General features: G+C 41.0%; 1 protein-coding gene across 5 annotated transcripts; it reads left to right on the top strand.

Moving 5' to 3' along the window:
• Positions 1-39749: 39749 nt before the first annotated feature.
• On the top strand, positions 39750-140950 carry LOC104606031 (PH, RCC1 and FYVE domains-containing protein 1-like). Of its 5 annotated transcripts, none has more exons than XM_010271041.3 (9): positions 39750-40471; positions 42467-42556; positions 76503-76592; positions 87146-87226; positions 87368-87562; positions 87653-89773; positions 98387-98533; positions 107989-108086; positions 139835-139973. In XM_010271041.3, the coding sequence occupies exons 1-9, from the start codon at positions 40403-40405 to the stop codon at positions 139836-139838; spliced, it is 2895 nt and encodes a 964-aa protein (XP_010269343.1). In that variant the 5' UTR covers positions 39750-40402; the 3' UTR covers positions 139839-139973. The 5 variants fall into 5 exon arrangements, with proteins under 5 accessions (XP_010269343.1, XP_019054776.2, XP_088753839.1 ...); XM_019199231.2 differs by lacking the exon at positions 107989-108086 and adding an exon at positions 117864-117946 and having other exon boundaries at positions 139835-139962; XM_010271039.3 differs by lacking the exon at positions 107989-108086 and adding an exon at positions 140367-140950 and having other exon boundaries at positions 39753-40471; positions 42470-42556; positions 139835-140217.
• The last annotated feature ends 3229 nt before the right edge of the window (positions 140951-144179 follow it).

The following is a 144179-nucleotide window of genomic DNA, read 5'->3' as shown; positions in this document are numbered from 1 at the left end:
ATTCATCAAACCTCTATGGTACCAGAAAGATATGATATCAGAAAAAACTTATAACTAATCAACCGACATCATAATAATGATAACTAATAGATTAAGTTTTCGTCAAAATTCATGGGATTTTGATTGGTTAAAGCCTTTCCAGTATTATGTTTTTGAACATCATGGACTTTTCTTATACTAATAGGTAAAAATGTTTATTTTAGTTTTCTGAACATGTTTTATTGTTTTGGGGAGGTCTCATTAGAAATATATTCAGTGCAAAACCTTCTATACGATATTTTTAAACCTTGCATTTGCACTCTTCTCAAACCAAGTTTAATGATATACCTTAATTTAACATTTTTGCTTGGACTGCAATTTGGGTCAGATTGGATTGAGCACTTGTTAAATTTTGAATGGGCCTTCAATATAAGCTTAACAGATATTTTTTAGGCTCAGTTTGGAATGAGTGTAAATAAAAATTTGTATAATACAAACTTTGTATTTTGTATGTATTTATATTGTACATATTTGTATTTCCACTCTTTTCAAACTAAGCCTTGAGATTATATGACTCAATTGAAAATAATTCAGATCTACAAGCTTAACTGATTTTTTTAAGCCAAAAGGCAAAGATATTCCATTCATCAACAAAGGATAATTACATTTCATCATGTAGCATATATAGACCTTACAAAATGAGGAGCTATATATAGACCAGGTCATGGACATTTTGTGTTAGAGCATAATGAGTTAGTCCGGCCATGGGCTATGTTGTTACAGGATCGAGATGTATAGCGAGACCGAGAGGAACTGAAACCACAAAGGAGCTTCTTGCAGTCGTGTATAATATTGTGAAACCCAAGGTTTTAAAAATTGAACTGGATACGGAACTGTTTTGGGACCAATTCTCAAGTTGAACAGTCCGATCATTCGGTTCGAATAGACAGTCCATTCTGATTTAAAAAATAAATCAAAAATCAAAAATAATGACCAAAAACCGTTGATGGGTCGACAATTCGACTGCCTGGGTCAGCAAGTCGTTGACTAGATCAACAGTTTTTAACCTAAGGTAGTATTAGGGTGAAATGGAACTGATTGTGTGACCGGTTCCTAAGTCAATCAGTCCGGGCCGTCTGGCCCGGTTTTCAAAACCATAGTGAATCCTGTAAGGTGGCTCTATATAGTGGTAGTGAAACCTTCAATAACCATCTTAGCATCACTTTCAATGTAAATATAGGACATATCCATGGAGTTGGTGAGAATTGATTGCTCTGACTTCAGCTTCAATAGAGGAAAGGTAATCAACACAATTAAGGCGCCGGCTGAAGTTCCCATGATGATGCGTAAGGGTGTAAATGGTATTCAAAATCCTATTTCGAATTCGATATTCAATATAATCAAATTAAATTCAGATAATTCGAATATTTAATAGGTCAAATTTGGATATCCTATTCATACATAATAGTTAATTGGATTCGAATTCGGATATATGACTTTATTTGATTCGATAAATATCTGAATTCGGCCGATTATTTAATTCTTATATATAATAATAAAATTTTATATATAATAATTAAGCATATAAATAATTTAATATTTATATACTTTATGTCAATAAAATATTAATTTCATATATTTATTAATTATCTAAAATAATTGATTAATCAAATTCGAATCAAATATTCGAATATTTAATCAGATTCGAATTTGAATATTAATTTTCGATATCCGTCGGATATCGAATTTTCTAATCGGATTCGAATTCGGATATTGCCTGACCCAATTCAAATCTGATCCATTTACACCCCTAATGATGCCTAATCACCACAGTTTTATTCAAGGTTTAAAGTATCAATACATATTGTAACATATCATAAGATACCTATTGGTTTTTTAGGTTATTAATGCACTTAGCATAAGGATTTAGGGATATGATATGGAAAGAGTTTTGACCAATCAAAGCCCACCCATGAATTTTCATAAATGACACCTGATTCACTACCACGTTTATAATTCCAATTTATTGGTCAGTTGTTTTTCTGATATCATATCTTTTCCGTATCATAGTCGAACACATTTTAAATAGCAATTATAGATAAATATTAATGGTAGCCAAATGGACATCAACTGATGAGGGGGCATTTGTCAATTTGACGGGTGCTTTTATGGTTTAAACTTTAAAGTGCCGATGATGTTTTTAGTATTGATACTTTCAACCATGGTTTTATATATTAAGGGGGTGTTAGTCAATATGAATGATTTTGATTTTCAAAATCAAAGCAACTATACATTAACAATAATAATATGATTTTGCTGATGTGGCAATTGTAATGCAAATATGTATGATGCAATTGCATACAAAAATAATACAAAATATAAGATTCTACACTACATATTTGCATTTGTACTTCTTCCAAACTAAGCTTAAATTGATTAATGGATGCCCGGCCAGGTCGATCAGTCTGACCATCAAGTGTCGTCAGGTTCTCCACAATGAATTCAAATGTCAAGTATGATTCAAATATAACAATTTTTGGAAAACAATGATCAAGTATGCCCAGGTCCCCCAATCAGACACAGCCTGAGTGGTGGCTGAGTTGGTAAGTTGGTTCGTTCATTTCAGTATTGATGTGGATTCGATTCTCACAATCACACAAGATCAACTTTGTCAGAAGTCGAACCCCTAATCCTGGACTTTAGTGAAGTAATTAATAATTGTCTAATTTAAGTCATACAAGTTGTTGGGAATTAAAATAGACGATAATGGTGAAACAGAATTCATGCAAGTAGCCAACCCATAGGGTTAGTTGGGATAAGGCTTGAATAATGATGAAGTTGGTGGGAGTTGACAGATAGTCATATAGCCAACCCTTGGCTTCTTGACATGTAGAATTCATTCCATTGTATAAATTGAACTCGATCAGCTCCATCATATACAACTATAACATCATCTCTCTCTTAATATGGATCTCTTCATGGTACCCTGTTTGCTTGCTCTCTTGTACACTATTTTTCTCCTCTGGAGGTTGGCTACTCAATGGAGAGACTGGGACTTCTATATAATGCAGAATGAATGCTTGAAGATGGGAGTCAATGTTAGGTGCAGCACTGGTGAAGAGGAGTACAAGCGAATTAACAACAAAGGAATGTTTTAAGACTGAAAGAGCTCTTACAAGAGACCCTCCACCCCGAGGACTAGGAGCATGTTTATGGTGTATTGGGTGTACTGTAGGAGATGTGCAGGAAGTTGACTCTCTCGGTCTGAGATTTTACCATTCTACCGAGTAATGACTCTTTATTGGTTGTGAGTTGTGACTTATGACTGTAAAGTATATCTGATTTACTAGTTCCATCATTACAATCTCTTTCCTTCTAATAAATGCTTGCAAACATAGATGTTATTGCCATTCCTTCCCCTTTTTTACCTATTCTATTGCACTAAGGCAGTCGTGTGAATGTTGCTAATAGCATTTTGTACTATAAGCTGGAAACTCTTTAGGCCTGTTTGGGAGGGCTGAGCCTGCTGAGATTTAATTAAGTTGGTTCAGCTGCTTTGAAGTGCTTTCAATAAGTTATTTGAAGAGGCTAAAGCGGACAGCCCTTCAAATAACTAATTAACAGTCAACTTAGGCTCCCCTAATTTTTTTTTCAAACATAACTTGTAGGCTGTTCATGTGGAATTCACCGTAGAAAGCTAGAAGCCACTGAGCCCTCCTCCTCCCAACCCAATCCAAAATCATCATGTTGGACTGTTAGTGTTAGAGAATATCAACATATTCAAGGACATCACCTAATAGTTTAAGTTTTTAGGTGTTGAATGGTTCTTTGAGATGGTATCAGAACCATTTTGACCAAGTGGTCTAGTGTTCAATACTCGTTACCCCCATTATAATTAAATAAGTTTCAGCACAAGGTATGGATGGACATGTGTTTGTTCACGCTTCAAGCCCAATGGACTTTTGTGTGACGGGGCATGTTAGAGAATATCAACCTATTCAAGAACCTCACCTAACAGATTAAGCTTTTAGGTTGAATGGTTCTTTGAAAGTTAGGATTGGAAGTTAAACAACTAAAATGGATTAGGGTTGATGTGGGAAAAAAACCTATTACATAAATTTTGTAATGACAAGTGTTCCATGATGTAGAATTGCTTTACATAAATATAACAACTCAATTTATTTGATTTTCTGCGATGGGGAATTACTGAGAAGGTGGAGGCACTTGTGGTTTATGTTGTATTGATTATGAGTATAAATTTTTTGTTTACTGCAAGGGGGGAGTTGGGTACTTGGGTCAAGAATTTCAATCTATTTGGAGGACTCCTATGTTAGACATTGAAAACGTCTGATGCTCTTTTTGTCTTGAAGGCTTTAAACGAGAGACAGGAGTCGATTCCTTAGGTCTTGAGTAAATAGGTTGACATGGTTAATGGCGTTAAGAATTCTTTTTCTTTTAATTTTTTACAGTTTGTGTATAGACCCATTCTTCTACTAGGGCAGCTCATGCCATAGCTCAGAAGTAGGTGCATTGTCTTATCGATGGGTTGTCATTCCTGATTGGGTTGAACCTTTTGTATAATTTTATTGATTCAATTAATAATAAAAAAAAAAGTAATGGCTGAGTTTGTTTGCAGTGTAAATACGGATTGGTGTAATTAAAAGCTTCTTTATACAAAATTGAAAAAATTGATGTAAATATTTACGTCAATAATCGCACTTTTCACTTTACAACGGTTCACAATTTGACCAATCAATGTTAAATTCTATTGATGTAAATATTTACGTCAATAATCGCAGTTTTCACTTTACAACGGTTCACAATTTGAAACCAATCAATGTATTTGAAAACGATGCAAATGGAGTATAAATCCCAGTTCAGGGTAAATTTGCACTCTGGTTCACTTTTTCCTGTGTTTGGCAACATTACATTTATGCATTAACAAATAACAGACCAATGCATATTTACATTGATAATAAGATGTAAAAGTACATCAATAAAAAAGAAGTAAATTTGCATTCAAGTGAGCTTTTGATTAAAAAAAATATATGCTTTATTGGAATTTGTATTTACATCCATTACAGCTAAAAGTTTGTCTAATAAGAAGATAAATTTGTTAGCACAAAACTAACCTAATTTTACAATTTATATGAACCATTTTATACTCTACATATTTGCATTTACAATTATTTACATCATTTCCAAACGCACTCTTAAGAATTGTTCATATTTCTCTTGTTTTCTTTCATTAGCTAACAAAGAATGTGGCACGGTCTGGTCTTAAGGTGGTCCCATTGGCACAAGGGGCTCCCCCTAATCTGAAGTCGTTGTTTACCCAGCTGCTATTAGTAGAAAACCTTCCTCTATTTTGATTGAAGGGATGCTATTAGTTGGTCTGGTACGGTTTTGCAGTCTGGACCGTATGATGAACACCCCAGCACTATTTGTTTACGGTACAATTTCAGTTGCACTAATACAAATGCATGAGAGTGCAAATAAAAATAATGCAATTTTGTGATTCAATTTTGACTTAGTTTAACTTTATTTTGCTTCAAGCTTCACTACCATGTAAACAAACAAAATAAGGCAAAAAAAATGATACAAAAGTAAATCAGAATTCATCAGTCTCTTATACTTTTGCACCGGTGCATATAAAATTGTACTGGAAACAAACCAGGCTTAAGATCTTATTCATAACCTTGTTGTAAGCTCTGCCTTAACTTACTAATCAATTGGGCCAAGATACTGGGCCTATAAAAAAATGCTCATTTTGTTTTTGTTATATGGCTACAATTTTACCTTAAACCAAGGTTTAAAATTTCGACACATATTGGATTGTATCAATTGATATGCATCCTATCAAAGGCTTCCTGATACATTCAGGATGTTTCGGGGTCTGAGCTGGTTTAAGGGGTAGAAGGGCCTTAAACTGACACCTTTGCACCAATTGCAGAAGAAAAACTAAAAAAATAAATAAGAGCCACGATACAGGCTGATACGTCCCTACCGGCCTATATGAATCTTGCCTTCAACACTAACAAGATCTGCATATTCCTCCATTTCATTACTTATTAGGTGAAAATATGGCTGCGTTTGGGGAGCTTCTGCAGCTTAATTTCATCCAAGAAGCTAAAAGCGCCAAAAAATTGCATTTGGTAAACAAACGAGCTTATTGTGTCCAAAAAGGCCGTAGAAGCCTATTTTTATAAGCAATAATCTTGTAGCTTTTATATTTCTACCGTTTTCAGAATCAGGTTTTATTTAATTGGAGGGCATTCGTTTTTTGGATTTTAAGAGGGGGCAATTGGTCAATAGAATTTTGGTTCCCATTTACCAAGAATCTCATGTTTTTTTTTTCTAGGTGTCACTTGAAGCAATAAAAATCCCCCTTTTAATAATAGATTTTTATGACTAAAATGGTCGTTGCCATATTTACCTGGAAAATAAAAAAAAAACATGTGTAAATGCACTTACCCGGGTAAATCTAACGTGAGTCCGTTATAAATGGACCAGGTCCAATCCAATTTAAGGAATATTTTTGACCATTTTGGACTGGTCCAATTAATGCCTAGACCGTTCAATCTGTTCAAATTCATTTTGATTTAGATTGGTTTCAACCGAAACCCGGTCCATTGACACATATTCTCGTCTTATATCAATGAACCAGATATTAGCTTAATCCAATATAAGTTTATTACGAATGGACCAGGTCCAATCCAATCTAATAAATATTTCCGACTGGATTAATTGGTACAGTCCAATATGTCTTGTTGGGCCGTCTAATCCGTCCAAATTGATTTTGGACTGGATAGGGTCCAATCCAAAACTGGTCCATTGACACCCTTAATTGCATTTATCTAGATAGATAACTTACTGAAAAGCGGAAGAAAAAAAAACGATAGTTGAATAAATTCCTTATCAAACACACAAAAAGTACTTCTCTAACCAGTGCTTATTAGGGAAGTACTTATCAAACACACAAAAACTCCTCCCCGCGGCAGACTAAATAGCCCATGACTCGTACATGTCTGAATGTCAAACTTAGGCCCAATTATGTTGCAACTTGCAAGCAAGCTTGTAATGACATTATGGGCTTGATGTGATGGGCCTCCTTTCTTTACTTGAAGCTTTCACTTGAAGATTGGGCTCACAAATTAATATGGGGCTCAAGTAAGCCATGACAGACCCTATCTGTTCAAATGCTCAGCCCATGCAAGCATGCATTACACAGTCCATGATGAGCCTTCCTTTCACCTTTATGAAAAGTCCACTGGGCCACCAAGGCTCCCTAGTGGCAACAGCGCAACATGTTCAATAATTGACACTTAAAAGGAAGGTGGTCCTGATAGAAAAGCAAGCCCAAATTCTCCATCTATGTGAAGGCCACAGAAGACCCACTTGGGTGAATGAGTGGTGTGATCAGATGAGACTGCTTTCATTCATGTGTTATCTCTACTGTGTCTCCCAGTCATGGGTTCTGAAAACTGGAAATTGAGAGAAAAGTTTATAAGTTTTTTTCTTGTCTGGAATTTTCCCTGCAATGAATGATTGACACGTTCACCACTCTGGGCATTTGCTTTGGTCTTTCTCATAAACCCTAAGATAATGGTTGTTCTGATAATGGCTGAATTGGCTTAACTGAATTGCTTAAATTCAGTGTGTCAGATCTTTAAATGCTGAATGCCCCGTTGGGGTGACTACTTCACCACTAAATGTTTCAGTATTTAACTCCTTTAATCCATTAAAAGCCAACCCAATAAGCAATTCTGTTCACCTAAGCCCGCACTATCCAAATGAAGGACTAATGGGCTTCATTGAGCTACAAAAAGGGTTGTGCCAGAGCTAGGTTTTTGTGACCAAACTCGCCAAAGTGTTTATTGGGCCGGGGTTGGTGCAGGGCCCATAGTAGCTAGCTCACCCAAACTGATACTAAGTAGAACAAACATGTGTTTTCAAAACCTCGTTAACTCGGCCAATCAAACCGTTCGACCCGGAAACTGGCCAACTTTCTAGTCCCATTTACCACCTGGCCTGCTGTTAAGAAAAAGGTTGGATTGATCAGTGAACTGCTGACCTGGACGGTCTAATCATTGAACCATGCAAACCAATCAAAACTCTCCCATGAATTTTGATAAATAACACCTTATTCACTACCATGCTTATGATTCCAGTTTATTGGTCAGTTATTTTTTGGATATCATAACTCTTCCATATCATAGTCGAACCCTTATACATATTTTATTATATTGTTATGATGTCACTGTCGACACATTCAAACCAGATGGTTGAACCATTGTCCTAGAACCCGGAGGAAAAGCAGTTTCGTCAGCTTTTAAAACAACTCAAAACAGAAGGCTGTTGCAGGATAGAGTAGAGAAGATTTGTAGCATGTTAGTTCTAGACCATCAAGTGTCCTAACCAGTCCCAATCAATAGATCTCAGGAATCAGCACTAGGGCGCCAAAAATGAAGCAAGAAGAAATTGGGAAGTGAGTGGACCAAGCCCATAACTGGTATTTGTGAAATCTTGAATGGTATAGAGCTCAAAGGCCCAATATTGAAATGGGACAAGCCCATGTCTGAATGGAACAAGGAACCAACTGATCTAAGTAGATTTTATTGATTTACTTAGGGTCTGTTTGGTTTTCGGGAATAGAGGTTTGGAATTGAACATTCCCTCCCCCTTTCTTTGGGATTAAAATCCATTCCAGCCAATTCCAATTCCAATTCCAATTCTAATTCCCGTCTGAATCCAAAAAGCAAGAGGAATAGGCCATTCCGGTTCTGATTCTGAGGGATTTTGATTCTAATTCCAATTCCAATTGCCATTGTTATTCAATAATGCCAACTTGCTTTTGAGTTCAAATTTCAAAACCTACTTACGTTATTTTAGGGTGCACAAAATAGCTTTTCTCTCCCTTTTTTTATTCCCATAACACTAGAAATTATCAAATGCTGCGTAACCAACCTACTAATCACTAACTTGTTTCCAAGGTGCAGAAAATAGTTTTTTTTTTTTTCCTTTTGCTCCACTAACACCAGAAATTACCAAACACTGCCTAACCAACCTACTAATCACTAACTTGTTTCCATGATGCAGAAAAAAAATCTCCTTTTTATTCCATTAACACCATATATTACCAAATGCTGCCTAACCATTAACCAACCTACTAATAACCATCTCACCCACTTAAAGAAAAATATTGAGAATTGAGATACCCAAAGAACAAACCTACTAAACCGAAATGCTCATTGAACCACAGTTTTAACAAATAATGGAGCGATTAGCCCATTCAAACCATCATTTCACAGGGACACAGAAAGGTCAATGGGTCACTTAATCATCGGTTCAACCAGCGGGTCCGTTCCAAGTCTTACAATGCTGCTGAGACCAACTAAGCATTTTCTGGCATATGAGGAGCTTCTTACATGAGTGGTTGGCTTGAGCCTCATTTGCTGTCAACCCAAATATACCCCCCACGTGAGGAGCCCCTTAAATGATACGAAATAAAACCTAATAAAATAATATTACTTTTGAAACCCAACGGATTAGGTATCAAATGCTGGGGTTCCCCATCTAAGGGATGGAGCCCTCTTGGGCTCATGTAACCATGAATTCTTTTTTGGGGCCCACGTCTCTGACTAGTTTTCACGATTCTGATTTCTGCGGTTTAAACTTCAAGCTCTCTAAGGCCTAATCCCCACCATGGGCCAAGCGTGTGGGCCAAAGGAGCATTTACCATTAGTACTTGGTAGTTGGTAACTTGGGTCTTGGTAGCCTTTTCAATTAATTAATTTGAAGGGTATATTTTGTAATGAGGATGCCCTCTCAAGTCTCAACACGTAAGTACCCCGCATCTCCTATCCACAAATTTGTGTTCCCACATCTTTACCCACAAACACGGCCGTGTATTGGGAACATCTCCTATGAATAATAAGGAGACATTTTCAATATGCAACCGTTGCCGCCAGAGCCGAGGGCAATAATATAATTTCTAGTGTCCAAGACTAGCGGGTCTAACCTGCTGAGAGAAAGAAGATGTCTGAGGCCCTGGGAGTTATCCTAGGGACGAAAGATCTGATGATCAACTTAGCAAAGGGCTTTAACGGGATCGACTGTGAAGAACTTCTTAGCGGTTATGCGAAAACTGCTCCTCCGTTAACCCTTTGCATTAGTAAATGACCATCTCAGGCCAAGGGGACGTGACCGTGGCCTGTGTGGGCATAGGCTATCCGCATTTGTTGTCTGTGCCTCACACAAGTGTTGATGTCACCCGCCATATTTCTATATGCAGGATGGGCATTGTATGTCTGTGTGCAGGACAGGTGTTGGGGTCGACTGAATGAAATTGTGCATGAGATGGTACGAGGGGGTTTGGTTCAGCGTATCCTTGAGCCAGAGTCAATGGGCGAACCGACTGTGTCTCTTGGCGTCATTTCATCTCCCAAGGTCAGTGCCACGTGGAGCCTATCAGTTCGAGCTATCAGGTCAGCAGGTCCATGGCCATTGGATCAACTAGATCTGAGCCATACATTTTTCTTTAAATAGGAAGGCTGGTTGAGCGACCCTCCACCATTTGTCCAAAACCTTCTACCTGGGAGCTACTAAGGACACCTCGGCTGTCAAAAACCGATCCCTTAAGTCTTCTTCAACAAGCATCTCTAGGTAAAGAATTCTTGTCCTCGACATGTCGGCCTTGGATTCTAGTTGCGAGGCTTATAACCTTCCTGACTAGAGTGCTCCTAGCAGTACTCCTAGTAATGATGGGAGTGAGAGTAATGATTTCATGAGCTCCTCTTGAACGTCTAGCATCCAAGTGTTGAGGGAGAGGATCATGTCTCGCGGGGCCAGGCATGATTGGTAGAGTCTGGGCTCTACCAATGAGAGTACTAATTCCACGTGGCCAAGGGCCGATGCCCCAGAGAATGGTCTTGGGCATCTTGATGTGATGGATGTGGAAGAGGCCAAGGAACCCACCGTCGAGGAGCAGGTTGAGGCTGAGCGCCGAGGCGTGACGCTAGAGCATTATCCTCGCTCTGACTTAGACATCAGCAAGGGGCAAGTTAGCACGTTGACCAAGAGGTACTACATTCCAGGGGACTATAGGGTTAGAGTACCCTGCGTGGGTGATAGGCCATATCTTGTGGGTACACGAGCATTACCTTCACTTAGGGTTGTGGTTTCCCTTGCACCTCTTCATTCCCGAGATCCTAAACCATTATAACCTCACCTTTAGCCAGCTCGCTCCCAATGCTGTTAGGACAATAGTGGCCTTATTGGTGATGGCCCATCTCCGAGAGCTATCAATGACACTAAACATACTCCAGTGTCTATTCACATTGAGGAAGCACTCAGAAGGCTTGTTTTACTTCCAAGGCTGACAAGGAAGGGTGGTATACAACCCGTCGTTTGTCCACAACTTCAAGAAGAAATTCTTCTTTGTTAGTTGCTCCCAAGGCTGGTCCTTTCGGTGTGGTTGGGGGAACCCAGGTATGTTGACTGAGAGGATTAAGCCACGCAGCAGTGATGAGGAGAAGGCCGTGATGACTCGACTTTGGTTGGGCGAGATTATTCAATTGGACCCTTGGTGAAGAAGGAGACCTTAGTGATGGTCGGCCTTATTCCTGCCCCCTTTGGTATGGATGTTCCCGTTGTCTGCCAATTGTGAAATTTGCTTCTTTTATTCACAAAAATAGAGGGCAATAGGAAGACGAAGTTGTTGGAGGCAATGCCAAAGAGAGCCGTCGGGAAGGGAGCTATCAGGAGCACGCCTCGGTGTTAAGGGTGTCAACGGTATTTGAAAATCCGATTTCGAATTCGATATTCAACATAATTGAATCGAATTCGAATAATTCAAATATCTAATTGGTCGAATTCGGATATCCTCTTCATACTGAATGGCTAATCGGATTCGAATTCGAATATGACCTCATTTGCTTCAATAAATATCCAAATTCGACCAAATATTCAATTCTTATATATAATATATAAAATTTTTAAATTTTTGATATAATTTATATATAAAAATTAAATTATATATACTTTATATAAATAAAATATTTATTTTATATATTTATTAATTACCTAAAATAATTAATTAGTCAAATTCGAATCGAATCAAATATTCGAATATTTAATCGAATTCGAATTCAAATATTAATTTTCAATACCCGTCTGATATCAAATTTTTACGGATTTGAATTCGAATATTACTTGATCCTATTCGAATTCAATCCATTGACACCCCTACTCGACGTCTGCTGAAGGAGGGGTTGCAAGACAAAGGGTCGAAGCCTAGGTGGCCCGTAAGAAGACACAGGTGCAAAAGCACCCTGCAAAAATGGACCGAGACCCTTAGGCCAAGAGACTTCAGTTGCGCGAGTAGCGTTGGCCTGAGGGGACCTCGGGCGAGTCACATCAAGCATAGCCTTGATCGTTTGATCCCTAAGAGAACAAGCTGCTCACCACTCGTCGGACCTTCCGACCAATGTGGAGTGTCCGAGAGGGGGACTCCTTGTCAATTCCTGGCGGTAGCCGACAGCTAGCGGTCGGCATGGTAATGCTAGTCTTGGACACAGTATTCGATGGATTCGGTTTGGAACACACTTTTGGACAAGGTTGCTGAGGTATGCATACACTTCTTTGAGTCTGTTTTGTCGCCAAGGTCTTCTTGATAGTATGTGATTGACGATTTTCTTTTTTTCATGTGCAAATGGTATCTTGCTTGGACGGCCTTTGTGATAAGGTTTAGGTGCTGATACAATAGCTTCGGCGGGTGCAAGCGGAGATTAAGCGTCTAAAGCAACAAGTAGCCGAGGCGCAATCCGATCGGGAGGCAACCGAGAGTCAGGCACGCGACGAGCACGAATGTCGTAAGAAAGTCGAGGCCGAGGTGGCAAATAACTGGGAGCACGAGACAAATTCGACCACCTTTCCCTTCTAGGCTTACTTAGAGGGCTTGAATGACTACAAGACCCAAGTGGTGAAATTTTTTCTGAGTTTCCATCAGCTAGTTGGATCCATTCGCAACAGGAGCTCAACAGATAGTAGATATACTGGAGACGGATGAGAACCCAACTGCCGATGCCACTACCCAGGCCACCGCTCAAACTAGAGGGGGCCAGTAAACTATTTTTTGTTTTCTTTTGTTTGGGCCTGTGTGCCCCTAAAACTTGTATATTTTTTTTTCTTTTTTGTAAGGGGTCAACACTTCCCCCATAAGAGGCATTTTTTTGTAAAGACACTTGAGTAAATGCAACTTAAGTTTCTTGCTAATAGATGTTCTCCCTTTCTTCTTTCTCTTCCTCTTCTTCTTTGTTTTGTGCAAGGGGCCAATGCCTCCCCCGAAGATGTGTCTTTGTAAAGATACTTGCTATCCATTAATAAAGTAATTTTTATTTTGAAAGTTTTATTTACTCTGTCTTTTGTGAGGACGTTTCCTATTAGAGTCCTTTAGGTCGATGCCAACACCACGAGTTGTTCAATAGTATCTATTGAAGTCTTCCAACTCTTTGCCTTAGCAAAAAAGAAGGAAGTCGATTGTGTCTGAGGCCGACATCATGCTCAATGTGTCATTATGTAGGGGCTTTGTGGCTGAGTTCACAAGTGGTTGCCTTAGTGGGGAAGTGTCGTTTACTTAGTGTGTCATTCGTTGTGTTTTTTATTAAGTAGTTGACCGACGTTGGCTCTTTGGCCTCCAAAGACTCGCTTCTTTAAAGGTCTTTGAGGCTGAGGCCGAGGTCGTAGCCTAACTTATCAATAGTTGTCAAGGTCCTAGAAATTCTTGCCTTAGTCATAGAAGGTCAAAAGGAAGCTAGGTGTATGACTCGCAAAGTGTTGTATGCCATGGGGACGACGTTTGGTTCGAGTGTATAACCTTAAAGAAGGTTGTATGGCATGATTGGCTAGCCGTGGGAGGCCGCCATCTGGTTTGGGCATATAACCCTAAGAAAGGTTGTATGCTATGATCGGTCAGCTGAGCGGTACTAGCAGCTAGAGGGGACGAGAACATTTACACAAAGAAATACCCGAGGTGAAAGGAACTTGCACTTTTCACTTAGAATTTTCCACTAAGGTATTTACAACTCGATTAACAGTACATTCGGAGATTCTTAGAGTTCTAGGTGCTAGGCACCAGTCTTCCACCCATATACTCCAATCAAAAGGTGTAAGATCCTACTACTTGATTGATTTTGTAGGGCCCTTCTCAGTTTGGGTCAAGCTTTCCGACGCCAAGCTCGAGAACCATGACTTTTCTGAGGACAATGTCACCTTCCCAGAAGTGACACTCTCTAACTCGGGAGTTGTAGTATCTTGTAACTCTTTGTTGGTATGTCGTGACCCTAATTTTGGATTGTTCTTAGACACATTCCAATAGGTCCAAGTTATTCCTTAACTCTTCACTATTCTTGTCTTTCTAGTATGCCTCGGTTTGAAGTGTCAACTGGCCTATCTCTACTAGGATGACAACCTCTGTCCCATATGTCAAGTTGAAGGGGGTTTCACCTGTGGCAGTCTGAGGTGTTGTTCGGTATGCCTAAAGAATGTTGTACAATTATCCCACCTAAAGCCCTTTGGCTCAGTTTAATCTTACCTTCAATCCATCTAGGAGTGTCATATTGGTGACCTCAGCTAGCTCGTTAATTTGAGGGTAGCCGACTAAGGTGTATTGCTGCCTTATCCCTAAGCTTTCACACCATTCTCTAAACTTGGCATCGTCGAACTATTGGTCATTGTTGGTGACGAGCATGTATGGGATGCCAAACCGACAGATGATATCCTTCTAAAAGAAGCTCTGAATTGTCTTATCCATAATGGTTGCCAAGGCCTTGGCTTTAACCCATTTGGTGAAGTAGTTTGCTACCACGACAAGGTATCTCCTATTCCCCGTGGTTGGGGAGAAAGGTCCAAGGAGGTCCATACCCCATTTTGCAAAGGATGTTGGAGTGCCTTTGGCATTGATCACACTTCTATGCCAGGGCCCTTTTAGAAGGTCGGCCAAAAGTATCCCTACCTGAGTGTTGTCTATGCCAGGGCCCTACCCCCTAGATGATTGCCGCAGATGCCTTCATGGATTTCTCTTAGCACATACTTTCCCTCCTCTAGGGCAGGGTGAAGGATTTTCTGTATAACTTGCCCTTGAGTATGGTGTACCGTGTTGACTGTCATTGGACTCTCCTTGCCTCATTCTTGTCAAATGGTAGTTGCTCACATTGCAAGTAGGCGAGAATGGGATCCATCCAGCAAGGCTCAACTTGGACAGCGCACACTTGCCTCTCTTCAATGTTGGGATGTGTCAAGCCCTCAATGTGCATAGTGCGGCCAAGGGCCAACCCTAAATAGCTTGCAAATTTTGATAGGGCATCGGCTCTTATGTTCTCAACCCGTAGGACCTGATACAAAGCGAAGTGTCGGCAGTGGCCAATTAGCTCTTAGACTTTGTTCAAGTATCTGGCCATATTTGGCTCTCTAGCCTCATACTCTCCAATCACCTAGTTCACAACCAATTGTGAGTCACTAAAGACCTCAATGCGCTTGCCTCCGAGGTCTTTTACAAGCTGGAGGCCGGCTAGTAGGGCCTCATACTCGACTTCATTGTTGGAAGTAGGGAAACCAAACTATAGTGCATATTCTAGCTCGTTATTATCTAGGGTGAGAAGTATGATGTTGGCTCCTTTTGCCTTGGCATTAGAGATCCATTTACGAACAAGGTCCAGGTCGACAACTATTCTTCCTCATTCTCGGGGGCTTGGTTGCGGCCATGGCTGAACTCCGACAACTCCGACAACTATTCTTCCTCATCCTCATTCTTCCTCAGCCAAGAAGTCTGCCAATGCTTGCACCTTTATTGTAGGTCTCGAATGATAGTGTAAGTTGAACTCTGACAGCTTGATAGCCCATTTGGTTAGCCAACCCAAGGTCTCAGGCTTCGAAAGCACCGACTTCAGGGGCTGGTTAGTTAACACCGAGATGTTGTGGGCTTGAAAGTAAGGCCTCAGCTTCCTGGCCGAGATCACTAGCACAAAGGAGACATACTCTACTTCTGGGTATATCGTCACGACCTCATGGAGCACCTTGCTAATATAATATACTAGCCTCTGAACTTCCTTGTCTTCCCAAACCAACACTGAGCTGACAACCTCGTCCCTAGCTGAGAGGTACAAGAATAAAGTTTCTCTCGAGGGGGGCCTCGTGAGCAATGGTGGTGATGTGAGGTAGGACTTTAACTCATTGAAGGCTTTCTTGCAATCTTCTGTCCATTGGAAACCTTCAACTTCTTGATGACTTGGAAGAAAGTATGCACTGGTCGATCGACTTGGACATGAATTGGTTGAGAGCCGCGACTCGACCAGTGAGCCTTTGGGTTTCTTTGATTGACTGTGGGGGCTCCATGTCCAATATGGCTTGTATCTTCTCAGGGTTGGCTTCTATGCCTCGTTAGGTGACTACAAAACTCAAGAATTTTCTCGAGGTGACCCCAAAGGCGCATTTAGTGGGGTTCAACTTCATGTTGTATTTTCTTAGTACCCCAAATGTCTCGTCGAGGTCCGAGGTGTGCTAGTTAGCCCTAAGAGTCTTTACAACCATGCCTTCAACGTAGGCTTCAACATTTCTCCCCATTTGCTCTTTGAGGATCTTGTTCACCAACCTTTGGTAACTGGCCCCAGTGTTCATCAATCCAAAAGACATCACCTTGTAGCAGTAGGTGCCATGCTCAATGATGAACGATGCTTTTTATCGTTGGTCGGATGCATCTTTATCTGGTTGTAGCTGAAAAAAATGTCCATGAAACTTAGTAGCTTATACCTTGTGGTGGCATCGACGAGGTGATCAATTCTCGACAAAGGAAAGTTGTCTTTGGGCAATCCTTGTTGAGATCTCTCGTATGAAGTCAACGCCGAGAAGGTGGTGTTTGTCCAGCTCCTCTACAATGGATTTCTAGCGCTCTGGTGCAAAGTTCTACTTCTTTTGCCAAACCAACCTATAGCTCGAGTTCATGCTCAACTTGTGAGTAATGACCGAGGGGTCAATTCTTGGCATATCAGCGGCGGACCAAGCAAACACGTCGGTATTGGCTTTAAGGAAGCTTACTAGTTCAAAAAGTGTGTCCTAAGGGAGGCAAGACCCAACTTGTATTGTTTTCCTAGGCTCATCCTCTACTAGGGGGACCGAGATGAAGTCTTTGATCGGCTGGCCTCAGCATGATGGTTCATCCCTGAGGTTGAGCCCCTCCAATGATAAGGCTTCCTTGTTCTTTCCTTTTAGCACCACAATGTAGCACTGTTTGGAAGCTTGCTAGTTTCCTCTAACCTCCCCTATGCCATGCTCCGTGGGGAACTTTATGGTGAGGTGGTAAGACGAGACAACCTCTTTGAGTGCGTGAAGGGTTAGCCTCCCCTATGATAGCATTGTAAGGTGAGCCTATCTTCATGACCAAGAACTTAGTCCTTCGAGTGACGTGCTGAGGTTTAGTACCTATAGTGACCGGTAAGGTTATTTTTCCTTCAGGTATGACAACTGCCACGGAGAAGCCGACAAGTGGCACGTCAATGAGCTGTAATCGGTCTGGTGTCAGCTGCATTTTCTCAAACGTCTCATAGAACAGGGTGTCAGTTAAAGAGCTATTGTCTATGAGGATTAGGGGTATAAACAGGTCAAATTTGAATCGGATAAGGCAATATCTGAATTTGAATCCGATTAAAAAAATCGATATCCAACGGATATTGAAAATTAATATTCGAATTCAAATCTGATCAAATATTCAAATATTCGACTCACTTCAAATTCGACTAATTAATTATTTTAGGTAATTAATAAATATATAAAATAAATATTTTATTTATATAAAGTATATAAATTATTTATATAATTTAATTATTATATATATAAATTATATAAAACATTTAAAATTCTATATATTAACATAAGAATTAAATAATCGATTGGATTCAAATATTTATCGAATCAAATCAAGTCATATCCGAATTCGACCGGTTAGATATTCGAATTATCCAAATTTGATTCGATTATGTTGATTCTCGAATTCGAAATCGGATTTTTTAATATCACCTTGTAATTGGTGATGGTCATTGACACCACCAATGTGTCATCGTGGGGCACAAATACCCTTCGTAGGTTGTCGTTTGAGAAGGAAATGAGGTCTTCCAACCCCGGCCTCTTTGGTGCTTGGCTCTCGATGTTGTACTACTAGACATTGCTTTTCGAGACGAGGTAGATGCTCTCCCCAAGGCCAAGCCTCCAGCTATGATTTCAAAGACTTCGGCTAGGGGCGATGATTGCGGGGCTCGATCTAAGGCTGCTGCGAGGATGACACTAGGGCATTTCCTCGACAAAATCCTTTAAGTGCCCACGGTGGATGAGGGACTCGATCTCGTTCTTGAGCTCATAGCAGTCCTTGGTGTCACGGTCAGTGTCGTGGTGGTACTTGCAGTACTTCTTGGGGTTCCCCCTTCTCGAGTCCCTCTTCAACTTAGCTGGCCACTTCATGAGTTCCTCCTTCCCTACTTGCATCAGTATGTGCGTTTAGGAGGAGTTTAGTAGCATGTACTTATTGAAAGAATGGGTCAGTGGCTTCTCTCCTTTGTTGGTGGGACCGTTGTCATGGCCATCCTTGTCCTTCCTTTTCTCGTCACTAGGCCCTCGGTTGTCCTTGGCTTCCAGTTCTTGGAAGCGTTTGTTAGATTCTGCCTCCTCGACGGAGATGTATTTCTGGACCTTCTTCAAGAACTCGACTTTAGTCTTAAGCAGAGTCTTGGAAATTGACTAGCTAAGGGGTCAAGGCGGGAGGCGACTGATGGCTACATGTATGGAGACCAAGGGGTTTAGGTCCTTGACCTTGAGTTCTTCCTAGTTGAACCTCTTCATATATGCCTAAAGGCTCTCCCCATGCTTCTACTTGACAGACATCAGGGAGATGATGGTTTTCTAACACCGTTAGCTACTCATACAGTGACCTAGGAAGAGTTCCGCGAACTGTTCCCATGAGGCGATGGAGTGTGGAGGCAATGTGGAGAACCATCGGCGCATTGCTCCCTTGAATGTGGCTTGGAAGGCCTGGCACATGAGGGTGCCGGAGTATCCGTGTAGGAGCATGATGCATCGGAAGCTTTCCAGGTGGTCCTCGAGGTTTGTATTCCCACCGTAGGTCTCCAACACCAAGGCCTTGAAATTTTGTGGGAGGGGCTCGGAGATGATGGAATCAACACGCCTACACTCAACTCGATGAGGTTGGGCAATTGGTGGAAGTGTCACGTTGGCCCTCCTTCACTTGTCGAAGCTAATCTTGGAGGGTGCCAATATGCTTTTGAATATCTCTGAGGTGCGGGTCGACATATGGCATTGTCTCTTCAGCTTGGTCCGGGTTCTCTCTCATGCAAGATGGGTCGGCCCCATTCCCAGAGTGCTCGGGCGCTGGCACGTTTTGAGCCTTGCGGGCACGATTATCACTAAGGAGGTCGCGAAGGTCAAAAACTGGTGGGGGAGAGGCATGGTGCCGGCCTCACGCCCTTGGTGGGGGACTATAGTGGCCCGAGCGCCCGCCGTCGTCCCAATTGGTCACTGCACAATAGTGTTGACGGCTAAGGTTCTTGTGCTCGCGCGATGGTGTTGACATCCGATTGGAACGAGGTTTGCTAGCTCGTCAACTATTGTTGTCTGACTCCAAGGGATCGACTCTCTCTAGGCCGCATAGGCGGATTGCCCACTATGTTGTCCATGGCTTCCGACGGGGCGACCACCCTGTGGTTGGCTTCTTTCCAGACGCCCTATGTTGTCCAATCGCTCGGCCAGGTTGTCTAGTCTGTTCAGGACCAGCTCAAACTGGTCAATCGGGACTAAGTTCCGGATGTCAGGGACGGGGTCTTGCTTGTCAGCCATTTCAAGGACACTAGTTGATTAAATTATGTTTGTTTTTTCTTAAAGGGAAAGTTTTTAAGACGTTCCCATAGATGGCACCAATTGTTGCCGCTAGATATGGAGTCGAGGGCAATAACATAATTTCTAGCGTCTGAGGCTGACGAGTCCAACTTGTTGAGAAAAAGAAGATGTCAGAGGCCCCAGGAATTATCCTAGGGACGAAGGCTCTGACGATCAAGTTAGCAAAGGGCTTTGAGGGGTCGGACCAAACAAGAGAGGAGACTTAGAGCTTAAGTTCTAGTATGTGTTTACCTTAATGTAAGAGCCTCTTTTTATAATTGAAGTTGCCTGAGAGGAGTAGTAGTTGGGACTTGAGAGCAGGTGGCCATGGTTGGTGATGGGTGGGATGGGTGGTTAGGATGCACTTGGCCGATGCCACATGTTAAGTTCTACGTGATGGCTGGGATGCATCCAACCAATGCCACATGTCAAGATCTACACATCAACGAGACCCCTACATCAACAACTGTAATTACTCATGAGTAGAGATGTGGGTAACATATCTGAGCCCAAATATAATATTTACATCTCTGTTATCTACCCTAAATTTTGTACGTTCAGACGACACGTTCCAACCATCTACTACAACCACACATTTGGAACATCTTTCGATGAATGACAAAGGAGGTACTCGCAATGGATTCTTGGAAGAGTATTGGGAGTGTCTTGTTGGTAACATATCCATATCCGATATAGAAATGATTCAATGGATCCCGTTCAAGACAAATGTGGGTCCAAATCTTTGTGCGTTAAAATTAGACACGTAGCAACTAAGGAGGCAGTTCAAGATAGATTCAATACATCGTTGGCTTTGAAATTAATACTTCTGTTGTAGGACTCCATTTCATGGGGCCCAAAATGTTATTCGCATTTTTAATGCTACTTAAGGGTCTTTATCTCATGTTTGGAATCTTAGTACATTAAGGGATGTTGGCCAAGCAAGGTGGTTGTTTCTTTGGGAGCCTTATCAATTAATGGGTTTTCATTTATTTAAGAATCTTGAAACCGTAGTAGAAACATATTCTTCTTTTGTTGTTTGTTTTTCTTTTACAAGAGGTGCTTTTGTTTTCTTTTTTTATTTTGAAAAACAAAATCATTCGCATTCGTAAATACCTCCTAAGATGATAACTTGTTTCTGATTTTAGAATTTTTTTTTTTTTTTCAGTTTAAGGTGGTGTCCTATGAGTTTAGATCTGCGCCCCACAAGGTCCCACAACACATCCCTGCCGTGTATTGAAAGCATCTCTTGACATTTTGGATACTATCATTGGGAGATGTTCTTAATACACGGCAGGAATGTGGTGTGGAACATTGTGGGGTGCCCCATTGTAGGGCACATATGTGAACTCATATTCTGTAATTTGTATGATGGATTGACCATAATATATTGCATTTCAGAACACACACCATGACTGTTTAGGGCATTCAATTGGCCTGTGGTGTGGATCAATCTACGCTATCTCATGGATTAAACTATGCTACACCATTGTATCCTTTCAAGAATGATTCCATACTTCGCAGGGAATGTTTTACCCTAAAAATATATCTCACTTATTCTTTACCCTTGGCTCACCACTGCTAACTCTTCCCCTCTCACCGCTATTATTGATCTTGCACCACTCTCCAGTGCTCCTCCAACCACAGCTACATCGGACCATTGGTGACAAGTATTATTTCTCCGTTTGCTCTTATGTATTTGTCATATTGTCTTTTGATACCATGCATATATCTATTTCAAGACTTGCTGGCTTGCAGCTGTTACTCCGCCTTTGATGGGAAGCTCATGTCAGATTGTCATTGCTACAACCATCATCACCGACTCCGAGTAAGGATTTCAACAGTTGTTGCTATTTTATTATTTTTTCTATTCATTTTAATGTTATTAGAACAGGCGAACCCTATGTTTCAGATTCGTTCTAGAGGTTACAACCGCTTACTTCTTTTGCCATGTGAGGTTAGATCTACATTTGTTAACCAATCTACATGTTTAGGTATTGTGAAAACTATTCAGTTATGGAAAACTTGAGGTATCCCTTAGTAAGAAATATCTATTATTTATTATTTTACATAAAATAATATTAGTAATATTACTTTTATTCATTATTAAGTTCTGAATATGATTTTTATTAATATTATTAATCATTGTTAATATTAATTATTAATTATTAAGTTTTAAATATTATTTTATTAATTACTAATAATTATTTTTATTGATTATTAATATTCTTAGCAATTTATTAATATTTTTCTATTATGTATATTACTAAAAAATAAAATATTGTTTTTTCCCGATTAATGATATAGATCATCTCAAATGTTGTAGGTGAGATGAAGAGAATCAAAACACAGGGTGTAGATTAAATTGCATCATACTTTGTAGAATGCCTATGGGGGTGTGGTGTGGTTCAGTCCACACATTTTTTTTCCATAGAACAATTATCGTGTCGGGTGTGGTGTGGTGTGGATGAGAACACACCACCCAATTTCTTTTTTTTTTCTATCTTTTGAAGGGCTACACAACAAGGATAGTCCATCCCCCGACCCAGGTGCAGGTAAGATTTGGTCCCAAGTCTCTACTACAACCAACAGGAGACCTTACCAACCAGCTGAATGTCACATTGCAACCACCCAATTTATCATCTATACTACAGAATGCCCCTAAATCATAAAGTATTTGGCTTGGTTGTGATTTATACTCAATGGTTGTAATCACCACTTGCATGTTACGAACAGGGAAAGAACCTCAATAAAGTAAAATATATATATATATATATATTTTTTGGAGAACTTGCTATTTTTTTGCTCTTCCATGAAAGACAAAAGAGTCATCTCAATTAATAGCTTGGTTTTTTTGTCCATATTGAAGCCTTCATGGAAGGAGGACTGAGAAGGTTTTGAGATCAGGGATGTAGTGACAGGTCAGATCGTTATGGGCTTTGAACAACCTGAACTGACCAAATGAAACAAGGCACCAAACCATATTCATGTCCATCCAATATATAGTAATGCTATTGTTATGGTCCTGCGTGTAGGATCTCGTCATGGGTCGGTCCACGGGGAGAAAGCCCTCTTTTCCCTTGCGCCTTCCCTTGCGTGCAGACCCTATTGCGGAAACTAAATGGGTGATTTGTCCAAGAGACCACCCGAACTCTCCCTTGGGGTGATTTGTCCAAAAACCACCCAAACACTCACTCTTTTCTTGACTTGAAAACTGAATGCTTTATTTCAACTCGTAGCTCCTTAAATAGGAAATTACATAAGGAAATTCCTAATTAAACCCAAACTCCAACTTGAACTCAAACTCCTAATTACCTACTCCTAATGGTAACACAACTCTTACTTAAGATAAGATAAGATAAAGATAAGGATAAGGGATGAGGAATGGTGTAGCTGGCGGTGAGTTGGCAGGCAGAGCTGATGTGGTAAGATAAGTGTGGGCCCACCCTGATGAGCTGTCATGTGGGCCCCGCCCTACTGCTGTTGCCGGCGGTGCACGCGTCTCACAGTGCTGCTGCCGAGAGGTGCGTGCTGTTGTTGTGCGGTGCGTGCTGCTACCGTGTGGTGCGTGTTGCTGCCTAGTGTTGCTGTCGTGCGGTGCGCTGCTGGGCTGCTGTGCGTGCTGCTGCCTATGACTGCGTCGTAGTGCGCTGCCGGGCGGTGGGTCCATAACAGCTATACTCAGGCCAAATTAAGTTTTCTTTACAAATGTTTCATTTCTATTATTAGGAATGGCATTTGTAAATTCTAGATCTTATTAGCGTCCGTAAACCTTTCAATTCGTATTTATCTCCAAACTACTTGTAGTAGGTTGGCTTTTGAGAATCTAAACCCTTCTCTCACATGCAAAATTTTTCCTGATTTTACCCTCCCACATTAAGGTAGGGTGGATTGGATTTAGAATTTGCATCTAATGATCTAATTTTCTATTATTTTTTGTTATATATAAATAAACACAAGTAAAATAATATAAACAAACAATAAAATTTCTAATTATTTAATTAAGACATTAAAAAGCTTATAAAGTATCAATTATCTTTCACATAAAATTTAAATTATTCTTAAATTGAGTATCTAAATAAAGTTTATATGCTTTCAAACAATATATAAGTTGGGGAGGGTTGGATACTAATGCGGCACAATCCAGGCACTCCTAGCTGACTGCTGACTGGCTCCTTGTTGGCGATGGATGGCACCTGAGAAGATGGAAAGGAAGGATTCCCAGGGATTTTACTCAGTGGGAATACTTCGATGCTTAAGTTAGAACGCACGGGAAAGAGAAAAGAAGTGTGCGGTAGCTAACAGTATAGGTCGCGCTTTTTCACTATGCTCGACAGATTAGAAGTCTGAAGAAGAAATTTCTCTTATGCCCTGAGGGCTTTTATAAGGGCATTCTTGTCAGATCAGGCGTAACCGCCATTGGGCCCCTGCCACAGTCGTTACCTGCCAGTGCTGCGTAGGTGGCCGTTGCAACATACTCCTTGCCCGGGTGAGTGACACGTCTCTAAAGGGCAGGCGTGCCTCCGCCTGCTGAGAGATGTGGGTGCAGACTGTCGAAAGGATAGGGACTGCGTCGCCAGTGAAGGGATGTGGCGCAGTCTGATCGGTACAGCCTGTCAGATGGAAGCTTCCGGAGGAACGCTCGTGCTGCTCATTCACGAGCTACTTTGTAGCGAGCTCGAAATGCTTCAGGGCTACCCTTAGTAGAATTGGTCCCTGAGATGACTTATCTGCTTGGGGGCTCGGGTGAACTGGTTTCCCTAGCTCACGAGCTAAAGTTGCCTCGGAATATCCCTTTCGGGGCAGCTCGGGGAACCCGAAGCTCGCGTTGTGGCGAGCTCCTTCTTTTGCGAGCTACGATGTAGCGAGCTGCTTTATGGGCTCATTACTTGGTCGTACTAGGCTACGATGTTGAGTTGTTGCTCGTGTTAAGTCAGGTCCACGTGTCACCATTTCGTAGGTCGGGCCAAATCATCCTCCATCAATTGCCCCCCACTCCTCAAGCTGAGAGTGTTGCCTTAGCGCGAAGAATTCATGAAGTATGATGGACTGATTTGACCAAAATTCAAACTTGATTAACTACTCATATTAAATGCATTCGCGGGAATCAAGAGATCTTCTAAATTCGAATTCCGAAAATGTGTTGAAGTGGCTCTTAACTCCAGACATCGTGCATCCGTCATTACCTTAATCATGGAAGACGTGCAGCCAATCGCTTTCGGTTTTCAGAAGGCATGCGATCAATACGCCTACGAACCATTGGATCTGCTTTAATCTGGGCCGTTGATTCAGAGACGTGGAGGCTATAAATAGGAGGGCCCTCTGGGTCTCATTTTCCCTCACGCCATCTTGCTGTCTTCGGATTCTGAGTTCGCGCATCTATCAAGTCTACTCGAGTTCCACAACTCACTTCACCCCGTCCTTTCCGGTGAGTCTCATTTACTATCAGTCATGTCGGGGTATCCATACCATATTCGTCACTAGGGCGGTGACCAAGACGATGATGCTCCCTCGAGCTCGGGGGGAGCTTGGGAGAAGGTTCTAGGGGCCAGGGAGGCCTCCGGCGAAGGAGCCTCCACCTCCCGGGGAAGGGAGCCTGACACTTTTGGCCCTTCCTCCATGACAGAGGAGAGACTTAGGTCTCTAATTAGTTATTTCCACCTCCCCAGGGACCTCCTCTATAGCCTTCCCACTGGTAACTTTCCATGGGAGCAAGGTCCCAATGAGATAGTCATTTACCAGGAGCAGTTCGAAGCTGGCCTGCGTCTCCCCCTGCACCCCTTGATAGTGGAGGTGCTAAACCACTTTAATGTCACTATCGATCAACTCCATCCCAATGTCATTCGGAACATGGTTGGGACTATATCCTTGTGTTGGGAATATTGTCTTCCCTTGAATCTCGATATTTTTTCCGCTATCCTTTGTATAAAGAATGCCACCCCGGGGCTCCACCGGAGAGGCATCTCTATTACTTCTCTCCTCGCCGTGGCTACAAGCTCTTGCATGAGCTCCCGAAAAGGATTCCTGCTTGGAAGCGGGATTATTTTTTGGTTCGCAGCCCTGAAGGGTGAACCTTCCCTACTTCCTGGAGGGGCGCCATCCAGGACTCTGGGGTCGACCTGGACCCCGATACTCAAAAAATGATGCTGTCCTGGGCATCAGTAGGCTTCCTCTGTTTGGACTACTTGACCGAGGAGAAGCTCGTGCAGGCCAGCCTGAGCCTGGGTAGGTTGCCTTTTTAGGTCGCGTAGTACTTGTCATAATGTTGTGTTTATATACATATACTTCGTTCTTACCGAACTAACACTTTGTGGTTTCTTCTTGGCAGCCATCATGTCTGGTATCGACTCGCGCCGCCTCCTTTCAAGCAACCAGAGGTGCAGAGAGAAGAGGTCGCGCTCCGATTGGACTCCCCCCTCGGGGGAAACCGAGTTTGGATCGGCTGAGCCGGTCTTATCCTCTCTGCCGCCTGAGATTCCACCACCTGAAATCCCGCCACCTCCCCTCGAAGAAGGAGTTAGTGGGGCTGGCTTTGAAGTGGGCGAGCTCCCACGGCAGGGGGTGACTCCCCGTAATCCTCTCCAGCCACTCCCTTATCCGCGGTTCCCAGTGGGAAACTAAGAGGGGGTGAATGATTATGTCGTGGCTCGACGGAAGAGTCGGAGGGCGATCTGTAATGATGAGGTTGCCAAGTGGGGGGAAATGAAGCCTGAGGACCTCGCCGCGTTTGCCTCCTCTCACTGCATGGTGGTAAGTGATTCTTTCCTTTCTTCTCTCGTTTTTCTTCCTTTTGCTGTCCTCTGATCCTCCTTTTGTTGGCAGGTGAATACCGCCATCCATGCTATGGCCCTCCAGACGCGCATCCACCGCGACGACGCCATCGACCAGCGGGCTACCAATCAGAAGCTCCAGGGCGAGCTCGACCGGACTCGGGGCGAGCTCCATCACACTCGCAAGGGGAGTGAATCTCAGGAGCTGCTCGTCCGCGACCAGGAGGCATAGATTGCCCGGCTTTCTGAAGAGAGCGTGCGTTATAGGGAGGATTCATCGAGGGTGGTGGCGGAGAGGGAACTCCTCCGGCAGCAGGTGCGAGACTTGGAGTCTACTCTTCTGGATCGGACTCGGAATTTTGACCAGATGGGGGAACCTGAGCGAGAGAAGGCGGTTTGGGATTTCATGGACTCCCAGGAATATCACGACCTCCAAGTGGAATACGGCTCGAGTTCGTACCGCTCTGTATTTAAGCTCTGCCAGTGGTTGGTTCGGAAGAAAGTCTCCGAGCTCAACCTTGACGAAATCACTATGAAGGGCCTGTCTCCCGAGACGGCAGACCAGGCGGAGGAAGAGGAGCCTGACTCTCCGGAGGACGAAGACGAGGAGGCGGATCCTTGAGGCTTTGGCGGTGTTTTTTCTGGACTTCTGGTGGTTCCCGAGTACCATAAACCCAGTCTTGCAAAGATCTTTGGTTGGGCGGTTGTGCCCTTTGATTGTCAGACTTTCCCGAGCTGTTTAGCTCAGTTATTGCCTTGTCGTTTTTCTTTCTTTTTTTTATGGTAATGAAATTTCATCATTTTCTTCCAAGTATGATGTGCTCTCTTTATTATTGCTAAGGCGATCTCAACAACCGAGTTATTAGAGCTACATACCCGAAGTAGGACTTCTTGATAGTCATTATTTCGAACTGTCCCTTAATTATTTAAGGCATCTCTATGGTGCGCAACGAAGTGATTACCATGTGTGACAGAACCATACACTTGTCAGTTGTTCTTTAGTTCAATCAACATACTGAAACGAACTATGCGTGGCGGGGTTTAAACCCGAGCTGCTTACGTTTTTCATACTTTGCCTTCATCATCGGAATGGCTAAGTCTTTCTTGATGTTGAGGTGTTAGTTAGTTCGGTGTTTTAGCCCGTAAGTCGGGGGGTGACTTATAGTTCGCCCTTGGAGTTTGCCCATGCTGCGGAGACGACTGGGTCTTATTACGCCGAGGTCACGTTAGCTCTTCATTTTGGCCCTTAGGCTCTGGGAGTGACTCATAGTCCACTCTTGGAGTTCGCCCATGCCATGGAGGCGACTGGGTCTTATTACGCCGAGGTCGCATTGGCTCGGCATTTTTGGCCCTTAGGCTTTGGGAGTGACTCATAGTCTACTCAGTTGTTACAGGTAATACTGTCTTAAGTTAACAATATTCCATGCCTGAGGTACTTGTTTCCCTTCGAGGGTCTCAAGCTCGTATGTTCCTTCCCCGAGCAGTCGTTTTACTCGGTAAGGTCCTTCCTAGTTGGACGCGAGCTTGCCAGCGCCGGGCTCTGGTACCATAACTTTACGCCGGACCAGGTTACCGACATAGAGGTTCCTCTTCTTGACCCTGGCGTTATAGTACCGAGCTACTCTTTGTTGGTAAGTTGCGGTCCTGGTGTATGCGAGGTCCCTTACTTCATCTTCATTCATCTTATCATTGTATGCTTCCAGTCGTAGCGTAGGTACTTCGATTTCTGTCGAGATAACTGCTTCGGTGTCGTAGGTGAGGTTGAAGGGAGTCTCTCCTGTGGCGGTTTTCTCCATGGTTCAGTAAGCCCATAGAACACTGGGTAGCTCGTCTGCCCATAATCCTTTAGCTCGGTCCAGACGTGCCTTCAGTCCGCGGAGGATGGCTCTGTTTGTGACTTCTGCTTGACCGTTTGCTTGAGGGTGCACCCGCGACCGAAGTGAAATTCTGCCGTATCCCCATATCTTGGCACCAATTCTGGAATTTGATGTCCTCGAACTGCTTGCCATTGTCAGAAATTAGTACCCGAGGTAGCCCGAAGCGGGACACAATGTTCTTCCAAAAGAAGTTTTGGACGTTCCGGGCTGTGATCGTTACAAGAGGTTCAACTTCTACCCACTTTGTGAAGTAATCCACTGCTACTACTAAGAACTTCCCCTGGCCTGCCGTTGGCGGGAACGGTCCAAGTATGTCGATGTCCAACTGTGCGAAAGACCACGGGCTGGGGAGATACTTGAGGTCGGTAGCAGGCTGATGGTGAATATTGGCATGCTTCTGGCTTTTGTCACATTTTCTGACGAGCTCGATGGCATCCCCCAAGTGTCTGCCGCACAGGCCCTCATGAGTGTCGCGGGTACGAGCTCGGCTTCGGTAGGTCGCAAGCAACGCAGGTAGGAGAGCGTGTAGGATCTCCGGTACAGCCGTTCGTCTAATATGATGTATTTGGCCGCCTGGCGCTCTACCCTTCTAGCCGCATTGCGATCTGCAGGGAGGGTCCCCTGTAGCAAGAAGCTCGCGAGCGGGTCAATCCTGCTCGGCTCTATTGGAACGACGGGAGCGACCTCCTTTGCCCCCCCGAGAATGCTGGGCCGAGGCAGGTTTTCTATGTACACGGTTCTCATGATGATATCGCTGGTGCTGGCTAACCTGGACAGGGCGTCGGCCTCAGCGTTCTCCAACCTCGGGATTTTCCTGATGAAGTGTGACTGGAAGTTGAGCAGAGCTTCTCTTACTTTGCCTAAGTAAGCAACCATGGTTGGTTCGTGAGCTTCGTAATCTCCTGTGACTTTGTTGACTACGAGCTGGGAATCGCTGCAGATGACGATGTGCTTGGCTTTTACTTCTCTGGCTAAAGCTAGTCCAACTATCAACGCTTTGTATTCCGCTTCTTTGTTGGATGTTGCGAACTCGAAGCGTAGTGTCACAGGGGTAGTTCTACAGCAGAAGAAACCCGTGCGGCATCCAGGCCAAGGTAGGCCAGGAGAAGCCTTTTTGCGCTTAGAGGCAAGGAGTTGCCCGTTGGGATGGCACCACCAAAGTCAGTAGCACTAGATCATGAGCTCAGACCGGACCATGGGAGGCGCCGCTTACGTGCTAAAGGGGGACAATCATAATGCAAGGCAACCATGCATCGAAAGTGGTGACTTGGCACTGATGTGAAGGGTGTCTTGTATGCCGATGATGACAGGCACCTATATGCCATGATGATAGGCAACCACTTGGGCCGGAACACACCCATGCGCTAGAGGCAACGGGATAGCTCAATCAGCTTGGGCAAGAGGCTGGCGAGGTGAAGGGTCATGCTTGAGCCAGTCCCGTATGCCAAGCCTCCCTTGAGTATTGGTAGTGCAGTGCCGGTCCAACACTGTCCCCATGAGCAAGTGTGCGCCCATGAGGAACCCTGGTAGCCATGCTAGCCATTAACTAGGGCCACCTCGCAAGGGGATGAAGGTCTAGGAGTGCCAAGGTCAAGCACCCAAGGAGGTCGACCACCCCTCCTCAAAGAGTACGTTAAGCTTTTGGTGGTCTGCTTGAAGATGACATCTGTTCTCCCAAAAATCTTATAGGCAAAAATGATAGTGATGTCCCTAACATAAGCCTGCCAAGCGTAGGCAAGGCTAATCCTATGTTGAACCGTAACAGGCTCCCCCACTCAATTCATTGTCATCGTTGACAATGACTCCTTCCTTGAATGGGCGTTTGAGTCACGCGCCATACACTCTTCTGCCAATTCTAGGGCTCACCTGGCCAACCCGGGTCTTGCCTATGTTGGTGTCCATTTATGGGGACGGAACCATTTCACCATGCCGCCCTGCCTGGACTTCACCTCCCAGTGTTGAGGTTACTCAAACCGCGCAATGGCTATGCCGTTGAATTGTGAAAGAAGGGCCCTCGAAGAAATGTGTGTGGTGCTTCGCGGAGGTTCGCCCCATGTTTCATCTTACCTCAAGGCTCGACCGTCTTCTTGGTAGCTTTTCAGTGATGCTACCGAACACGCTGGTAGGTCTACTCCTCATGTTGGCGATGACCTGGGTACCCTTTCACCATGCTGCCCTACAGACTTCACCTCGCCGATTCAGGTTACTCAAACCTAGCCATGACTTATGATCTCTGGGCCCTGAAAACTACGCTTTGTCGGACGAAGCTTCCGAGCTGCAATGAGCAGTGCATAGGCCTGCTTTTCTATCTCTAGATATCTCGTCTCTGCTCCCTGCAATACTTTACTAACATAATAGATGGGTCGTTGGACCCGATCTACTTTATTTATTAGTACCGAACTGACCACTTCGTCGTTTGTCGAGAGGTACAGCTCTAAAACATTGCCCTCTTCGGGCCAGGTTAAGATTGGCACACTAGCAAGGTATTTCTTGAACTCGTCAAACGCGAGCTAGCAGTCTTGGGTCCATTCGAACCCTTTGCTCTTAATTGCCTTAAAGAAGGGTAGACAGCGGTTCGCTAACTTGGACATGAAGCAGCTACGCACCCATTCAACCTCTGAACCTCCTTCAACTTCTAGGGTGGTCTCATATCTAAGATGGCCTTAATCTTATCCGGGTTGGCCTCGATACCGCGCCGTTAACGATGTATCCTAGGAATTTGCCCCAGGTGACACCGAAGACACACCTATTTGGATTCAACTTCATGTTAAATCGTTTCAGAATTTGAAAGACAGAAAGTAAGTCTTGTATTAATTCGTGTGAGAATTGAGTTTTGACGACCATGTCATCTACATAACACTCTGTTTTTCTGCCAATTAATGGCCCAAATAATTTATTTACAAGCCTTTGAAAGGTTGCCTCAGCATTTTTCAATCCGAAGGGCATAACCTTGTAACAATATAGACCGAACTCTATGATGAAGGCAGTCTTTTCTTCGTCGACCGGGTCCATGCTGATCTGATTATAGCCCGAATAGGCGTCTAAGAAACTCAGCAACTCATGCCCCGAGGTCGCATCCACTAAGCGGTCTCCCCAGACCGATCGGTGTAGTCGATGCACATGCGCCACTTGCCGTTAGCCTTCTTTACCAGAACGGGGTTGGCTACCCAGCTCGGGTAATGGACTTCTCTTATGAAGTCGGCTGCGATGAGCTTCACGACCTCCTCGTCGACTGCTTTCCATCACTCCGGGGCTAGGTTGCGTTTCTTCTGTCTAACGGGCCAAACTACAGGATCAGTATTGAGCTTGTGAGTTAAAAGTGTTAGACAGTTTTGTATGCCCTTAGCTTCAATCAAAATGATGTAAATTATGAGTTTATTGTAAATGAATAAAAGTACATATTTGATTCATGGTCCCTTGGTATGTTTCTGTGTAATACCCTTAAATTGGACACTTAATGAGACTCGTGTTAGTTAAGAATGTTCACAACCGGTGGGTCGGTCTGGGGAGACCTATCTTGATAAGGCTGACACTGTTGTGCCACCAAGTCGGTTGGGGTGGCCTGTCTCAGCTGCCAGGGTGAGACCCTAGGCACATAGTGTAGGATTAATTGAATCTTTGAACCAGACCAGATTTCCTGTATTGCTTTGGACCTTGGAGATTAATGGGCAAAACTGGAAAGTTACACCCGACCCCTAAACTCGATTATGATACTACACTGGGTGTCGGATTGGGCTGTCTTTGATGTACCAATCAGTGAGATCCTTAGCGGGGGTCAAAACCTGGGTATGTTGGGATAATCTGAGAATTCATCTGAGTGGGTGATCATAGTGACAGGATCAGCCCTTTTGTAGGACAAAGGTAATGATCGGGGATGCATTCTCTCTGATGGAAACCTAGACTACCGGCAGCCGATTTCAATCGTTGAGATTTGTTTGCAAAATATATTTTATATGAGATATAAAAGTATATATATTATGGTTTCTAAAATGTTTGCAAAAGGTTTTAATTCCCAGGATCCATATAAGAAGAGAATGCAACACTGTTTCTTGCAGTCGAGGGAGAGGTCCTCTCTTGTCGGGCAGTGTTTGATCATTATGGGCTGAGAGGTTGAGTGTAAGACCATTGAGGGCAATACCTGATGGGCTAATCTTGCATCTGCCCATAGTCCTTGGGTGTTACAAGGTGGCTTAGCCCAGGGACCACTTAGGGTAAGTGTTGGGCCCATAGAGCCCATTTGATGGGTTTCAGGGGGTGCACTGTCCATAGCAGTGTATTCGGCTAGGCCTTGTAACAAAGGCTGGGCCGAACCCATGTGGCTGATGTGTAGATTAATGTTTGGGTCCCACGCCATACAAGGAAGCCCAACTGGGCAGCAGTTTGGAAGGCTAAGTGGACACACAACCTTAATGGGCCTAAAGCCCATTTCGAACTGGGCTGATTTGATCAATTTAAATGAGGGGCGGATCTGGGATTAAATCAGTTGATAGGATTGGGCCTAGACCCTATCCACTCAGAGAGTTCAAGATCTAAATAAGGTTTAGATCTAGGAGCCTCCAAATGGGATTAGGAGAAGGCTGATCTAATCTACAGATAAGATAGGGATTATCCCTTATCACTTAAAGGGACTTCTGATCCAAATATGATTTGGATCAGCCACTCCTAATGGGATTAGGAGCTGATCCCTTTGAGCCTATAAAAGCAGGAGGGGGCGGTAGCCTTTGGACACACAACACAAGAGAGCAAAAAGATCTCTAGTCTTCAGACCTGAAATCACAGAAGAAAGATTTCTGCAATCCCTACAAAATCCTTTCTTGCCGCCTCGTTCCTGCCGCCGTCAGACCTCCAGTTCGATCTCCAACTTTGTAGGAGAGATCAAGATTTGATCTTGATATCAGCCCTTTGTGAAAGGACTGATTTGGAAACAGTGCTCACGTGCCATTCAGCTATTCTTACGAAGGATCAGGTTCTTGGAGAACGGTGTTGATTCTGCTTCATCCTACACTATGCCATCTTCAGTGGGAACAGTCTTTGGATCTTTCCTTGGGCGTGAACACCTCCATTGAGAGATAATATTTCTCTGTGAAAACTACAATACAAATCTTTATTTCTTTCATTGGGATTCCCCCTTAGGCGGGGTGGCCACTTCACATACAGGGCATCCGTGATTGCCATCAGGATTTCGGCCCGCTTCACGTTCAGTGGAGTGTAATCAGTTTGGTCCGCTACAGGGGGTCGGAACGGCTGACCCGGCTTTGCCCCCTGAGCTACGTCCTTCTTCTTTCGGCTGTCTCCTTGGCTGGAAGGTTCTCCTTCTCTTTTTCTTTTCTCGGGCGCGCTCTCACCCTTCTGGTTGATCTCTTCTTCCGTGGCTATGAACCTGTCCGCCAGCTTGAGGAATTCAGTTATGGTCGCCGGCTGGTTGACAACCATGTGCCACTTGAATTCTTTGTGCGTCACGCCCTTCTTGGCTGCTGCGAGACGCACTGCGGGATCCAGGTGCGGTATTTGCATGCATGCATAATTTAATCGCTTGATATAGCCACGAATGGACTCTCCCTCTCTCTGGACTATGCTGAGAAGGCTTTCCTCAGTTCGCGGGCACCACTTGCTAGTGACGAAATGGGACGTGAAGGTTTGCGTGAACTATGACCAACTTCTTATGGATCCGGGTGCAAGGTTCCGATACCACGTGCGGGCCGCTCTTCTGAAAGTGGTGGAGAAGGCCACACACATGCAAGACTCACTGGCCCTGGCCAGGTGCATCTGTGACTGGAAAGCGTCTACATGATCATTCGGGTCGAACGACCCGTCATACTTGTCGAGAGGGGGGAGCTTGAAGTCCTTGGGCATTGGAACAGCCAGGAGCTTGGGAGACAGGGGGGATGGAACAGAAAGGGGGGGAGCTTTAACTTCATCCGAGCTTACCTCTTCCCTACCTCTGAGCTCGGGTAGATTGTGGGAAGTAGTTCGGCGAGCTCGGCGACGGTGTCTTTGCTTCTTGGCGGGCTCCGCATTGGTGCTGCTCACCTCCGTACTGTCAGGAATAGTTTGCCCTGAAAGCAGATCGGGCTGCTGGTGATGGCTGCGGACAGAGGGGTTCTGCTTAGAGTCTGCAGCTAGGATTTCGAATCGGTTCTCCAGAAGTGGGGCTTCGAACTTCGATTGCTGGGGTGATGTAGACCTGGCGAGCTAGGGTCCTCCTGACCTGACTGCCCGCGGCAAGATCGGAGTGGCTGGTCTTTCCTTTCTACCTCGAGAGGAGGCTTGGCTCTTAGGGGGGTTCTGGAAAGCCTCTCCTTGGCGAGAAGGGCGTTCGTCCTGGCGGCGAGACCTAGCTTGTCGTGAGGCCGGGTGCTGAGGAGGGAGCTGGGGTTGAAGCTGATTTTGCTGAGGGAATTGCTGTTGATAGTGATACTGAGAGACTTGGTGCAGCACTTGCTGCTGATAGAGCTGGAACTGCTAAAACTGTTGCATCTGGGCCTGTGTGGCCCGCATGGACTGCACCAGGTTGTCAAGTTGGCTCTGGCTTGTTGTCGGAGGGACAACAGTTGGTTTAGCAAAGGTTGTCTCAACAGAGGGGGGAAGGGGAACACTCACAGGCGCCACTGCTCGTGGCACGTTCAGGCTAGGGACTCTGTCCACTGAAAGGGGAATGGTGAACTGCCCAATGCAGACCACGGGGGCCTGGAGCTGTTCCCTGGCGATGTCCATCTCCATGCTACGTCCGGCATTGCTTGAAGAAGCCATGGGTGCTAAGTTTTCAGAAAAGAAGGAACTGTGAAAATTTAAAGGGAGGCTTTTAGAAGCGATTCCCACAGACGGTGCCAAATGATGCGGCACGATCCGGGCACTCCTAGCTGGCTGTTGACTGGCTCCTTGTTGGCGACAGACGGCACCTGAGAAGATGGAAAGGAAGGATTCTCGGGGATTTTACCCGGTGGGAATACTCCGATGCTTAAGTTAGAACGCAGGGGAAAGAGAAAAGAAGTGTGCGGTAGGTAAGAGTGTAGGTCGCGCTTTTTCACTATGCTTGACAGATTAGAAGTCTGAAGAAGAAGTTTCTCTTCTGCCCTGAGGGCTTTTATAAGGGCGTTCTTGTCAGATCGGGCGTAACCGCCACTGGGCCCCTGCCACAGCCGTTACCTGCCAGTGCTGCGCAGGTGGCCGTTGCAACGTACTCCTTGCCCGGGTGAGTGACACGTCTCCAAAGGGTAGGCGCGCCTCCGCCTGCCCGGGTGAGTGACAGTCTGACCGGTACGGCCTGACAGATGGAAGCTTCCTGAGGAACGCTCGTGCTGCTCATTCACAAGCTACTTTGTAGCGAGCTCGGAATGCTTTAGGGTTACCCTTAGTAGAATTGGTCCCTAGGATGACTTATCTGCTTGGGGGCTCGGGTGAGCTGGTTTCCCTTGCTCGCGAGCTAAAGTTGCCTCGAAATATCCCTTTCGGGGCAGCTTGGGGAACCTGGAGCTCGCGTTGTGGCGAGCTCCTTCTTTTGCGAGCTGCTTTATGGGCTCGTTACTTGGTCGTACTAGGCCACGATGTTGAGCTATTGCTCGTGCTGAGTTAGGTCCATGTGTCACCATTTCGTAGGTCAGGCCAAATCATCCTCCTTCAGATACCATACCCTACTTGTAACCGTATGGATAGGGGTGTCAATTGGACTGGATTTGGTCCAATCTGATCTAGTCCAATGTGAGTCCATTATAAAATGGACCAGGTCCAATCCAATCCAATGAATGTTTTGGACCAATTTGGATTGGTCCAATTCAATGTCTCTTCAAATTCATTTTGATTTAGATTGGTTTCAACCTAAATCCGGTCCATTAATACATATATTCTTATCTTATATCAATGGTACGGATATTGCCTTAATCAAACCCAATCCAATATAAATTTGTTATAGACGGACCAAATTGGTCCAATCCAATGTATTATTGGCCCGTCCAATCCATCCAAATTGATTTTGGACTGGACGGGGTCCAATATAAAACCGGGTCCATTGACACCCTTACATATGGATTAGAAAACCCCAAAATCCATCAAGCAAAAAAAACCTATCCCCATCCGAAAAAAAAAAACCTATGCTGAGTTGGTATAGGACTGGCTTAGCCCAATCCGACCTGGATACTGATTAAGGTGGATAAAACCACTTACCCTAACTCGATCCACTTACATCCCAAAGTGGGAGACTGAGTAGCTGAATTAGAAGCGAGTTAGAATAGAGATGATGTATTATGAATGTATTTTTTATTATTATTTTTTGGATATTAGATTTACTATGATGTATGATGTATGATGGTCGGTTTACTTAGTAAAAGAAAATTAAGGATAAATAAAAAATAAATAAAAAATAATGTACTATAAATGTCTAACCTCACGTGTGGATTAAATATTATTAAATTTAAACTATTAAAATATGTAAAAAGTGATAAAGAATGCCACGTAAGCATCTCCCTCCTCACATCTTGACCACATGGGGTGTTGGAAAGATCCATGACAACGTAGACCCAACACCAAATTAGAGAGTGGGTCCACACCAAATGTTCCATGAACCAGCGGTACTATAAGGACTGTAGATCCGACGGCGTAGACACAAGGTCGTCCATCGTGTCGCCATCACCGACCCCACGTCACCACGTGCATGCGGTTTGATTAAAGCCAAAAGATTGTTGGTCGGAGCTGTCCAACCGACATTGACTATTTAGAATCTGATCAAAGTCTTGGTGGGCCCAATGAGAAAATATCCGTCTTGGTGGAGATCCATCACTGGGTGGGCCCTACAAAAACAAGCATATTAGATGGTTATTTTTGGGCATCTAAATTCTAATCAGTGGATGAACATGATTTCAGATGGGCCCACTTCTCGTCACGTCAGATGGTTTGCATGAATGATCTCTACAGAAAATTTGGTGTACGAAGCTACAATATATCATTACCAAGGTTACAAGCCAAAATGGCTGGTTCATGTTTTTCAACGTCCTTCAAGAATCCAAGGTCCACGACAGAATAGGGTACCCACCCAGCCTCCGAGCCCACGACACGTGCGGCCCAGTAGGGCCCACTAAGGAACAAACTTCAGGGAACTACACGTAGCAGAAGCTCGACTGGATTACGTATGTAGGTTCTCCGTTCTCGCTTGAGAACGACGCCGTCAGAAAAACGTCACGTCATGCCACCGTTAAATCTAACGGTTTGCGACTTGTGTCAACCGTGAACGCTTACGATGGATGCTGTGCTGTGCTGCAGGCCTTTGCAACAAGTTGCATGGATCGCGACGCGGGTGCACGTGCGAGTGGACCACTAAAGCACGTGTCGTTTGCGTGCAGACTGTGCAGTCGTCCCGCAAGGCTGAAGCTTGAAGGCACTGGGCTCCCCAGCCCACACCTCTAAAAAGTTGGATCAAGGAGAGAGGGGTCTGCATTTTCGTTCGTTGGTTTTGGTTATGTTAGTGTTTCGTGCATTACTCCGGTATGCAATGCTTCATTTACTTAAAGGGCTTGTATTTGCATTAAATTACTAATCTACCATTCAGTTGATTTGGTTTGAAAAATTCTATAACCATGATCCAATAAGAATATATTCACTCTTAGTAGTAGTAGAAATTGTCTTTCTCTGATTATTTTTGTTTGTTTTCTTATCTAGATCGAACTAAGCGTCACTGCCCAAGTTGACTACATAACTTATGTGAGGGATGGGATCAGATATACTTTTATTTCTATGATTAATATAACTTATAGCCGGTTTGGGTCATGGAATAGGGCTTGGAATCGGAATGGTCTATTCTGATTTCAACTATTTGGTTGGGTGGAATTGAAATCTTGTTCCCATCCTTGGTGGAATGGTATTCCCCCATTTGAGGGAAAGGTCATTCCATCCCCCTCCCTTGGGATTGAAATCCCATTCTAGATAATTCTAATTCCCATTCCGATTTTAATGGGAAATAAACTATTTTGATTTTGATAGATTTTGATTCCAATTTTAATTCTGACTGTGAATCAAATGGACCTTTATAATAATAATAACAATAAGAAAAAGAAGAAAAAACACCTCAGTGCATTTCAGTTATGTAAAAGTAGGGTTTGGTTATGATGCTAAAATGGCATGGTATCAAAAAGGAGTTATAACAAATCAAACATGCCTTGTAAAAATTGATAACCAATTAGGTGGGTTTTCATCAAAATTCACATGGAGATTGGTTGATCAAAGCCTTTTTGGTATCATGTAGCATCATGCATTTTTCCATGAAAAATATAGTTTTTTCAACATTATGAAAAGAGTGATGATTTAATGAGCACATTCTTATTAACATTCATAACCACATTGCTATGCTTATCACTTGTTAGTTAAGAAAACTAAGATAATAAAAAGTAAAAAGAAACATTTTTTTTCTCCTATTTTTCCACATGAAGAATGGATAACCATGCAGGGGTGTTCAATGATACCATTCATGTAGGAACCATTGGTGGCAATTAACTGACATGTTCTTTTTTGATATGCTGGTCCAAAACTTAGGAATGGACCAATTTGCAAGTAGCACAAAAAAATTTTGTAAGTCATTTTTTTTTTTGTATTCAAGCTTCTGGGATAGATGCTCATGTTAAGTAACAAGAAAAAAAAATCCATTATAATTTTATTGAACGTACCAAACACATTGAAGTTGATACATGGGCATGAAACCATGAACAAGCATGGAAAACGCACAAGGTGGGATTGCGGGGAATGACCAGTCATCATCAAACACACGGAAAAATGATTAACATGCCACGTGTACAACCCCTAGAATGGTGGTGGTTGTTTGGTTCATGCTCAAAATATTGATAAACAAATCATCCCACTTGGGGTGTTTCAAGTAGGGCCTTTGAGTGATTAAAAAGGGAGACTATTTTGACTTGGATCACCCCACTTTTGAGAAAGTGTGCCTCCATTGGTCGCTATCTCTAGGGGTTGGAAAGGGAAAAAGATCTTTCAAGGGTATTTTCGTAAAAAGAACTTGGAACAGTATCAAACAAAAATCCGTTATTAAAAAAATGGATTAGAAAATTCTTCGAGACTTTGTAACGTGAACTAATGCTTTGATGGTGGCATTTTCGCAATTATCAGCAAGTTTATGTGTTTTTTTATATTTTACTTCAACTTTTTTTTTTCATTTTTCTCTATTATTTTCCGTTTTTTTGGGGTTCTGGGTTTTAATGTTTATACACTCCTTACTATTTCGACTGGTTTTCGTTTTCGTTTTTATATATTTTTCCTCAGAGATCGATCACTGCTCTCTCTCTCTCATGGTTGGAGCCCTGCAGCTGATATTCTGATCAGCTTTTCCTTGATTTCCTCCCATTTTTTTTTTCTGTCTTTTGGACTCAATTTTTGTGCGAACAAGAATCTCGAGCTCAACAAGTCGAAAATAATCGGAAATAGTGGAGTTTCGGCGTACTTTGGAGTGATTTACTTCGAAAACCTAAAAGTACAGTTTCTGTTGTTGTTGCCTAGTATTCTTCGTTTGTTTACTGAAAGCCGGAAGATTCGGGGGGTTCTTCTGTGCAACATTGAATGAAGTGCATGAAACATGGATCAAGGATTTGGGGATTTTAAGCAGCATTTTTAGTGTCGAAGCAGTTGAGAGAAGATTGATGGAGTGGAAATTGGGTTGATTAATGATGGTCGTTTCGGGTTTCAGCGATAATTTCGGTGTTCGGTTTGGAAGTTTTGGTGTTTTTGCGAATTTGGATGGGATTTTGGAGTTATTGGATGAACCGGTGAATGACAGGATTTTGCTTTGAGAATGGGTGAGGCATTGATTCCTGTGGAGAATCTGAATTTGTTCGATAAAGTCCTTTGTTGATGTCGCGGACTGAGAGGATGACAACGGATCTTAATAGGACTGGCCCTGTGGAAAGGGACATTGAGCAGGTATTCAAGTTTAGAGGTTTTGTGGACTTGAATTTTGCTTTGGTTGTTTTTGGTTATTTAGAATCAAGTCTGAACTGATTCAAAAGCTTGGACTGGAATAGTTTTATTGTATGATATACTGAAAGACTTGCAGATTTTGGCTGTTATATGCAACATTGAATTCCTGTTGCCGCTCTTGATTTGTCAATGTGATGGTTAATAGTAGAAGCATGCAATAATAAGTTTGTTGATTAAAGGGATATGGGTTAAAATCATATGTATAGAATATGGATCTGGAACCGCTTTCAGTCTTGTAGGATTAGGTAAGATAAGAATAGCTTTGGTTGGTCTGACTGCTGTTAACACTACCTCCAATTAACGGTTTTAACTGTCTACGCTAAATGACTTCAAGTTTTATCATATACAAGGTACTGATCCAATCAATATTAGCTTGTCAGGATGCTATGGTGATGCTTCGAAATTAAGGTTTAAGGATAGGACAGATGATTGTAAAAGTAGTTTAGAAGTACATAAATTATCATTTACACCAATTTTCCTCCATTTACCTTGCCCCTTTTTATATGAATCTCATTTTTTTGTCTTCTTCATCCAGGAATTTGGCTTTTATTGAAGAATGAATTGCCAAATACTCTGTCACTAGTTCAACTAATGCTCTCTTTAGGTTTCCTATTGTCCTACTAGGATTTTCAGCTTGTACCAAGCCATTTCTTGTCACTCATGCACACATTATTCATCTTTTCATAGGCAATTTGCCTCAGTTAACTGTCCTTTGTTTATGCTTTTTTTCTTTTCATATGGCAATCTGTCTCAGTTTACTGTCCTTTGTTTATGCTTTTTTTTTTTCGTTTCTTTTTTTCTGTTTAATAATCAAGGACTCATTGAACAAGAGAAAAGAGTCAACTGTCTTCATTTAGTTGAGAGGTTGGCTCCAAGCCCCCAATGAGGTTATCAACATCAACTGCAGAACAAAAAATGCTGTTGAGAGACTACACCAATGACAATGATCCCCATTGGAATTTAGCTCCCTGACCCTGCTCATGCAACACAATTTGCTAGTAAGTTGGCTGATCTAGGGATCAACCAAGCCGTTCCTTGTCACTCATAAAACACATTGTTCATCTTTTCATATGAAAATCTGTTTCAGTTGACTGTCCTTTATTTATGCTTTTCAATTTCTGCTTGACAACTGAAAGGACTCATTGAACACGAGAAAAGAGTCATATGTTCTCATTTAGCCGAGAGGTTGGCTCCAAACCTCAGTGAGGCTACCCATATCAACTGCAGAATAAAATATGCTGCTGGAATCCTCCAATACAAAGATAGACTACTACAATGACAATGATCTCCACTACAATTTAATTCCCTCACCCTGCCTGTGCAGCACAGTTTGCTAGTAAGTTGGCAGATCTAGGGATCAACCTGAACCAGAGGTTCGTTCAATATGTAAAATATGTATTTGCCTTTTGAAAGGAGTTTTGCCTCAGTTTAAGTGAGGTACATGCCTTAAAATGTGCCTAGGTGTAACTGAGGCATCTTTAAAATACTGGTAATTTAATTCTGTGTTGTTGATCAAAAAACACTGGTAACATCTATTACCCTTGATACATTTCAAACTAATTAGAATTTTAAATATCTAATAAATATAAAGCAATAACTTTTGAGTTCTGCCTATTGTCTAAAATCATCCTTGTGAGTTTGTGCTTCAGGATTTGGAGTAGTGGAGTACAGTACTTAAGTTACACAGTTAGATACACTCACAGACATACTCACACATGACACGCATACACACATATTTATATATAACATCTATGCAGTCCTACATGGTTGCTGTTGACTTTAAACTCTTTGTTCTTTGTTCTATCATCTGTAATCTCTATGTCTGGTCATCTGTTTTAAGCCTCATGTAATATTGCTTCCGGTGTCTTTCTTTATGTTTTTTTCCACAGAGTATCTGCTGAACTTGCTTTAATTTAAACCCTATACTTATTGTTATAGCAGGCCATCACTGCTCTTAAGAAAGGAGCATATTTACTCAAGTATGGACGTAGGGGGAAACCCAAGTTTTGTCCTTTCAGGCTGGCAAATGTAAGTCTGAATAAAATTTTCAAGATAAAGTACTTTATTTTGGTATTCCTTTTCCCCAATCATTAAATTGGTTTCATTACTAATATTTTGATAGTCATAATACGTCATACAACTTTTATGCTATGTTACATGGATATTACTTGGGCAATGTGTCTGAGATGGAATTTTTTTTTTGATGGATAACTGAAAAATTTATTGAATAATTATATTTACAAACTGCCAAGTGGCCCAACTTTCAGATCAGCCTAGCTACCTGAACCCGATAGTTAAAATGCCATTTTTACAAATGCCCCAGAATATTTCAGTCTTGTTGACCCCAGTTTTAGCTAGAGCATCTGCTATGCCATGGGCTACTCTTGACACCCACAATACATTGATGATCATTTCCCTTAATAAGCTACTAAGCTCCCTCAATATGTAGAGAAGAGGTTTTCATTTCCCTAGCAGGTTTTATGTGTTTCGGCAGCAAAGAAACTGTATTTCATCTATTTGTGTCATGTGATTCTTCCAAATTCTTTTGGGGCTATTTCTTCCAATTGTTCAGAAGAATGGGTTGGCATGTAAATAATCCTGAAGAGATTTTTGCATTATGGCCTAGAATTCATGGAAGTGAGAATGCTAAAATCTTATAAAGTTGCATTCTTTTTGTTGTGGTTTGGGGAGGAAGGAGTGTAATAGGAGGATCTTTGATGATGTGCTGAAAAATCATGAAAAGTTCTGTGCTTCCACTAGAAAATACTCATGTTAAATTTCTGAATGTAATTCATAACCTCTTGTTGTACTTTATATTTATTGAATGAATTCTTCTTTGCTATTGATAAAAAAATGTTTTTAGATCATCTTTGAAGAAAGGGATAAGTAAGAAGGATGGACTTTAAGGAGGCAATTGGAAAATTTGTTGTTGAAAGAAGAGATTAGTTGGAGACGAAAATTAAGAAATAATTTGCTTAGGAAGGGGGGATGGAAATACTAAATTTTATCATGCTTTGGTAAGTGGGAGGAGGAAGAAAAAATTTGTTTCCAGATTGGAGGTGGATGGAGTTGCCTTGACTTGTCAAAATGAGATTGCCCAGGCTTTTGTGGATCACTTTAAATCAATCATTAGGAGGCCGGTGGCTTGAGGGCATGGACTGGTTTAAATTAACTGAAGAGTCTATGGCCTAGTTGGAGGAAATCAAAGAGGCAGTGTTCTCAATGGATATATCCAAAGCACCTGGTCCTGATGGTTTCACGATGGCATTTTATCAAGATTGTTGGGATGTGTTAAAAGATGATTTACAACAAGTTTTTAATGAATTCTTTGGGAGAGGTGTAATCAATCCAGGCTTAATTCAACTTTTATTGCTTTAATCCTAAAGAAAGTAGAAGCTATGCATCCAAAAGACTTTAGACCGGTTAGCTTGATTAACAGCTTGTATAAAATCATTTCTAAGGTGCTATCTTGGAGAATCAGGGTTGTGCTTCCCTCCATTATCTCTCCTGCCCAAGGGGCTTTTGTGAAAGATAGGCAAATTATTGATCAAATATTAATTGCCAACGATTGTGTTAAAGATTTAAAGAGATCTGGGAGGAAGGGTTTGGAGTGTAAATTGGACTTGGAAAAGGCATATGATTTGGTTGATTGGGATTTTCTGTTGGGGGTAATGAAAAACTTTGGTTTCAGTGATAGATGGTGTGAATGGATTTATGAATGTATCAGAACGTGTCACTACTCACTACTCAATTTTGGTGAATGGAACTGTGGTGGATCATTTTCCAATTCTTAGGGGGATAAAGAAAGGCGACCCCTATCCCTGTTCCTATTTATCTTGACAACAGATGTTCTTGGGAGATTGATTTCTAGGACTGATGCTAGGAATTTGATGAGGGGTCGGAGAGTAGGTAGAGATGAGACTCCTATCACCCAACTACAATTTGTTGATGATACAATCTTATTTATGTGATGGGGGTGGTCTTAGATGGGCAAGGAACTTGAAGATGTTAGTTCTCATCTTTGAAAAAATGTCCAAAGTCGATTGGGATAAAAGTTGTATTGTGGGCCTGAACTTGGAGGATAGACAAATTATAGAAGGGGCAGAAATCTTGGAGTGCAAGGTTGATCATTGGCCTATGAACTATTTGGGTCTACCTCTAGGGGATAAGGCATAGTAATTTTTGGAATCTGGTGGTTGAAAGATTTACTAAAAGATTGGCTTCTCTTTTTTGATAGATAATGATAATGAAAACTTTATTAAATAAAGAACTAAGTAGTCATCATACAATTCCCCACAAAGAGGCGCGAGGTGCAGCCTCCAAACTACATCATAAAGCTTACAATTGAGCCCAAAAGAGCTGATTCCTATGTACTCCTTGTTTAGCTAGAAGGTCTGCCAGCCCATTTGCCGATCTTCTTTCCCATCGAACTGTGACTGAAATATTTGAAGTCAGCCACTTAAATCTTCTCAAAGCCCCCCTGTACGGCCAGGCTGCTGTCTTTGGTTCTTTTAGCCATCCAATTATCAATTTGGAATCACCTTCAATCATTAAATGCTCCACTGCCAACTCTCTTGCATATTCTGCTCCTTGTAACACAGCTTGGAGTTCTGCATTTACAGAGTCTCCCCACCCTATAGGACCAGAAAATAGAGCTACAATCTGACCCTACTAAAAGATTGGCTTCTTGGAAGAAAAGTTATTTTGTCTTTCAGGTGGGTGTGTGGGGGGGGGGGGGGGGGAGGATGATGTTAATTAGATCCACTCAAGCCAATTTGTTGGTTTGTTTTTTGTTGGTCTTTAGGATTTTGGGAGGGGTTAGCAAAAGGCTTGAAAAGTTGATGAGGGATTTTTTGTTTTTTGGTGGGAGTCGGGAGAAGAGAAAAAGGACCATAGAGTTTAATTGGGAAGTAGCCAGTAGAAGCAAGAAGGTTGGTGGGTTAGGATTGGAGAATATCTAGGAAAGGAATGTGGTGTTTTACTTGCTAAATGGCTTTGGAGGTTGCCAAATGATAGGGACAAATTGTGGGCAAATATTATCAATATTCATGGTCTTGCAGCTGATGGCTGAGATGCTAGAGTGCAGTGCTGGCTTGAGCTACAAGAGCCTCTCCTTGGAAATCCATCCATGATATCCGTTCATCATTTTTGCCACATATCACGTATAACCCTTGCTTTGGTGATCTTGTTAAAATTTGGGATAATGTGTGGATGGGTAACTCAACGCTTAATGAGCAATTCCCTTCCATCCATGCAATCTCTAGTTGGAGGGAGGAGCCTATTGCTTCCTTTATGACCCCTTCTAGCTTTTTTTTTTTTTGAAGATAAATAAAAAATTATTAAAACAAGAAAAAACAAGCTACAAGGAAAGGTGATAAGCAATCACCCGAATGAAAAGAACACATCTAAAGGCCTTGTAAGCCAAACCCTCCCAACAAATCCAAAACCTCAAAAACCAAGCCCCAAAACAAGCAAAAAGAATCGACATGTAGACAGCAAAACAAACCACAAAGAAAAACCCATACAAAACCCAAATCAAACAGAACTACTTGTTAATTTTTTGACTACAATCTTCATGTTGTCTTATGTCTGCGCTTTTGTGTTTCCTTAATTTCTTGTTAGGTCCAAGGCCAAAAAAACCTCCTTTTATTCTTGCGAAAACCTTTGAAACTGGTACCTGCTATTGGCCTCTTATTGGGTTCCTTTGCTATTTTGTATCGATGAAAATTATTAGCTGGAATGTAAGAGGGTTAGGGAGTGCAAGGAAGGGAAGGGCGATCAAAGACCTACTCCGAAGGGAAAAACCTGATATTGTGCTGTTACAAGAATCCAAACTGATGGAATTAGATGGGAGATGGGTGAGGAGTTTTTGGAGGTCTAGAGGTTTAGGTTGGAGCTCATTATTGTAACACTATGGAGGGAGGATGTGGTGGAAGTAGTGGAAGAATTGATAGGCAGATTCTCAGTTTCCATTAAGTGCAAGAATGTAGAAAATGGGTGTGTATGGGTCTTAACCAATGTTTATGGCCCTAATTCCTATAGAGAGAGGAATGAGATGTGGGAGGAACTATATGCCATTAAGGGGCTATGGGATGGTCCTTGGTGCCTGGGAGGGGATTTTAATGTCATTAGATTCTCTGATGAAACCAGTAATCCCCAACAGGTAATCTCAACAAGCATGAGGAAATTTAATGGTTTTATTGAAGATTGTGAACTGAAGGAAATACCTCTACTGCAAGAGTTACACTTGGTCCAACCTTCAGGAAACCCCTTTGTGCTCGAAGTTGGATAGATTCCTTTTTAACCTTGCCTGGGAGAATAGTTTGGAAAACTTGGTTGCTAGGGCTTTACCCAGGGTCACCTCCGATCATTGTCCTATCCAAATAGGAACTAAGTCTTTTCCTATAGGACCCAAACCTTTTAGATTCGAAAATATGTGGCTTACCCATCCAAATTTTGTGAAAAAAGTGAAGGAGTGGTGGGGTGAGGAGGAGAGGGGGGTAAGATGGAAGGGGATCAAGTTCCACAAGAAATTAAAAAGGTTGAGAGCCAAAATAAAAGAGTGGAATAGAGATCAGTTTGGTAGAATTGAGGAGCAAAAATTGGGCCTAATCTCTCGAATAGAGAATTTGGATGTAAATGAATCTCACAATGGGCTGACCGAGGAGGACAGAGTGTTAAGGAGACAATTAAAAAAGGAGTTGGAAGAAGTGTTATTGAGGGAAGAAATCAGTTGGAGACAAAAATCTAGACACAAGTGGATTAAGGAAGGCGATGGGAACACTAGATTCTTCCATGATTTGGCAAATGGGAGACGAAGAAAGAATTTTGTGACCAAGCTAGAGATAGGAGAGGAGGTGATTACCAACCAGGATGACATAGCCAGAAAATTTGTGGACCACTTCAAATCGATTTATAGAAGGCCTTTGAGTGAGAGAACAGTCATGGAAAGGGTGGATTGGCCAAGAATTGATGAAGGAGTGGCAAGGTGGCTGGAAAGGGATTTCGAGGAAGAAGAGATTAGGAAAGCTGTCTTTCTAATGGATAGATCCAAGGCTCCGGGTCCAGATGGCTTTACAATGGGTTTTTATCAAGACTGTTGGGAGGTGTTGAAAGAGGATCTAGCTGAAGTCTTTAAGGAATTTGCAGACAATCACACTATAAGCCCTGAAATTAATGCCACCTTTTTGGCCTTGATACCTAAGAAGAATGATGCCAATAACCCAAAAGATTATAGGCCTATTAGTCTGGTGACAAGCATCTATAAAATTCTGGCTAAAGTGCTCTCATTGAGGATCAAAACAGTCCTCCCTACCATCATTAGTGAAACTCAGGGGGCTTTCATCCAAGGGCGACAAATAACAAATCAGATCTTAATTGCGAATGAGTGTGTGGAGGAAATGAAAAGGTCTAGTAGGAAATGATTCATTTGTAAATTGGATCTTGAAAAGGCCTATGATTTGGTGGACTGAGAGTTTCTATTAGAGGTTATGCGAAATGGTGGATTTGGGGACAAGTGGTGGTGTTGGATCTTTGGGTGTATCAGTACTTGTCACTACTCTATTCTGGTAAATGGTACGGTGAGGGATTTTTTTCTAGCTTGTAGGGGTGTTAGGCAATGGGATCCACTTTCACCATTCCTTTTTACCTTAGTAGCAGATGTGATTAGTAGGATCATTACTAAGGCTGACAACGAAGATGCCATTAGGGGTTGGAGAATAGGGAGACACCAAGTCCCCGTCACCCACCTTCAGTTTGCAGATGACCTAATGATTTTTTGTGAAGGTCTTAGTGAAAAGGTAGCAAACCTAAAGGAGCTAATAAAAGGATTTGAAAGTGTCTCTAATTTGAGAATAAATCTGGAAAAGAGTTGCGTAGCAGGTATAAATTTGGAGGTAGGGGGGGTCGAGGCTATTGCGGAGTGTCTTGAGTGTTCCACCTCTGCTTGGCCTATGTCATATTTAGGGCTTCCTTTAGGGGCAAATCCTAGGGAGAGTAGATTTTGGACCCCAGTGTTAGAAAAATTTGAGAAGAGATTAGTCTCATGGAAGAGGAACTATATCTCTTTAGTTGGAAGAATTACCCTAATAAGAGCTACCTTGGCTAACTTACCTACCTATTATTTGTCTGTCTTTAGGATACTAGTTAGGGAAGCTAGGAAGTTGGAGAAGTTGATGAGAGACTTTTTATGGGAGCTAGGACAAGAGAAAAAGGATCACTTGGTTAATTGGGAAATTGTGTGCAGAAGTAAAGAAGAGGGGGGTTTGGGAATTGGGAGGGTAACTAGAAAGAATCAAGCTCTATTAGGGAAATGGTTGTGGAGATGGCCTTTGGAAAGAGAGAGATTGTGGCATGAGGTGGTGGGAAGCATTCATGGGAGGTCAGAGAATGGATGGGATGCTGGTGTATCGAGGCAAGCTAACCTAGCAGCACCTTGGAAGGCTATTCACAACACCCTTCCTCAATTCCTCAATTTTATCAGGTATGAAGTTTGTTCTGGCAACTCTATCCTTTTTTGGGAGGATATTTGGGTAGGAGACTCACCGTTAAAGGATTTGTTCCCCTCGCTTTTTTCTATTTCTTTGTACAAAAAAGAGGTGGTCTCAAAATTTGTTTCACCCTTGGGAACACCCTTAGATCCTACTTGGGATTTTGGTTTTCGTAGAGGACTTAGGGATGCTGAAATTGAGTCTCTTTCTTTTTTGCTTGGGTGTCTTAATCAGGTTTGTTTGGATCCCTCCAAGCCAGATAAGAGGGTTTGGACTCCTAGACCCAATGGAACCTTCACTTGTGCTTCTTTTTTCAAGTCCATCTCTCAACTTTCTACTCACCAACCCTTTCCGTCAAAAGAAATTTGGTGTAGGCCAGTCCCCCCCAAAAATTATGGCTTTTTGTTGGGAAGTTTTCCATGGGAAAGTAAACACTTTAGACAACCTACAAAAGAGAAGACCTTTTCTCTGTATTTCTCCTAATTGGTGTATCATCTGTAGAGCTCATGGTGAGGATTGTTACCATCTATTAGTATCTTGTCCCTTTTCTGCAGACCTTTGGGCTTGGCTACTTTCGTTGTTTGGGGGTAGTTGGAGTCTACCAGCAGAAGTTCACATGCTCTTCAACCATTCTACCTTTTATTGGCCTACAAAAATAGGGAGAATTATGTGGAGATGTGCTCGTGCTGCCTTGACTTGGACTCTTTGGGAAGAGAGGAATCTCAGAATTTTTCAAGATAAGGAAAGGAACAGCCAAGATTTGAAAGACTATCTGTTAAACAGGGCAATACATTGGTTGAAGACCTTGGAAATCTTTCATCAATTCTCCTTTAATGACATTTGGAGAAATTGGTTAGCAGTAGCAAGGTGTTCATCTTTAAAGGCCAAATCAATTACAAGCTGGTCTCCTCCACCCGAAGGTTCAATTAAGTTGAACTTTGATGGAAGCAGCATGGGTAATCCAGGATTATCCGGAGTGGGGGGTGCTTTGAGAAATGAGAAGGGAGAGATTTTGTTGCTCTACTCAGGTCCTTTGGGAATTGGGAATTCCATCAGGGTAGAACTTTTAGCTGTTGTCCAATTTGCAAACCAGCTAGGGGTACAACAACTAATAATCGAGGGGGATTCCAAAGTGGTGGTGGGTTGGTTGAAAAATTCTGAAGAGGCTATGTGGCGATATAAGAATGAAATGAAGAAATTTAGTTGGTTGACAAGGAATATGTTGGTCACTGTACAGTGGGTGGGGAGATCAGCAAATACCTTGTCAGATGTGTTAGCTAAGCAAGGGGTAAATAGGGAAGAATTATTTTGGGCTCAGTTGTGATTCTTGTTTTTCTTTCCTAGTTTACTTGTAAGTTTCAAGGAGGGGCTGCAGCTTGCGCCTCTCATTGGGATGATGTATGAACTCACTCTAATTTGCTTCTGAATCAATAAACTTATTATTATTCATCAAAAAAAAAAATAAACACGTTCAACACCTTGCAAAAAAGAAGACCTACCTTGTGCCTTTCCCCAAACTGGTGTATCCTTTGCAAAGCTTGTGGTGAAAGCTGTTACCACCTCCTAATTTCTTGCCCTTTTGTTGTAGGCCTCTGGGAAAAGGTTTTTGATCTTTTTGGTCATAGGTGGATTGTGCCTCTGCATATTGGAAATCTCTTTGACTCCACGACCTTCAGTTGGCCAAAGAAGAGAGGTAAAGTCATGTGGAGATGCCTTAGGGCTGCTGTGATATGGACGGTGTGGGAGGAGAGAAATAGTAGAGTCTTCAGTGACAGAGAAAGGAGTATGGAGGCAGTTTGGGAGTGTATTTTTAATAGAGCTATACATTGGGTTAAAGCCTCAAACTTGTTCTCAGATTTCTCTGTTGATGACTTGTGGAGAAACTGGGGAGCTGTAGCTAAAAGTTCTACCGCAAGGAACATACCAGCGGTAGCTTGGGAACCTCCTGATGAAGGCTTCATTAAGTTGAACTTTGATGGCAGCAGCCTAGGGAACCCAGGTCCAGCTGGTGTAGGAGGGGTCTTTAGGAATAATGGACTCATTGTTGCTGTATTCTCAGGCCCGGTTGGAATAGGGGACTCAGTTTTTGCAGAGTTCCAAGCTGATGAGATGCTGCTCACCTCAGGAGTCTCTTTGTGGGAGACCCTTCCTCCTGCGCAGAAATGAAGAGAATAGAGAGAGAGAGAGAGAGAGAGAGAGAAAGAGAGAGAGAGAAAGAGAGAGAAGTATGGATTCAATTGCCTATGCATTCATTTGGCCAACCCATATTTATAATGGTTTTTTGGGTTACAAAATATCCTAACAAACTCTGTAAGTCTGTCAGCTCTAACAAACTCATGCAGAGGGACCAGCTGATGTGTTGCCTGTTGTGGTTAGGTGCTGATACGGTTTGCCTGGGTTCTTCCTCAGGTAAGTGCGAGTGACTGGAGGCCTGGGCCTCTAGGTTGGGTCTGGGCCTTGATTCCCAACAGTTCCCCCTCCCTCAAGATGGGCCTTGTCCTCAAGGTCCAAGTCTGGAAATTGATTTTTCAGCTGCCAATATGGTTCCCATGTGGAGTCATGGTGGGGAAGCCCTGTCCAGGTTACTAAGGCTTCTTGCACTATGTTCTTCCCGTGATGGACCCAACAGTAATCCAATATCTTGGCAGGTTTGAGGGTAATGCTTCCATCTTCAGTAAATGTTGGGAGGTTGCTGCTAATTTTGGTTGGATCTCCCACGGACTTCTTAAGCAATGAAATGTGAAAAACTGGGTGGAGACGAGCTGTCTTGGGTAGGTCCAGGCGGTAGGCAACATTGCCCATCTTTTCAATTATCTTGAACGGCCCAAAGTAGCGAGGAGAGAGCTTATGCCATGCCCTTTTTGCTACTGAGGACTGTTGATAGGGTTGCAGCTTGAGGTAGACATAGTCCTCAACCTGAAAGTCGACGGCCCTATGTTTTTTGTCATACTGCTTCTTCATGAGTTGTTGGGCCTTATGTAAGTTCTCCTTCAGGAGGCTGAGAACCTCGTCTTGTGCCAACAACTGGGCCTCGACTTTTGCTACTGCGGTTGAACCCAGTTCATACGGAAGGATAGGTGGTGGTTCCCTTCCATATACTGCTTTGAATGGTGTCATACCTGGTACCGCCTGGAATCTAGTGTTGTATCAGTACTCGGCCCATGGGAGCCACTTCGTCCAATGTTTGGGCCTGGAACCCACGAAACAACGTAGGCAAGTTTCCAAGCATCTATTCAGCACTTCAGTTTGTCCGTCAGACTGAGGGTGATGGCTAGTAGATTGATGAAGCACTGCCCCCTGTAAACGGAAATATTCCTTCCAGAACTGACTGAGGAAGGCCAGATCCCGACTGAAACGATCGATTTGGGGGTACCATGGAGTCTTGCCACTTCTTTGATGAAAGTTTCAGCTACTGAAGCAGCGGTGTAGGGATGTGATAGGGCGATGAAGTGCCCATACTTAGAGAGCCTGCCGACCACCACCATAATCACTGTCTTGCCCCCAGAGGGTGGAAGGCTAGTGATGAAGTCTAGGGATATATCTTCCTATATCTGCGATGGGATTGGGAGGGGTTGCAGGAGCCCAGGAGGGGATTGGGCTGAGTACTTTTGTTGCTGGCATACTGTACACTGTGCTACATGCTGCTCCACTGCCTTTTTCATGTTGGGCCAATAAAAATGTGATGAGAGCCTCTTATAAGTCCGAAAAATACCTGAATGCCCTCCCAACACCGAATCATGATAGAGCTCTAGCAAGGTCTTCTGATGCACAGAAGTAGGAGAGAGAACAATCTCCCATTAAAAAACAAGTTTGGTCCCTTCATGGTGTACCCCGGTGTAGAGGTGGGGTCTTGCAAGTTGCAAATAGCTTTGCCGCACCTTTTCAAGGCTGGAGTCACTTCTGGCCTCCTCTCGTAAAGTTTCAAATAGGGGGTAATGGGGCTGAGAGTTTACTAATAGTGACAACTCAGCCTTCCATGACAATGCATCTGCAGCTCGGTTGGTGGCTCCAGGCTTGTATTTGATCAAAAAATCAAAGCCCATTAACTTCATTACCCACTTTTGCTGATCTGGGGTGAGGACTTTTTGGTCCAGTATAAACTTTAAGCTTCTCTGATCAGTTCGGATTATGAGCCTTTGACCCAACAAGTATGGTCGCCATTTATGGACTGCCAGCACTATTGCCATAAGCTCCTTTGTATATGTTGATTGGTTCTGGGCTCTAGTGGAGAGGGCCTTGTTGAAGTAAGATATGGGCCTTCCGTTTTGCATGAGCACCGCTCCAACCCCTATACTAGATGCATCACATTCAACCACGAAGGTCTCCTTGAAATTCGGTAAGGTTAGGACTGGTGGGCTGGTCATGGCCTGCTAATCAAAAGCTTGCTGGGCCTGCTCCATCCAAACGAAGCAGTCTTTTTTGAGAAGCCCAGTTAGTGGGGCTGCTAGTGACCCATAATTGCATATGAACCTCCGATAGTAGCCAGTTAAGGCCCAAAAACCCACGCAGGGCTTTGACTGTCTTGGGCGTGGGCCAGTCCTGTATACAAATTATTTTCTCTGGGTCATCCATGACCCGTCCAGATGCAACCACATGGCCCAAATAATGGACTTCAGTGGAGGTGTGAATCCCAACCCTGCTGTATACCAGAATGTCATCAAAGAATACCAAAATAAAATGTCGGAGATAGGGCCTGAAGACGTCATTCATGATGGCCTGGAAGGTAGAAGGGGCGTTGAACAGCCCAAATGGCATAACTAGGAACTCATAGTGTCCATCATGGATTCTAAAGGTCGTTTTGTATATTTCTTCAGGGTGGACCTGGACTTGGTGATAGCCGGATCGGAGGTCCATTTTGGAGAAATACTTGGCTTGCCCCAGCTCATCTAATAGCTCATCTACAACCGGGATTGGGAACTTATCCTTGACTGCGATATGGTTTAGTGCTCGATAATCTACACAAAAACGCTAGGACCCGTCTTTCTTTTTAACAAGGAGTACTGGGGACGAGAACAGGCTTGTACTAGGCTGTATCCATCCCTTGTGCAGGAGCTCCTTCACGAGCCTCTCAATCTCATTCTTTTGGAAGTGTGGGTATCTGTAGGGCCGCACGTTGGTAGGGGCTGCCCCTGGAGTTAGGGGTATGCGGTGGTCCTGGAACCGAGTTGGAGGAAGCTGGTTTGGGTCTCTAAAGACTTATGGGAATTGGCCTATCACCCTTTGTATATCTTCTTGGTCCTTCTCAGATGGTTGGACCTCATTATCTAGCCTTAGTAAAGGCCTAATAGGCACTGGGCCCATCTGCATCAGCAGCAAGTGTTCCTTCCCAAACCCCCCCTTAATCATGGATTGTATACCTTTGTATATCTTCTTGGTCCTTCTCAGATGGTTGGACCTCATTATCTAGCCTTAGTAAAGGCCTAATAGGCACTGGGCCCATCTGCATCAGCAGCAAGTGTTCCTTCCCAAACCCCCCCTTAATCATGGATTGTATACCTTTGTATATCTTCTTGGTCCTTCTCAGATGGTTGGACCTCATTATCTAGCCTTAGTAAAGGCCTAATAGGCACTGGGCCCATCTGCATCAGCAGCAAGTGTTCCTTCCCAAACCCCCCCTTAATCATGGATTGTATACCTTCCACTAGTGGGCCGGGTATTTCCTGACCTTGCAGATGGCAGCGGAGCCCATCGCAATAGAAGTCCATGGTCATATATCCCCAATCACAAAGGACTGGGCCCAGTTGGCTCAGCCATTGTACACCCAACACTACATCTACCCCGCTGAAATCCAATGGATGTAGGTCCACGATGAAAGTGTGGTCTTGGATTACCAGCTTTTCGTTTTTACAAATACTTCCACATTCAATGTGGTTACCATCCTCCACTCTAACAACAAATGGAGAGGTGTAGAGAATTGTCATACCTAGTTGGCGAGCCAATACTTGTGTGACAAAATTCAGTGTGCTCCCGTTGTCTATGAGAACAGATACTCGGCGGCCTCTGAGCTTCCCTTCAACCCTCATAGATTTGGGGGATGCCAGCCCTGTCAAAGCTTGCGGAGAGATCTCGAGGTTGTCGTATTGGGTACTGTTCGGCTCCCTTTCCTCCTCGGCTAGTTCCTCATCATCTTCCCCTCCAGTCTCCTCCCATTGCAGCAAGAACATCCTCTGGGTTTTGCATCGGTGACTAGGCCCAAATTTTTCATCACAATTGTAGCATAGGCCCTTCTCACGCCGGGCCTGCATTTCAGCCCAAGAGAGGTGTTTGAAGGGGACTGAGCTCTTAGTTGGCGGTGTTGGTCCTTGGGTGGGCCGAGTGGTTTCCCCAACAGGTCGAAGGGGTTCTGCCATGGGCCTAGGAAGAAGCCCATCTTGATGTGATGGAGTTTTTAACAGGGGCCCAGACGGGCGGGTTGTCACCTTCCTTAGTCGGTCGAGCCTCTCCTCCTGCAACCATGCTAGACCTGCAGCCGCAGACAGAGAAGTGGGCTGAAGGGCCTTCACCTCTACCTTGATGTTGTCTCTCAGTCCTCCGACAAACCAATTGACCAGCACCTTCTCCGGCCACCCATATACTCTGGTGGCTAGCTGTTCAAACTCAACTTGGTAATCCCGTACTGTTCTCGTCTGTTTTACCCCGGAAAGCATCTTGTTGTAGTCGTCTTACCCAGTAGGACCAAATCGTATGCACAACGCCTCTGTGAACTCTTGCCATGAAATTTAGGGACGGGAGCGCCTGAACCACTAGAACCACAGAATCGCCTCCCCTTCCAGATGGAAAGAAGCGATGGTCACGCGCTGGAGTCCCTGTACATCATGATATTCGAAGTACTTCTCAGCCTTGAAGATCCAAGGACTCGGATCTCCCTTGTAGAACGTTGGAAAGTCTAGTTTGGTGATTCTTCCGGGGACATAGTTTCCCCTCTGGTTGTTGCCCTAGCTAGATTCTTCATTGTCACTATCTCGGCCTGTGGCTAGGATAGCTTTCTCTTTTTGAGATGCGATCATCAACATGGCTTCTTTGATATCCTTAAGCCTCGTGACCACCTAGTGGAGATCGACTTCGATCTTGTCCACCCTCTCGTCCAGAGTCACTGATCGTGTGTTGGTCATCTTTGATCGTTTAGGTTGGCCAACCTGGCTTTGATACCAATTGATGAGATGCTGCTCACCTCAGGAGTCTCTTCGAGGGAGACCCTTCCTCCTGCACAGAAATGAAGAGAAGAGAGAGAGAGAAGTATGGGCCAACCCATATTTATAACGGTTTTTTGGGTTACAAAATATCCTAACAAACTTTGTCAGCTCTAACGAACTCATTCAGAGGGACCAGTTGACGTATTGCCTGTTGCGGTTAGGTGTTGATACGGTTTGCCTGGGTTCTTCCTCAGGTAAATGCGAGTGACTGGAGGCCTGGGCCTCTGGGTTGGGTCTGGGCCTTGATTCCCAACACAAGCAGTCTTGCAAGGAGTACAGATTGCGAGACAACTAAATTTTGATAGACTGCTCAGTGAAGGTGACTCTAAATTGATAATAGGGTGGCTAAAGGAACCAAAAACAGTGAGTTGGAAGTACAACGAATCTATGAAAAAGTTCAAATGGCTAGTTAGAGACATGATAGTTCTTGTGAAATGGGAAAGGCGGTCTGCAAATGGAATGGCTGATTATTTTGCAAAGATGGGGGTGTTTAAGTTTGAACTGTTCTTGGCTCAGTTGTAATTTGGGTCATTGTAGAATAGAGTCGCACCTCGCGTCCCTATTGGGATAGTTTGTCTTCTAAATCTTGATGTAATCCCTCTTTATTGATAAAATGCTATCGTTTATTAAAAAAAAAAAAAACCTTCAGAATCCTCTTGGACTTCTTCCTTCTCTTCTTCGCATCTCTTTTCTTGTTGAATTTCTCTATAATCAACAAAGTCTTCTTTTTAGGGAAGAACTTTACTTTTCTCCAAACGAATCCATCGGCATCGTTGATTTCCTCTTCTATGATCTCCTTCTCTATTGATCGCTCTTCATTTATTACATTTCCTGCTCGATCACTTAATCCTTCAGTGCCTCTTGTTGTCCCTTGCATTAAACTCGGAGAACCAGAGCTAATATCTTTGTAACCAGTAGTTTTAATCGAAGGCTCGCCGGGATCATATGGTAAGTGCTAAGGCTGAGTTTGGAAGGAGTACAAATGCAAATATGTAGAGTGTAAAACCTTATATTTTGTATTATTTTGTACGTATTTACGCTGTACATATTTGCATTTGTACTCTTTCCAAACTGAGCCTAAAGGACCTCACAATTCCGCCTAGTTCAGGGTGCTCCTCCCTGAAACCGACCCGCTCTCTTTATCTGTAATATCACAAGACCTAGAAGAAAAACAACCTTTTGAGAAGAAAGGACTGTTTAGAAAGTTGCAAAAATCAAAAGGAAGCAGCGGAAATCAGAGTTCAAGAGGAGAGAAGAAGAAGAAGAAGGTGGTGGCAACTTGGGTTCAGAGAGAGAGATTTTCGAACATAATCTCTTCTCTTACACCCTTAATTCTATTTCATTAAGTTAAACTTTAGTAATTTACAGAGAAGCCCCTAGTTGGGCAGAAAATTAAAAAGACATAACATAAGAAAGAATAAAGCCCAGATTAAGGCCCATTATAGCAAAGAACATAAAAGATAAAAAAGGATAAACAGCCTATGGGCCATTCGGCCCATCTTCTCTACACTCCTCCTCAAGCTGCGCATAGATGTCAATTATGCCAAGCTTGCCGGTATCATGCTGAAGTTTAGCCTTGGGAATGCCCTTGGTGAGGAAATCAGCTAATTGTCCTTTAGAGGTGATGAAAGGTAGACACACTTCTCCAGAAGCCACTCTTTCTCGAATGAAGTGTCTGTCAACTTCAATATGCTTAGTTTTGTCATGTTGCACTGGGTTGTGAGCAATGTTGATGGTGGCCTGATTATTACAGTATAACATCATTGGCTTATCATGCTCAATACCTAGTTCCTCCATCAAGGATCTAAGCCACAATAGTTTAGAAACTCCATGAGCCATGGCTCTATATTCTGCTTCGGCTGAAGATCAAGCAACAACTGATTGTTTCTTGCTTCTCCAAGAGATAATATTACCTGCCACCAAGCCACAGTACCCAGAGGTAGATCTTCTGTCATCAATGTTTCCGGCCCAGTTAGCATCTGTGTAGGATTCAAGTTTCATGTGGCCATGCTTAGCAAATAGAATTCCCTTTCCAGGGGAGCCCTTCAAATAACACAGAAACCGCTCTGCTACTGCCATGTGAGTATCCCTAGGAGCATGCATGAACTGGCTGATGCAACTGACAGCATATGCAATGTCTAGCCGGGTCATGCATAGATAAAGAAGTTTTCCAAGTAGTCTCTGGAAGACTCTCTTATCTTCTAACAATATTCCATCTGAAGCAGAGAGTTTATGGCTCATATCGATAGGAGTAGCAACTGGTCTAGCACCCATCTTCCCTGTTTCAGAGAGCAAATCAAGAACATACTTTCTCTGAGAGATAAGGATCCCATCCTTGGATCTAGCAACTTCTACGCCAAGAGAGTATCTCAATTCCCCCAAATCTTTGATCTCAAACTCTGTATGAAGGAAAGATTTGAGATCATTAATCCCTGTGACATCATTACCAGTCACAACAATATCATCAACATACACAATTAGGTAAACGGCCAATGATCCTCTCCTCTTCACAAAGAGGGTATGATCAGACTGTGTCTGTACATAGCCAAAGCTAACAAGGGCAGGAAAGCTAACAAGAAAGTATCTCAATTCCCCCAGATCTTTGATCTCAAACTCTGTATGAAGGAAAGATTTGAGATCATTAATCCCTGTGACATCATTACCAGTCACAACAATATCATCAACATACACAATCAGGTAAACAGCCAAGGATCCTCTCCTCTTCACAAAGAGGGTATGATTAGACTGTGTCTATACATAGCCAAAGCTAACAAGGGCAGCCCTAAACCTTTCAAACCATGCTCTAGGGGACTGTTTGAGTCCATAAAGAGATTTTTCAGCCTGCAGACCTTTCCTTTCATATCTGTTTCATACATCCCTAGAGGAAGAGACATATAGACCTCCTCATGTAACTCTCCATTCAGAAATGCATTCTTTACATCCAGTTGATAAAGTGGATAGTCTGAGTGTGCAGCCAAAGATAGTAGAACTCTCACAGAAGTCATCTTGGCAACAGGGGCAAAGTTCTCCAGATAATCAATCCCATATGTCTGTGTACAGCTTTTTGCAACCAGCCTAGCCTTGTACCTTTCAGTGGTGCCATCAACATGATATTTGATAGTAAAAATCCACTTACAGCTTATTGGATCATTCCCTTGAGGCAAATCAACCACTTCCCAAGTGTCATTCTTGTGCAGGGCATCAATTTCTGTTCTCATAGCATCCCTCCATTCTGGAATAGTAAGAGCTTCTGACACAGACCTGGGAATTGGGTTAGAAGCAACAGAAGAAAGGTAGGCAAAATATGAAGGAGAGAGTAAACTATAAGAAAGGTGTTTGGAAATGCAATGTGTAGTACACTTCCTTTTTCCTTTCCTAATAGCAATGGGGATATCAAGGTCTGGGAAGGATGGCTCCAAAGGGGCTGTAACAGTACCTGTTCTCTCATCTGTAACTGGAAGTGCATGAGGCTCATGTGTTGGAGGGGAAACAATCTGCTCATTTCTGGTTCTCTGCAACTTCAACAATATGTTTATTTTTTCTTTCAGCAACTCCATTCTGTTCTGGGGTCCTAACACAGGAGCTTTGATGAATAATCCCTAAATCAGTGAGATAGCAGGTCAGGTTTTTCTCAAAATATTCTTTTGCTTTGTTGGATATGAAAATTTTAATTCTGGTATCAAACTGGGTTAGGACAAATTCATGGAATTGCCTCACAAGTCTGGGAACTTCATCACGAGACTTCATAAAAAATATCCAAGTGAATCGAGAAAAGTCATCAATGAACAAGATAAAATATTTGTAGCCACCCATAGATGGTAAGTGGTAAGGCCCCCACACATCAGAGTGCACAATATTAAAAGGAGAAGATCTTTTATTACTCAGAGGATAACTGTTTCTACAATGTTTTGACAGTTCACAAGACTCACAATGAAGACTGGACAGACTAATTTCCTTAAACAGTTCTGAGAATAAATGACTTGATGCAGAAAAAGAAAGATGACCCAAACGAAAATGACATAACATGACTCGACTGATGGACTCTGTAGATGTAGACCCAAAAGCAGCTTTTCCAGGTTGTTCATGGCACTGTCCAGGAGTATCTAGTAGATATATTCCATTCGCCTCACGGCCACTCCCAATCACCTTCTGAGACTCCAGATCCTGAAAAACACAATAGGAAGGGAAGAAGGTTACACAACAGTTTAATGACTTAGTTAGGCTACTTATAGATAACAAGTTTGTATTTAGTCTGGGTACATGAAGAGCAGAGGGAAGAACCAAGGAGTCTGTAGCCTTGATGGTTCCCTTGCCGGAGATGGGGGCAAGAGAGCCATCGGCTAGGGTGATTTTGTCACATCCAGGAAGTAAATCATATGAAACAAACAAAGTAGAAAGGCTGGTCATATGATCAGAAGCACCAGAATCAATAATCCAAGGGATCCTACGATTACCTGAAATAGTTGTATGATTGGCAGAAGCCCATATACTTGAATGAGCAAATGCAGAAGAGGTTGAATTTCTTGGAGGGTTGGAAGAAGAGGTCACACCCTCTAGGTGACTGATCATCCTCCCAAACTTCTCATATTCTGCCTTCATAGCTGCTAACTGCTCACTAGCCGTCATCTCTTTAGTTTGGTATCTGTCACTATCTGGACCAGCAGCAACATTGGCACTCCCTGCCTTTATATTATCTGACTTCTTCTGAAACCGAAGTGGTAGGAGCTCAGGATGCAATTTCCAACACTTTAGTGTGTTTTGGCCTTTTACAGTACTCATAGATAATCTCTTTCTTCCCTGAGCTACTTGGAGTCCCTGCAACCCCCTTGGGTTTCACTCCCATATTAGCAAAGTGATCATTTAGACCAGCCCCTTGGACCTAGACAAGTCTTCTGCTTTCTTCACTACTTACCAAGGCATATGCTTGAGACAGTGAGACACTATCTTTGGATAAAATATTTTGCTTTGTAATGTTGTACTCTGGATTTAGCTCTGTCAAGAACTCAAACACCCTGTTTCTCTCAACCAGTTTTTTGTAGGTCTCAGCATCCTTAGTGGTGTCCCAGGCTACAGCTTCTATCAAATCTATTTCTTGCCATAAAGACTTCAGTGTTGAGAAGTATACAGCTAATGGTTTCTCCCCTGTCTCAAATTCTTCACATCACTTCTCAACTTGTAAAACCTTGGCCACATTTAATTTTTGGGAATATGTTTCAACAACACTATCTCAAATTTCCTTTGCTAAATTCATCCACAAATAGTGCTGACTAATCTGTGGTTGCATTGAGTTCACAAGCCATCCAATAACAGTATAATTTTCTTGCATCCACTTTTCATATGATGGATCATTTTCCGGGGGAGCCTTTTTGCTCTTAGAGATAAAACCCCATTTGCCTCTACTACAAATATGAATTTTTATTGATTGTAACCAAGCCAGATAATTTGTTCCATCCAGTTTGACTGTGGTCACAGCCAGTAGAGAGTCGACAGAGGCTCCCGGAACTTGTTCGGATTCAGCAACATGCTTGTTTTCAAAGTCTGAGGAGTTCATCTTCTTAAATACTTCAAAAATGACTTCAAACAACTTCGAATAACAACAAATGAGGACAAAACAAAAACTGTATTGTGAGCCAACCTCTATGCAGCCGTACCAATAACCTGCGTCACACCCGGAAGCTGGGAGAAACAGAGAAAACTCAGACGCTCCTTGTAGACTTCACAGAACACCAATCCACTTGATTCGATCTTCAAGAAGAAGAATGAGAAGGCCTTCAGTCACTGAGCGCCCAGGTCAAACTCCCTATGGGGTCCGCAATCAGATTTCTCTAGAAAATTAGGGTTTTGGGCAACACACTTGAATCTGTCAAGAGGACAACAAAACCAGTCCCCTTCTCTCCATAAACCACTAACAACTTGGCTGAAATAGGTTTCTTCAACTATTCATACGATTTAGTTCTCCATACACACTGTGCATGGGAAAAAAAGGTGAAAAAAAGGGAAAAACGAGCTTGCTCTGATACCAAGAAGAAAAACAGCCTTTTGAGAAAAAAGGACTGTTTTTAGTAATTTATAGAGAAGCCCCTAGTTGGGCAGAAAATTAAAAGGACATAACATAAGTAAGAATAAAGCCCAGATTAAGGCCCATTACAGCAAAGAACATAAAAGATAAAAAAGGATAAACAGCCTATGGGCCATTCGGCCCATCTTCTCTATAGTATTTGCGATGTACATATTTACATTTGTACTCTTTCCAAACTAAGCCTAAAGGACATCACAATTCCGCCTAGTTCAGGGTGCTCCTCCCTGAAATTGACCCGCTCTCTTTATCTGTAATATCACAAGACCTATTAGTATTCGGTTTTGTTAGTGTAAGGGTATTTCTGTCTTTTATACTTGTGTTGAGGTTGCTGATCTGTAATATTATATTAGAACTAGTGTCCCTCACTTAAATACGGGCACATGTGTCTTTTCCATTATATTAGTAATATAAAAAACATGGCTGGCCAAATGGGAGAAGTAATTTTTCCCTAATTCGAACCAGACTTTTCTCCTCCTTTCTTTCTCTCTTTCTTTCTTCTTTCTTCTTTCTTCTTCTCTCTTCTTGGCTGTTATCAGACTAACAGAACTCAAAGGCAGGCCGAATTATAATATGGTATTAGAGCTCAACTAAGCAACCCGGATCTGCCCAGATTTCTGTTTTCTACGCACTCAATCTAGGGTTTTCTCTTGATTTCTCTGCCATCGTTTGGAGATAAGGGAAAGGGCTGAAAAGGAGTGGTCGCCCTCCTCCCTTGGAGGTTTCTATGCCTCCAGTTGTGTTGTTCGTGGTTGGTTGCTGTGGTCTCTAAGAAGCCCTCCCCTAATTGATGAAGAGAAGAGGGTTGATTCGTGTGGTGCAGTGGGTGTCTTGTGTGGACTGATTTTCTTCTTGTGTGGTTTGTTTTTCGGGTGATGAGGTAAGAGTTTTCTATGCATATTTTTTTGTTATGAATCAAATAGGAAGAATGTTTCAGATCGTATGATGGGATTTCAGATTGTGTGTGCTAGGGTTTATGCTGTTTGTTTTTTGTGTGATTCGAAGGGGGAGTGGTTCTCATATAGTGGTGAGATTTTAGGTAGTCATAGGGTAGGGTTTGTGGTGTAAGGAGTGCAACCTTCAGCAATAACAAGTGCTGAAACCAGTGTGATTAGTGTGATCAAGTAGTGTGCAGTGTGCCGAATTCAGTAGTAACAGAATTCAGCAATGGGAGATAACAGTGATAGCAAATCTAATGTGATGGTACCTGCTGACTACCTGAATGTTCAAATGACATTCATTAAACTGAATGGAGAGAATTATGTACCTTGGGCTAAATATGTAGAAGTTTTTCTGAAGGTAAAGAAGAAGGTGAAACACATAAGGGAGGAGAAACCCTCTACTGATTCTCATGAGTATGAAGACTGGGAACAAGAGGATGCATAGATTATCACGTGGTTATGGAACAGTATGGAACCCAAGATTAGTGTAAATTTCATGTTTCTTGACACTGCCAAAGATGTGTGGGACCATGCTAAGAAGTTGTGTTCTGGTCAAGACATTACAACCAGAGTATATCAGCTGTATCAGGAATACTTTAATCTGCAACAGGGCAATCAGAGTCTTGAGGAGTACTATGCTAGTATGAGAAACATTCGTAATGAGTTGAATGTTTATCACCCCCTCACTTCTGATGTCAAAATTCAGCAACAACAGAGAGAACAACTTGATGTGACTCGATTTTTGGTGGGGCTGAAATCTGAGTATGAACCAGTGCGGGCTCAGATACTAGGAGGGTCAGCTCTCCCTTCCTTAGAAGAGGTGTTTGCTCGACTTTGGAGGACTTCCATTGGATCTACTGAGAACTCTAATGTCTCAGATAGATCAGCCTTTGCAGTGTCAAGGGGCCGTGGTGTTAGAGGTGGAGCTCAAGGAGACTGTTTAAGCCCATATATAGCCTTCTTTAGTCTGCATACCTTACTGAGAACTCTAGTTCTCGACGTTCCTTTGTGTGTGCTGATGTTACCTTCTTTGAGTCTACTCCGTTTTTCTTGGGGTCCGGTGATGCTTCTTCCTCCTCATCACCTCCCCTTCTTCCACTTCAGTTGCCGATTCTGTTTCCCTTGTTCCAGCCGTGCCCAAGTCCTTGCCTCCAGTGCCACCACCTGTTGAACGCCCACCTATCCGTCAAGTGTATACACATCGCCCACATGTACCTGCTGCTACTCCTCTGGCTCCATCACCGTCGACAGATCTGGCAGTTGTCTCCACATCAGCCTCAGACCCAATATCTGATCTTGATCTTCCCATTGCCTTGCGGAAAGGTAAACGCACTTGTACCCTTCATCCTATTTCTAATTATGTTTCACTCACTCACCTTTCCACTTCCCATCGCCAGTTTATCTCTTTGTTATCCTCAGTTGTTGTCTCTAAGGATGTCTAGGAAGCCCTTGCCTCTCCAGGGTGGTTCCATGCAATGGAAGAACTCTCAGCTCTACTTCATAATCATACTTGGGACCTCACTGCTCTTCCTCCTGGGTAGCAGGCTGTCGGTTGTAAGTGGGTTTATACTGTTAAGTATTTGCCTGATGGTAGTGTTGAGCGCCTGAAAGCTCGATTGGTTGCAAAAGGGTACTCCCAAACCTATGGTATTGACTACATAGAGACTTTCTCCCCAGTTGTTAAGATAGGTTCGGTTCGTGTTGTTATCTCTCTTGCAGCTATGTATGATTGGCCCCTCTATAGCTTGATATCAAGAATGCTTTTTTGCATGGTGATTTGCTCGAGGAAGTCTACATGGAGCAACCACCGGGGTTTGTTGCTCAGGGGGAGGATGGTAAGGTATGCAGACTAAAGAAGGCTATATATGGGCTTAAACAGTCTCCTCGAGCATGGTTTAGTAGGTTCAGTGAGGTGGTAAAGAAGTTTGGTATGAAACAGTGCCAAGTTGATCATTTCGTCTTCAGTCATGACTCTCAAGCAGGAAAAATCCTATTGGTGGTGTATGTAGATGATATTGTTATTACAGGGAATGATAAAATGGACACTGACAGGTTGAAGACTTTTCTACAGGAACATTTTCAAACAAAGGATCTTGGTAAATTGAAATATTTCTTGGGGATAGAAGTAGCAAGATCTAAGCATGGTATTAATTTGTGTCAGAGGAAATATGTGCTTGATTTGCTGGAGGAAACAGGTTTGTTAGGTGCTAAACCAACTGAAACACCTATGGAAACAAATACTAGGTTGAGCAGTGATATGAATGAAGTGTTTGAAGACCCTGGCAGATACCGACGACTTGTAGGTAACAAATACTGGGCCGGTTCTATGTCTGATAGGAGGTCTACCACAGGCTATTGCACTTTTCTTGGGGGTAATATGGTGACATGGAAAAGTAAGAAGCAGACAGTCGTGGTGAGAAGTAGTGCAGAGGCAGAATATAGAGCTTTGACACATACTGCTTGTGAATTAGTGTGGCTAAGGAACCTTCTACAGGAGATAGGATACAATATTAACTCCAATGAAGCTTTATTGTGACAATCAGGCTGTAATTCATATTTCTTCTAATTCGGTGTTTCATGAAAGAACCAAGCACATAGAGGTTGACTGTTACTTTGTGAGAGAGAAGGTGCTGAATGGAGTGATAGACACTGCATATGTTAACACAGGGAACCAGTGGGCAGACTTATTTACAAAAGGGTTGAGTCGGGGAAGAGTAGACTACATATGTAACAAGCTGGGATTATATGATATATACTCACTAGCTTGAGGGGGAGTGTTAGTGTAGGGGTATTTCTGTCTTTATACTTATGTTGAGGTTGCTGATCTGTGATATTATATTATAACTAGTGTCCCTCACTTAAATAAGGGCACATGTGTCTTTTCCATTATATTAGTAATATAAAACATGTCTGGCTGAATGGGAGAAGTAATTTTTCCCTAATTCGAACCAAACTTTTCTTCTCTCCTTTTCTCCTCCTTTCTCTCTTTCTTTCTTCTTTCTTCTTCTCTCTTCTTGGCTGTTATCAGACTAACAGAATTCAAAGGCAGGCCGAATTATAATAGGTTCAAACAGGGTACCCAAAGTTGAAGAGACAACACTTTTCCATTTCTTGAAATTCATTTTCCCTTTTTCAAAATAATTTAATGTTTCCATCCTTTTCGAGGAACGAGACTTATTTCTCTTTCCCCCGTCTATTCTTCTTCTAGCTCTAGAACTTCTGTCGACAGAATCCTATTTAAGCACTTGCTGCCACGTCCCCTCTACCCTACCGCATCAGCATCATCTTCAACCTCTCGACCTTCCCCAACAACGACGCTTCATGTTCCATTGTGATCCAGACCCTCATTCACACATGACACATCACACACCCTTCGAGAAAACCTCAACGGATCGAAGGACCTCTTTCGGCTTCACTCCGACGATTTCCACCATCGCACAACTGAGATTCATCATGTTGCAAGAAATGAAGACCACTCCTATTTCCGCCGCTATTTTTTCCAGAACTGTCTTCTTCCAAAGGTTGAAAGGAAGTTTGAATAACCTAATGACAAAGGCTCCGTTGTGAAGTTCCTTGCTATTCCAGGATGTTGTCCAATTCTTCACCAAAATCACACCCAACTCAGATTCGAAGCTGTCGAACTCAACTGTTCTTTCTTCAACGACCAGTAATGTTTTTCTTTTATGAAAAGGGAAGATCGTCACTCTTGCAACCACTTGAAGTTTCTTTTCCAGAACCTTCAAAATGATCCCCCAGTCCATAACATCTGTACCTGCTTTCAACACTAGTCTCCTCTCCCATCCTTCTCTGTTTTCATCCAGGACCATCTTTTGAACTTTTGTTTTTGAGAAAAGGTTAACCAAATTTCATTAAAAGAAGTAACGAGTACATGAGCAGATGTACTACAAAGGGAGAAAACCCAAACAACAAACAAAAAGATTACAAGGGGGAAGCCTCTTGCTATACAGATTTTCTATTCTTGCTCCAAATTTAGCTAATCCATCTGCAATGTGATTTAGATCCCTTGGGATCCACCGCAAGTTTGCATTTAGATCTTCCAAGGAATCTCTTGCCTCTACCAGATAATGACTCAACCTCCAAGGACCCCCCTCCTTGCCCTTCAGCCACTTAATGGTGTTAGCTAAATCTCCTACGATAGATAAATTCTGAATGCCCAAACTTTTATTTGAGTCAGCATAGCTGATTGGGCCATTGAAGACCCAACATATATTACCCAGTTTGTCCCTCAAAATGCCCCCAATTCTAGCTATACCAGGATCCAGGATTGCCTGCAGCACTTCCATTGAAGTTTAAAGTCATCCCTCATTCGTTAATGTTAGACAGTGTATGCCCTTAGCTCCAATCAGATTGATGTACATTATGACATTTATTGTAAATGAATAAAGTACATATTTGATTCATGTTATTATAGCATGTTTCTGTGTAATACCCTTAAACTAGACATTTATGAGACTCGTGTTAGTTTAGAATGTTCACAGCCGTTGGATAAGTATGGGGAGATTTATCCTGCTAAGGTTGACACTAATGTGCCACCAAGTGTTGGGGTAGCCTGTCTCAGCTGCCAGGGTGAGACCCGAGGTACATGCAGTGTAGGTTTACTTGAAACCCTGAATTGGACCAGAATTCCAGTATTGCCTTAGACCTTGGTGATTAGTGGGCAAAACTGGAATGTTACACCTGTCCCCTAGACTCGATTATGATACTGCACTAGGTGTCGGATTGGGCTGCCTTTGATATGCCAATCAGTGAGATCCTTAGAGGGGGTCAAAACCTGGGTATGTTGGGACAATCCGAGAATTCATCTGAGTGGGTGATCATAGTGACAGGATCAGCTCCTTTGTCAGACAAAGGTAATGACCGGGGATGCACTCTCTCTGATGGAAACCAAGACTGCCGGCAACCGATTTCAATCGTTGAAATTTGTTTTGCAAAATATATTTATATATGGATATACATATATATTACGGTTTCAAAATGTTTGCAAAATGTTTTAATTCCCGGGATCCATGTGAGTAGAGAGTGCAACACTGTTCCTTGCAGCCGAGGGAGAGGTCCTCTCTTGTCAGGCAGTGTTTGATCATTATGGGCTGAGAGGTTAAGTGTAAGACCATTGAGGGTAATACCTGATGGGCTAATCTTGCATTTGCCCACAGTCCCTGGGTTTTTATAAGATGGCTTGGCCCTGGGACCACTTAGTGTAAGTGTTGGGTCCATTAGGAGCCCATGTGATGGGCTTCAGGGGGTTCACTGTCTTTTCAGTGAATTCGGCTAGGCCTTGTAACAGAGGCTGGGCTGAACCCATGTGGTTGATGTGTAGATCAATGTTTGGGTCCCACGCCATACAAGGAAGCCCAACTGGGCAGCAATTTGGAAGGTTAGTGAGCACATAGACTTAATGGGCCTAAAGCCCAATTCGAACTGGTATAATTAGATTATTTAAAGAGGGGCGGATCTGGGATTTGGATCAGTAGATAGGATAGGGTCTTATCCCTATCCACTCAGAGAGTCCAGATCCAAATATAGATTTGGATTTGGAAACTCCTAATAAGATTATGAGGGCTGGTCTAATCTGCAGATAAGATAAGGGTTTATCCTTATCTCTTAAAGAGAGTTCAGATTCAAATAAGGATTTGAATAAGAAAACTCCTAATGGGATTAGGAGCTAATCTCTTTAAGGCTATAAAAGGAGGAGGGGGCGGACCATTCTACATCGAACTCCACTAGAGATATCAAATCTCAGATCACGCAGAGAGAAGACAACAACAGTGTGACTACGCCATCTCCTCCCTACATTCTCCTCCAGTTGCCGCCATAGCCAGTTCGATCTCCATTGTTGTAGGAGCGATGAAGAAGCGTTCTTGATATCAGTTTTTGGAGAAAAACTGATTGGGAGTCGTGCTCACCTACCCTCCAGCGAATTCTTGGTGAAGGATTTGGTTCTTTGGAAGAACACTGCTGATTCTGCTCCATCCTGCACTGTGTCATCTTTAGTGGGAGCAGTCTTTGGATCCTTCCTTGGGCGTGAACACCTCCATTGGAAGATATTATTTCTTCGTATCAGGTATCTCCCTCTCCTACTATTTTGTTTCAGATCTGATTCGGTTCTTGGTTCAAGATTGATCATTGAAAATGCAGATTTTCTAAAACAGGGAATGTGATTCCCAGATGGGAGAGACAGAAATTTTTGAAATTTCGTCCAACCTACCTGCAGGGTTCGGCCATCCATATGATGGATCTCTCATTCCTTCAGTTAAGTGGTACAGGCTGTCTCTGGATTGGTTGAGGGTAGATTGGAAGGAACATAATTGTTTGTATATTTCTGTTAAGATCATTGAAAGAGAGTCCATGGAACATCTCTGAATTAGCAGCCCAGAGATTACATAGAAAGGAGATATCTGAGATTAACTCTTCAAGAGATCTGATTTTGTTGTCAAATTAATCTTTTGAACCTTTTTGACGCTTCCAACAACCACTTCGTTTTCTATCCTTTCTTCCTGATTGTTCTTAGAGTCTTCTCCCTTGATCAATTTATCAGATTTCATTGATAAAAAATCTTGAAGTTTCTGAGAAAACAACCTCCAACCCGATTCCTGTTTTCCTTCTGGAAGACAGACCAAATGTTTTCGGTTGTTGCCACAGAACTCAGTCACAGCCACAAACCAACCCTTCTGATTAGATTTTAAAACACCTGATATTTTCTCCCTTGAAGTTCCAACGAACTCATCCAACCAATTTTCTTCACTGAAAATAATGCTCCATCGATGGACCTTTTCAGCCACTGAGTAGCTTCTTCTGTTAAGAAAATAGTTGCTCTTCCTTCTTCTCTTAGTTTCAAAACTGAAAGATTTCAACTTCTTCCTTCTTCAAGTATCAGCTTCTTCACTTCAATCGTGAACTGTAATCTTCATCGTCTTTCTGCGGCAAAAAATCTTTCCATAGTTCCAAATTGTGATCTTGAGTGCGATGATCTTGTCCTGTATCTCCTTAAACATAGGAGTTAACTCCTGTGGGAGGCACTCGGCATTAGCCAATTGCACTGGAGTGAAATCCCCTCTTGAGTTCAGCTAGCTTTACCTCAGGGTTTGTTGGGATTTGGGGCTTTGAAGAGGTCTTCGTGATTGTGAATTAGATAGTGCTTTGTCATTGTTCCAAGGTCTTGAGGGGGTCCTTTTGGACCCATCCTAAAGTGACTGCCATATTTAGACTCGCTCTCTCTCCTTTGGGTTCCTTCACTTGTGCCTCCTTTTTGTCCTTAATTTAATCGAGAGATAGCTTGGGCCAACCTTTCCGGTAAAAGAGGTCTGGAGTAAGCCAATTCCACCTAGGATTGGAGGATTCTGCTGGGAAGGTTTCTGGACAGAATTAACACTTGTAACATGCTCCAAAGAACAAAGACCTAATTGGTGCTTATCTCCTCACTGGTGTATTCTTTGCAAGGCCAATGGTGAGTCTTCCTATCACTTATTAATTTCCTGTCCCTTTGCATCTTCAATTTGGGAATGGTTTCTTTCCTTGCTTGGGTGTAGGTGGAACCCCCCACCAAGTGTACAAAAGCCTGTTTGGCCCTACTTTTGTTAGTTGGTAGAAGAAGAGCGGGAAAAAATCTTATGGAGATGTATGAAAGCTGCAGTTTGTTAGACAATTTGGGAGGAGAGGAATTAGAGAACATTTGCAGGAAAAGAGAGAAGTAAGGAAGCCATATTGAAGCTATCACTATTAGAGTGATCCATTGGTGAAAACTTTAAAATTATTTGAAGGTGTTTCGGCTGCTTGCCCAACAAAAGGAGGGAACAGCAGTATGTGGAGATGTTTCAGAGCAGCCATCCTATGGACAATTTGGGAAGAAAGAAGTGCTAGAGTTTTCCAAGATAAGGAGAGATCCTTTACAGAAGTGAAGGAATGCATTTTAACTAGGGCTATTCACTGGCTGAAATCTTTGGCTTCTTTCAACTCATTCTCATTTGATGACATTTAGAGGAATGAGCTATAGTTGCACACACTTCGGTTAGGAAAACCAGAGCTGCAACAGTTTGGGTAACTCCTCCGGAAGGTGTTATTAAACTGAATTTTGGCGGAAGTAGTCTAGGTAACCCAGGACCTTCTGGCATAAGAGGAGTCCTGAGGAATGAGAATGGCAACATCATATCATTGTTCTCAGGCTGGTGGGGATAAGGGATTCTACAAGAGCTGAGTTGTTGGCTGCAATGCAAGGAATTCAGATTGCTAATCAACTAGGAGTGGAGAACTTATTAATTGAAGGGGATTCTAAGGTGATTGTGGGCTGGATGTCAAATCCAGACTCAGTTGATTGGAGTTATAGGGATCACATAAAAAAGGTTAAATGTTCAACAAGACACATAACGTGTAGATACCAGTGGGTGGGTTGGGAGGCAAATGCTTTGGCTGATTATCTTGCTAAACAGGGGTCTGCTAGGAATCAGTTATTTTGGGCAGCCTTGTAATCTTTATTTCTGACCACCTGTAATGTTTAGGGGAGGCTGCATCTTGTGCCTCTCCAAGGGATTCTTGTAAAGCTCTATTCTTCTTGATTAATGAAATCAATTTTCAATTATTAAATAAAAAAAGCAGTTCAAAGTTGGCCAAAATTGCTCTCAAATTTAAAACCTACTCAACCGAAGCATCCAGGAAAATCAAAGTATCATCTGCAGTATGCAGATGAGAGATAGACCATCTCTACATACCTTGAAACCTTCTATCAGACCCAACTGACCACTTTTCTCCAATAACATATTCAACATCTCTATAACCAATACAAAAAGCATAGGAGAAATTTGGTCCCCCTGTCTCAACCCCCTTGAAGCTTGGAAAAATTCCATACATATCCCATTTAAAAGTATTGAGAAGGAAACTGAAGATACACAATTGTGTCCTCTTAGTTAGTAAAGGAGCAACAGGAGGATAAAGTGTGTGCTGATGAGTCTGCTGCCGGTAAGAGTGCAACAATGCAAAACAACGGTGGCGTTGACAATAAGACAGGGAACAGGACTCTTCAGAACCTGGTGAGTAGAAAGGTCACAGTTGGTAAGAGCCTGGGTTTATTTTTCTGGGGTGGTGAGGAGTTTGAAAGAAGGAAAAGGGAAGAGAAGATGAACATAAAACCTAATCCGGATGGTGGCAAGTGCTGGGACGAGGATGTTTCAGGCCAGGAGGATGTATTTGTGGTAGAAGATTGAGGCTTGGGTCGTGAAGCAAGGAGGGTTTAAGTTTTCTGCTTAGGGGTGGGTCTGGATGCTTTTATTCCATTGGGGATCTCTTGGTTTATGTTATTGGCTTGCCTTAGAGATTGTTTTGAGAAAAGTTGTAAATTTTTGCCATTTGGTTTTAGGGGTCTTAGTATGGGATCTTTGAGATCTTTGTTGGGCTCTTGGGTTTTTTTCTTCTTCGGGTGATGTCTTATCACCTTCCTTTTGTATTCTTTTTCCCTTTTTAATGAATTTTATCTTATTCTTCAAAAAACAAAAAAGATACACAAGCAAACTTCCAGCCTCTCCACTTCTCTCCAAATCCCATTAACCTTTTGAATTTCTTCTAAAACTCCCCATTCTACATGGTCATAGGCTTTCTCAATGTCTAACTTACAAACCAAACCTGCTCTTCCACTCCTCAGCCTAGAATCAATACATTCACTTGCCACTAGAACTTCATCCAAAATCTGTCTACCTTCCACAAAAGCTATCTAGGTTTCTCCCACTACCTCATGCAACACTTTTCTGAGCCTATTTTATAATATCTTGGCTAATAATTTGTAAGGACTACTGATTAAGCTTATTGGTCTGAAATCCTTCATATCCACAACACCATCCTTCATTGGAATCAGAGATATAAACATGACATTAGCCATTTTCTCAAACTTTCTCTCCCTATAGAACTCATAGTTGTCAAGGCGATGCCTAGGTGACAAGGTGCCCTTGGAGGCTCGCCTTGCACAGTCGCCAAGTAGTTTTGTGCACTAAATACTTTTATATTTTTAATTTTTTGACATTATAATTATAAAATAGGCATTATTAAACTAGAATACTCATTTTATGTGTTTATGTACTAATTTCTTTTTATTATTTTCTTATTTGTTAGGGTTTAATCAACACAAACATTGCTAACTACTGTATCGAACCCATGGTTCAAAGTATCGATACACCTCTGCCAGTACTTATAACGATACTCCCCCTATTTTTTTTTTTATTTCTTTGGTTTTCAATTTCTTTTTTAAATACACACACACACACACATATATATGTATTATTTTAAAAATGTGTTCCCAAAAACACCTGTAAACATGTGTATTGGGGTGCCAAAGATACAATACAATACACCCGATACAGGGCGTATCGTATCGAAGTTTTGATCATTGATTGAATCCTCAAAGATTTCAGAACCTGAACCAATAAGCAAGGGAAGAACTTAAAATTTTGTCTAACCAACACATTTTCTTCTTACAGATCTTCTTCTTCCACCTTTTCTTTTCTTCTTTTCCTATAACAAAAGTAGGGGTTCAGCCCCTATATTTTTTGAATTTTCTTTCCTTTGTTCCTTTTCTTCTCATAAAATGTTGATTTTCTAAACTTAAAACATGAAACTTATACTTCTCTTATGAAAATTATGGATAATTATTAAGGAAAGATGGTTATGGAACCTAGGGAACTACCCTAGGATATATGGCTTTACTTAAAAAAAATCCATCGCCTAGGCGACAAGGCGCCCCCCTGTGGCCTAGCCTCGCTTGGTGCCTTAAAAACTATGATAGAACTCCTTGAACATCTGGTCAAACTCTCCTTCCAACTCATCCCAGAAAGCCTTAATAAAAGAAAAGATAAAGCCATCTGGTCCTGGGGCCTTATTCCCATTTATATGCTTTAATGCCTCTTTAGTTTCCCTGCATCTCAAGCTTCTATTCAATCCAATTTCCTGAAAATTCGCTTAGCTTCTTAGGCACCAGCTCCCCAAGGAACATCAACTTCATAATCTCAAGGTATACAAATTCTTGTAGTATCTTACCACCCTCTTCTGAATTTCATTCCATGTCTCCACCACTTCCTCACCCATGTGAATTTTGAAGTCAGGTTCCTCCTAGCATTTGCATAGGCCTGAAAAAAGGTTGTGTTTTTGTCACCTGCTTTCATCCATGACACTCTTAACCTTTGCTTCCAACTCTCCTCTTCTCTAAGAATTAGCCTCTTCAATTTAGATTCTAGACCTTCTCTTTCCATCTTTTCCTCAGTAATTGTTCCTTCCTCCTTCAATTTGTCCAGAAGAGCCATCTTTTCTAGAATCTCCTTCTTCCTGTTCCCAACATCCCTAAAAACATTTTCTTCTCCAACCCTTGATCTCCTCCTTCAACTGTTGCAACTTCCTGACCACCCTGAATCCTGCAGACCCTTCTACTTGCACCCCCCCACTTATCTTCCACCACTCTCGAAAATTTGGATGATCAAGCCACATGTTTTCAAACTTAAAAGGTTTTGGGCCAACAATGACCAAAAATTGGTTAAGCACAATTGGCTTATGGTCTGACGTAAAGAATGACAAAGTTACTTGCACCATACCTCCAACATGCTCTTCCCAGTCACCTGAATAAAGAAACCTATCCAACTTTCTTAGGATAGCTTGGAATATCTCTTTTGTCCAAGTAAATCTACAATCACTTAAGGAGGACCAATTAGACCATTCCTCCTTATGAACTCGCCTAACCTTCTCATCCCCAAATTTTCTCTCTCCTCCCTTCCCCCCTTCATCTCCCCAATCTTCTTACCAAGTTGAAGTCACCCCCAAACATCAAGGACCCCCCTGCCTTACCCCCTCCACTTCCTCTTAGAATTCCGCCATTTTCTCTTCTTCATTTGGACCATACACATTTGTAAGTCCCTACTTTCACTCCCCTTCCACCATCTGGAAGCAAATCGAAGTTGAAAACACCCCCTTCCTTTCTCCAATTTTCCTAAGAACCTTTGGATCCCAAATGACCACTAAGCCCCCCTGAAAGACCCATAGCATTCACCTCCACCCATTCTCACTGTTAGGCCGCCAAATTTCATTTTTTAATCTCCAATCAAATGTCTCCAACTTCGTCTTTTGCAACAACAAATTGTCTAGATTGTGCTTTCTCAGAACATTCCCAAAACCCCTTCTCTACACTCTAAAAATCTCCACCTTTTACTCTTTGTCCACTATTCCTTCTTCCTCCCCTTCTCCTTCGTCCCACATCTCACCCCTCCCCAGTAAGTTTCCTTTTATTGTGTTCTTCCCTTCTGTTTCTCTCAAAAGTGTTTTTCTAGGTTGGAGCATGTGACTGGTGTTAATTATTTTCAAGGAGGCTTCCCAGTAGAGTGCTTTGGTTTTAGGAGGAATTGGGTCAACCCAAAGAGCTTTAGTAAGAAAAGAATTAGGGGAAGAGGGAGCATAGGCTTTAAAGAAAGTATGGCATGACAAAGACCCCAAAGAATTAAGATACCAATATCTTTAATCCAAACCATTTGGGTTTGAGGCAATCCAAGTGGACAATGGTGTCCCTGCTTTCATGGTACCCAAAGCCTCTTGTAAAACCAAAGTCCTGAGAAAGGCAAAATCTGAAATAGGTTTGCCACCCACCTAAATATCCTCCCAAAATCTGATCCTTTGACCCTTTGAGTATATAGAACTGTTGTTTGTTTTTGTTTTTTTCTGAATTTTCAGTGCCTTAGTTCCAAAATGGAGAGCTACTGCAGGTGTCTTGGCTGTAAATGGAACTAGAGATAAATCATGTCAAAACAAAATTCATAATTGTATGTATTATGATATATTTAATATTAGCATTTACCATTAGAGTTTTCATGTGCTAGTTGTTATTTTTTGATAAGTAATAGTTTATTATTAATAATGAATGGAAATTCCATACAGAAATAAGAAAAGGACATTTACCAATGAATACCTCAGTCTTTCCAGTACTTTTAAAATGACAACGTTATATTTCTTCCCACAAATTTTCATGTGCTAGTTATTAATTGTTATTATTAGTTTGCTTCAACAGAATAGTCATTGTTTGATTATGGAAGTGATTCTATGCTAATTTGGGGGTGTTTGGCAACATGGTTGGTTTTGTTTTTGAAAACAAAACAACTGCCACTGCCACATCAACAAAAGCAATATAATTTTGCTGATGTGGCAATTGTTTTTGTTTTCAGAAACAAAACTAATCATGTTGTTGAACACCCCCTTAGTTTGATCTGTTGAGTGGGGCTCTAAAATAACCACTGTTTTCAGGATGAATCAGTTTTAATATGGTTCTCAGGGAAAGAGGAGAAACACCTTAAACTAAGTCATGTATCCAGAATTATACCTGGTCAGCGCACTGTAAGTTTTTCCATGTCATCTCCTATGTCTATTCCATAGTTATCTTGTGACAGCTATAATTATTTGAGAAGAATGGTAGGATATGCCTGTAGTGTTGGTGATTTTGCAGCAAATAAACAGCAATTTCTGTAAGATCTCAGAATTTGTTTTGTCTTCTTTTGCATTGACAAAATTGATTGTGTGGAATAAACTTATTTCTTAAATTTCTTTGAGCTACATATCTTTCTTATTTATATATTAACACTATCATCCACCATTATAATAATCTATGCTAAAATAAAAAGTGGACATAACTCACAAGGTTTCTGTACTTCCTAACTAAAATCTCTTTCTGAATTTCATTCCTCTCTATTGCGAGGGCAAAAAAGGTAATTTGAATACTTCTTTTTAGTTCACTCCATCCCTCTCATTAAGTCCCATATTTTAAGGTATCAACTCCAATTCTCTCATTAATTGCTCTATTTGAGGTATTTTTGTTTCTCATCATTGAATTTCACAAATTAAATCCACACACAATAAAACTACAGAAAACAAATAAAATTTGTAAAAATTTTTTGGCACATCTATAATATTATATTTGTCATATTAAATGAAAATAATGTACGAACGACGGTGATGATGATTACATTTGACAAATAATAAGTATTTTATTAATAATGGAAATGAAATATAAAATTTAAAACCAATCTGGAAATGAAATCATTTTAATATTTGGGTAGTGGGTTATAATTTGGGTTAAAATGGATCAACCCATGATTTCATAATTAAATTATAATTTTAAAATGGAAAATAAAAAGAATCACAAAAATAAAAGAATTATAGAAAATGAGTGTGATAAACAAGAATTAGTTTTATTAATGATGTAAATAAAATATAAAATGTAAAGCTGTTCTGAAAATGAAACCATTTTCTTATATAGGTGGTGGGTCAATGGTCCAACCTTTTCACTCAAATGATTCAATTAATGATGTCATAATTAAATATATAATATATTTAAAAAAAGATGGAACACAAAAAATTAAAACGTACAGAATTTCGTAGAAAACATTTGGGACACATCTCTAATATTATAAATTCATCATATTAAATAAAAAATGTGAAAAATAAGAATTTTTTTTAGTAATGATGGAAATTGAATACAAAATATAAAATTGGCCCAAAATAAAAAATGATTTTTCCATCCATGTGGTGAATCAACAATTGAATTGTCCAAGTCAAATGTGTCAACCTATGATGTCATACTAATAAAAATTTAAAAAATAGGTAGAAATAAAAATATAAAAAAACTTGTAGAAAATTTTAATTACATCTCTAGTTTTATGTATCCATCATATCATATTAAAAAATAAGTGTGATAAATAAGAATTTTTTTTTTGTTAGTGATGGAAATGGAACAAAAAATAGGAGAAAAGAGAATTATAGTATGACCTATGACTCCACCGATTGGGTTAAACAGTTCATTGGTTCAATTAGCTAGGTCAACAACATAGTGGTCAGGCTGCTGGTTCTTTTGCAAGCAAGCAGTTTGGTGATGGACCCAGAGTGCTGGTCAAATGATGGTTTGACTAGTTCAATTAGTTGATTTACCACTAGGTAAAATAATACTGATAAAAAACCAATGTAGAAATGACTGATAAATTTGCTGGTCTAACTTGGAATTTTGGGTTTCATAGAGGTTTAAGGGATGATGGATTTGCTTGTGTCTCTGAGCTCTTGCTTCTTTTGGACTCTGTTTGTTTGGACCTCTCTAAACATGATAGAAGAATTTGGACTCTAACTCCTAATGTCTCCTTTACTTGTGCTTCTTATTTCAAGTCCCTCTGTGCTGCCCCTCTTTCTTTGGGATTCCCTATCAAAGAAATCTGGTCAAGGCCCATTCCCACTAAAGTAGTTGTTTTCTGCTGGGAAGCCTTTTATGGTAAGATCAATACTATGAATAACCCGTGTGACAGTATGTTTCAGCAGTTCGAACCAGTAGAGAATGAAGGAGAGAGAGAGAGAAGAAAAAGACTAAACTGCCCCCACTTAAGTATGAATTATGTTCTAATTAGTGTTTCAGCAGTTCGAACCAGTAGTTGTTTCAGCAGTTCGAACCAGCAGTTCGAAACAGCCGAACATAGCAGGCTTAAACCTTACTAGTCGACCATAAGTATGAATTATGTTCTAATTAGTGTACAAAGACTAAACTGCCCCCACTTAAGTATGGGGCAAGATGACTACAGAAGTAATATTAGGACTGCCACATCAGTATATAACTTAAACATGAAGAAAAGACTAATCTACCCTTATTCGACCAACACTAACATTCCCCCTTAAGCTGGAGAATATATGTCATATAATCCCAGCTTGTTACATGTATAGTTCACTCTCCCTGAGCTCAAACCTTTTGTAAACAAATCTGCCCACTGATCACTTGAGCCCACATGTTCTGTGCTTATCTCTCCAGTAAGGACTTTCTCCCTCACAAAATGGCAATTAGTCTCTATGTGCTTTGTTCTCTCATGAAAAACAGGATTAGATGAGATGTGAATTGCAGTTTGATTATCACAGTACAATCTCATAGGTTTGTCCATTGAGAATCCAATCTCTTGTAGGAGATTTTTCAGCCATATTAATTCACATGTAGTGTGTGCCATGGCTCTGTATGCGGCTTCAACACTACTCCTTGCCACAACGGTTTGCTTCTTACTCTTCCATGTCACTAGATTTCCTCCAAGAAATGTGTAGTAACCTGTAGTAGATCTTCTATCCGACACTGAGCCTGCCTAATCTGCATCTGTATACCAACTACCTCAAGTCTTCCTCCTGGTTTGTATAACAACCCACGATCTGGAGCTCCCTTCAGGTACCTTATAATTCTAAGAACTGCATCCCAGTGAGGTATCTGGGGGTTCTGCATAAGTTGGCTCACCACACTAACAACAAAGGAGATGCCTGGTCTTGTGATGGTTAGATAGTTCAGCTTCCCCACTAACTGTCTATATCTTCCAGGATCATCAAATATTTCACATGTATCACTGCTCAACTTAGCATTTGGTTCCATGGGAGTTTCAGCTGATTTCGCACCTAATAGCCCTGTTTCATCCAGCAGATCAAGGACATACTTTCTTTGGCACAGGTTTACACCTTGTTTTGACCTGGAAACTTCTATACCCAAGAAATACTTCAACTTCCCAAGGTCTTTTGTTTGAAAATGGTCCTGCAGAAAGGCCTTTAGTTTGTCAATCCCCAATCTGTCACTGCCAGTTATGACAATATCATCCACATAGACTACTAATAAAATCTTCCCGGCTTCAGAATCATGGCTGAACATTGAGTGGTCAACCTGACATTGTTTCATTTCAAAATTTTTCACCACTTCACTAAACTTCCCAAACCAAACACGAGGAGATTGTTTCAACCCATAAATTGCCTTTTTCAGTCTACACACCTTACCATCCTCCCCCCGAGCAACAAACCCAGGTGGTTGCTCCATATATACCTCCTTCATAAGGTCACCATGTAGGAAGGCATTTTTAATGTCAAGTTGAAATAGGGGCCAATCATGCATAATTGCCAAGGAAATTAAGACATGGACTGAACCAATCTTTGCTACAGGAGAGAAGGTCTCCATATAGTCCACCCCGTACAACTGAGAATAACCTTTAGCAACAAGTCGGGCCTTCAAACGCTCCACACTGCCATCTGGAAAGTATTTAATAGTAGACACCCATTTACAACCCACAACATGCTTACCTGGAGGAAGTAGTGAGCTCCCACGTGTGAGTATGCTGAAGAGCAGAGAGTTCCTTCTCCATTGCTTGACGCCACCCGGGTGAAGTAAGGGCCTCTTAGACATTCTTGGGTATAGATATAAAGGACAACAGAGAGACAAACTAGTGATGTGAAGCGGAAAGGTAAGAGACCGAAACAAAATTGGAAATGGGATGTAGAGTACAACTACGTTTACCTTTCCGTAAAGCAAAGGGAAGATCAAGCTCTGAAGGTTCTGGGACAGGGGCAACAATAGGATCCGCAGACGAGGTAGAAGTTGGAGGAGGTGCCGGTGTCTGTCGATGAGTATACAAGTGTTGGATCAGTGGTCATTTAGTAAGAATCTGCACCGGAGGAGGTGAAGGTTCAGCCCCAACGGGAACAACCGGAATGGGATCACTAATTGGAAGAGGAAGAGGAAATAATGGTGGAGATGACAGTACTTCAGGTCCCGAGAAGAACGGTACAAACTCAAAAAAGGTGACATAAGGACAGACATAGGACTTCCGAGTGATGGGATTGTAACACTTATACCCTTTATGGGTCTGAGAGTAGCCAAGAAAGATACACTTAATAGAGTGTGCATCCAGCTTGTCTAAACCAGGACTCAGATTGCAAACAAAGCACACACAACCAAAGACCCGGGGTGTTAATGGAAAGGGAGACAAGGTGGGGAACAAAATAGAAAAGGGAGACCGATTGTGAAGGACAAAGGAGGGCATTCGATTAATAAGGAAACAAGCAGTAAGCACAACGTCACTCCAAAATCGTTTAGGAACATTCATATGATGAAGAATAGACCAAGCCATTTCAAGGAGATGACGGTTCTTTTGTTCAGCCACCCCATTTTGTTGAGGGGTAGATGCACATGAAGTTTGATGAATGATGCCATGTTGTTCCAAATATTGTTGAAAGGAAGTAGGAAAGTATTCATGACCATTATCTGAACGAAGAGCTTTTATTGGAACACCAAATTGTGTACGTATTTCAGCATGGAATTTTTGAAAAATGGAAAACAATTCACTCATTTCTTTCATTAAATAAATCTTTGTCATTCTTGAACAATCATCAATAAAAATGACAAAATACTTGTAATCATTATAAGACTTTTAATCGGACCCCAAACATCTGACTGAACTAAAGCAAAAGGACTCAACATACGACTATCAACTCTAGGACTGAAGGAAGCCCGATGGTGTTTCCCATACTGACACGACTCACACTATAAAGAAGACAAATGACTCAAAGACGGAACCATTGGCTTGAGTGCCTTGAGAGATGAATGTCCCAGTCGACAATGCCATTGTAGAGGAGTTAGGGAAGTTTGAAGTGCAACTGACGATCCACAACCGTCAAGATAATACAATCCATTGGCCTCATGCCCTCCACCAATCTTCTTCCCCGTCTTGAGATCTTGAAAAACACAAGAGGAAGGGAAAAATGTAATAGAGCAATTAAGGATCTTAGTTAATTTACTAACTGATATAAGATTGAATGGAAATTTAGGTACATATAGAACAAATGATAAAGAAAGAGATGCCGTATCAACATTACCAACACCACAGATGGGAGAAGAGGAACCATTGGCCAGGGTAAGAGTTTGAGATGTGGAAGTTTCAGAGAGAGAAGAAAACACACCTGGAGTCCCGGTCATGTGATCAGAGGCTCCAGAGTCAATAATCCAGGGAGAGGGTTTGGATGCTAGACAAGCTATACCTGAGTGTGCAAGGGTGGTTGTAGTATGTTGTGAAGTAGCCTGAAGGAACCTCTCATACTCATCCCGCGATACAGTCATCATCTCCTTCCCGGAAGCAGATGTAGATGTGGAAGGTGTTTGATCTGTCTATTGGTTATCACTGACATCAACCCTACTAGCCACTGCATGATTAGCCCATGTAGAAGGTGGGCCATGGAGATCATAACAGAAATTCACTAAATGTCCTTCCCTGCCACAGTGTGTACACTTCGTAGTAGAGTTGCCTCTTCCTTTACCACGACCTCCCCCTGAGTCATGACCACCACCATGGCCAAACATGGAACCACCACAACCCCCTCGAGATGCATGTCTTCCCCCTTTATTACCACGTCCACCTCCTCTGACTACCACAAATATTGATCTGTCAGATGGTGTGGTACTATTTGTGGATCCCAAAGAAATCCTGCGAAGCCGTGCAAATACTTACTCAAGTGTAGTAAGAGCAAAACCTCCCAATATTTGTGCTCTAACTGGTTCATACTCTGATTTCAGCCCCACTAAGAACTTAGTGACATCCAGTTGCTCCCTCTGTTGTTGTTGAACCTTAACATCTGGTGTTAGGGGATGATAGACATTGAGTTCATTTCTAAGGTTTCTCATACTGGCATAGTACTCTTCTAGGGTTTGATTCCCTTGCTTCAGATTGAACTACTCCTGATAGAGTTGATATACCCTCGTAGTATTATCCTGTTTAGAATAAAGCTTCTTGGCATGTTCCAATATGTCCTTAGCTGTATTTAAGAACATAAAGTTGACACTTATTTTGGGTTCCATACTATTCCACAACCATGTCATGATTTGGGCATCTTCTTGTTCCTAGTCATCAAACCCAGGAGATTCAGCGGATGGTTTATCTTCCTTCACATGTTTCACTTTCCTCTTTGCCCTAAGAAAAACTTCCACTGACTTGGCCCATGTCACATAATTCTCACCATTAAGTTTAATTGAAGTCATCTGCACACCTAGATAGTCTGAGGGAATCATCACACCAGATTTCTGATCAGTACCACCATCTCCAATTGCTGCCATTGTGTCCCCCAATGCTACTTCTAATGCTGAATCCTTAGTCACCAAACGAGTACTGCTGTCAAGGCAACACTACAGCAGTTTCCAAAACACTGATAACAGTCTCACAACTAGTCACAATCAACAAACTTGATGTAAACTAACATTCAGGTCAAGAACTTGATGTTTCAGACAGATTCGGCTACCATTCAGATTAAAACATTGATGTAAACTACCAGTCAGAAATATTCAGCCACTCCTTCCAGCAGAATTTTTTTTTTTTTTTTTCTTTTCACACCACTACTGACAACTCAGAAATATTAATCACCATGACAGCAACTCAACCCCTCAAACAACCACACATAAACCCTCTTGAAACTGCTCAATAGAGGGTGAACATCACAAACACCACCACCCAACTAGGGCTGTCACACATGGTGACAGCAGTATTAGACTGATATCCTAGGGCTGCCGCACCTTCCTTATACTTGTAATAGGGATTGCGGCAGTCCTAAAAAAATAAAAAAGTGCTGCAGTTACCAGATTGTGTACCTTAGATTTCGCAGCCCAGAGAAGAAGAAAAGAGAAGGGGAGGTCGCAGGATAGGAAACTTGAAGTCGCAGCCTTCTTCTCCTTCGTTTAGTGCTCTGATACCATCACAAAGAACCATTCAACCTAAAAGCTTAAGCTTGTAGGTGAGGTCCTTGAATAGGTTGATATTCTCTAACACGCCCCCTTACACGAAAGCCCATTGGGTTTGAAGCGTGAACAAGCACAGGCCCACCCATACCTTGTGCTGAAACTTATTTAATTGTAACAGGGGTAACGAGGATCGAACACTAGTCCACTTGGTCAGAATGGCTCTGATACCATGTGACAGTAGTGGTTTCAGCAATTCGAACCAGTAGAGAATGAAGGAGAGAGAGAGAAGAAGAAGAAGAAGAAGAAGAAACAGTCGAACGTAGCAGGCTTAAACCCTACTAGTCGACCATAAGTATGAATTATGTTCTAATTAGTGTACAAAGACTAAACTTCCCCCACTTAAGTATGGGACAAGATGACTACAGAAGTAATATTAGGACTGCCACTTTAGCATATAACTTAAACATGAAGAAAAGACTAATCTACCCTTATTCGACCAACACTAACAACCTGCAAAAGGAGAGACCTTTTCTTTGTTTATCCCCAAACTGGCATATTTTTGTGTAAAGTGCATAATGATGACTGCCACCACTTGCTGTTATCTTGTGCTTTTGCTGCTAATATTTGGAATTGGGTCTTTATGTTTTTTGGGTGCAGGTGGATTTTGCCCTCTAAAGTAAACTTACTTTTGATCCGTCTATTTTTGGGCAGCCAACTAAGAAAGGGAAACTAATGTGGAAGTGCATCAGAGCAGCCATTTTGTGGACTATTTGAGAGGAGAGGAATGTTAGAATATTCCAAGAAAAGGAAAGAAGCATCGATGAAGTAAAGAAGTGTATTTTGACAAGAACAATTCATTGGCTGAAAACTTCAGATCTTTTTAGAGGTTACTCCTTTGATGATCTCTGGAAAAGTTGGGCAGATGTGGCCTCAACAGCCCCCAAAAAGAATAGACTATAGGTAGAGTCGAGACGCCATACAGAGGGTGTGGTAAAGCTGAACTTTGATGGTAGCAATCAAGGTAATCCAGAGCCTTTGGGTATAGGAGGGGTCATAACAAATAAGGATAGCAACTTTCTATCCCTATTTTCAGGACCGTTAGGAGTTGGTAATGCTACAAGGGCTGAGATACTGGCTGCGGTACAAGGAATACAGGTTGCCAACCAGCTAGGAGTGGAAAATCTGATAGTTGAGGGAGATTCTAAGGTGGTAGTGAGTTGGTTGTTGAGTCCGGAAACAGTTTTCTAGGGCTACAGGGATCTTCTTAAGAAAGTTAATTGGCTCAAAAGGAATATGTCAGTTAGCTTTCAGTGGGTTAGTAGATCAGCAAATGCCATGGCTGATTCTTTGGCCAAACAAGGGGTCTCGAGGGTTGAATTATTTTGTGCTACCCTATGATTGTATTTTGTTAAGAGTTTGATTATGCTTTCACCTCTAAGGGGAGGTAACACCTTGTGCCTCCTCTTAGGGTGAATGTACACTTTGTTTCTTATTATTAGTAAAATTATCATTCATTTATCAGAAAAAGTCAAAATTGTGAGTTTCAAGGCTTAGGCCTGACATCCACCAGGTCTTTCACACATCAGATCTTGATTGCTAATGAATGTGTTGAGGACTTCAGGAGATATAGAAAGAAGGGTATAATCTGCAGACTGGACTTGGAAAAAGCTATGATTTGGTTTATTGGACTTTTCTAATTGAGGTCTTGCGATATTCTGGGTTTGGGGAAAGATGGTGCACTTGGATTTTGGGGTGTCTAAACACTTGTCATTATTCAATACTAGTTAATGGTACAATAGTAGATAACTAGATGTGGAATTACTCAAGCAGATGCATTGAACAGAATTGTGTTGAGGATAGATTCGAGAGGGTTAGTATGAGGGTGGAGAGTAGGGAGAGGAGTTCCTATTACACATTTGCAGTTTGTAGACGATACGATCCTATTCTGTGAGGGGGATGATTTGAATTGGTTTAAGAATTTAAAGCTTCGATGCAGCTTTTTATAAGAATGTCAATTTTGAAAAAAACTGCTTAGTTGGGATCAATATGGAGCAAGAGGAGATGGCAGAGTGTGCAGATATCTTGGGTTGTAGTGTTGTGTCTTGACCATTGACATATCTTGGTTTACCATTGGGAGCAAACCCAAGGGATGCAAGTTTTTGGAATCCAATAAAAAATGATTCTCTAGGAAGATGGCTAGCTGGAAGAAAGGGTATTTGTCTGTAGGTGGTAGAATCACTTTGATCAGATCAACATCGGCTAACTTACCTGTTAACTACCTGCCAGTTTTCAAGATTTCATTAAGTGTTTAGAAGAAGATAGAGAAGATGATGAGGGATTTTTGTGGGAACCAAGGGAGGAAAAGAGAGATCATAGGATAAGTTGGGAGGTAGTGCATAGAGATAAAAAAAACAGGGGGATTGGGCTTAGGGAATTTACAAAGAAGGAACATAGCATTGTTAGGAAGGTGGCTTTGGAGATTGCCCTGATATAGGGGTAAGTTGTGGATTAAGGTGATTTTTGAGAGCAGAGGTAATCGCTGTGGTAGAAGGCATATCAAAAGTCTAGGATGATGGGCATTACTAAATTATTTGTTAATGGAGACAGAAAGCTGGTAATCAATTGGTTACAAGAAGAGGAGTTGAAAATGTGATTCTTCAACAACAAAAAGAAAAGAATCAAGTGGCTAACCAAAGATATGGAACTAAGAATTGGATGGGTTAAGAGAGATGCTAATTCTGTAGCTGATACTCTAGCTAAACAGGGGGTGGGGAGAGTTCTCTGTTCTGGGCACAGATGTAAGGGATTTGGGGTGGGATGGGGAGAGATAAGAGGTTTTATTTCTCAGTCTTTGTTCTGTACTTCTATGTATTATTCCTTCTATTTCTTGTGTAATCTAATGAAATCTTCAAGTTATTGATAAAAAAATGATATGGAATTAAACAAAACAAAATGGAACAACAGGATTCATGCAGTGGATCCCATATAGTTGCTATTAAGGCTTAAATGATGATGAACTGTCAAAATCTGTTGATGTTAAAATTTTGATCAAATGTTATTGAAGTTTGACCTAAACTTCAACTGGGAAAGTTTCACTTCTATTGCCATGGAAATGGAAGTTTTTGGTGGAATTAATTCAGTTTCCTTGGAAGTTTAAAACCATGGATTTAATGTGTTAACTTCTTTCCATAAACTTACTTTAGATCTCCACTACAAACATCCTAATTATTCTTCTGAATGTACCTTTTCTTTTTACATTCTTCAGAAACAGATCTGCTGTTGATAGATTTCTGTGTCGGCATCTCACTGACATTCACTTTTTTTTTCCATCTAAGTTCTCAGTTTCGACTTATTTACTGATCATTTGCAGTTTTCTTTCTCTTTTATATATATGTAGGCAATATTTCAAAGATATCCTCGGCCTGAGAAGGAATACCAGTCATTTTCTCTTATTTACAATGACAGGTCACTTGATTTGGTAAGTACTTTCTTAATGTGATCATAGGTCCTCCATTTTCTTAATTAATTTCTATTTCAATTGATTGCTGGAGTTGTTTCTGCTAATGCACTTTCTCTTTCTGTATTTTTTGAGAACTGTTTTGGGTTTTTTCTGTAACAGATCTGCAAGGATAAAGATGAAGCTGAAGTCTGGTTTATTGGTCTAAAAGCATTAATTTCACGTAGTCATCATCGAAAATGGAGAACAGAGTCACGAAGTGATGGAGTTTCATCTGGAGCAAATAGTCCTAGAACATATACCCGAAGAAGTTCTCCTTTGAGTTCTCCATTTGGCAGCGGTGATAGTATGCAAAAGGTGTGCAATGCTCATTGTGCTTTTCCATATTCCTGAACCTTTTTCACTAAGCATCTCAAGTATGAGAATTGTTTCCTTGTGTTGATCCAGGATGGAATAGATCCTCTTCGTCTCCACAGCCCATATGGAAGCCCCCCTAAGAATGGTATGGACAAGACATTTTCTGATGTCATATTATATGCTGTTCCTCCGAAGGGTTTTTTCCCCTCGGATTCTGCCAGTGGGTCAATCCACTCTTTATCTTCAGGTGGCTCAGATGGCCTAAATGGGCACATGAAGGGCATGGCAATGGATGCTTTTCGGGTGAGTCTATCAAGTGCTGTTAGCTCATCAAGTCAAGGTTCTGGTCATGATGATGGTGATGCTTTAGGGGATGTTTTCATTTGGGGTGAAGGCACAGGTGATGGGGTTTTGGGTGGGGGCATGCATAGGGTAGGAAGCTCATCTAGTGTTAAGATGGACTCTTTTGTGCCTAAAGCCTTGGAATCTGCTGTAGTACTTGATGTCCAGAACATAGCTTGTGGTGGAAGGCATGCTGCTCTAGTAACCAAGCAAGGAGAGATTTTCTCTTGGGGGGAGGAATCAAGAGGGAGGCTTGGGCATGGTGTAGAATCTGATGTGTCACACCCAAAGTTAATTGATTCTCTTGGAAATACTAATATTGAACTTGTAGCATGTGGGGAATATCATACTTGTGCTGTAACACTATCGGGAGATCTATACACATGGGGTGATGGTACTTACAAATTTGGGCTACTTGGTCATGGAAATGAAGTGAGTCACTGGGTCCCAAAAAGAGTTAATGGGCTCTTAGAAGGTATACATGTGTCATCCATCTCATGTGGACCATGGCATACAGCTGTTGTGACCTCTTCTGGTCAACTGTTTACTTTTGGTGATGGAACTTTCGGTGTTCTGGGCCATGGAGATAGGAAAAGTTTGTCCATACCCAGGGAAGTAGAGTCTCTCAAGGGGCTTCGCACTGTTCGAGCAGCTTGTGGTGTCTGGCACACTGCTGCAGTTGTAGAAGTTATGGTTGGGACTTCAAGTTCAAGCAACTGTTCCTCAGGGAAGCTGTTTACGTGGGGAGATGGAGACAAAGGTCGACTAGGGCATGGTGACAAGGAGCCCAAACTTGTTCCTACTTGTGTTGCTCCTCTAGTAGAACCTAACTTTTGTCAAGTTGCCTGTGGACACAGTCTGACAGTTGCACTTACAACTTCAGGCCATGTTTTCACAATGGGAAGTCCAGTTTATGGTCAGCTAGGAAATCCTCAAGCTGATGGTAAGCTCCCAAATCGTGTTGAAGGAAAGCTCCTGAAAAATTTTGTTGAGGAGATAGCTTGTGGTGCTTATCATGTTGCAGTTTTAACCTCAAGAACTGAAGTTTATACTTGGGGTAAAGGAGCAAATGGCCGGCTAGGTCATGGGGACACTGATGATAAAAATTCTCCAACGCTAGTTGAAGCTTTGAAAGATAAGCAAGTGAAAAGTATTGCATGTGGTACAAATTATACTGCAGCTATCTGTCTTCATAAGTGGGTATCTGGTATTGATCAGTCGATGTGCTCTGGATGTCGTATGCCATTTAATTTCAAGAGGAAACGACATAATTGCTATAATTGCGGGCTTGTTTTCTGTCATTCATGTAGCAGTAAAAAATCTCTGAAGGCTTCTATGGCACCAAATCCTAACAAACCTTACCGTGTCTGTGACAACTGCTTTGGTAAACTAAGGAAAGCTATAGAGAATGATTCTGTACCTAACTCTGATCTAAGTAGAAGAGGAAGCATTAACCAGGGGTTTAATGAATTTGTTGAAAAGGATGAAAAGTTGGATTCTAGGTCTCAAGCACAACTAGCTAGATTTTCTTCAATGGAATCCTTCAAGCAAGTTGAAACTAGAGCGAAACGAAACAAGAAACTAGAGTTTAACAGCAGCCGTGTATCTCCTGTTCCAAATGGTGGCTCTCAATGGGGAGCACTTAATATCTCTAAATCTTTCAATTCCAGAAAATTCTTTTCAGCTTCTGTTCCTGGATCGAGGATTGTTTCTCGAGCAACATCACCTATATCAAGACGACCCAGCCCACCTCGCTCCACAACACCAACCCCAACTTTGGGAGGACTTACATCTCCTAAAGTTGTTATTGATGATGCTAAAAGGACAAATGATAACCTGAGCCAAGAGGTTCTTCAGTTAAGAATACAGGTATATATCTCTTCATTGTTAATCATCCTTCATTTTTTATTCCTTTTTTCTTTTACTCCTGCATCTGCTTTTGCTTATTTTCTGATTTAGATGACAAAATGCCAGAAGAAGCAATATAAATTATATGTTGAATTAGTTTTTGTTTCATAACATCTCTAACTTGTTCTGTAGAAGCTAAGCATGCATGTAAGTAATTTGGAAGAAAACCCACTTCCTTATTTGGTAAATTACTAGTAAAGGTGCACATGCTTTGCACATGTCAATTTTATATGATGATGATAATGATAGCAATAATCTGTATCCAAAATTTTCTGCCTTTTTTATATTTCTTGGAATAAAAGATAATTCTTATTTATCACACTTTTCTTGTTTCATATGATGAATATACAATATTAGAGATGTGTCCAAATGTTTTCTACGAACTTTATGTATTTTTAGCAATATTTTGTGTTTTTATATTTTAAATTTTATTATTTAATTATGACATCATGGGTTGATCCATTTGATCTAGATGGTTGAATTGCTTACTTGCTAGCACCTGGACAAAAGAAAGGTTTCATTAAGCATGGGTTTTATATTTTTAGAAGTATTGGATATAAATCTATTTAGTAGAATTTATTGGTGAAAAAAAAACTTAAATAGAGGATTTGATGAGACAGAATTTGAGTTAATACCTTAGGACCTCGTTTGTGTCTTGGTAAACGACTTACCTAGGTAAATGCACTTATCCGGGCAAGTGTTTCTTGGGAAACACTGATCCGGATAAGAACACTTACCATTGTTTTTTTATTCCCCAGGCAAAGGTGTACAATGATCGATTTATACAAAAAAGTGACATTATTAAATGGACAATATTGTTCCATCACATTTAGCGATTTTGGCGTGCATGGATAAGTAATTTACCCTAGTATGAGGAGAGTATTACTTCCCCAAGTATATGAATCGCTCAAGAATCATTCTTTCTTGGGGGACCCACATACCGGAAAACAAATGCTGGTTTATTTCTTTTCCGTTGAACCTACCAACCGACCCACTCCCACTTCCTAGAAAATGAATGGTGCCTAAATATAAGACTTAATGAGATGGAATTGAATGAGCTGGAAAGTAGTAGTTAAACATTCAAATTACATTTTCTGTTGTCACATTTAGAGAAGACCTAAATTCAAAATACATGTATTTTAGTCAAAAAAAGTTCCACAAGTTCATTCATAATTTTAATAGTACTAGATGTTAATCAGTTGACCTGATTTGACACAAGATGCTTCACTTCTGGTTTTGGATGACCCATGAATAGCCACACTACCAAGTTATGAGTTGATGTCTTGGCTGATTTGATTAATATGATTTTAATTAATTTCTTAATAGGTTTTATTTTTAATAAACTCAGTTTTATTTATTATTTTTATTATTCCCAAATGGAATTGATGTGGACTTCAAATTACCAAAAATCAATTTTAACATTAGTAAATTATGATTACTTTTTATCCGTATTAGATGTAAATGTAATTTAAATAGATTTTGTGATTTATTAATCACTATTATTATTTTTGTTTCTTTCAATTTTTTTTAATAAAATTGCATTAATTTTTATTATTATTTTTTTAACTTTTTGCTTTTTAATGGAAGTTAAATGGACCTTAAAAATTAATTTTATATTCATTTCTATTTGTTTCTTTGCTCTATTCTTTATTATCTTAATGTAACACATAATTAATTATTAACTATTATTTATATTAATAATTTATTTTATAATTTTTATTAATAAAAACAAATGTTATTCTTTTATTAATTTTTTTTGAAAAGGTAAGGTAATTTATTAAAACAAGAACCAGTACAAAGGAGCCTAGGCCATTATAGGCTGCCCAGAGCCACCACAAATTACAGATACAACCAGTTCTGAGATCTAAACAACAGACTCAAATTCTGATTTTTAAACACCTCCGTTGTCAACACTCAGGACAGAAGTTTACCCACAGCTTTCTACACCATTTCCTCTAAAGATTTAGCTTTGCCCTGAAAAATTCTGTTATTTCTTTCAATCCAGATAGTCCAAAGCACAGCAGCCATGATAGTCTTCCAAACCAAGATACCTTTCTTGCTGAGACCCTCAATCTGCCAACACAACAGCATTTGGCATTACCCAGCTGATTTCCAAAGCTTGAAGAAAATGCTGTGTGTTGGCAGAAAGGTATCTTCCAAACCAAGATACCTTTCTTCACAGAATTTGGCATTACCCAGCTGATTTCCAAAGCTTGAAGAAAATGCCTCCAAATATAATTCGAGACTGGGCAATGTAAGGCCAGATGTTTAGTAGTTTCTACTACCCCACCACATAAGCCACATGACATGTCCGAAATCTGAATGCCACGTTTCACTAGATTAACTTTGGATAGACATTTATTTAAAGCCATTGTCCAGAGCAAAAACTTCACTTTAGAAGGACTGATTGAGCTCCAAATCTTCCTAGCCGGAAAGTTTTCCTAACCTGAACTTATCAACTTACTGAACATAGACTTAACAGAAAACATGCCATCAGCTTCCCATTTCCATCTCCAAGCATCCTCCATGTTTGGGTCAATCCTCTGGTTTCGGAGCAGGCCCAACAGAATTGCATACTCCTCAATTTCCCAGTCAAAGAGGCGCCTCCTACAAGTTAGGTTCCAACTGAAAGAGTTACCATCCATATTGAAATTCTCAGCCACCGAGGAGTCCTGATTTACAGAAATTTGATACAAGAGAGGAAAGGCATCTTTCAGACACTTCAGAACACCAAGAGTCTTTCCAAAATTTGATTCTTTCTTCATTTCCCAAGTTGTAACCAATTCCTTACTCAAATAAATTAGCGTTCTTCATTATACCTGTCCAAATGGAGCTTATCCCTCTTGAAATAGGAGAATTGGATCTCCAATGACCCCAGTCCACTCCATATTTGTCCACAATCAGCTTTCTCTACCAAGCATTTCTTTCATTTGCAAATATCCAAAGCCATTTACACAGGTGGGTAGAATTGAATTTCTTCAATTTTCTTATTCCCAACCCTCCAACTTCCTTAGGAAGACACACTTGATCCCAGTTTACAACATGAACCTTCTTCTCCTCCCAACCTCTCCAAAGAAAGTTTTTCTGTAGTTGCTCCAATCTGTTAGCCACTTTGGAAGAAATAGGAAATAGGGAGAGGTAGTAAGTAGGTAAATTAGAAAGAGTATTCTTAATCAAAATCACTCTCCCCCCCAAAAGAAAGGTATTTAGCTTTCCAGGAAGCCAATTTCTTCTCCATTCTTTCAACCACTAGATTCTAAATCTGAGAGGAAGTATATTTAGCTCCAAGAGGGAGCCCCAAGTACTTGACCGAAAGATGGGCAGTCTGATAAGCCATAACTTCTAGATTTGTAACAAGACCTACAGGGATAATCTGAGATTTACTCAAATTAACCTTAAGGCCAGACACCACATCAAACCAACTCAAAATTCCAAGCACCACCTCCAGTTGATTAGGAGAAGCATCAACCAAGCATAAGGTGTCATCAGCAAAGTGAAGAATATTGACTTTTTCTTTTCCTAGAGCAATTGCAATCCCAAAGCCCATTCTCAGCAGCCTTCTTGCTAAAGAGAGGAAATTTCCATGACGAAAATGAAGAGTAGGGGAGAGAGAGGGTCACCTTGCCTCAAACCTCTTGAACTTCGAAAAGACCCCGTCGTTTGCCTGTTAATTAAGATGGAGAACTTAGGAGTCTTAACACAAACTCTGATCCAGTTTCTCCAAATCTGCCCAAAATTCATTTTCTCCAAAACCAGATCCAAGCAGTGCCAGTTAACATGATCATAAGCTTTTTCAATATCTAGTTTACACAGAACAGCTGGGGTCCCTTCTCTTCTTTTGGAGTCCAACAGTTCATTGGCAATGAGAACAGAGTTAACCATCTGTTTACCCGGGACAAAAGCACTTTGGTTACAAGAGATAACACTGCCTAACACACACTTCATTCTTTCAGCCAAAACCTTAGCCAAGATTTTGTAGAAACTGTGCCAGAGACTAATGGGCCTGAAGTCCGTTATATTGACAACCCCCTCAATTTTTGGAATAAGAGTGATGAAAGTTGCATTCAGACTTCTCTGAAAGGAGGCATTAGTGTGAAATGCCTGAAACACCTGCATCAGATCACTCCTCACAATATCCCAACATTTTAAATAGAATAGATTAGAGAACCCATCAGGACCCGGTGATTTATCATTTTCTAGCTTCTTTACTGCACCCTTAATTTCCTCTTCTGAGAATGGTCTCTCTAATCAGATTTTCTGCTCTTCATTTAACTTATTAAATTGGAGCTCGGAGAGAAAAGGTCTCTGAACCCACTTCTCTTTATAAAGGTTCTTATAGAAGGAAGTAGCTACAGATTTAACTTCAGAACTAGACTCACCACACCTGTCCTCCCACACCAGCTTGCTGATTGAAGAGAACTTAGCACAAGCATTTGCCATTTTGTGAAAGAACTTTGTATTTTTATCCCCCTCTTTAAGCCAAATGGATTTAGCTCTTTGTCTCCACTTCGTCTCTTCCTCAACTGCCATCTTATCATATTTGATTTTTGCAATTGACCTCTTAAGTCTCAGATCTTCAGACAAGGGACCTCCCTCTTCAGCTCTGTCAATCTCTACAATGGTGCTCAACAAAGCCTTCTTATCAGTAACCCACTTCATATTCTTCTCCTTACTCCAAGTTTTTAGTTTACGTTTGACAGCCTTTAATTTTGATGCCATAACGAAAGAACTAGAGCCCTCCACTTGCAACTCATTCCACATAGAGCTGATTAAGGGGATAAGATTTTCCTCCTGAAACCAAGCATTTTCAAACTTAAACGGGGATTTGACTGTCTCACGGAGACCACAAACAAGCTGAATAGGGCTATGGTCGAACATCGGTCTAGGAAGGATAAGTTGTCTGAAATCAGGAAAGAATTCATCCCAGTTTGAAGAAACCAAGAATCTGTCCAGCCTAACCAGGGTCGGGACAGATTGGTTATTGGTCCAAGTGAATCTATTACCCTGAATTGGGACGTCCATTAATTCCATACTGTTTATGAAGTCAGCAAACATGTTCATCGAACCAGTTCTTCTACCCCCTGTATTCTTCTCATCCACTGAAATAGCTGCATTAAAATCACCCCCAATTACCCAAGGACAGTTCTGAGGGTCTCTCAAATCTGATAATTCCGCCCAAAAAGCCACCCGAAAATTAGAATCAACAGGACCATAAACGTTTGTGACTTGAATAAGTTTTCCATCTTATAGTTTCAGTCTCAAAGTGATTGAGAAATTACCAATTCTGCAAGAAACCAAAGAACAGAAAGTGGGGTCCCAAAGGCTCACAATTCCACCAGCACTCCCCAAGGCAGCCAAGGCCTTCCATCAGACCTGACCCTCCCCCCAAACACTTCGAATTGTAGCAACATCAACCCACTCCAGCTTAGTTTCTTGGAGCAAGACAATCTTTGACTTCGATTGCTTCAAAGAATCACATACCATCATCCTCCTCCTTCCTGACCCCAGCCCTCTAACATCCCAGGAAAGAATTTTCACTTCCATAAGAAAAAACTAAAGAAAAGGACCCACACCTCACATCTTCTTAGACCCCCTTGCAGCCCCTTCACTGCTCCCCGCCTTATCATTCAGACCCCACGTTAATCTCATCATTTCTCTACTTCTCTTTGTTTTTAATCCCCCTTTTTTTTCCGCCAATTTTCCCCTCTCCATAAGCACTCTTTGTTCAATTCCTTCCAAGAACTTAATAGTATTAGCTTCCATCCCCTCCATCGAAATTCCCAGGAAAGTCCCCAGCCCCAGAAGTTTCGATGTCACCCAAGAAGATTGATTATTTTCAGACTTACTGTCCTTGCCTACCTCCGCGGCTGATGAACTCGCTTTCCCCTTGTTTCCTATCAAGACTTCTCCGTTGCTTCTTCTCATTTGCTTGGGGCTTACACCACTATTTCCCAACTCTTTGGATTGATCAAGACAATTTCCCACATTCCCACTATGAACCTCATTACCAACCACCGCAATAGGGGTTGCCACCAACAGAGTCTCTTCCACTATCTCTTCCACTGGCACTAGAGGCAGCTCTTGACTTTGTTGCCACCTGTTGTCCATCTCCCACACACTTTTTGAAGAAGACCGAACTTTTTGAGATGAAGTAGCAGCCTGACTCAGATCACCCATCACCATATTATCAGGGCTAGGAATGTGGGCTAGAGTAGAACCATCACTTGGATTCAACTGTTGTTTGGATGGCAGACTAACCCAGGTCGGTTCCAACCGAACCGGACTATAATCTGTTTGTCTACCAGTGGGTCACCGAGGCTCACTAAAGAACTTTTTACCTTCAAGTTTCTTCGCCAATTGAGTAGAGTGGGTAGGCAAGGACTTAAATCTAGCTTGACCCAGATCCGGAACATGAGTCCAAACCGGAATCTCTTCATCTTCCTTGGAATCCGATCCAGCCTCTTATCGAGCCTCCCTCCCTTTAAACCTCCACGTCTGACTCCACGTGTAGTTCTTTAATGCATTGCTTTATGAGAGTTTTTAAATCCTCCACCCTCGAAAAACCCCCACTTCTTCCCTTCATTAATTCTGTCGTGCAAGATTCAAAGCACTTAGCTTGAGGACGATCCTGGCCGTCCAACGGAACTGCTTGTGGATGGATCAGATTGATCCCACGACCATCTTCTTCCCCTCCGTCGACCTCCGACGAGCTACTCAGTGGCGGTTTGAAACTCAGTTACTTTTTATGGAACTCTTGCGGCAGTGAGCTTTCTCCCTCGTCTTCTAAGACCACCGTGTTAGAGATTTCCGAGCTCCTTCCCTGCAATCGGAACTGACTGTTCTCATGAATCTCCTGCGTTCAACTTCAGACCGTCGGAAGCGACTCAGGCCAAATACAGATTTCAAATACCGACTCCCCCACAACAACCTTCACTTTTTCAAGAATCTTCCCGGACCTTTTCACCTTTATTCGAACCCACTCACAGGTTGAAAGCTCCTCAGGGGAGTCATTCAAAATGAATAAAATTAAACGAGAGGTTGAAATCCCCCTAGTATAGGTATTTTTAAAATGACATGACGGAACAAGACAGGCCAGAAATGAAATAATCACTCAAAATGAGCTAAAAATTTGAGCTTCTTGAATAAGTGCTTATTTTTTGGAACAAGCACTTATTCAGGTTTATTTCACAAATGGAAATAAGTGCCTATTGGTGTGGTCCCAGCCCAAAATGTATAGGAACATGTGAATTCAACATAATACTCCTAGTAACCTCTAGAATATGCCTATTCTTTCTCTCAGCAAATCCATTCTACTAAGGAATAATGAATGACTCATACTCATGAAAATAAGAAGTTAATGATTTACAAAATATTCTTTGGCATTATTGGATTTGAAAATTTTAATGTGAGTATGAAATTGAGTAAGAACCATTTGATGGAAACAACAAGTCAACGTAGGAACCTCATCTCGGTAATGCATAAGATATATCCAAGAGAAGCGGCAATAGCTTGAGGCATAACAGAATGTGCCTCAAGGAACACAGATTTTGATGTGAGGCTTAATTCTTTGTCAGAATGAGGTGTAAGCCTCAAGCCTCAAGGCGTGAGGCATAGCTTGAGGCATAAAAAGGCATAAGCCTCATGTATCATTGATTATTTAGCGATTTAATGCAAAAAAATTATGTATATGGAAGAAGCACTTCAATCATTATGGGCCAAATAAATAAAAGGAGTAAAACTGAAAAATCAATAGGGAAAATCAAGATCTATTAGTTTCTCTCAGTGTTTTAGGAGAGTTTAGTGCAAAAAGGGCGAATCAAGTTCTTAGTTTCTCTTGCATATATCAAGTCAGTGTTTTTCTTCTAATTATTCTAAATATAGCATCCCGAGTTTATTATTTTTCTCACTTCTTTTCCTAATGGATTTATTTATTTTTATTGAATTTTTTGCATAGATCAAATTAACTAAGTTGTTTTCTTTCTTCTAAACTATTGAATGACCATAAATCTAATATCCAATTATATGGATGATTGTTCATACTTTTCTTCTAAATTGGTTATTTGAATTATTTGAGAAATTTGCATTTTGAAACACAAAATGTCAAATGTTAGTTGCTTATAAACTTTTATTTTATGGATATTTATACCTTCTATCATTCTAACTTGGTATGCTATATGTTATTTTTATCAATTTAAAAACTTGGTATGCTATATGTATACCTGATGCCTAACATCCAATCTATCCATGGTTGATGCAGGAATATGATTTCTCTAGGTTAATTGATGAAATTCCTTTTTCTAATGAGCTAAAAAAATTACTGTTTTTTCCATGCCCATCCTTCATAGACAGCAGATTTTTGTATTCCAATTTCTAAATTATAGACTATATGTACTTTACTTTGAATATGTACTGTAAGGGTTCTCAAGGATATGATGTTTGCATGTGGCTTTAAATGGTCCTACTATATATTGTGATCTTAGAAATGAGAAAAGGTTCAGATTATTTTTGAAAACTGAAAAGCTTCTCTGGTAAAAAGTAAGACACTGCTAAGTTTAGATCAACGTTAATTTGTAGGTGGAAAATCTCACCCGTAAAGCCCAACTTCAAGAAGTAGAACTGGAAAGGGCAAATAAGCAGCTGAAGGAGGCAATCACAATTGCAGGGGAGGAAACTGCAAAATGCAAAGCAGCTAAAGAAGTGATCAAGTCCCTTACTGCCCAAGTAAGATGGATTTTATCTTTATAATGATAATTTATATTTTTAATAACTAATTACATTAGGAAGATGTCCTTTATCAAATTCTTATTGATAATTATTGTTGGAACGAATGAGAAGGGTTAGAATTTGTGGAAGATAATGTAAGAAAAGTCCAAAATAGAAATAAATGCAAATGTTGGAAATAAATACGTTAGGAAGAGAGTTCAAATACATAATGGTTAGAGAAAGCAAGTGCTATGAGCCTGGGTGGTTGTAATACCATAGTTAGTACAACTGCATACTAAATTTTTAGAAAAAAACATACTTAATGTTCTCTTAGAGATCCTGTTGGAGGTATAGGCATTTACATAAAAATAAATTCAATTTATAAAGCATATCCAAAGTGAAAATTGGAAGTGAAGCAAGCTTAAACAAGTCCATCTAGTGCCCCCCCCCCCCCCAAACCCAATTATTTTGGCCTATATATATTGTTAGTTTTCAAATTAAGAGAGACGAGAAGAGTAATGCGGCGGAAACAACTTCTATCCAGCCCCTAATCTTATTATTTATAGTAGGGTTTAAGACAAGTACAAAGACAAATCTGCCCCTGATTAATAGGTAGAAAAAATAACATATTAGTGCAATAGAGGCCCAGGCCCATTAAGTTGAAAAACAAAACATAAAGGAACATGTAACATAAATTAAAGAAAGCCCAAGCCCACAATGCTAAGCCTCACAAAATTCCTCCTTAGGCTGAGCATAGACATCTTTCATGTCTGGCTTGCATAACAGCTCCATAAATCTTGCCTTGGTAAGCCCCTTGGTAAAAACATCAACTAGTTGTCTTGTAGATGGTATATAAGGAATATAGAGTCCCCAAAAACAATTCTTTCCACACAAAATGTCTATCAATCTCAATATGTTTTGTCCTATCATATTGGATTGGATTGTTGGCAATGTTGATTGCAACTTGATTATCACAATACAACTTTAAAGGCCCAACGACATCAATCCCCAACTCTTTTAGAGGAATTCGGAGCCAAAGCAATTTAGCAACTCCCTGAGCCATGGCCTTTGTATCAGCCTCAGAACTTGATCCCATCCCACTACAGCAGTTTGTTTCTTATTCCTCCAAGTTACAAGATTACCACCTACAAAGGTCCAATATCCGGATGTAGACTTCCTATCTCTAAGAGAGCCTGCCCAATTAACATGAATATAAGTTTCCACCTCTTTTTGTCATATTTCTTAAACAATATTCCCTTCCTAGGGCATGTCTTCAAGTATCTCAAGATCATTTCCACTGCCTTCATATGTAGAAGTCTTATAGCATGCATAAATTGGCTGACCACATGGATTGTGTAGAGAACATTAATGTGGACCTCACTAAGGTGGTCCCCACTGTTCGTATGTCAGCTATAAGTTATGATTAGGATTAGTTCCTTATGATAAGATTAGGACTAGTTTTTTATAAGATTAGGCTTAGTCTTTTTTCAGCTTTATCTTATCTTATCTTGTTATCTTATCTTATCTTGCCATGTAAGCAATTCAGTCCTTTTACAAGTATGATACTATGTATATAAATTTAAGAGGGGAGCGGCTGTTTAAACACATCAACTCAACTCTCTTTTATCAAAATCTCTCTCTCTTTCTCTCTTTTCTCCCTCTTCTTTTCTTATTTTTTTTTTCTTCTCCTTTGAAGTGTGTTCAATCTTGAGCGACTACTTGGTATCAGAGTATTCGATCTAGGGTTTCTCATGTGGAATTAATTCAGCCGACCACATGAGAATTATTTAGGGCTGAGTTTTTTCATTCGACTGATTCTTGGAGATTACAAGAAGTCTTCAGCAACTGTCCAAGGATTGGAAAGTGCTCCTTGTAATCAAGAAGAATCAGAGAAGAATTTGTTAGAATACACGAATCAGGGGTATTTTGGTCATTGTGGTTTATCTGTTTGAGAGTGAAAGGTCTATTTTATTTAAGTTTAAGTTATGTGTCGCATCTTTCATGAGGGACAATATGGTCTTTCTTGTAACTCTATTATTTGAAATAAATACAAGTGGGTCAGCTAGGTGGGACTGATTTTTCTTCTTCCTAATCTGGTCTTCTTCTTCTTCTTCTTCTTCTTCTTCTTCTTCTTTCTTTTCTTCTTCTCTACTTTAACCTAGAATCGAATAGGGTTTTCTTACATGGTATCAGAGCGGTAAAACCTTGTTCTCCTTTCATTCTTCCTTGCTGCTGTCTTCTTCCTGGGTTCGCTGCCAACCATTTCAGGTCTCCTCAATTTTCTGCTAGCCTAAGTGGAAGCTCGACAAGGGGCCAAAAAAAGTTGTCGTTTTGTGGTTTTGGAGGTGAGAATGCCTCCAGTTACTGTGGTGGTGGTCGTTGAAGTTGTGTACTCGACGCCCTCTATTCAGTGATACGAAGATGGCTGTTTGTGGACAGGTATGAACAGTGCTGTTTTTTGCCCAAATAGTGGACTGTGAATGCTGTGTTTTGGTTCAAATTTTTTTTGTGGTGGAGGTTTGGAGTGACTAGTATTCATATCAGTCTTGTTCTTCTCTGTTCTACCTCATATGTGTGCTGAAAGTAGGGTTTTTCGACTGCTGAAGTTCACGACAGCAGTGGTGTGGTGGTAGTTGTATTGTGTTGAATGGTGTATTGATGATTCTGAATATTTAAAAGTGAACTCTTGGATCTGGTGTGTGAACAGTTCTGCAGTGTGCAGTACAAGTGTTTGATTTAATGACTGAGTGACTTCAGCCCTTGTATTTTGGTGGGTGAATGGTTCTGCAGTGTGCAGTACAGGTGTTTGATGGAATGACTGAGTGATTTCAGCTTTAGTATTTGATGTGCCATGTGTATTTGAAGAAGTTGGTGGTGCCGTAAGTGAGATAAGTTTTGTGGAAGTGTGTGAGGTTGTGTTGTATATTTGAAGGTGAATTAGTTAAGATGGCATCGATTAGAGATGGGAATGACGACAAAACAGGCCTCATGCTTTCTCCAGATTACCTAAGTGTTCAAATGACATCTATTAAGCTGAATGGTGAGAATTATGTGCCGTGGGCAAAATCTGTGGAAGTGTTCTTAAAGGCCAAGAGAAAGGTAAAACATGTGAGAGAGGAGAAACCTTCCTCTGATTCTTTGGGGTTCAGTGACTGGGAACAGGAAGATGCACAAATAATGACATGGCTATGGAACAGCATGGAACTGAAAATTAGTGTGAGCTTTATGTTCCTAGATACAACTAAAGAAATCTGGGATCATGCTAAGAAGCTATACTCCGGACAAGACAATACAACTAGGGTGTATCAGTTGTACCAAGAATACTTTAATCTGAAGCAAGGCAGTCAAAGCTTGGAGGAATACTATGCAAGTCTGAGGAATATCCGAAATGAGCTCAATGTGTATCATCCTCTGACATCGGATGTTCAGATTCAACAACATTAGCGTGAACAACTTAATGTATCAAGGTTTCTGGTGAGTTTGAAGGCTGAGTATGAGCCTGTCCGAGCACAAATATTGGGGGGGTCTGCTCTTCCCTCACTTGAAGAAGTTTTTGCCCGTCTTAAGAGGACATCTATTGAGTCTGTAGAGCATTCCTCTCTCTCGGACAGATCTGGTTTCGTGGTGACTAAAGGGGGTGGCCGTGGAAATAGAGGTGGTGGTGGTAGTAGTGGACTTCCAGGCAACCGTGGTGGTCCCATGTTTAACCGTGCTGGTGGCCGGAGTGGAGGTCGAGACTCAGGGGGAGGTCGTGGTAAAGGAAGAAGTAATGCCCCTAGGAAGTGTACACACTGTGGTTTAGAGGGACACACAGTTAATTTCTGCTATGATTTACGTGGTCCACCCAACACTTGGGCTAACCATGCTATGACTAAGAGTAGTGGTACAAGTATTGAAAGTCAGCAAACTGACCCGATTCCCTCCACATTTACTGGTGCTTCTAGGAAGGAGATGGTGAGTGTACCCCGTGCAGTATATGAGCAGTTCGTTCAGACATCTCAGCAGAACACCGCTACCCTTGCCCATTCAGGTATGGCTTGCTTAGCTTCTAATCCCCCACACTGGATCATTGACTCCGGAGCCTCGGACCATATGTCTGGGACCCCTAATGTATTTTCTTCCCTTTCCCGACCCTTCACATATCAAACAGTTACACTTGCTAATGGTTCTACATCTCCCATCTGTGGTGTTGGTGATGTTGATCTCTCCTTCTTGTCTTTATCATCTGTTTTATATGTTCCCAAGTTCCCCTTTAACCTTATGTCTGTTAGTAGATTAGCCAAGTCTCTTAATTGTTCTATAACCTTTTATCCCTCTTCTTGTGTGTTTTAGGATCTCAAGACAGGGATGAAGATTGGTGGAGGGCATGAGGCAGGTGGATTGTATTACCTTGATGGTGGTGGCCCTCCAGTAGCTTTTCAGTCGTCTCTTACTCCTCTTCAATGGCATTGCAGACTTAGTCATCCTTCTCTCAAGGCTCTGAAGTTGTTGGTCCCTTCCTTGAGTCATCTTTCATCTTTAGATTGTGAGTCATGTCAACTGGGGAAACATCATAGAGTCTCTTTTAGTCCAAGAGTTGATAGTCGTGTCTCGAGTCCTTTTTCTTTAGTTCATTCTGATGTCTGGGGTCCAATCATAGTGATGTCATACAATGGCTATAAGTATTTTGTAATTTTTGTTGAAGACTTTTCAAGGATGACATGGATTTATCTTATGAAAGATTGCAGTGAATTGTTTTCCATTTTTCAAAAATTTTATACTGAAATACGCACCCAATTTGGTGTTCATATTAAAATTCTTCGCTCCGATAATGCCAAAGAGTACAGCTCATCACCATTTCAGCAATACTTAGAGCACCATGGGATAATTCATCAAACTTCTTGTACCTACACCCCACAACAGAACGGTATAGCTGAACGGAAAAGTCGACATCTCCTTGAAACAGCTCGGTCCTTGATGCTTAATATGAATGTCCCAAAGCATTTTTGGAGTGATGTCGTCCTCACATCCTGTTTTCTGATCAATCGGATGCCCATGTCCATCCTTGGAAGTCAATCCCCCTTCACGGTGTTGTTTCCCACCTTGTCTCCATTTCCTCTCACCCCAAGAGTCTTTGGATGTGTTAGTTTTGTTCAACACTTGGGGCCTGGTTTAGACAAGTTAGATGCACAAACTACTAAGTGTATCTTTCTTGGCTACTCGAGGACTCAGAAAGGGTACAAGTGCTATAACCTTAAATTCCATAAGTCATTTGTGTGCTCTGATGTCACATTCTTTAAATCAGTTCCTTTTTTCTCAGATGTTGTGGTTTCTTCTCCTTCCTCCGTAGTTCCTCTTCCCGTCCCTATTGCGGATCCCCTTCCCGTGGCTCCCATTCCTGCTGCAGATTCACATCCCATGCCAGTTACTACTGAGAGGCCGCCCATCACACAAGTGTATACCCACAGAAGAGCATCGGCCCCTCCAATTCAGCCCTCGTCGACAGATCTTGCTATTGCTTCTTCTCCCTCAGATCTTGATCTTCCTATTGCTCTACGGAAAGGTAAACGTACTTGTACTTCTCATCCTATTTCACACTATGTTTCAGCTGCTCACCTTTCTGCTTCTCATCGCAACTTTATATCATTGCTCTCATCTGTTTCCATTGCCAAGACTGTCCAGGAAGCCCTTATCTCCCCAGGGTGGCGGCAAGCCATGGAAGAGGAACTCTCTGCTCTACAACACAATCACACGTGGGAACTCACTGTTCTTCCTCCTAGTAAGCATGTTGTTGGGTGTAAGTGGGTTTATACAGTGAAGTATCTTCCAAATGGCAGTGTGGAACGATTGAAGGCCAGGTTAGTGGCCAAGGGCTATTCTCAGCAGTATGGTGTGGACTATATGGAGACATTTTCTCCTGTGGCTAAAATTGGTTCAGTTCGGGTGTTGATTTCATTAGTTGCTATGTATGATTGGCCTCTTGTACAACTTGACATAAAAAAATGCTTTCCTACACGGTGATCTCATTGAGGAAGTATATATGGAGCAACCACCAAGGTTTGTTGCTCAGGGGGAGGATGGTAATGTTTGTAGACTCAAAAAGGCAATTTATGGACTGAAACAATCTCCACGTGCTTGGTTTGGCAGGTTTAGTGAAGTGGTGAAGGCCTTTGGGATGAAACAGTGTCAGGTTGATCATTCTGTGTTCAGCTATAACTCAAAAGATGGAAAAATCTTGTTAGTCGTGTATGTGGATGATATTGTCATAACTGGAAGTGACAGCAATGGAATTGACAGACTGAAAAAGTTTTTACAGGATCACTTCCATACGAAAGATCTGGGGAAGCTAAAGTACTTCTTAGGAATAGAAGTTGCGAGGTCAAAACAGGGGATCAACCTATGTTAGAGGAAATATGTTCTTGATCTACTTGAAGAAACAGGGCTGTTAGGTGCTAAACCAGCAGAGACTCCTATGGAATTCAATGCCAAGTTGAGTGTTGATGCAGGTGAAGAGTTTGATGATCCTGGAAGATACAGGAGATTGGTGGGAAAGTTGAACTACCTGACCATTACCCGATGAGATATATCATTTGTTGTGAGTATGGTGAGTCAGTTTATGCAACATCCTCGGATTCCTCATTGGGAAGCAGTTCTAAGGATTGTTAGGTACCTTAAGGGTGTTCCAGGTCGTGGTTTGCTATACCGAAGTGGAGGGACCCTTGAGATAGTCGGGTACACAGATGTTGATTGGGCTGGTTCTATATCAGACAGGAGATCAACTACAGGGTATTGTACCTTCCTTGGTGGCAATCTTGTAACTTGGAAGAGCAAGAAACAAACAATGGTGGCAAGGAGTAGTGCAGAAGCTGAGTACAGGGCTATGGCTCATACCACATGTGAACTAGTATGGTTGAAGAACTTGCTACAAGAGATGGGGTTCTCAATTGATAAACCCATGAAACTATACTATGATAACCAAGTTGTTGTTCACATCTCTTCCAACCCAGTCTTCCATGAGAGAACTAAGCATATTGAGGTTGATTATCACTTCGTAAGAGAGAAAGTGATAAGTGGAGTGATAACCACATCTCATGTGAGCTCAGGAAATCAGTGGGCAGATCTCTTTACAAAGGATTGTCTCGGGGCAGAGTAGATTATATTTGTGACAAGCTGGGACCATATGACATATACTCTCCAGCTTGAGGGGGAGTGTTAGAATACACGAATCAGGGGTATTTTGGTCTTTGTGGTTTATCTGTTTGAGAGTGAAAGGTCTATTTTATTTAAGTTATGTGTCCCATCTTTCATGAGGGACAATATGGTCTTTCTTGTAACTCTATTATTTGAAATAAATACAAGTGGGTCGGTTAAGTGGGACTGATTTTTCTTCTTCCTAATCTAGTCGAACCCTTCTTCTCTTCTTCTTCTTCTTCTTCTTCTTCTTCTTCTTCTTTCTTTTCTTCTTCTCTACTTTAACCTAGAATCGAATAGGGTTTTCTTACAGAATTAAGTGATCAAGGTTAGGTCTTTGGTCAAGATTGGAGGTGCCAATCAGATTTTTTGGTTCTCTCATCAAGATTGAAGTTGGCGATCAAGAAGATTTTTCTCCGAGATCAGTTTTGTTTCAGAAGTTTCTCGGGTTGATCAGAATCAAGATCAGTTTTGAGCAAACTGAAGTTGGCGATCAGAATTTCAGCAAGAATTTTTTGAATCAAGATCAGTTTTTTTTTTCAGAAATTCCTAGGTAAGGTCTTATTCCTTCTTGAGGGCAGCTTAATTTGTGAGGTACGGCTATATAGAATTTTTTTCTTTTTCTCTTTCTAGGGTTTTAAGAGAAAACCCTGAAATTCAGGACTGTTACTGTGTCTGGATAAGAGGTTAAACTTATTTTTAAGTTTGACCGCTATCAGATTTCTGTTCTCTGGTCTTTGTTTTTGGAGTTCTGTACCCAGGCCAACTACTATTAGTTCTCAGATTTAGTAGACTGATTGATACAGTGATACAGTGAATTGGAATTTTTTTTTCTCTGAATCTGATTTATGCTTCTAGACCTACCGTCATTAGTTTTTTCAGACCCAGTAAGCTAATTGTTACAGTAAATAGAAGGTGTTTTTTGCTTAACCCCTAACCAAGAATGGAGTTCAAGCACCAAGGGGAGGGTGTTTTTGGGACTGGTTCAGGTGGCATGACTGAAAACAACTTCCAGATTACAACTGTAAAGTTTGATGGTTCAAACTACTTAGAGTGGGTCCAATCAGCCATGATGGTCATTGGGGGAAGAGGAAAACTGAACTATTTGTTGGGAGATGTGAAGGAACCAAATAAGGAGGATCCGACTTATGCTAAGTGGATTCAGGAAAATTATTTAGTGATGACATGGCTGTGCAATTCCATGCAACCACACATCAGCCGAAATTACTTATGGGCAAAAACAGCTAAAGAAATATGGGATATTGTGAAAGAAACCTAATCTCAATCCCTTAATGTTGCTAGGGCTTATGAGCTGAAATGTGTGGTTAAAAATCTCAAGCACGGTGAAAAACAAGTTTTTGTTTATTTTTCCATCTTGAAATCCCTATGGCATGAAATTGATCACCTTGAATCAATTGAATGGGAAAGTTAGAAGGATGCACAGATTTATTGAAAACAGATTAAAACTAATAGTGTTTGAGTTCCTGGCTGGTCTAAATTCGGAATATGGTATTGTGAGGCAGCAACTGTTGACAAGAGACCGTGTAACTCTGTCCCAAGCCTATTCCTTAGTGCACAGCGAAGAGACTAGGAGAAAAGTTATGCTACAGCAACAACCTTTTGAATCAGCTCTGGTAGCAATTAAGCCCAAATCTAGGAGTGATAAGGAAAGAGACATGAAGAAGGAAGCTAAGAAGGACCTTATGTGAGCATTAGAAGAAACCTAAACATACTAAAGAGACCTGTTGGAAGTTACATCCACATCTAGTTCCAGCAAAACAGTTAGAAATAAAAAGGGGAATGCAAATATGGCTGCTAACACTGATAGTAAAACATCATCTAGCACAAGAGGCAATCCTCTAGATACTCTAGTTGTTGTCCAAGCTGCTCTAGTTCAGCTGGAAAATGAAGTTGGTAATTCAGCTCCACCTCCTCAGACACCATCAGCACCCCCTACCTCAGCTTTTGCTCATTCAGGTAATCGGGCCTCAGCTCACCATGCCTCAGTTATAGGTAATACAAAACATTCATGGATAATAGATTCTGGAGCATCTGACCATATGACTGGCTTGTCGTCACTATTTACTACTTATCACTTATCTTCAGGCAGAGACAAAGTGTCCATTGCTGATGGCTCCCTCGTTCCTATTTCTGGCAAGGGAGACATCAAGTTGTCTAATGCTATTTCCTTATATTCGGTTTTGCATGTTCCTAAGCTTAGTACTAACTTGCTTTCAGTTAGTATCATTACAAAAAACCAGAATTGTTCAGTAACATTTTTTCCGGATCGATGTGTTTTTCAGGATCTGGAGACAAGGAAGGTGATTGGGACTGGCCGTGAGGCAAATGGAGTCTATCTGCTTGGAGGGAGTCCTCATTGGGAAGATAGTGAGACTAAGAGGTCTTGTGTTTCTCAGTCTGTTGATTAGGTTATGCTTTGGCATAATAGGATGGGTCATTTATCTTTTTGGGCTTTGAAGAGTTTGTTTCCTACTTTATTTGAATCTATCTAGATGTCAAGTTTGAAATGTAAGAGTTGTGAACTTGCAAAACACTACAAGACAACCTATTCATTAAGTAACAATAGAAGTAATATTCCCTTTAAAATTGTGCATACTGATGTTTGGGGACCTTACCATACCACTGCCATGGGGGGGTACAGATATTTCCTAATGTTTGTTGACGATTTTACTTGTTTTTCGTGGATTTATCTCATGTGTTCTCGAGATGAGGTTCCAGCATTAACTCGGATCTTTCATCGGATGATTTTAACCCAATTTAGGGTCAAAATCAAAATTTTTAGATCTGATAATGGGATTATCCATCAGAGTACATGTCCTCATACACCACAGCAAAATGGGGTTGCTGAGAGAGAATAGACACATATTGGAGGTAGCCAGAAGCATTATTGCTAACATATGAACAGTGAGGGCCACCTTAGTGGGGTCCACATTGAGGGGGAGTGTAGAGAACACTAATGTGGACCCCACTAAGGTGGCCCTCACTGTTCGTATGTTATAAATAAGTTATGATTAGGATCAGTTCCTTATGATAAGATTAGGACTAGTCTTTTATAAGATTAGGATAAGATTAGGATTAGTCTTTTTTTCAGCTTTATCTTTATCTTATCTTGTTATCTTATCTTATCTTGCCATTTATGCAATTCAGTCCTTTTACAAGTATGATACTATGTATATAAATTTAAGAGGGGGGCAGCTGTTTAAACACATCAACCCAATTCTCTTTTATCAAAATCTCTCTCTCTCTCTCTTTTTCTCCCTCTTCTTTTCTTCTTTTTTTTTCTTCTCCTTTTAAGTGTCTATTCAATCTTGAGCGACTACTGATTGCATTTGCAATATTAGGTCTACTGAGGGATAAATAAAGCAGATTTACCAACTAATCTCTGATATTTCTCTTTGTTAGAATACAATTCATCATCATCTTCCTACAACCCATGATTCAACTCTATTGGAGTATCTGTTGGTTGAGTTCCTAATTTCCTTGTCTCCTTTAGTAGGTCTAATCCAGACTTTCTTTGATGGGTATAGATGCCCTCATGGGATCTTGTCACCTCTATTCCTAATAAATATTTCAGAGGTCCCAAATCCTTAATTTCAAATTGTGAAGCTAAGAAGCCTTTCAACTTTTTAAGGTCATCTGAATCGTTTCCAATAACCACCATTATCATCAGCATAAACAATCAATGTTGTTAGTTTTCCTTCATTTCTTTTATAGAACAAACCGTGATAAGCATTGCTTTGATTTTACGCAACAACCTTCATTGCCTTGCATAATCTTTTGAACCAAGCCCTTGGGCATTGTTTAAGGCCATATAAGGTCTTCCTTAGCTTGCACACCTTTCTTCCCATGTCATATCCTATAGGAGGATCCATGTAGGCTTCTTGTAGATCTCCATTTAAGAAAGCATTATTGACATCCAATTAATGCAATTTCCAAGAAAAATTGAGTACATGTGAAAGTAACACCCATATAGTATTCAATTTGGCAACTGGAGCAAAGATCTCCTTATAATCAATACCTTCTTTTGGGTGAATCCCTTTGCAATTGTAAGAAAACCCTATTCAATTCTAGGTTAAAGTAGAGAAGAAGAAGTAGAGAAGAAGAAGAAGAAGAAGAAGAAGAGTATATGTCATATAGTCCCAGCTTGTCACAAATATAATCTACTCTGTCCCGAGACAATCCCTTTGTAAAGAGATCTTCTGCCCACTGATTTCCTGAGCTCACATGAGATATGGTTATCACTCCACTTATCACTTTCTCTCTTACAAAGTGACAATCAACCTCAATATGCTTAGTTCTCTCATGGAAGACTGGGTTGGAAGAGATGTGAACAGCAGCTTGGTTATCACAGTATAGTTTCATGGGTTTATCAACTGAGAACCTCATCTCTTGTAGCAAGTTCTTCAACCATACTAGTTCACATGTGGTATGAGCCATAGCCCTGTACTCAGCTTCTGCACTACTCCTTGCCACCATTGTTTGTTTCTTGCTCTTCCAAGTTACAAGATTGCCACCAAGGAAGGTACAATACCCTGTAGTTGATCTCCTGTCTGATATAGAACCAGCCCAATCAGCATCTGTGTACCCTACTATCTCAAGGGTCCCTCCACTACGGTATAGCAAACCACGACCTGGAGCACCCTTTAGGTACCTAACAATCCTTAGAACTGCTTCCCAATGAGGAATCCGAGGATGTTGCATAAACTGACTCACCATACTCATAGCAAATGATATATCTAGTTGGGTAATGGTCAGGTAGTTCAACTTTCCCACCAACCTCCTGTATCTTCCTGAATCATCAAACTCTTCACCTGCATCAACACTCAACTTGACATTGAATTCCATAGGAGTCTCTGCTGGTTTAGCACCTAACAACCCTGTTTCTTCAAGTAGGTCAAGAACATATTTTCTCTGACATAAGTTAGTTCCATGTTTTGACCTTGCAACCTCTATTCCCAGGAAGTACTTTAGCTTACCCAAATCTTTCGTATTGAAGTGGTCCTGTAGAAATTTCTTGAACCTGTCGATTCTGTTACTGTCACTCCCAGTTATGACAATATCATCCACATACACCACTAGCAAGATTTTCCCATCTTTTGAGTCGTGGCTGAACACAGAATGGTCTACCTGACATTGTTTCATCCCAAAGTCTTTCACCACTTCACTTAACCTGCCAAACCAAGCATGTGGAGATTGTTTCAGTCCATAAATTGCCTTTTTGAATCTACAAACCTTACCATCTTCCCCCTGAGCAACAAACCTTGGTGGTTGCTCCATATATACTTCCCCAATGAGATCACCGTGTAGGAAAGCATTTTTTATGTCAAGTTGTACAAGAGGCCAATCATACATAGCAACTAATGAAATCAACACCCGAACTGAACCAATTTTAGCCACAGGAGAAAATGTCTCCATATAGTCCACACCATACTGCTGAGAATAGCCCTTGGCCACCCAACAACATGCTTACCTGGAGGAAGAGCAGTGAGTTCCCATGTGTGATTGTGGTGTAGAGCTGAGAATTCCTCTTCCATGGCTTGCCGCCACCCTGGGGAGGTAAGGGCTTCCTGGACAGTCTTGGGAATGGAAATAGATGACAGCAATGATATAAAGTTGCGATGAGAAGCAGACAGGTGAGCAACTGAAACATAGTGTGAAATAGGATGAGAAGTACAAGTGCGTTTACCTTTCCGCAGGGCAATAGGAAGATCAAGATCTGAGGGAGAAGAAGCAGTGGCAGGATCTGTCAACGAGGGCTGAATTGCAGGAGGAGTCGGAGCTCTTCTGTGGCTATACACTTGTGTGATTGGTGGCCTTTCAGTAGTAACTGGCATGGGAGGTGAATCTGCAGCAAGAATGGGAGCCACGGGAAGGGGATCCGCAACAGGGACGGGAAGAGGAACCACGGAGGAAGGAAAAGAAACCACAACATCTGAGAAAAAAGGAACTGATTCAAAGAAGGTGACATCAGAGCACACAAATGACTTATGAAATTTAGGGTTATAGCACTTATACCCTTTCTGAGTCCTCGAGTAGCCAAGAAAGATACACTTAGTAGTTTGTGCATCTAACTTGTCTAAACCATGCCCCAAGTGTTGAACAAAACAAACACATCCAAAGACTCTTGGGGTGAGAGGAAATGGAGACAATGTGGGAAACAACACCGAGAAAGGGGATTGACTTCCAAGGATGGACATGGGCATCCGATTGATCAGAAAACAGGATGTGAGGACGACATCACTCCAAAAATGCTTTGGGACATTCATATTAAGCATCAAGGACCGAGCTGTTTCAAGGAGATGTCGACTTTTCCGTTCAGCTATACCGTTCTGTTGTGGGGTGTAGGTACAAGAAGTTTGATGAATTATCCCATGGTGCTCTAAGTATTGCTGAAATGGTGATGAGCTGTACTCTTTGGCATTATCGGAGCGAAGAATTTTAATATGAACACCAAATTGGGTGCGTATTTCAGTATAAAATTTTTGAAAAATGGAAAACAATTCACTGCAATCTTTCATAAGATAAATCCATGTCATCCTTGAAAAGTCTTCAACAAAAATTACAAAATACTTATAGCCATTGTATGACATCACTATGATTGGACCCCAGACATCAGAATGAACTAAAGAAAAAGGACTCGAGACACGACTATCAACTCTTGGACTAAAAGAGACTCTATGATGTTTCCCAAGTTGACATGACTCACAATCCAAAGATGAAAGATGACTCATTGAAGGAACCAACAACTTCAGAGCCTTGAGAGAAGGATGACGAAGTCTGCAGTGCCATTGAAGAGGAGTAAGAGACGACTGAAAAGCTACTAGAGGGCCACCACCATCATAGTAATACATTCCACCTGCCTCATGCCCTCCACCAATCTTCATCCCCGTCTTGAGATCTTGAAACACACAAGAAGAGGGATAAAAGGTTATGGAACAGTTAAGGGATTTGGTTAATCTATTAACAGACATAAGGTTAAAGGGGAACTTGGGAACATATAAAACAGATGATAAAGACAAGGAGGAGAGATCAACATCACCAACACCACAGATGGGAGATGTAGAACCATTAGCAAGTGTAACTATTTGAGATGTGGAGGGCCGAGAAAGAGAAGAAAATACATTAGGAGTCCCAGACATATGGTCCGATTGCTTGCAGCCTTTAATTGGTAGGTCTCTCTTTCTCTTCCTTAAATAAACACTTAGCAGCCTTTCATCATCAAGGTTACGAGCAGTTGTGAGTTGCCTCAATGCAAGGAGCAGTAGAAAAAGGAATTTCATCACTGGTAGTCTGAACTAGATAAGTAGACTCAATAGAAGGAGAGTCAATGGAGAGAGAATCGGAGGGAGAAGTTGGAAGAGAAGAAGCAAAAGCTAAGACAAAAGGGTTTGCCTTAGAGGAAATCTCTTCCACTCTATTTGACTCCCTCTAAAGAGGATTCCGAAGAGACTCAAAGAAAGAGTGTGACTCACAAAAGGTAACATCTTTGGTGATGAACTTCCTCCTAGTAGCTAGATCAAGACACTTGTATTCCTTTTGTGTAGGAGAGTAACCCAAAAACACTCCACAGATTGCCTTAGGATCTAGTTTTGCCCTTTTGGGATCCTTAACATAGACAAAACACACACAACCAAAAACCTTAGGGGGCAAAGAGAACATAGGTTGCTCTAGACAGAGGATAGAGAAAGGAATTCTCATCCCCAAAACCTTAGATGGCATTTGGTTGGTGAGATAAGAAGATGTCAAGGTTCAAAGTATTGATACGATATGCCCCGTATCGGGCGTATCATATCGCATCTTTAGGGGTCCGATACACCTGTTTATAGGTGTTTTCAGGAACCCTTTTTAATGAATAATATATATAAAATTGAAATTTGAAAAAGAAAACTAAAAAAAAACATAAAGGCACGTGGTTTAAAGTATCGATATACCTTTGCCGATACACAAAGGTGTATCAATACGTTGAACCTTGGAAGCTATGAGTACTACATGGGACCAAAACTTCTTTGGAACCTTGCTTTGAAACAATGGAGCACAGGTGGTTTCAAGTAAATGTCTTTTCTTTCTTTTTGCAACTCTATTTTGTTGTGGTAAGTACACAATGATTAATGTAAGGTCCCTTCATATTCAAAGGACACATTTAGAGATTTCTTAAAATATCCAACTGCATTGTCTAAACAACTTTTTAAACTGTCTCAATCATCTTGTAGAAAACCATAATGATTCTAGGCACTTCCTCTCATTCTTTCATTAGGTAAATCCAAGTATATCTTGTAAAATGATCAATAAAACTAATGATCAATAGAAGTAATGGGTGAAGGACCCCATAGGTCCACACATCTGAATGAATTAAATCAAAAGGAGCATTGACTTCATTACTATAACTTGGTTAGTTTGTTTTACAATGCTTAGGCTTGACACGCATCACAAAAAAGACGTTCAAAGGATACTTTTTCAAATATCTTTGGAAACAAGTCTCTTAACAACAGAAAAGACAAATGACCCAATCTGGCATGCTAGAGATAGACCAAAGTACTAGACTCCTTGCATTCACTAATACGAGTAGATGATGCCTTAAGAACCAAACCAATGTCTTCATTGAGATAGTAGATACCTCCAGATTCATGACCACTCCCAATCCTTTGCTTTGTCAATTGGTTTTGGAAAACACAATGAGTGACTAAAAGGTCAGAATGCAATTCAAAGTTTTTGTTATTCTAGAACATGAAAGGTAGATTTCAGAGAAGAGCTTTTCCAAGTTGGATATCTCCTTTCCCATGAAAAGAGAGAGCCATCAGCAACCCTCACTTATCTTGTTTGGAAATTAGATGATAAGAGGAAAATAAGGAAGAATTGTTGGTCATGTGTTCATAAGCTCCTAAGTCAATGACCCTTGAGTTAGGTGGACAAGACTGAATATTTGATGTATTATGGGCCACAGGGGTACTGTGGTCTTTTTACCTTTTATTATTGTTTTACTGTGTTGCCTTACTATATAATAGAAAGTTGGTGCCACCAGCCTTGATTTTTGCCTGTCCAATCTCAATTTATCTCTTCCTCTCTTCTCTCTCTTCTCTTATTTTCCCTTTTCTGTTTTTTTTTTCTTTATTTCTATCAAGAAAACATGGTATAAGAGCAGGTTTTGTGGGTCTATAGACAGATTGAACCGTTTTTTCCACTTTCCTTGCTGATTTCCAGTTCGATCTCAGGAGAAATCACATTAGACTGATCTAAAAGGAGTTTTTATCTTCCTTTTCTTTTTTTCTTGGTCGTTTGCCAAGATAGAGCTGTTTGCTCATGGTGATTGAATGTTGTGAAGTTTTTTGGTGGTGTTCAACACCTGTATGGATCATGTGATCCTTCCTGTACCTAGATGGGTGGTGTTTCTTGGTCAAGTATAATCGGTGGTGACTGTAATTAGGGGTGAGCATTCGGTTTTTTGGTTCAAAACCGAACCGAAAAAACCGAAATTTTGATAACCGAATTAGCTATATATGAAACCGAACTATTTGAAAACCGAATAAACCGAACCGAATTTTTTTCAGTTATTTCAGTTCTAACTGAACTATTTGAAAACAGTCACTATTGGGATGACCATTGAGGAAAAATATCAATTTCGGAACTGAATCTACACTCCACAGAACAGAATAACCGGATTCATCAGACGGATTACAAGTATATATTATCTGACATTAATGGTAAAAAGAATGACTAAAGATTTTCAAAATGCCTTCAACCTTTAGTAGTGTCACTTTCAGAATGCCGGGACTTTGGACTTCTGAAAGGACTGAAGAAGAAGAAGTTAATAAATACTTGTTGGCTGTTGTAAGCCTGTAAGGCTTGTAAAGCTGTAACCCGGCGGTGAAAAGATTGAAGAAGAAGAAGAGCCGAAGATAAGAAGTCTGCCTGAGTGCAGAGTGCCTGCCTGAACTGCGGCAGTCGGAACTCGGAACTCGGAAGAAGAAGAAGAACCGAAGAAGGTTGTAACTGGCTGTAACTGCGGCAGTTGGAAGTCTGCCTGAGCCTGGAGGCTGGAGCTGTCGGGTTGGGAGTCTGGGACTTGGCCACTTGGGAGGATTGTCGATCTCTGCCTCTCTGGAGTCTGGTCTGCTCTTGCTCTGGAGTCTGGAACAGACAATGAGACGAACAATGGAACTGGTCCAACTAGAAACTGCCAAACTGGAAAGTCTGGAAGTCTCAGGTCTGGATTCTTGAAGCGCCGCAGTGAGGACTGAGGAAGACGAAGAGTCTTCTCTTCTTTCTATTTTCGATGGAAGTCTCAAGTCCGGATTCTGGTTTCTGGAAGTGCCGTAGTGAGGACTGAGGAAGACGAAGAGTCTTCTCTTCTTTCTATTTTCGATTTTCCTGTTTTGGACTTTACGTGATCATGTCTAATACGTTAACTTTATTGCCTGGCTTATTTGCTAATTCGGTTAATGGACTTATGGTCTGGCGGCAAATTAAGAAAGACAGGATTTGCGACAAATTAAGAAAGATATGATTTGATTGATTAAGAGATTTGAATAAATTTAGGAAAGATTAGATTTGAATAAATTTAGGAAAGTCATATCCTAGGATTAGGGGAAAGATTTAGTCAATCCCTAATTGAGAGAAATTCTAGGGGTTTGTCTTTCCTATCTTCTCTTATTTAAGGTGTATGCTCAATATGTTTTTTATCATCAATAAAGAAAATCTTCTTCTTTTCTCCCTCTATATTTCGCAACATGGTATCAGAGCTTTAGGGTTCGATCATGAATTTTAAGGCTGCCATGGTTGGCTCAGGTTCAGCATCTTCGGATGCTACAAGTGGTATGACATCTTCGGAGGGAGGTATTCAGCCAGTGGCTATTTCTCTTTCTGAGAATTCCCTTCAAATTACCATTCATAAATTGAATGAAAAAATTATCTTGAGTGGTCTCAGTCCGTGCGGTTGGTGATTGACGACAAAGGGAAACTCGGCTATTTGAATGGCAAAGTGAAACCCCCAGCCACTGATGATCCAAAGTACAGGCAGTGGCGTTCTGAAAATTCTATGGTTACCACCTGGTTGATCATCTCTATGGATCCGGTGGTTGGAAAACCATTCATGTTTCTGCCGACGGCTCGCGATGTGTGGGAAGCTGTTAGGGAAACCTATTCAGATTTGGACAATCATTCACAACTGTTCGAACTGAATACCCGAATGTGGAAGATGCAGCAAGGTGAACGTGAAGTAACAGCCTATTATAATGAGATGATGGTTGTTTGGCAGGAGTTGGATTTATTGGAAGAAGAAGAATGGGAAAGTCCCAGTGAGAGTGCTCGGTACAAAAAGAAGATAGAAAGAGGCCGGGTTTTTGTCTTCTTGGCTGGTTTGAACAAAGAACTCGATGAGGTTCGGGGACGTATCTTAGGACGAAAGCCCTTGCCTACTATAAGAGAGGTTTTTTCAGAAGTGCGTAGAGAAGAAGCACGGCGGCAAGTGATGTTGAAGAATGTTAGTGAAACGAAAACAGAGAATGAAGGGTCCGCTCTTGTGGCCCGAGGTGCAAACTTAGACGGAGATAAACGAGGAGGAAAGCAGAGGCCTTGGTGTGATCATTGTAGAAAGCCATGGCATACTCGGGAAACTTGCTGGAAGCTGCTCGGGAAACTGGCGGGTTGGAAGAAAAAATCAAGCAGTGACAACAAGTCAGAGGGATATGTCCGCGCACTTCAAGTAAGCAACTCGGATCCCGAGCAGCAATCATCCTCAGAGTCTCTTCCTTTCACAAAGGAACAAATAGAGCACTTATATAAAATGTTTCAATCTCAATCGTTAAGAAATTCTAACCCATCCTGTTCTCTAGCTCAGTCAGGTAATTTTTTCACTACAGCCATTGCTTGTACCAAATCTAATGGCTCCCGGATACTAGATTCAGGTGCCACTGATCATATGACTAGCACTTCGCAATTCTTTTCTTCATATACACCCTGTGCAGGGAATCAAAAGGTTAAGATTGCAGATGGTTCCTTTGCTACTGTTGCCGGGAAAGGAACTGTATCTATTTCTTATTCTCTAAACCTCAAAGATGTTCTGCATGTTCCTAACCTATCATACAATCTCTTATCAGTCAGCAAACTAACCCTTGATCATAATTGTCGAGTTAATTTTTGGTCTTCTTGTTGTGAATTTCAGGATTTAACCTCGGGGAAGATGATTGGGGGTGCTAAACAGGATGGTGGTCCCTACCTCTTTAATAAAGGATCTACCTTTGGAAGGCAAGACCGACAGACTTGTTTCAGCTCCATTTCTGTTTCTAGTGACAGTGAAGTTTTGTTATGGCATTAATCGATTAGGACATCCTAGCTTTCAATATTTAAAGCATCTATTTCCCAAGTTATTCATGAATAAAAATCATTCAGTTTTCAAGTGTGAATCTTGTGAATTAGCAAAACATCATTGTGTTGTTTTTCAGTCTCAACCATATAAAAAATCAAAACCATTTACCATGATTCACAGTGATGTTTGGGGCCCTTCTAGAGTAACAACTCTTTCTGGAAAACGTTGGTTCATTACTTTTATTGATGATCATACTAGGGTCACTTGGGTTTTCCTTTTAAAAGAGAAATCTGATGCTGAAACTGTGTTCAAAAATTTCTATAACATGGTTCAAACACAATTTCAGACTCAGATTAAAATTTTTCAAAGTGATAATGGAAAGGAATTCTTTAACAATATGTTGGGGAATTTTTTTGCTGAGAAAGGAATTGTTCACCAAAGTTCGTGTAATAATACACCTCAACAAAATGGGGTGGCTGAAAGGAAAAAGAAACATCTCTTTGAAGTTGTTAGAGCCCTAAGTTTTCAAACTAAGGTTCCTAAGCATCTTTGGGGAGAAGTCGTTTTAACAACCACTTATTTGATTAACAGACTACCTACACGAATTTTGGATTTTAAAACACCCATACAGGTTTTCATTGACTGTTTTCCAAACTCTCGACTAGTGACAAACATTCCCTTAAAAATTTTTGGAAGTGTGGCCTTTGTTCATAACCATGATCCTAAACATTCAAAACTTGATCGAAAAGCACATAAATGTATTTTTGTAGGCTATCCCACTAATCAGAGAGGTTACAAATGCTTTGATCCAGTTTTGAAAAGGATGTTTGTGACTATGAATGTCACATTCTTTGAAGGAACCTCGTACTACAGCAAATCCCATCTTCAGGGGGAGAGCAACACTAGTGAAGATGGTTTTTTAGATGGTTCTGATTTAATGTTTGAATTTGTCCATAATGATGTTCCTCACAACCAGTCACCGAAAGAAGTGAGGCAGAAAATACAAAATTAGTGGAAACAAATGAATTAAATATTGAAAATGAACAACCTTCGGTGATGCCATTTCAAAATAAAAAGCTGCAACAACAGAGATGTGTGCGAAACAGTATAAAGGCCTTGTATATTCAAGGGAACATCTAGCACTGAAAATGAGAGGCACTACTCCGCAGCATCAACAAGAATCTGATCTAAGGGCGGATCATGAAATTCATGATAATTCTCCAAAAATACCTGAAAATATTCCTCCAAGTAATTCTAGTTCTTCCAGTCAGGTTGATCTTCCCATTGCTCTTAGGAAAGGTGTTAGGTCTTGTACAAAACATCCTCTGTCAAATTTTGTATCTTACAAAAATATTTCACCTTCATATTGTGCCTTTATTTCACAAGTGTCTAGTGTTTCCATTCCTAACAGTATCCAGGAGGCTCTAAATGTTCCCGAGTGGAAAGAAGTTGTTTTTGAGGAGATGAGAGCTTTGGAAAAGAATGCCTACTTGGGAGAAAGTGGACTTGCCGGATGGAAAGACAATTGTTGGTTGTAAATGGGTGTTCACTCTGAAGTACAACTTAGATGGATCCTTGGGGAGATACAAGGCTCGCCTAGTAGCTAAAGGCTTTACTCAGACATATGGAGTAGACTACTCTAAGACCTTTTCTCCAGTGGCGAAGCTAAATACAGTTCGAGTACTCTTATCGGTTGCAGCTAATCTTGACTGGCCATTGAATCAGCTGGATGTGAAGAATGCATTTTTGAATGGAGACTTGGAAGAAGAAGTACATATGGAGCCTCCACCTGGTTTCACTAAGAAGTTTGGAATTAAGGTATGCAAGCTAAAAAAATCTCTATATGGACTTAAACAGTCTTCCAGAGCCTTTATTGAAAGATTCACAAGGTTCGTTAAAAGTCAAGGATATGGTCGAGGACAATCTGATCATACTCTTTTCACAAAAAGATCCACCAAAGACAAGGTTTCGGTTCTAATTGTCTATGTTGATGACATAATCTTGACTGGAGATGATATTGAAGAGATGAGTAGACTAAAGCAGAGCTTAGCCAAGGAGTTCGTGATTAAAGACTTAGGCCAGCTAAGGTACTTTCTTGGAATGTAAGTGGCAAGATCAAAGAAGGGCATTGTGGTTTCGCAACGAAAATATATTTTAGATCTCTTGAAAGAAACTGGAATGAGTGGATGCAAACCTTTAGACACTCCGATAGAAGTTAATACTAAACTTGGAGAAGTTAAAGATGGGGTTCTAGTAGATACAGGAAGATACCAAAGGCTAGTAGGAAGATTGATTTACTTGTCACATACACGTCTTGATATTGCCTTCGCTGTGAGCATAGTGAGTCAATTTATGCACTCCCCGTACGAAGAACATCTTGAAGCTGTGTATCGAATTTTTAAGTACCTAAAAGGCACACCAGGAAAAGGACTCTTCTTCAAGAAAAATGAGAAGAGAGGGGTTGAGGTGTATACAGATGCGGACTGGGCAGGCTCAATCACTGATAGAAGGTCAACTTCGGGGTACTGTACATTTCTTTGGGGCGATTTAGTTACTTGGAGAAGCAAGAAGCAAAGTGTAGTTGCTAGAAGTAGTGCTGAGGCTGAATTCAGATCAATGGCTCAAGGAGTGTGTGAGGTTCTTTGGCTAAAGAGGGTGCTAGCAGATCTTAAGATACTAGTGAGCTTTCCTATGTAATTGTATTGTTATAACAAGGCAGCTATCAGCATTGCTCATAATCTGGTTCTACATGACAGGACTAAACATGTTGAGATTGACAGACACTTTATAAAGGAGAAGCTTGAAGAAGGAATAATCTGCACTCCGTTTGTACCAACCACGCAGCAAGTTGCAGACGCTTTGACTAAGGGCTTGTTGAGACAGCCATTTGAACTTCAAGTTAGCAAGTTGGGCATGATAGATATCTTTGCACCAACTTGAGGGGGAGTGTCGGCAAATTAAGAAAGACAGGATTTGCGGCAAATTAAGAAAGATATGATTTGATTGATTAAGAGATTTGAATAAATTTAGGAAAGATTAGATTTGAATAAATTTAGGAAAGTCATATCCTAGGATTAAGGGAAAGATTTAGTCAATCCCTGATTGAGACAAATTCTAGGGGTTTGTCTTTCCTATCTTCTCTTATTTAAGGTGTATGCTCAATATGTTTTTTATCATCAATAAAGAAAATCTTCTTCTTTTTTCCCTCTATATTTCGCAACATGGTCTGATCTTTATCTTATGGATTTCGATCTTCCATTCCATATATAAGTATATGTATTAATTAATTAATTTATAAAACTAATTCCGGTTAACCAAATTAGCAAATATGGTAACCGAAACCCAAAATATATGAAAACCGAATAGGCCGAACCGATTAAACCGAAACCAAAATTTCGGTTTGGTTTTTCGGTTTTAACCGAATAATGCTCACCCCTAACTGTAACAGCAGAGGTAAGTCCTGTTTGGTGACTGTGGTAATTGTGTTGCCCTTCTATTGAGTGGATGATTGTGATTGTAGGGCCTGTTCTGCTTGCCTTTTGATCTGTGTTTGGATCTGGTGGATAACCTAGCACAGTGACTGTTTCTGAACCATTTTTGTGTGGCTGAGACTTCTGGTTTGTAGCTGGAAAGTGATTCTTTGGTTGGTACACCATGTCCTCTGAGGATACAGCTACCCCGGGTATGCCTTTCAGCCATGGTGGACTAAGTGGGAATGTGGACATGACCTTTCCCATGGCTGTTATCCCTCTAGATGGCCTCAATTATCTAGAGTGGTTGAGAGGAATTAAACTATACATTACCATAAGGAGAAAGATGGGGTATATCAATGGGAGAGTTAAAGAACTAAGATATGGGAGTGTCGAACACGAAATGGAACCAAGAAAATAGTATGATGATATCGTGGTTGCTTGTATCTATGCTCCCATAAGTGAAGAGAAACTTTATGTGGGCTGAGATGGCTGTCAAAATTTGGGACAAGCAAAAACCACCTATTCAGAACAGAGACACAATGCAAAAAATTTATCAGTTGCAAGTTGCATCTACTACATGTAAGGAAGGGGAGAGAAATGTGGAGATGATGCCAAAGCCTACAAAACTCTAGTTTCCCAACAGAGGGTGTTTGCCTTTCTTTTGGGGCTGAACTCTATGTATTGGATCCATTAGGGTGCAAATCCTCAGAAGTAAAGGCCTCCCTTTAGTCCAAGAAGTTTATGCTTTAGTGTAGTCAGAAGAAAGTAGAAGAAATGTGATGAATACTTCTAAGGGGGAGCTAGTTGCTTTGATAGCTAAGGGTGGTGCTAATGTGAAAGGTTATAACTCTTTTAAGAAGGGTGATTCCCAGAAAAGAGTGGAGGACAAGGACAAACTTTGGTGTATTCACTATCAACAGTCTAGGCACACTAGAGAGACTTGTTGGAGTCTTCATGGGAGGCCAAAGTGGGCTCAAGAGTTTATCAAAAAATTATCTGATCAAAATAAGAAGCCAATCTAGTAAAGCCAAAAGAAGTATAAGTCTGCAAATGTAGTAACTCATGAGACTAATTCCCCCACAATATCTTAGGATTGCCCTTCTGTTTCTGATCCGAAGGAAGAGATTATCAACTCTTTTTGTGACCATTTGGAACTGTATGGTAGGACACATCGTCAGATGGACTTTGGTCCTACTCTATGGTAGGACACATCGTCATATGGACTTTAGTCCTACTCCATCTACCTCCTTGACATCTACATCAGGTAACTTTGCCACTGCTTTCCTTGTGTCATTTCACACATTTGAGTCTCCTTGGATCATTGACTCTGGAGCCTCAAACCACATGACGAGTAACTCCAACTTGTTTCAGGCACTAACCTCTCATCTCTGGGAATGACAAGGTGAGACTAACTGATGGGTTGTTCTCTACCATTGTTGGTCAAGGAACCATCTCCCTTCCGTTTGGCTTCACCCCCTCTAGTGTTCTACATGTTCTTAAATTACCTATTAATTTACTTTCCGTTAGTAGTATTACTTATTCCTTAAATTGTTGAGTAACTTTTTTCTCTTATGTTTTTTGGGTTGACCTTCAGGAGGATGATTGGTAGAGGTAATATGGCGGATGGTCTCTACATGTTGGAGAATAAAGATGGTCTTGTTGCTTTAGAGTCTATGAGTCAGTCTAGTAAGATTCAGGTTCAGGTCTATTTATGATAGACCTGTTCATGGGCCAGGTAGCCCGACGGGCTAGCCCGGTCTAACCCGTTATAAGTCGGGCTTGGTCATAATTTTAGGCCCACAGGCTTAGGCTCGGCCCTAAAGCATCGGACCTGACTTTTTTTTTAGGCCGGGCTTGGGCTTTCTCAAAAAAGCCTGGCTTGAGATCGAGCTGACTTGATATTATATATTAAATAATAAAAATATATACAATATTTTTTCTTTATTATTCTTCTCTTTTTTTCAAGTAATAGTGAGATGTTTATTATTTTTGAGTTTTTAAGGCTTTTAATATAAATAAAACACTTTTTTATTGAATAAAAAAAGAAAAAAAAAATGTTTTCAAATTTCTGGTCGGAGCTGGGCTCGGGCTCAAGACCTAGGCCCGATGGTCGGGCCGGACTCAGGCTTGGGGCTGAGTGTATTTTGTTGATACATACAAAACCCGATCTGAACCTGCCCCGCCTCGGCCCATGAACAGGTCTAATTTATGGCATAGTCATCTTGGTCATCTACCCTTTGAGTCTTTAAAAAATGTGTTTTCAGAGTTAAGTCTTTGAGAAAACATTCATTGATGTTATCTACTTTAATATTTGGGAAATATTATAGAAATATTGATTGATGTTATTTACTCTGATGTTTGGGAAATATTGCATAATGTCAAACATGTCAGTTGAGCATACATTGTAGAAACTCTTTTCCTTTGAGAAATAAAAGATCTGATTTTCCTTTTCATATTATCTACTTTGATGTTTGATGCCCTATTACTCTTCCTTCTAAAATAAGGTATAAATATTTTATCACATTGATTGATGACTATTATCGATACACTTGGGTTTATCCAATGCGACCCAAAGATGATGTGCCAAAGATTGTGCAAAATTTTCAACGCATGGTATTTACCCAATTTCAGACTAAGATCCACATCTTATAGTCTAACAACGCGAAAGAATATTTTCATGGTGACACCTTTTGAGAAGAAGTCCTTTGCAAAAACACCTCAACAGAACAATGTTGTTGAAAGAAAGAACTGACACCTTCTTGAAGTTGCTTGTGGCCTGTTATTGCGTTCTCAAATGTTTATGGATGGATGTTGTTATGTCTGTTGCATATATTATCAACTTATGTCGTCTCAATTGTTAAGTACAAGGCCCTGCATCAACTTTTCTTTCCCAAGGCTTCTTTGTTCTCCATTCCTATGCATGTATTTGGTTGTCGATGGACTTGTTCGCGGGTCGGGCTTCGGGCTTGACTTACACTATGTCGGGCTCTGGCTTTGGGCCAGGCCCATTCAAAATTTGGCAAAAGTTAAGCCCAAGCCCAACCCATGAACAGGTCTAGTTGTCGATGCTTTGTCCATGACTTCTCTCCTACTCGTGGTAAACTTTACCTTCGTGCTATCCCGTTTGTCTTCTTGGGTTATCCTTCCTCTCAAAAGGGCTATCAGTGCTTTGATCTTGCTTCTCGCAAGTATTATGTCTCCATGGATGTGTCCTTTTTTTTTTTTTGAGAACGAGCCCTTCTTCCCTGTTTCTCCTCAAGGTGAGAGTAGGGTTGAGGAGAAACATGCTCAAGTTCAGCTCCCTCCTCTTCCTGATCCTCCTCCATTCCATGTTTTCTTTCATCGTAGTAAGGGCCAACAAAATTCAACAATCGTGGAACAACCTGATGCTATGCTACCAAATACCAATACCCATAGTTTTCAAGGCGCCAAGGTGAGGCTAGGCGACAGGGGGTGCCTTGTCGCCTAGTCGCCTAGGTGATGGATTTTTTTTAAGTAAAAACATGTATCCTAGGGTAGTTCCCTAGGTTCCATAATCATATTTCCTTAATAAATATCCATAATTTTCATAAGAAAAGTATAAACTTCATGTTAAAGTATAGAAAATCAACATATTCATGAAAAGAAAAAGATGAAAGAAAGGAAAATTCAAAAAATATAGGGGCTGAACCCTTGTTTCTGTTATAGGAAAAGAAGAAAAGAAAAGGTGGAAGAAGAAGAAGAAGAAGAAGAAGAAGAAGAAATTAGTATATAAACACACAAATTAGTAAAGAAAAAGAATAAAATGTGTTGATTGGACAACATTTTAAGTTCTTCATTACTTATTGGTTCAGGTTTTGAAGTCTTTGAGGGTTCAATACAGCATTTAGCAATGTTTGTGTTGATTAAACCCTAACAAATAAGAAAATAATAAAAAGAAATTAGTATATAAACACAAAATGAATGTTTTAGTTTAAAAATGTCTATTTTATAATTATAACCTCAAAAAATTAAGAATATAAAAGTTTTTTAGAACACGTGATTAGGCAAGGCAAGCCTCCAAGGGCGCCTTGTCACCTAGGCATCCCCTTGACAACTATGCCAATACCATCAGACTCTCTAGAGGTAGATCCTTCTCAACCAAGTATTCTTGTTCCTATTGATATGTATGACCCCGTTGATGTAGATACTTTTGCTATTGATAATCTAATATTCCTATTGCTAAAAGAAGGGTGTTAGATCTTGTAATACTAAACTTCCTATCTCTCACTTTGTTTCCTCTAGTCATGTTTCACCCTTTTTCCATGCTTTTCTTAATTCCCTTGACAGTGTTTCTATTCTTAAGAATGTGGTAGAGTCCTTATCTATACCTAAATGGATTGAAGCAATGAAGGAAGAAATTAATGCCTTATAGAAATGGCACTTGGGAGTTGATAGATCTTCCTAAAGAAAAAGAACTGGTGGGATGTAAATGGGTGTTCACAGTCAAACGTAGGGCTGATGGAAGGGTGAAAATGTACAAAGCTAGATTGGTAGCAAAGGGGTTTATACAAGTATTTGGGGTGGACTATGCAAAGACTTTTGCACTTGTAGCCAAGATGAATTCCATTAGAGTCCTTTCATTGGCAGCTAATTTTGACTAGGACCTTCACCAGTTGTACATGGTTCAGCTTCTAGGCTTTTGCACTTGTAGCCAAGATGAACTCCATTAGAGTCCTTTCATTGGCAGCTAATTTTGACTAGGACCTTCACCAGTTGTACATGGTTCAGCTTCTAGGTTTTTGTGCCAAAGGTAGTGAGTAGAAGGTATGCAAGTAGAAGAAATCCTTGTATGGGTTGAAGCAATCACCGCAGGCCTGGTTCAGTAAGTTCCATTTATAGTCATACAACAAATGGGGTTTAAATAGTGTCAGTCAGACCATACATTATTTGTGAAGAAGGGTGAAGGAAAATTGCAGCCTTGAATTGTGTATGTTGATGACATAGTAGTTATTGGTGACGGGACAATAGAAATACAAAAATTGAAAGAGTTCTTAGCCACACAATTCGAGGTGAAAGATCTGAGTCCTTTACACTATTTCCTTGGAATTGAAGTTGCTCGCTCTCAAAAGGGGATATTCATTTCCCAAAGGAAATATTTCCTGGATCTATTGGAGGATACTACGAAGTTAGGAGTGAAGCTGATTATTCACCAATTGATCCAAATCATAGTTTGGGTGATGCTCAGGGAGAACCTATAAAAGATGTGAAACAGTTTCAAAGGCTTGTAGGCAGACTTTTATATTTGGTCATGACCAGACACACCATTGCTTATGCCACGGGTGTCCTTAGTCAATTTATGTACAACCCCAAGACTACACATTTTGAGGCTGTTGAGAGGATTCTTAGGTACCTTAAAAAGTTTCTAGGTGTTGGCTTGTTGTTCTAGAAATATGGGCATTTGAAAGTTGATGTGTACATAGATGTTGACTAGGTAGGGGCAGTAGATGACAGAAAGTCTACTGGTGGATATCGTACTTTTGTGGGGAGAAACTTAGTCACATGGAGAAGTAAAAACAAAGTGTGGTGGCTAGGTTCAGTGCGGAAGTAGAGTATATAGCTATGTTCCATGGAGTTGCTGAGATTATGTAGATAAAGAGCTTGTTAGGTGAACTGGGTGATAGTCCCATGTCACTTTATTGTGACAACAAGGATGCTATCAACATCCCTCCATAGTAGAACTAAACACATTAAAGTAGACAAGCATTTCATCAGGGAGAAACTTGAGTGAAGAAGTGTGTACTCCCTATGTTAGCTTTAAAGAACAACTTGCGGATATCTTCACAAAGGGCCTTCATCATTTATGGTGGCTCAATGACTTGTGTGGCAAGTTGGGCAAGATTGACATCTATGTTTCAACTTGAGGGGGAGTGTTAAAACTGTTAATATTTGATATATTATGGGTCGTAGTGGTATTGTGGTCTCTTTACTTTGTATTATTGTTTTATTGTGTCACCTTGCTATATAATAGAAAGCTGGCACTACCAGCCTTGATTTTTCTCTCCAATCTCACTTTCACTCTTCTTCTCTTCTCCTCTCTGTTCTTTCTTACTTTCCCTTCTTCTTTTCCGTTTTTTCTTTATTTCTATCAAGAAAACAAGAACCAAGTGCAGAAGCAATACCTGTTTTAGCAAAAGAGGAGGAAACAATAGAGGATTGTTTCAATTGAGCCATAGTCCAATTGAGGATGTCTACTTCAGTTGTGAGCTCGAGGAATCTATTTAAAGTAGTGGTCGGTTCTAGTTTTGTGCATTCCACCCACCATATATGAACTTGCTACATGTCCCTAGACCTTTACTTGGCTTCATATCCTTTCTTAGAGCTGCTGGTTTTAGATGGGGGTGCAGAATCCAACATATATCTTTAGTATGTTTCTCCCCACCACAGTGAGAACACTTCAAATTTTTCTCGTCTCCCCCTTTCCCACTCTTTCGAGTATCTAAAGCAAGAGCTGAGTGCTCAACCCATTGTGTGGGAACCTCCACCCTTTCTTCCTATGTCTCCTCATTTCTGATTAGGCAGAACATATGTTGCAGGCTAGGCCTAGGGAGTTCATCTCTTCCCAAAATTTGAGACCAAATACCATTATATGAAGAATCTAGTCCAACAAGAAATTTGAACACCCTTCCTTCAATTTCTTTTTGATGCATTTCCCTATCTTTAGAATTTTTTCAATCAATGATTGAGATTATCGTCAAGTTTTTCCCAGAGCCCCTCAAGGGTAGCAAAGTAAGTAGCAATTGACAAGTTCCCTTGATTCAAAACTGCAATATTTTGTGTCAACATATAAACCCTTGCATTATTTATCTGTTGCCCATAGGTATTAGGTAGCTTCTCCCAAATTTTATGGGTTCTAGGATAGCATTGAACTGTCCTAACAATTTTTCTGTCATGGAAGACAGTAGCCATGACATAACCAAAGCATTTTTCTCAGTCCAATTTCCATAGGTAGGGTCTTCCATCTTCAGTTCCTTAACCTATCCATTGATGTATCTTAGCAAACCATGAATTGTAATATGGAGTTTTGCAAAAATGAACCACTCCTTGAAGTTGTATTCATCCAATTTCACATTGGTAATTTAGAGACTAGTAAACTAAAGGTTTTCAATGTTCAAGAAACCCTCACTTGATCTGTTTTCTTTTGAGGTTACTTCACTTGAATTAGTGGATGACATTTGACCTTCCAATAACTTATCTATAAAAGAAACTAGCTTCTTCACACTGGAATCAAAGAAATGGTTTTAATAAGAGTATTTCAACTTTGGTTCCATAGTTGTTGTAGGTTTTCAAGACTGCTATTCAGTCTTGATCACTAAGAGATTTCAGGTTTGATGAGAAGAGAAAGTGAAGATGTAGAAGAAAGAGTGATGGAAGAGCAATAGAACACAGATTTTGAGGAGAAGAACAGAATGTCAATATTCTGCCGCCGCCACTTTAAGTTAATATATATAGGTTATGCTAGTTACATGAAAGGACATATCTGCCCTTGGTGTTTACATCATAACTGCTAACAAATAACAAACAATATAAAACTGAAACTAGAAATAACAGAATAACAAAATAACCACAGCTGTGACTAGATACATTCTACCCTACGGACAGAGTGGGACCACAGCTGTGGGGCCCACATCAATGTTCTCTACACTCCCCCTCAAGTTGGGAGTATATGTTCGTCATTCCCAACTTGGATAGATCCGCCTCTAGCTTCTTTCTTGATACGGCTTTAGTGAGAATGTCTGCTAGTTGCATACTGGATGTGATGTAAGGGAGGCATACTTCTTGAGATGAGACCCTCTCTCGCACAAAATGGCGGTCAACTTCAATGTCTGCTAGTTGCTATATTAATGGCGGCTTGATTATCACAGTACATGATCAGGGGCTTCTCATACTCAATACCCAACTCCTCAAGTAGAGATCTTAGCCATAGGATTTCAGCCACTCCATTGGCCATGGACCTGTATTCTGCTTCAACACTTGGCCGGGAGACAACACTTTGTTTCTTACTTCTCCAGGAGACAAGGTTTCCTCCCACAAGGGCACAATATCCCGAGGTAGACCTTCTGTCATCAACACTCCCAGCCCAATCTGCATCAGTATAGACCTCCACCTTCATGTGATTGTTGTTCTTGAAAAGTATACCCCTACCTGGGCATCTCTTCAAGTAGGCTAAGATTCTTTCTGCCGCAAGAAGATGTGTGGTTCTAGGAGAATGCATGTATCTGGCCGAGTGAGGCAGAGATATAGGAGCTTTCCTACCAGTTGCTGGAACATAACTTTGTCTTCAAGAAGCTCCCCACTCTCGGCACTAATCCTGTGATTATGTTCAATTGGTGTATTTGCAGGCTTGACACCTAACTTTCCAGTTTCTGCCAACAGGTCTAGGACATATTTCCTTTGAGATATAAAGATCCCCTGTTTGGATCTAGCAACCTCAATACCCAAAAAATACCGGAGTACACCAAGGTCCTTCACCTCAAATTCTTGGTGAAGAAGCTGTTTAAGAGACTCAATCTCATGGCTATCATTCCTTGTGACCACAATATCATCAACATATACTGCCAATAGTGTCAAAGAGGACTCCACCCTCTTGATGAATAGGGTATGATCTGACTGGGCATGTACATATCCAAACTTCACAAGTGCTAGTCTGAATCTATCGAACCAAGCCCTAGGTGACTGTTTCAAACCATACAAAGCCTTGTTGAGCCGGCAAACCTTCTTACCTATTTCTGCATCATAGAATCCAGGAGGCAAACGCATGTAAACTTCTTCCTGCAGATCTCCATTCAGAAAGGCATTTTTCACGTCCATTTGGTATAAAGGCCAAGTGTGATTTGCTGCAAGGGACAAAAGAACTCGAATAGTAGTCATCTTGGCTACCGGTGCAAATGTCTCCAAGTAATCTATGCCATAAGTCTGTGTAAACCCTCTTGCAACTAACCGAGCTTTATACCTCTCAATAGATCCATCTGCATTATGCTTCACCGTAAATACCCATCTGCATCCAACTGGTTTCTTTCCTTTTGGAAAATCAACTACCTCCCAGGTGTTGTTTTTCAACAGGGCATCCATCTCAACTTGCATTGCATCTTTCCATTCAGAGACGGATAGGGCTTCTTGCACTGTTCTTGGAATAGGGACATTGGAAATGGAGCTAAGGTAGGACTTGTAGGTAGGAGATAGGCGATCATAGGATAAAAAATGGGAAATACAGTGGGTTGTGGATGTGGTACAATGTCGTTTCCCTTTACGGACTGCAATTGGAAGGTCAAGATCATTTGTAGGGGAAGTCTCTGTGGGCTCTGGGACTGAAGTATCTGGACCTGGAGCTGCAGATGAGATTGGAGTTGGTCTGGACTACTGATGATCAGGATCAACCTGCCTGCACTGCTTGTGATAAACCCTCAACTCCTGATCCCTCTGACCACCCTCACCATTCCAACTTTCCCTCAACTCCTGATCCCTCTGACCACCCTCACCATTGCAGTTCTCATCACCCAATGGAATAGGTAAAGGAACTGTCCCACTCTCACTGCTCTCCCCCTGAAGACAAGAACTCAAACCCCCACTCTCACTACTCTCCCCCTGAGGGGCAACCCGAGGATAATAGGGTGTCCCCTCAAAGAAAGTGACATCCATGGAGACCAACTTCCTCCCGGAGATAGGATCATAACAGCAATAACCCTTTTGAGTTTGTGCATAACCAAGGAAGATGCATTTGGAGGCTTTGGGTTCGAACTTGGAGGGATGGGGTCCGAGAAGATGAACAAAGCAAGTGCAACCGAATGTCTTAAGGGGAATAGAAAACAAGACCTCACGTGGGTGTAGAAGCGAAAAAGGAGATCGCATATCAAGGACCCTGGAAGGGACCCGATTAATAAGGTATACCGCCGTGAGGATAGCATCCCCCCAGAAGCGAATAGGGACATTGGAAGTAAACATGAGGCTTCTAGCCACTTCCAAAATGTGCCTATTCTTCCTCTCGACAACTCCATTCTGCTGAGGTGTATGAGGGCAAGAGCTCTGGTGGATAACCCCATGATGAAGAAGATAAGATGTCAATGATTTAGCAAAGTATTCCTTTGTGTTATCAGATTGGAGAACATTGATCTTGGCATCAAACTGGGTTAGGATCATTTGGTGAAAATTTTGGGTCAGGGAAGGTACCTCATCTCGTGAACGCATGAGATAAACCCAAGAAAAGCGGGTATGGTCATCAACAAATAACAAAAAGTATCTGTACCCACCCATGGAAGGGATATGATAAGGCCCCCCAAACGTCAGTATGCACAATATCAAAAGAATTATCACTCCTTTTATTACTCAATAAATAAGGCTTTCTACAATGCTTAGCAAACTCACAACTTTCACACTGTAGCTGAGACAACTCAATAGACTCAAATAAAGTAGGAAACAGACTTTGTAAAGATCGAAAAGACAAATGACCTAATCGGTACTCACACTCTGAGAAACAAAAGACAACTTCTCTACTAACTCTCCCCGACGGAACCGTTCCCCGAGCAGATAGATCCCATTCGTCTCACGGCCAGTCCCAATCACCTTCTGCGTCTCCAAGTCCTGAAAAACACATCGGTCAAGGAAGAAGGTTACTAAGCAGTTCATATGCTTGGTAATACTACTGACTGAAAGAAGGTTAGTATCAAGCTTAGGAACATGCAAAACAGATGATAGGGAGATAGTATCTGAAAGCTTGATGTCACCCTTCCCTGAAATAGGAACCAAGGAGCCATCAGCAATAGATACCTTATCCCTACCAGAAGACAAATGGTAAGTAGTAAACAATGAAGGCAAGCTAGTCATGTGATCAGATGCACCTGAGTCTATTACCCAACAAGGTTCAGTAGTACCTGGAGCTGAGGCATGATAGGCTGAAGCTCGAGTACCTGAATGGGCGAAGGCAGATGTGATAGGGGCTGATGGAGGCTGTGGTGGCTGAGCTGAATTTCCAACCTCCTTTTCTAGCTGTATTAGGGTAGCCCGAATTGCAGCTAAGGTCTCCAAAGATGTTCCTTTTGTGCCAGATGAGGATGCTGAATCAGTGTTCATGGCTACATGAGCAGTGCCCTTCTTGTTTCTTAACTTCGCAGGAACCAAGTGGGGATGCAGTTTCCAACATGTCTCTTTTGTATGTTTGGGTTTCTTACAATGTTCACATACTACATCCTTCTTGTCTTCCTTCCTCCTGTCATTCTCTGAATCACCCCCTGATTTGGGTGTAGCCGCTACAAAGGCTGATGTGGGTTGCATCATAACCTTCCTTCTGGTCTCTTCACTGTGTACAAATGAGTAAGCCTGAGAGAGAGTCACACTGTCTCTAGTCAAAATCTGCTGCGTCACAATATCATATTCTGAGTTCAGTCCCGCCAGGAACTCAAACACTCTGTTTGTCTCGATGTGCTTTCTATGGGTCTGAGCATCTTTGGGACTCTCCCACTCAAGAGTCTCTAAGTGATCAATCTCATGCCACAGGGACTTCAAGGTAGAGAAGTAGACCGACACCGGTTTCTCTCCTTGTTTAAGGGTGTTCACTTCACATTTCAATTCATATGCTCTGGCAACATTAAGGGGTTGGGAGTAAGTTTCTTTCATAACATCCCATATCTCCTTAGCTGTCTTTGCCCACAAATAATTCCGGCTAATATGAGGCTGCATAGAATTACACAGCCATGTCATAACCAAGTAGTTTTCTTGCATCCACTTGGTATATGTCGGGTCTCCCTTGGAAGGTTCTTTCATATCTCCCAGGAGGTACCCTAATTTACCTCTTCCACCAATAGCCATCATGGCTGATTGTGCCCATTCCAAATAGTTTGATCCATCAAACTTTACGGTCGTAACCTGACCACCCATCTCAGAAATACCACCATAACTGATGTTCCCAAGACTGACTTCTGCCTGAATTTTAGACTCCATTTCTGTCAAGTCTCAAAACAGCACTTGAATCACCAATCACAATCAAAACAGTATAGGCCTGATCTGTATTCTCAATGTATGTGCACAAAACCGAAGTAATTCTGATCTGAAACCAACTAGCCAACACAGCAGTAGCTGTCCGTAGATCTCCAACCCCCTTAGAACTCTGAGAACAGCTTTAAAACAAAACTGATATGCTAGGGAAAGTTAGGGTTTTAATCAGTCCTGAAAGGAAGCAATTCAGTCGCACAGTCCAAACTATATAGATGAGCTTGCAGTAGGGTTTTAATCAGTCCTGAAAGGAAGCAATTCAGTCGCACAGTCCAAACTGTATAGATGAGCTTGCAATAGGATTAATAAGAAACCCTAGAATCTGATCGGACCTACCAATCAACTTAAGAGTAGCTCTAGGTAGATCACAGGGTTCAGTCAAACACTAGGGCTTGCCGCAGATCACTTTCAAACCCTAGAGTAGAGAGAAACACAGTTCGGTCCAGGGTTTGCTGTAAAACCTAGGAAATCGAAGAGAGAAAGAGCTAGAATGGTTCGGCCTTCCCCTCCAGATAGGTCCAACCTATCTTCTCTAAAAGAACTTCTATTAAAAGGTAAACAATTTACAAGGAAAAAATAGTTCGCTGCCTTCTAGGGTTACCTGAACCCTAGTCTTCTCTGATCCTTCCTGACCACCAACACTCTGCAACCCTAGCAAGTTTCCAACAGCTGCTAGCACCTCTGGCGATCTCCAAGAATCAGTCTGGGAACTCCTCCTTTTCAGCTTTCAGTCCTAGGAGATTCTCATGTGGTCGGCTGGTATTAGACTCACATGAAAAACCCTAACTTGGCTCTGATACCATGTAGGTTTTCAAGACTGCTATTCAGTCTTGATCACTAAGAGATTTCAGGTTCGATGAGAAGAGAAAGTGAAGAAGATGTAGAAGAAAGAGTGATGGAAGAGCAATAGAACACAGATTTTGAGGAGAAGAACAGAATGTCAATATTCTGCCGCCGCCACTTTAAGTTAATATATATAGGTTATGCTAGTTACATGAAAGGATATATCTGCCCTTGGTGTTTACATCATAACTGCTAACAAATAACAAACAATATAAAACTGAAACTAGAAATAACAGAATAGCAAAATAACCACAGCTGTGACTAGATACATTCTACCCTACGGACAGAGTGGGACCACAGCTGTGGGGCCCACATCAATGTTCTCTACAGTTGTCAAGGCACCTAGGCCCATGGGTGATGACTAGGCGATGGAATCTGAAAGTACAAAATCTAAAGATCCCTTACCCTCCTAAGCTACTTTAAGTTTTTAAATACTAACCAATATACCTTTATACTACTTATTGGCAATAAAATCATTCAAATAAGTAACCAAGTATATATTTCACATAAAAGCATAAAATGCCTTCATATATACATCATTTAAATATATTAATTTCAATGTTTAATAACCTGTTTCAGGTCAACAAAAATGAGGGAATGCAGCAAAAGAAAGAGAGAAAAATAAAGGGGTGGAGCCCTTGTTTCGTTCCCAAAAAATATTTCTTAAAAAAAGTAAGAAAATAAAAATACAGGAGTAAGAGGACGACTTGGACCATGTTTAAAGGAGAATGCAGTGAAAAAGGAGAGAGGAAAATAAGGGGACAGAGTCCCTGTTTTGTGTAAAAAAACTATTAAAAAATAGTGCAAAAAATACAGGAAAATTTAGAAAGTTGGGGCGCAGCCCCTGTTTAGTTCCCAAAAGTTTTTTTTTTTAAATGTAAGAAAATAAATTACAGGAGTAACAGGGCGATTTGAAGGAGGAGGAGGAGGCCGAGCCCCTGTTTTGTTCCCAAAAATATTTCTTAAAAAAAGTAAGAAAAAAATACAGGAGCAGAGAACAACTTGGACCGTTTCCTCGACGGCTTGGACTGAAACAATGGAAACTTCTCAATCCTCGGTCTTCTCTTCTCAGACTCGGTTCAGAACTCAAACCCAAAGAAACTCTTGTGGTTTTAATAAAAAAAAGAATTATCTTAATACAAAATTGTAACATACAGCAGGGTGTATTCTAATAAAATAAAACCAACCAATAAAATGATATAATATGTATGGGTGAGTGCCTAATTTGAAAACCATCTTGGCGTTGGGAAAGGCAACCTAAAATCCGCCTAGTTGCCTAGGCGACACCTAGGTGCCCACCTAGGTGTTGCCTTGACAGCTATGTTCAGTTCTGCTGTAGCTTGCATAGGAACACCAACAGTGACCTCCCTGCTTCAGTTCAGTAACCTTCTATGCTGAAACCCAAAAAACCTCCACTCATGTGGTATGAGAGTTTGGTGCACACATTCCCTCCAGAGTTTGTTTTTTTGTGTGGGAAGCTAGTCTGAAGAAGATCAACACTTATGATCTCCTCCAGAAAAAGAACCATGGAAGGTTTTATTTATCCCCACATGTATGCTGTTTCTGCTTAAAAGCCAGGGAATCAGCCAATCATATTCTGATCCACTGTGAGGAAACTAGGACATTTTGGATTTTCTTTCTCAATCTTTTCAGTTATAGTTGGACTTTCCCAGAACATGTGGTAGACTGTCTCAGACAATGGACAGCAAGAGGGTTAAGCAAAAGAGGAAGGACTTTATGGCTTTCTGTAGCACATGCTATCCTTTGGAGCATATGGGGAGAGAGAAATAACCGCATTTTCGACAACAGAAAAAGAAACTATGAGGAGTTCTTGTCTATCATTTCCTATAGATGTTTCCTTTGGACTTCCAACTCAGAGTTTTTTAAACGAGTTTCCTTTTCTGATCTTCAAAGAAATGCTGCAGATTTTTTGTTTTCCAAACATCTGTCTTTAATCACCCCTCCCCCACTCATCTGTTGCGGAAGGGGAGATAACCATGTACTTATGTACTTTGATAGAAGTGCATTTTGGAAACCCAGGTGCAGCAGGAATTGGTGGAATTTTTAGAAGAAGAGATGGTACAATTAATTGGGTTTTCAGTGGACTGATTGGGATAGCCTCTTCAACAAAGGCTGAAGTCATGGCAGCACTAACTGTAATCGGGATTGCAAGAGATCTGGGCTATCAAAACATTCTCATAAAAGGAGATTTGGCAAATACCATCAAGTGGCTAGCCGACCCTGGCAGTGCCCCATGGGCTTTAGCTCATTTTTTGGCTGAAGCTAGAGATATCCTCTCTAACTTAAATGCACAGTTGGGCTGAATCCCTAGGGAGCTAAACTCTGCTCCGGATGGCCTAGCAAAAGCTGGTGCTCACAGGATTTCTTATTTAGTGATATCTTTCTTCCTACTTAACCTTTGAGTTGTAATTTCTGTGTACATCTTCTCACGTACTTCCTGTTTCATTAATAAAGTTACTATCTTTTTCAAAAATAAAATGCGGTATGAGAAATCCTTTGAACTGTGCCTACTTGCAGTCCACAAGCTTGACCTGTCTTCTACAGGTCACTCTAGTAGTCCAAGGACTACTACAGATCTGTCTTGCTGTAGCAGAGCATACCTGAATCTGTTCTGGGTCTCCCTGGACCTTCTCCCAAGGGAAAAGCCCTAGGAGAAACTCAGTAAACCATGACCAGTACTAGGGCTTTAAACAACCCAGAAAAAGAAGAGAAAGAATGCGGAAAAGAGGGAAAAACAGTGGCTGATTTGAGGTTGAAGGGAAAACAAACTAGTATTGGTGCTCTTACAACTTGAGAATAAAGGTGGAAATGAGAAGGAAGAGAAAGGGAAAAGGTAGAGAAGGCTGTCTTCTACAGAAGAGAACAAGAAGAAAGTGAAAAAGGGTCTCCAGGAGGAAGATACAAACTGAACTCTTCTCCTGGTTGACCTGCACTGTTATTCCATCTTTAGAGGGTGTAGAGAAACAGTATAGTAATTTATTTGGTGCTACCCTGCCATATTGGTTATTTCTTTATTTACATTTTTTTTTAGTTCTGCTTGGGCCTGTTATTACTTTTCTTTTGGGCCTGCTGTAGTTACTATTTTATTCTGTTAAGTAGTGTCTTAGGTGTCAGGGGTATAGATGTCATTGTAGTCTCTTTTATGACAGAAATCTATAAATATCAGATCTGGGCGGCAGAAGCATAATAACTGCTCCTTTTTTTCATTCTTCTTCTCTTCTCTCTTTTCTGTTCTTTTCTTTTATTTCTCCATTTTCTTGCAGAAGCTGAATCACAGCACAGGCCGAAGGTGGTTAATACCAGCCATCTGAAGGTGCAAAAATACAAAATGCCCCCTATTTAATGACAGGGGAAAATAAAATATTATGCTAAGAGACCAAAATGCCCCTTATGGGCATACATTTCGACACTCCCCCTCAAGCTGGAGCATATATATCATAGAGCTCCATCTTGTTACACATATAATCCATCCCGGTACAGCAAAAGCTCTTGGTAAACAAACCTGCCAGCTGAAAGGTGTTTCTTTTTTGTTTATTTTAAAAGTTAATAGACTATTACTAGTATATAAATAGCAATAAGAGGCAATTTATCTTTTATTTACCTTTCAAATAAAAGGCAATTTACGTTCTATAATACAAATCCTTTTATTTACCTTTCAAAAGAAGGTATAAAAAATGTACTTGATTTTTGAAAGGGGCTCTGCCTGGGTTCAGCAGAGGCATATGTCTTAAAATGCTCATTGTCTGTGCATCTAGGCACACCTTTTAAAACACTAGGTGTAGTTTGAACTTGAAGGGCTTAAAAACCAGGAAGCTGTATATGTAGTACATTAGCAAGTTCACAATTAGTATTTTTCTGACGTTATTTTATGACTTGAATTTTGTCCATTTTTATGTGGAATTGTTTTATGCTTATCCTTCATATGCCCTACTTGTTCAGGCCCTACCACTTCACGTCTGCCTTTACCTTTTGAAACCTTAATAAATGCAATTATTTTAAAAATAGGACAGAAGTGTATACTTGTCCCTCATCCATTCTAACTGTCTCCAACTCCATACATCCCAATCATGTTGGATTTAAAAAACTCCTACCAGATCCACCTTGAACAATGGAGGATCATATTACATCTTCCACAGCCAAATCTGTGCAGAACCAGGAAAACAGTCTCCAATTAATCTGCGTAACTGGTGACCATTGATGATGCCAATTTGTGATTATCTCTTTTGTTGCTGAAGTTATTCCTGAGAGAGGAGGGAGGGGGATTGATGGGGTCGCATTGGAGATTTAGAGTGGAATAAGTAATAATACCTTGGGAATGTAGTTAGGTGAGATATTAAATTTTCTTTGTACTTTGGATGATATTATATTTGTAAGAATGAAGTTTAAATCATGTTAACAGTAGATTCTTTCAGAAAGAGAAAAATAACATGAATAAAAAAGGTGGGTCAGTGGACATTTACATTAGCTACCTTGGTAGGTTCACTCGCATATATGTGCATGTGTGTGTGGACATTTACATGAATACCATTTTGCTGTTCCATTCTGTTCAGTGCCATAACCATTGTTGAATTATGATCCCTTAAATTTCTTACTACTTCACCCCATGCCCTTTTTGCTCTGCCCCTAGCTCCTCTAAGTTCTAGGCCCTTCAACTTGTAACAGATCACTTCTTACCAATGCTGTAAGTTTGCATATACATATGCATATTTATGCCAAAATCACCTCCTGAATTTATAGGCAAAATTGTATCAAACATGAATCCAAATTTCTTTTCTTCAGTGAGAAACATGAAGCTTGTTACTGAGTACAGACCAATCTTTTGATGCACTAACTTCTCCAACTGAATTTTTAACTGTATCATCAATTATTATAAGCAAATTATACCCATATATTTTCTAGTTTTCCCACCATATATTTATTTCCCATACATGTTACTATGCTTACTATGGTTAGAATTGGTGTTAGATCACAAATTTGCAACCAAAATGTCCTGATCTCAGCAAGCTGGATTGGCATCTATTTGGATGTAGAAAGCTTATAAATTGAAAATAATACAAAAAGAAGCTTACAAGTGGAAATAAAAAACAGGTTATAAAAAAAAAGGGAAATAAAACACAAGCTCTTATCTTTATAAATTCTTTGATATCAATAAGCATGCACCTCTTCCCTATAAGTGTTTTGTGTGCCTGGGTCTCAGCAAGATGGCTCACTTATGTATATGCTAAGAGCCTGAATCATGTCTGACTACATTTATTGGATTATCTTATCTATGAGATGGTTTTTTCTTTTTAATTAGCATAAAGTTGGATGAACTGGAAAAACAAATGGTTGAATGGTATTGGCACTTATTTGGTGATTTATCAGGTTACTTAAGCCAAGTCTTGCTACTTTCTTTGTTTTGATGAACTTGTGGTTGCTAAATTCATGCATTTTTCTCTTCTTTCTATGTTGTCTCTAATAGCCAATAAAAAATGCTCTCTGTAATAGTTGAAAGACATGGCTGAAAGGCTACCTGTAGGAGCAGCACGAAACAGCAAACCTCTGCCATTTGCATCCTTAGGCTCAAGTCCTGTCTCTGCTGATGTTTCTGCTACACCTACTGATAGATTGAGTAGTCCAATAACCTCCCATGAACCAGATTCAAATGGATCAAACGGCCTGGTGCTTTCTAATGGGCAAAGCACAAGTGACCGTAATTCAAGTCAGAATAGACTTGGCCATTCTGAACCAACAACAAGGAATGGAATCAGAATGACAGAAGGGGAATCCTATCAGGAGGTTGAATGGGTTGAGCAAGATGAGCCTGGTGTATACATTACACTTACATCCTTACCTGGGGGTGCCAAAGATTTGAAGAGAGTCCGTTTCAGGTATGCTATGCCCCTGCTGCATCTATCTGATAGAATAACCAACTCTTTAAATTCTTAACTGGATCATCTCCTTGATTTATCAAGTCAAGTGGGATAAGAGTTTTCATTCCTCTGTTGAAGGAAAATTAACCACTGATATTTGAATGCAGTCGGAAGCGGTTTAGTGAGAAACAAGCAGAACAATGGTGGGCAGAGAACCGTGCTAGGGTATATGAACAGTACAATGTACGCATGGTTGACAAGTCTAGCGTTGGTGTTGGGAGCGAGGATATAGTCCATTGACACAGAAAAAGATCTGTATATCAAACGGTATTAAAGTTCAGGCTTCGATTTGATGGAAGCTTGTGCCAATCAAATTAAAGGTTGAAGAGGTGGTATAGAAAGCGAAAAGAGGACTAATTGTGGCTTTACCCCTTGATTTTCCTTTTTGTCTTCGTTTGGCCAATATGTGCCTGTGTGGAAAGCGGAGTGGGTTGAGGGTGAGGAATGTAAATTCTTAGTAGGTTGCTAGCTTTTGTTCAAAGCAGCTGCCTTGTAAATTCATAAGAAAATTCTTCTTCAAGGTTTTTCTCAAATGTAAGTTTGCTGCTTCTATTACCACAGTTTCTGTTTTTTCTCTGCAATACTGACTTAGCATTGCGTCCTCTCAAGAAAGTTAGTCTTAGAGAAAAGCTGGGTCCTTGTATTCCTAGACCTTGACCGAATTATATTTCAAACTTTCAATTCCTGTCAGGTCTGACTGTGACACAGGTGGTTCCAGACCCAGATTGGCCGAATAATCTGTATTATTTGCTATTCAGGTATTCTGAAATGGCAAAAAAACACATTGAGAAAAGAAAACTAATATCTAAACTTTTTATGCTGCATCTTGCTAGGGAAAAGGAGGAAATCGGATTTGCTTTCTTAAAAAAATTCCAGATTCATGCAATTTAAGTCTTTAACCAATCAGAACCCCCTATGAATTTTGATGAATACTAATCGATTGGTTACCACTTATATGCTACTGGTTGATTGGTTATCGACTTTATTGTGCCTTTGGGCTCCTTTTTATTAGGATAAATTGCTAAAACCTCTCCTGAAGTTTTGTAATTCTAACATAGTTGCAAATAAACCCCCTTTATCAGTATCTTCCAAAAAGAGGTATGAAAAATGTCTAAAATATCCATGCAGTTATTTCTGACCAAAATGTTTATTTTCTAAATTTTCTCATACAAATGGTTAGTCCAAACCCCTCTAATCTCTTTTCTGAAATAGATTTATTTTTCAAATTTGCCCTTAGGTAAAATCTACAACTTTAAATTCTCTACTTTTTGTTGTTTATAAAGTATGTATTGTTTTTTCTTGTGTAGAAACCAATTTTAATAGTAATTGAATGAGTATTTTGGACATGTTTGTGCCTTTTATTAGAGGATTCTAAGAGAGGGGATCTATTTGTAACTGTGTCAAGAAGTTCAGGGGAGGTTTCTGCAACAGTCAGAAACTTCAGGGGATATTTCAGCAACCCTTTTTATTATTATAGGTTGTATGCTAACTAGGTCTGATGTTGGACCTAATTCATACTTCCAAATTATCGGGACCAGAATTGGGCTCGATTGTTCCCAGGCCCAAATTGTGGACCCAAGCCATATTCATTGTGGCTAGGTATATAGGGTACTAGTCTGGGGGAGGTTTTGAACTTGCCGGGACAAACTGCATTCAAGGGCCTAAAAAGCTAATCCACTTGAACATCTTCCGGTGAATCCAATCAAATAGACCCGGCTCATGTCATTGACTCACCCACCAGAATCTCATGTTAAGAACTTGATTTGTACAGGATTTAACCATTCGAATTAAACTTTGGAAATGCCATCACCTTGTGCCAACGGGGAGATCTATGGGTGTTAACCCCAGTTTTCGACTCCGGATCTCCTGCCCACAAGAACTTTGCCCATGCCTACCCACAATACACTAACCCCCGTGAATTGGGAACATCTCCCCCTGCATAATACTATGAAGAGGATGAGATGTTCTCCATGTGTGGTTGCGATAAACGTGGGCAAAGTTCTTGTGGGTAAGAGATCTAGACTCCCAGTTTTCGTTTTGCTTTTCTGTACTTGGAGTTGATGTGGTCATGCAGTTTATTTTCTAATTGGAAAATTCTATGATGCCAGAAAGACATGATACTGGAAATGATTTGACCAATCAAAACCCCCTGTGAATTTTGATGAAAACCCACCTGATTGAATAGCACTTTTATGATGCTGGTTGATTAGTTGTAAGTTTTTCTGGTGGGAAAATCTATGATGTTGGAAAGATATGGTATGGGAAGAGTTTTGATAAATCAAAACCCACCCATGAATTTTGATAAATAACATTTGATTATAGGAATGGCAACGGGGTGGGGATTACATTCCCGATCCTTGACCCCAATCCCCAAATCATCCCCATCCCCGTCCCTGATCCCCATTGGGGAAAGGAATTCTCCTCCATCCTCGACCCCGACGGGGATGAATTCCCGTTAGAGACCCAAATCCCCAATGTGACCATTTGAGGATGGGGATGGGGGACCCCAAGACTAATGAGAGAAAGAGAGACTAAGAGACTAAAGACTAAGAGAGAGAGAGAGAGGATCATTGCGATTTGAGGTTGGCAGACAGCGATGGCGGTTTGCGAGTCGGCTATGAAGGCGAAGGAAGAAGAAGTGAATAACTAAGGTTCAAGGTTCTTTGTCTGTCAAGTGTTTTTTAGAACGAATAGTATTAGTTTTTATTTTCAAGTTTTAATCTTTTACAAAAAAAATGAATAATATAATAATATAAATAATATATAATTATATATATATATATTAATTGGGGTTGGGGCGGGGTGGGGATTGCATTCCCCATCCCCGTCCCCGAACCTGATCGAGGATTCAGGGATAGCCCTATCCCTAACCCTTGGCCCTACCCGACCTCGTCGAGTACAGGGAAAATTGCCACCCCTACTTGATTGGCTACCACACGTATGATGCTAGTTGAGTTGTCAAAATTTTTTCAGATATCATATCTTTCCCATATCATGGTTGAACCCCTTTCTGGTACATGTCTTTCTGGCATCATAGTTGAACCCTTTCTAATTAGTCTTAAAGTGTGTTTACCAAGTGTAGCCGGATGGTTCATGGTGAATTAGAATGGGGTTTTAATTTTTGACCATATATGACTGGGATCATATTGTTTTTAATAATTAAACAATTTGATCCTTTCTACACTTTGTAGAAGGCAACACAATTTGATCCATATACTCATATACTTTATATAAAAAAAATATTTATTTTATATATTTATTAATTATCTAATATAATTAATTAGTCAAATTCGAATTGAATCAAATATTCAAATATTTAATCGGATTCAAATTTGAATATTAATTTTCAATATCTGTTAGATATCAAGTCGAATTCGGATTGGATTCAAAATAAAATATTATCTGATTCGGTTTGAATTCGATCCGTTTACATCCTTATGTACCAGTCGCCTAACATCCATCAAAACATGTGACACTTTTCTCTTTGCTACATCAGCCCAGCCTAGAAGGCATTTTGATGGTTTAGATGCTAAGAACAGGCCTAAAATGATGGTTCTCCCTAGGGCCGGAAAGGTAGGAATTTCCGATGACAGTCTAGGTGGTCAATAGGCATCCCTCCCACTAAGAAGGCACATGTTTGAATAAGACTGCAAATGGATCGGATCAAATTAGATATAGGTAGATTCAGATTTGATTCATTTATATTTAGATTGTGAATTGATTGAGATTGCAATTGAATAATAAATAGCATTAATAAATTAAACTAAAAATTATCAAAATTTGTTGTATTATTAATGAAATGAACTAAAAATGACTTTGACATTATATTTTACAAACGAAATATATCAAAAATAACTGCATTACATTCAAACAAATATATATATTGAATTTGGACAATAGATTCCATTTGTAGCCCATAG

The sequence above is a fragment of the Nelumbo nucifera genome, chromosome 2, assembly GCF_055504915.1.
Source record: "Nelumbo nucifera cultivar China Antique chromosome 2, China Antique-T2T, whole genome shotgun sequence".
Classification (NCBI taxonomy): Eukaryota; Viridiplantae; Streptophyta; class Magnoliopsida; order Proteales; family Nelumbonaceae; genus Nelumbo; species Nelumbo nucifera.
This window is presented reverse-complemented; position numbering and strand designations above follow the sequence as displayed.

Excerpts from the sequence above, each read along its gene's own strand:
- LOC104606031 (XM_010271037.3), top strand. The coding sequence starts at position 40,403 with ATGTCGCGGACTGAGAGGATGACAACGGATCTTAATAGGACTGGCCCT. Across the intron at positions 42,557-76,502 it reads GTCCTTTCAGGCTGGCAAAT|GATGAATCAGTTTTAATATG; the intron begins GTAAGTCTGAAT and ends CACTGTTTTCAG. Across the intron at positions 87,563-87,652 it reads GCGGTGATAGTATGCAAAAG|GATGGAATAGATCCTCTTCG; the intron begins GTGTGCAATGCT and ends GTGTTGATCCAG.